General features: G+C 35.3%; 4 protein-coding genes across 11 annotated transcripts; 3 read left to right on the top strand and 1 right to left on the bottom strand.

Moving 5' to 3' along the window:
- The first annotated feature begins 673 nt into the window (after positions 1-673).
- LOC100374229 (kelch repeat and BTB domain-containing protein 8-like) lies at positions 674-2,964 on the top strand. Its single transcript, XM_002735336.3, has one exon. The coding sequence runs from the start codon at positions 889-891 to the stop codon at positions 2,704-2,706; it is 1,818 nt and encodes a 605-aa protein (XP_002735382.1). The 5' UTR covers positions 674-888; the 3' UTR covers positions 2,707-2,964.
- Positions 2,965-7,442: 4,478 nt separating this feature from the next.
- LOC100373024 (spectrin alpha chain, non-erythrocytic 1-like) lies at positions 7,443-52,192 on the bottom strand. 6 transcript variants are annotated; one of them, XM_085492176.1, is made up of 53 exons: positions 52,118-52,192; positions 42,036-42,296; positions 40,426-40,443; positions 39,445-39,570; positions 38,613-38,753; positions 38,262-38,345; positions 37,529-37,633; positions 37,127-37,218; positions 36,809-36,953; positions 36,516-36,626; positions 35,978-36,151; positions 35,651-35,752; positions 35,141-35,278; positions 34,825-34,935; positions 34,332-34,409; positions 33,639-33,794; positions 32,778-32,982; positions 32,144-32,325; positions 31,623-31,739; positions 30,155-30,172; positions 27,235-27,484; positions 26,434-26,501; positions 26,093-26,242; positions 25,568-25,660; positions 24,712-24,846; positions 24,245-24,277; positions 23,107-23,255; positions 22,591-22,894; positions 22,303-22,394; positions 21,972-22,116; positions 21,675-21,791; positions 21,362-21,526; positions 20,955-21,103; positions 20,391-20,439; positions 19,717-19,863; positions 19,079-19,182; positions 18,166-18,413; positions 17,236-17,420; positions 16,937-17,041; positions 16,606-16,814; positions 16,314-16,434; positions 15,632-15,753; positions 14,578-14,809; positions 14,057-14,216; positions 13,740-13,953; positions 12,963-13,152; positions 12,223-12,515; positions 10,702-10,756; positions 10,125-10,219; positions 9,476-9,631; positions 8,683-8,829; positions 7,914-8,061; positions 7,443-7,757 (listed from the first exon to the last, which is right to left on the bottom strand). In XM_085492176.1, the coding sequence occupies exons 2-53, from the start codon at positions 42,270-42,272 to the stop codon at positions 7,632-7,634; spliced, it is 7,296 nt and encodes a 2,431-aa protein (XP_085348302.1). In that variant the 5' UTR covers positions 42,273-42,296; positions 52,118-52,192; the 3' UTR covers positions 7,443-7,631. The 6 variants fall into 6 exon arrangements, with proteins under 6 accessions (XP_085348302.1, XP_077865919.1, XP_085348305.1 ...); XM_078009793.1 differs by lacking the exon at positions 24,245-24,277; XM_085492179.1 differs by lacking the exon at positions 30,155-30,172.
- Positions 52,193-61,753: 9,561 nt separating this feature from the next.
- On the top strand, positions 61,754-91,988 carry LOC100374077 (FK506-binding protein 15-like). 3 transcript variants are annotated; one of them, XM_006817246.2, is made up of 31 exons: positions 61,754-61,903; positions 64,083-64,189; positions 64,947-65,004; positions 65,132-65,201; positions 65,443-65,517; positions 66,913-67,011; positions 67,490-67,642; positions 68,203-68,271; positions 68,874-69,017; positions 69,168-69,271; positions 70,686-70,737; positions 71,328-71,450; positions 72,083-72,254; positions 72,402-72,475; positions 73,248-73,511; positions 75,299-75,498; positions 76,074-76,176; positions 77,634-77,805; positions 77,960-78,096; positions 78,867-78,950; positions 79,641-79,664; positions 82,415-82,486; positions 83,110-83,262; positions 83,850-83,942; positions 85,458-85,616; positions 86,047-86,154; positions 86,429-86,597; positions 86,751-87,107; positions 88,451-88,742; positions 90,700-90,817; positions 91,167-91,988. In XM_006817246.2, the coding sequence occupies exons 1-31, from the start codon at positions 61,755-61,757 to the stop codon at positions 91,242-91,244; spliced, it is 4,032 nt and encodes a 1,343-aa protein (XP_006817309.2). In that variant the 5' UTR covers position 61,754; the 3' UTR covers positions 91,245-91,988. The 3 variants fall into 3 exon arrangements, with proteins under 3 accessions (XP_006817309.2, XP_085347912.1, XP_085347913.1); XM_085491786.1 differs by having other exon boundaries at positions 86,736-87,107; XM_085491787.1 differs by lacking the exon at positions 79,641-79,664 and having other exon boundaries at positions 86,736-87,107.
- A 17,284-nt stretch (positions 91,989-109,272) lies between these two features.
- Positions 109,273-112,220, top strand: LOC144353214 (uncharacterized). Its single transcript, XM_078009807.2, has 4 exons — positions 109,273-109,348; positions 110,747-111,075; positions 111,590-111,676; positions 111,997-112,220. The coding sequence occupies exons 2-4, from the start codon at positions 110,752-110,754 to the stop codon at positions 112,171-112,173; spliced, it is 588 nt and encodes a 195-aa protein (XP_077865933.1). The 5' UTR covers positions 109,273-109,348; positions 110,747-110,751; the 3' UTR covers positions 112,174-112,220.
- The last annotated feature ends 9,676 nt before the right edge of the window (positions 112,221-121,896 follow it).

Raw genomic sequence — 121,896 nt, 5'->3', positions numbered from 1 at the left:
GGGAAGATTATTTATTAGTAATGTTAAATTGAGAAGAACATTATCATGCTTTAGATGTTCCAGTCATGTATTGGCAATAGAGGGCGGCAGGGTCATGGGGCTTGACATTGATTATAGACTTTGTCAAGTCTGTGACATGATGGAAGTAGAGGACGAATATCATTTCATTATGATATGTCCTCTGTACGAGATGCTTAGAAAGCGGCTCATTCCCATTTGGGCTTATACAAATCCATCTGTAAATAAGTTTTATTCTTTAATGTCATGTAATTCATTTGAAATTATTAGTAACTTAGCTGTTTTTATACAAAATGCATTTAAGTTGAGACAAGATGTACTTGACCTTTGACCAAAGATTTGTTGTATCAGTATTGTAATAAGCAAAAGGGGCTAGTGGCCTATAAGAGCAAATTAAATATATATATATTCCATTCAGTGAAAGTCTCTAAATAAACAAAACAAACAAACAAACAAATAAATAAATAAAAATTCAGTAAGTAAAAAATAAATTAATAGCTGGGATTTATTAGCATTACTCTATACCAGACTACGTTAATTTAAATGAAGTAAATTCAATGTGTTAAAAACAGTATTGGTAGTATCAAAGGCTAAAACCAATTGTATCTCCACGGCGATAATTCGATTATTTCGTTTCAAAGTTGGTGGCGCTCTTCAAAATGGCAGCTTCCATGGAAGATGCGGGACGAGGTCGGTAGTGTGGCGTGGAGGTGGTTTACAGAGTCTGTTGGGCCAACATAACTACGGTAATGCAGAACAGATCTGAATCTTGAAGGAAGCCTGAAATCACGACGTTTTACTTCAAACGTCGTTACGGTCGGTTCAAAATCTGTTGCTACGTGGATTGTTGGGACACAGGCGATAATCAAAATGACGGACTCGTCACGGCCAGCACACACCATAGACTGTCAACATTCACAGAAAATTCTCCATGAGTTGAAATCTTTCTACGAGACTGGTATCCTCACCGATGTTACGCTTGTAGCCGGAGAACGTTCCTTTGCGTGTCACCGTAATGTTCTTGCAGCTTGCAGTCCTTACTTCCGTGCCATGTTTACCGGCAGTCTTCGTGAAGCCAACATGGAAAGGATTACAATAAAGGGTGTGGAACCGCAGTCACTGCAGTACGTGTTAAACTATGTGTATTGCTCTGAAGTAACACTAGACGCCGAGACAATACAAGGGTTGGTGCAAGCGGCCCACATGTTTCAGATTGAACCACTTATTAATCACTGTGCCGACTATTTAGAGAGACACATTGACGCACACAATTGTGTCGGTGTGTACAATTTAGCTGTGCTTATCACGCACAAGCAGCTCGAGACTTCGGCGTGGGAGTATTTTAACCTACACTTTGTGAAGGTAGTAGAGGAAGAGGAATTTGCCCAGTCTCCGACCGAGGTCATTGAGAGAGTTGTGAAAAGCAGTACACTGAACGTTAAGAATGAAGAAACTGTGTATGAAGCCTTGTTAAAATGGTACACCTTTGATAAATGTAATAGGAAAGAAGTTCTTTGGAAGTGCTTTCTAGATTTACGTCTGGGGTTCATGAAGCTGACTTATCTTTGCAACAAGATTAAATGTAATCAGACTATTGCCGAATCCACTGAATGTTTGAAGTACATTGAGGAAACCATACATGGCCATTCTGATGAGGCTGGGAGTAGTGAGGATTTTCTTTTTGACGGACCCAGAATTGAGAGACGCTTAGGAATGTTTGCCCGAGACATATTAATTATTACCGACAAAGGCTGGGCAGTGGAAGACAACCGAAAACTAGTTTGTCTTGATCCCAGTTCGGCTGAGCACTGCAGTATACCATATCCAGATGAAATGAATGAGTGTGGTGCAAAATTTGTGGTTACATCCAATAACGATATTTATGCTGCTTCAAGCCAGTATGAAGATAGAAAGTTTTACCAATATAATCATATTAGAAAAGTTTGGATGGAGCGAGAACCTATGTTGTCTGGCCGGGAGAAGTTTGGGTTTGTTTCATGTAATGGATGCGTGTATGCATTAGGAGGAGAAAATGATTGGGAAATATTAACAAGCATTGAAAAGTATGATCCACTGCTCGGCAGATGGGAGTATGTTGCTCCCATGCCACGTGAAGCTATGGATATGTCTGCTGCAAGTGTGGAAAAACACATCTATGTTTTCTCTGGAAGTCGCACAATGAGTTATAACACCGAGACTGACACTTGGAATATTAATCTCCCGCCCATGGTGTACCCGAGATTTTCGAGTGGCATTACTGTACATAATAATGAAATTTGGCTAGTCGGCGGTGAGGATGACGACTCAAAGAAAGTACACGACGTAGAAGTTTATAACCCTGAGATAGGGGAATGGTGGCATGCTCTGGAACTGTTTTCACCAATGAAAGAATATTACCCGGCTAGTTTGAATAACAAACTTTATGTGTGTGTTCTGTCTCCTGGCTTCAATGATGGGTCCTCAGAATCTGTAATAGAAGGGAGGGATGATTTCAGTATTCTTAAACGCTATTATTCCTCTATTGTCTATGTCGGCGATTATGGTTCAGAAGATGATGAAGAAGAAGTTGAATACGAGGCTGTTAAGTGGTTCAGTCGGAATACAGATTGTTTAGCAGCAACGTATGCTTTACGACCAGAAGCCTGCTTCTCTGCTCGTATATTCTTTGAAGCTGAGAAGGATGATTAAACTTGCTTACTATCAGGGATTGCCTTAACTGCTTCCGGGACCACCAATACTAGAAAGGGACCCCCATTTTTGTACAAAAAGGGGTTCCATTTATAATAAACCTTCACAAAATATATATTTTCAATTCCACTTCATTTTCTCATCAGGACTTGCTACATTGAAATATTAATGTAATCCCTGCTTCATATGTGGCCAAATACCATTCTTATTCCAAAGTATTTTTCAGGGCAATTATATTTCGTGAATACCATGACAACATATGCTGACAGTAGTGTATAGAGAGAATCTTAAAGAGTCATGGTCATAGTCATGATCAATTCTACAATGATGTGTGTATTACGAGAATACCTCAAAGTATGCATGAAGACAGTACAGCTGGAGTATCGATTGACGCGCGGCGAACTGTCTAAGTGTGGATACTTTGAGGTATTCTCGTAATAACCTTATTATTATATTATTTTCCTCCCAGGAATGCATCATGGGAATTCTGAAATCCAAAAAGTTTAGAACAGAATCAGCGAACTCCTTTTGAGGAGTCTGGCAAGCCCAGGTGTCAGCCATGTTTGTTTTTATTATAAGAGGTACTTATGCACGTAATCATTCCATATTTGGAATTCGCATTTCCTTATATGGTAGGATGAAAATACCCTGTAAAATACTGCAAAATTACAGCACGCTGTAACTTATGGCGTTACGGTGACAGATTATAATAATACCTGAAAATGTATAATAATGTAATGAATACCCAAATGCTTTGAATTTAAAATTAAATCTTGATCCAGGCATACTATCACTTTTACTTAGACATGACTGTTTTTTATCTAAATTTATAAGACATGCTACTTTCAAATTTGAAAAAAAAAAAGTTTTTATTTAGCTAGCGAAGCCTTTTGGTAATGCCCAATACTCATGGGCATATTATGCAGAAAATATATCAAATTTATTCAAAACAATTCAAATCATTTGCATCTCAGACAAATAATAGTTCTCTGAGTTTGTGTATATATATATATATATATATATATTGTATTGTAAAGTTTGGCACAGAATGTTGAAATTGCAAAAACTATTCATTTTAAGGTAATGGAATCAAAGGTCACCTTTGTGGAATTCTTTATGGATGGTATGCATCCACTAATTGTGATTTCATATAAAAAAAAACATTCATGGCTTGAGGAAATGTAGTGTATAAAAACAATACTGTGAACACTGCTTTAAAGTTTTGTAGTGAAATTAAGTTGAAAGACCTTTTAATACTGAGAACTATTAATATGGCTGAAAAATCGGGAAAGTTTGGGCGTTCGTGAGTTATACTGATCAAAACCTGAATACTGCAAGGTTTATCCACCAAGTTATTGTTTTCTCAATAATTGCTGTCTTGAATTATTCATGTATGCAACCAACCAACGTTTGATGTTCACTCAAACACAGTGGCAGTAAAATTGTTATACTATAAAATCAAAAGGAGTCATAAATGGCTACTACAAGAAACAACTAAAAAAGGCTGTTGTGCAACCGTGACTCATCTTAATGGAAAATGCTTCACATCAAATGATACTGGTCCATTTTCAATCATCAAAGATTCGGTGTCTCGATGATGACATGTTAAGATGCTGTGAACTCAATCACAATTAAGTTACGGTAATGCTCTTCTAAGTTCTGCTATTTGCACACTTTGGTCTGTATTATTATATTATGCTTATAACTTCACATGAAAAAAGATTCAAACACAATTTTGGCGACAAATCAATGAAAATTTAACTGGAATTCTTGTACAGAAAAATTCCATAATAAACCTTTTCTGAATTTACAATCATTTAATAATACTGCTCAATTTTCTAACTGGAATTCTTGTACAGTTTGAGCTTTGTATTAAGAACAATTCTAGAGGAAGCCATTTATGAATTTACAATTATGAAAACAATGAGTAGAAATTTGAAACTACTGTGTGGAAATATTTAATTATTTTCCTTTGTAGTTTTAAGAAATATCTTGTAAAATCAAACTTAAAAATAAAGTTGTCCAATTGTCTACAATGCCATTTGCTGTACTTGCATACTAATCTCGCTTTGTGCTTACTTAAATTGTCATTCAGCCAATGACTGAGAAATCTAGATAGTTTACTTTGATATTGTGATGTATGTAGGGCGGAATTAAAAAAAATCAAAGTAAAATAATATAACAAAAGTAATAACAAATAAAATTAAAATAAATTTATAGCGAAAATAATTAAAGCCTGTACACTACATCAGATTTTAATCAGATTGGATCAATCAGCAAAACCTTAGAAACAACTCCCATGTGCTAACATTATTCAAGGCATGAAGTATAAATAAGGAATACCGTATTTACAATATTAGAAGTACGTCTCCAAATCATTGAAATAATTGTATGTCTTTGACCACAGACTCTTTTCTGTCATTTACGCATATGCACTTTTAATAGAGCAAATGCTGTATTTAACATAACTGGAAGTAGTGATGTGGGTGGTTCTCGGGGGGCTATGATATAAATAAATATATGAATTGGTATTTTGGTAACATTGTTTCATTTTGACAACAGCATCATAGTATTGGTTGCATCCCTATCTCCAACAGTAGTTGCAATACATCAGATGACCATATATGCGAGATTAAATGACCATATATGGTCATCTGATACATTATTCATATTACTTTCCCAATGCTTTCATTATAACACTAGTTGCATGTCCCTATCCTAAACAGTACTTGAGATATAACATTTATGCATAATAATGAGATCACATGACCATATATGGTCATCTGATACATTATTATTAATATTACTTTCCCAATGCTTTCATTATAACACTAGTTGCATGTCCCTATCCTAAACAGTACTTGAGATATAACATTTATGCATAATAATGAGATCACATGAAAATATATATACATGTGATAAATTGGTCATTTTACTTGTCCAATGCCTTCATTACAGCATTTGTTACATATACTTATCAGCAATAATTCTCTAAATATTAAAATAATGCTTATTAATTACATCACATGACCAAATATAGTCAAATAATACATCAGCCACATCTCTCATCCAATGCCTTCAAAGCTGCACTGGTATTAGTTATGCATATTCATGAGGTCATGTGAAGACCATATTGGTTCTGTGATAAGTTGAGATATAACAGTAAGGCTTATAAATGCGATAACATGACCATATATGGTCATCTGATACATTAATCATATTGCTCTTCCAATGCCTTCATTATAACACTGGTTGCATGTCTTTAGCATACCGAAAGCTTGAGATATTAGTTACGCACATTAATGAGGTCACATGACCCAATTTATGCATAAGTATGAAATTTAATACAAATAGATTTCAACCTAAAGTAATCAAGAATGTGGATTACCCAAGAACATCCATGTCCCAAGTTTCATTGATATCTGATGTTTGAGACATCAGCAGGAAAGGCTGAAAAATTGCTATTATGCAAATTAGCATATACAGATTTGAAACCCAAAATAAACGGGTCTGGAAATTGTCCAAGAGCATCTATCCACTAAGTTTCATTGACAATTAGAAAATTATTATGCTCAGATTTCAACCCAAACTTTAACAGATCTGTACATAATCCAAGGGCATTTATGTAAATATTAGTTTCCTTGAATTCTGTTGATTGGTTCTTGAAATATTCATAATTATGGGTATGCATAAGCAAAAATTTCAACCAAAAACTAATCAGGTCTATGTTTTGTCCCAGGACATACACTTACCAAGTTTCATAGAAATCTGACAGTTCTTGAGGCAATGGTGGAGCAACATACACACATACTCTCATTGCAAAGACTATTTGTTCTATCTACTTGGATTTGGTTTTTGACTTGTCATTTGTAAACTTCTGTTTTTTTGGTGCAAGGTTTTCTATAATTTACTGTAAAATACTTTGCTGAAGGAATGATTCAGTGAAAATGAAATCCAGCAAATATACCTTTTTTCCTATATTTTACATTCAACTTGACAGAAATCAGTGAAAATAAATCCCATACAAAACACCTAAAAGTATTTTCAGTGAAAATTAATTCACGCTTAAAAAAAGTATTTTACAGTAATTACTGGTATGTTTTCTACTATAGTTTTGTCTTTCAGTCAGTGCTCAATTTGAAATGCAGATTGACAACAATAATATAGAACATCTAGATAACTTTATTTCACTATACCAACCACATGCATGTGACAGTTGAAAAAGAAGTAAAACACATTTAGGAAAATAGGGATAAATCCTAAAGTTTCCATTCTTGAAGTAAAAGTGCTTAGGTGAATATAGTGAACTACCGGTACTGTCAGAAGCAAACGCGATACATTGCTTTGATATTCAGCAAAATCTTACATAAAACATACTCAATAAATCTTGCAGCAACTGTTAATTGTCCATGAATTACGGCTACAATAATTGTACAATGATAATAAACGTACAACTACAGAAGTTTAAAGCATGTATGACAACCAAATTAACAGCTTAGCACACCTTGAATACATCTCTCTGTCTATACCAGGTAACTTACACAATATCAGGTGAAAGGTTGAGGAAATATCCAGACCACTTAAAAATCTCGACTAGTGTATTTACTCTATTAGTATGGCGTGCACTTACGTAAATGACAGAGGTCTGTCTATGTCCATAATAATGCAGATTTTAATCCAGTTTGTTTCCCTCAGAGTGTGCTTATAACAGAGCACACACAGTAATTATAATAATCTTCTTTACACATTTCTCATTTATTTAAAACTACAAGATAAATCTTACGGAGACAAATTTAAAAAGAAATAGTAAGACGAATGCATTTGTCGCTAGATCACTTGTTACATGCAGTGGCAAGCCGTTTTAAAACTATGACTAAAAAACTACAATATTAAGAACTGATATTATTGCGACTGGAACAGATCGTTTAGTTCTGGAATAAAGAGCGAGTAAAATCAACAAAGTCCAGCGCTCCAGGGACAGTTCTTCCTTTGCTGTCTGTGTACGGCTTCATATGTAGAATACACCATTCTGCTTGGTCTTTTGGTAGGTTCTAAAAAAAAATATGAAAAGTAGAAAATTATAAGTAATGGTACAAGGAAGATAATAATCTACACATTTTCTGCACTTCTTGATTGTAATACTTGACTGTCACAAATAGTGAATAATTTTTTTACCGTAAAATTGCTGAAAGTACTAAAGCACTTACCGAATATAGTTCTTGCTTGGTGACAAAAGATTTTCCTTCTGAGCTGAGTGCACGGAAAGCATTTTCAATTTCTTCGCTGGATTGGACATTTTCAGTTTCACGGCTAATCATGAATGCCATGTATTCTTGTAAAGAAACAAAACCATCCCTGGAAATATAATTAAATAAAGTTATAAAAGTGTTTCTGATTGGCTCACACGCATTGATTCCAGCATGGAAGGTGTTCTATATCTTACTCAAGAATATAGCTGATGACAATCAACTACTGAAAAACATTTTTGGTGCATTGTATGGAATTTATTTTCACTGATTTTTGACAAGTTGAATGTAAAATATAGGAATAAAGGTATATTCGCTGGATTTTATTTTCACTGAATCATTCCTTCAGCAAAACTTAATTCCAAGCGAAAATAAAGTATTCTACAGTATTATATGCAAATAACTAGTAATTTGCATAACTATTATGCCATACTGTAATTTGCATAAAGCTCACTTTATAGAATTTATTGTTTCTGTCACAAACCTAACGAATCTTCACATCATCAAATCCGCTAAAATTGAACAGTGAATTTTTCTTCTATGCGAAATGGTAAATAAGTATTACTATTATATAATAGTACTGGGCATATTTCCATACATGGAGTTGACAAGTAACAATGCCATATATGGTAGTAATGCAGATAGTAAAAGAAAAGAAGACCATATATGGCTATATTGTCAGCAGTGATACATTTCCAGATATGGAAGTATTAAAGACACTTAGACCTACCTATTGGGATCAACCATATCCAGGATAGCCTGGAATTCCGGATCTTCTTGACCCTCTTCAACCACTGGAAGATCGTAACCCAGAGATCTGAGACAAGACTTGAATTCCTGGTGATCCAGTTTTCCAGACTTATCCTTGTCAAAGTACCTGGAATGAAAAGAAATATAAAATTTCAAGTGCAGTAAGTAACCTGATAGAATTCATCTCTTTGCTTGTACAGTGGGGTCCATTTTATACCTTTTTTTTTTAAATCATGGTCTGACGCGAAATTCCCACGACTGGTCGATTCTGCAGCATACCCATTGCGATATAGTTGCGTAGAACTGATCGGACCAAAAGCTGAATTCTTATTGGTTGGCAGCTTATAATTCATTAGCATATTTATCAGCACAAAATTGTGGTGACAACTATAGAGGGCGTGGCAGAATAGACCAGAGTCGTGGTAATTCAATGTGGAAGATTCGACAAACTAGTTCTAAAGAAATTATGATATAAAACAATAACATTTCCACGACTGGGCCAGTTTACTTCACCCGAACCCAGCAATTTATCTACATAATCAAATAAGCAGCACCCTGTTGTAACATGTTAGTTGGTCGGTTGGATGTCAGCAGTTTAATACACTGACATGTGAGAATAAGGCAGAACCAGTCAGGTTATTAAACACATACAGCAAGAAAGAGTTGAGCATCTTTATATACGATTCGTTAACTTGTACATGCTGACCAGCACATATTGTCAGACTAGCGAATAAACTGTATAATTCAAAATTTTAAAAATACTTCGCACTTACTTGAACATCATACTGAATTCCTTAAGTGCCTCTTCGCTGACACCGGTTGTATTACGAGCCTGGATTTGCTGTTCCAGATTGTGCTGCATACGCATGCCTAATTGGTCGAGCTGATCCCACTGCTGGGCAAGTCCAACTGTACTGTGCTCGGAGTATCTGAAAAATACAGAAACAAAGCGATGAAAACGAGCAACATACAGGTTCCAACTATACAGTCAATAAACAGGCGAGAGAATTGTTATTTCTTGAACATCAGACTTTACCATGGACGTTCATGAGAAGGTTATTACGTCTTCCAGCTGTCTGCCAATAAGTCTGCTTATCAAAACGTAATGATAAGCAATTTATTCACTGTCACTCTTGTAAAACAATGACTGACAAACGTTTATTTAAATGTGACCTTTACCGTCAAATTTTGACGAAGTTTCAAGGAAAGTAATTATTATAAATTTGACATCTAATGCACAACTGCAAATTGCTAAAAAACAGGCAGTGTTTTCAATCTTATGACAAATGCCGCTCTTTTAGATCTCTTGTCAGACGTTTTGACAGAGCATTGACAGAATAGTGTTATATTGAACATTTATAATTGATAGTCAGGATAAAGGTTTATTGGAGTTTTTTTTTTTTTTCAAATGAAATAATTTACCTATTATCCAGAATTAGATGTTCTTCCATGGCAGCACCAAGGTCTTCTATCTTCTTCAACTCTGTTCGGTGAGCACGAATTTCAACCGACTTGCGCTGTTAACAAAAAAAACAACAAATATGACTTATTTTGTACAACACTTATCAGATTTTATCAGATCAATCTGTGCAAATAGATTCTATTTAAGTTTAGCTATTTCAAGCTTTAAAAATGTTCAAAATCTTTTCTCCAAGGAGTTGGTTTTTAACAAATTTAACTTTTTCATTTTTGTGAGCCAGATTCTTGTACACTACAACCTCAAATAAACTAATCCATTCGGATATTTTATCATAAAATACTGTAAAATGACTCATTTTAAATTTCGCTGATTTACCATTTCAGGCTTTAAATTCAGGGTTTTATCATTTATATAATGTGTTCTATGCTGGGTTTTAATTTAGCACATTTTCCAGTCCGTGAAATAAGCAAAATTAAAACCCAGTGAATATTTAATCGTTTTACAGTACATCCATATGCACAACACATAAGATATTCCTCCGTGGCAGGTTCAATTACACAGAGCTATTCAATGTCATACCTTCATGGCTTCTAACTGGCCCTCCAAAGTGCCGGACTCCTCCACCATTTGAGCTCTGCAAAAAATAACAAATAAATAAATATCACAATGTTACCTCAATAATTGCACCAATCACTATTGGAACAATACTTAATTTGTAAGATGCATTGGTTTTCATTTGCCATAGCATGAATGAATGAATGAGATGGGATAACATGCACAAAATCATTTTCCCCTCACTAGCGGCCCTTCCTACCCTTTTCCAAAATGGTATAACTGCATCACATTAACCAATCAGGTTGTACCATCAGCAGAAAAGGGAATGAAGGGTTCAGGTAGGAACAACTTGGGACATTCTTTCCTTGCATAATCATTTTTATCAAAATAATCCCGAGACAAATGTACAAAATTTGAAACTCAACAGAACCGAGATATAGGCAGTCATAGTGGAGGGGTGTCCCTCAACATAATATCACGCCTGACTGTGGAAAAGATCTGTCAATTGTAAAAAGTGTAATTCAATTTATGCATATCAATGAGCGAATTTGCATATTGCATATAAATTTGCATAGTCAATTAGGTATAGCCTTATTTGGATTCTTACCACCAAAGCAATGGAAGAGTGCACTTCTCTGAGAGACGAAACAAAACCTCATTTTAACTTTAAAAGGATACATACATACATGCAAGTGAAGTGAGAAACAGCTCAGATAGATGAATGAAGCATGCAAAGATGATAAAAAAAAGCAAAACAGGCAGGCAGGCAGGCAGGAGGTGCTTTGGCAGGGCAAGGAAGGTGAATGTACTTGAGGACCTGTCAGGTAAACGTCACCTAACGGTCTCTTTGGTGAAATTAAATATTGGACTTTTTTTTTTATAAAGAAACACAACAATCAGGTTAGAGATTAGTTTTCTGTTGGTTTTTGAAAAAAAATAAAATAAAATAATAACCCTTCGCCCATGACAACGTGTTCCCTTCAGAATGAGAAGAAATGTTGCGTTTTTGAGGAAGCAAGGTGGACATACAGCCGCAGTGATAACCAGCACCGACACAGCAGACAAAAAGACAAGAAAGACAGGAAATAAAAGAAATAAATTAAAATACATAATACTGTAAATTAAATTACGCAAGAGACAAAGTCAGTGAAAATCGAAAATTTTGTAGTAGTGACTGCAGTCATAAGAGTGACATCTTTTGAGAAATGTTATTGACACAAACATTGTTAAATCATCAAATCCTGAAAATTAAACAGTTTACACAGTAACTAATTCAATTTTGTAAACTACCTAAATTTTGTGAAATGACAAAAAATATAACATTTGGCTGGGGCCCTTACAGTAGCCACAAATGTAAACTGGTAAGGAAAACCACTATCTTCTCATCAATTTCCCTTGCAACATCATTATATTCCTAGGAACAAATGCCAATGTTGTTTGTAACGACTTTGCCTTCAACTGTTGAAAATTAACAGCACATTTGCATATTTGAAGTTTGTGTGACCCTGTGGATCGTGGTTTTACTGTGCTCAACTGTTAACGTACCTTGTCTCTTGTAACCAGGCATGGAAAGCATTGGCGTGTTGAGCAAATTCTTTACGTAGTTTATCATTCTCTTCCTGTCTGCGCATTTCTTTATTCAGTTCACTTTCTCGTTCTTTAATAATCTTCTGAAGATTACGCCAGGTATCCTCAAGTGCTTCCATTGTAAACCAGGTGTAGGGGTTAGAGGTCACATTGTAACTCTTAATCTGTTTATCAAGAGCAGCTAACTGCTTGAGATCGGCTTGGGCACTACTCAGAGACGCGGTGAAGGCGTTGTGGGCTTCACGTAATGCCTGCAAGATAAAACAGCATCAGAAAATGACCGAAAATGTTTAAATACATCATTTACGGCTGCCATCAAAAGCATAATTAAACATTTCTGTTACAAAATAGTGTTTTAAAACTAGAAACTTGGCAAGTCACATAAAGCCAAATAACAATACAAGCATAAAGTATATAATTACAAATTTATTTTCCTGCCGGAATTTTGGCAAAACATTTTTCAAAATTGTACAATATTTTTTTTTTAGACTAAATGGACAAAATTTGGCATTGCCTACAAAAATTTATCAACAATTATTGAAATATGGAAAACAAGAATGTGTGCTTATTTGTTGAAGGGAGATAAATTTAGCTTTCAAATGTAATATTTGTATCATATTACACAAGATGAGAGAACTTTCTATAGACGGCTCACCACAATCAATGAGAACTGCAAATTTAGCTTGAATGTATTATACCTTGATCTCTTCCACCGAGTTACAGCGCACAGGATCAGTTAAGTCTTCTTCTGCATTTTCAAACCAGCTGTTGAATGCAGAGGCCTTCTTGGCAAAGGTCAAGAAGAGATCTTCAACTTGGCGATATTGATCCTGGGCACGCAACAGACGCTGTTTGCGATTGTTGGAGTCACTCAGCAGTTTTTCCCATCTACAACAAAAATAACAGAAAAATTTTATGATTAATATCCTTGAACTATTCTCATGACGTGACTAAATCTTGTGCAGATCTTATGACCCTATACTGGACATTATTGCTGTCATAGACAATTTTAGCGTTAAAAATATTTATGAAAATACGATTTCACATTCGCTGTACACTGTCTTAAGAAAATTTGTGGACCTAACAATTACAATACAATTTAAAAATAGCTATCGGGAGAATTTTGGAGCATTTACAAATGATGCAACTATTTAGTATGAAACAAGAAAGCCATTATTTTGAATAGTGTACCAGCTGCTGCAATTGGACATAGTTGACAGTGCAATTGGGGAGAAGGTAAAGTTAGGTAATGTGAGCCAATCCGTATGCAAATTATCAGAACCATCACACACACACAAGTTCAATGATGATGAATGTTGAATTTTTTTAGTTATAACAGATATACAATGGTAATTACTTTATCCCCTGCCAGCACTACAAGCAAGGGGGTGTAGCAACGTGAATCAAAACTCTACACGTCTTTTTGAAACAAATGGCAAGTTGCTTGATGAAAATATTGACATGTTCTGACCTACCTGTTAATGAGAGAAGTATGACGCTGTTGAATGGCTGGTGTCTGGGCATGATTGGCTGCCACTAACTGGTCTTTCAATGATGTAATCTGTTGAATGCCCTCTTTTTCAAAGGCGTATAAACCTGCATCAAAGGTTTCTTGTTTCGTCAGCAATGTCTGCACAGACGATAGATCTCTGCCATAGTCATCCGATCGCGCCATTCCTTCCTTGTCGGCTGTGGTGATACACAAAGCAATAAAAAGATTAACGTTATAAAAATACTCGTGAATACTTTGATGAGAAAAATGAGGAAGATAGAGAGATGAGACGAAGCTTACCAATCCAAGATTCAACCACATCAGCTTTCCAGATGAACTGTAGGAATGCTGAGTTCTCTTCCAGTTTTCCTTTACGATAACCTGCGGCATCCTGCAAAGTCTGGGCTTTCTGTTGCAATGTCTGCAAACGCTGAGCGATGGCATCTTTTTGGTGGTTACCCTAGGTAATATTATAACATAGATTCAGTAATGATTGATATCAAACACTTTGAAGTACTGCACGTCTTTTAATACACAAGACATCAATGGAGGCCAGTACTCAAAAAATTATCCTGTGCAACCAGGAAAATTATTCAAAATCACACATTATCCATCACAAAATATTCAAATGAGATGCAAATAAAATGCATAATTATGCAAATATATTACTTAAATATGCAAATAATATTCAACATCTGCTTGTTCTTATGAATAATGCTGATCAAAATTTATCAGCAATCATATTCCGTTTGGTTTAAAATTTAGAGAAAATTACAAAAAAATATTTGCAATGATATTTTTGATATTGATGGAATACTGACCTCTTCCATCAATTTCTGACCAGCTTTCTGGATATCAGCAATACGCTCTTTGTGAACACTGAAGTCTGTTTCAAATGCTTTGTGTTTCTTGAGCAGACCCTGAACAGCAGCCAACGTGTCACCGTAGTCCTCACTGGACATCAAGTTTTGCTTCTCATTCAACCAGGATTCTTCCTCATCCACGTTCGCACTGAATTGCTGGAATGCCAAGGACTCGTTCAATTTCTTACTCCTGAGAGAATAAGATGACAGCAATACATAAACTGAATGCCCACTCTGTTTAACTATTTACTGAATACAAGGTGATCAACGATTCTAACGTTGAAAAAAAAACAAACAATTGGTACACATACACAATTATATCAAATGTTTTTTTAAGTTTTTATCATGCGTTTATGATTTCATGCAAATTCAACTGATGGTTTCAAAAAAATGTTTTTGAAGAATGTTTTTATTTTAATGCAGCTTGATTCATCCGTTTTCTTTCATGCTAGGCATTAAATGGAGCAGCCCGAGAAGTTTGAATGGTCTGTTGCCTTTTGCTGCTCGGCAGTAAATGTTTTGTTTTTGTTTGTTTTTTAAATAGCACTGTTTGTTACGAGTCGATACATCCATCAATAGGTGATTTTCTGTACAATTGCGAGATCTCGCGAGATGCATGAAAGACGCGCGTCGAACGTCTGCCGCAAAAATCGAACGATTTGATTTTGAACTAGAATTTCTTTATTTTGTAGCTTACATTGACCGGCCGATCTTCGACAGAGGAATATTGCTTCCGAATACCCTTACTTAATCGAAATTGCCTATCATCAAATGTGGACAGCACATTATTGAGCATGGAAATGTCCCCGAAATACTTTCGTGTTTGTCGAATCCCACGTGATGTTTGACGCGACTACGACGCTATGACCTTTGTTTGTCCTGTTTTTACGTTCGATTTCACGCATAACGCATGATTCTCGCAGTGAACGGAAAATGGTCTATTTATTCGTCCATTATGTCATTACCGGTGATAAAAACATGGCTGATATCGAAACCTATCACTGTGGTTTACCTGATGTGTGCAAGTTCTTGCAATTGTAGCCAGCTCCTGTTGAGTTGATCCAGTCTTTCCTGGATTTCTTCACTTCCGAGGGTAGAATCTGCCATCAGTTTAGCTCCTGCATCCTGTACGGCCTAGATACAGAGAAATAATACACACTTTAAACTGGTATCCTGGTAAAATACTACATGTATAAGTTGAACTGACTGTGAGATGAAATATACTTTTGGTGGGACTGAATATAAAGTTAAAGCGGCATTGTCACTTTGTAACATATGCAGAACACCTCAAACTAATTATCGATCACTATGAAAAATCAGTTGGTATAAGCAATAAATCCTAAAATATTGGAATACTGAAGGTAAATCAACCTTGTAATCACTCAAGGTGAGTTTATTTTATTTTTGCAGATTTCACAGATTTATTTTTTATTTTAGGATTCTGTTGAATAAACTTTTTCATGAACTGTACAAAATCCAAAGCTTGCAGGACGTTCATGGGGTTAGTGAGAAGTTTTCTATACCAAAGTGGGAACGCAGCTTTGATCTTCAAGTTACAGCTACCACTATAAAGAAATCGATGCTCTATAATGTTTCTGATGTACATGGTCAGCGAAACAAAAGTACACTGGGAAGGTGTACAGCACAGCTGCATTCAGTCAATATTACATAAAACAAACTTCTTGTAAACGTACTTGAATTGCTGGTTCATGGCTGTTTATCTCGGCTTCCAGACGCTTATGTTTCTTTCTCAGATTCTGCACACCAGTTAGTTCTCTACCGTAGTCGTCAGAGCTAGTCAGTAATTTCTTTTCTCTGTAAAATAAACGCACACAAAATTATAATGACTAATTCACAATAATTGGTGCTCAACTCTCGCACTGACATCTTTTACGAGTTAGGAAATTTGACTACAAAGGTAAAATAAATATCTTCAGTAGGGATCAACTTTGTTTTAAACTTAAAAATTACTTAAAACCGACTTACTTGATCCATGATTCTTCATCATCAATGTCGCGGAGGAATTGATGTAGAGTATTAGATTCATTCAGTTTGTGGGTTCGTGTAGTTGTCAAGATGACTACTTTCTCATAACGTTCGTTGGTAATCTTCTGTTTTTCCGTTATGGCTTCTGCATCAAAATGACCAATTTCTACAAAGCTTTCAGCCTGGGAATTTAGGTCTTTCATACGATCCTGGTGTAAAAGTAAGTTTAACAATGAATGATGTGCCATGTTGGACATGTATGTGGGAATATATTCTTTTATTTAGAAGGATAGAATTTTCTGAGGAGTTGAAATGATATGTGGATACTAACCTCATGGGCAGCAACATCAGCTTCCAAGAGCTGATGTTTCTTGATAAGATTCTGTACTGACGTCAAGTCACGGCCGTAGTCTTCAGACGCTAAAGCTGCTTCAACCTGAACAAACATTTTTCATGTATTATAATTGAGAGTAAATACTTCAAAGTGAACGGCAAAATTCGATTTACGAAAGATGAGTAGCTTTAACACGAGTTTCACAAGCCATGCGGCTAATTCAAAATAATGTACAGTTAGTTCAAAAATAATTGATGACATTTTGCAAGAAAATTTATGGCATAAAAGGTTCCTACCTCTCCGAGCCAGAAATCCATGTCCTTCATACTGATGTTAAAGACTTGCTGTCTGTTAGCTTCTCTCAGCTGGACTGCCTTTTCAGTTGACTTCTGTACCAAGTACTCCCATTGGTCAGTCAGAGTAACCAATCGTGCCTGTACAGCCTCCTCACTGCCAGCACATTGTTTATCATCGATTAAACCTGCATAGTAAAAAAAATAAGTATTTGTTCTATTAAGAAATTATTTCCAATAGATGTACAAGATCTTAAAATTAATTAAGGACGGGGAATTGTGCTAACTACAAAATCATTTTTGTATTAAAATGGTTCTTCATTTTACGGAACGTGTGTAAAATAAATAGATCAACAAATGTGACATGTGAACAAGCAGCCTGTCGATTGAGATAGCTCCGCTGTTAGCAATGCACATTTCAATCAAAGAACTGAAGATATCATTAGAAAATAAACAAATCTGAAAGAGGTCTACCTGAGGTACCTATATGTATAATATCAACTTCATATCAAGTTTTTACCAAGAAGTCAAAAATATCACTTTTTACCAAAAATGACAAAATATCACTCAAAATTAGAGAATTGAAGATATAACAAAATGAACAAATCTGAGAGAGGTATGCCAAAGGTACATATACACCAAGTATCAAAGCATTCAGGCTTGTATTTTTTGAAGAAGAAGTCGAAAATGTAAAACATTGACACGAACAACAGACGTTGACGTTCAATCACTCATATAAAAAGTTGGCACTGACGACGACGGACAATCACTCATATGATGTGCTTTGTCGAGCGGAGCTTATCATAAAATTGTTTTTTTTTTAACAGACAGAAACAGTATGATTTGTAACAAAACTCCATGTTCATAACAACAAAATATTGTGTTCATGGATAGGCATTCGAAAAATAAAACAAAAGCACATTATCAACTTACGTTGACCAGCAGAAACGACTAATTTAACTCGTTCAGAGTTGGCATCGACTTCAGCTTCGAAAGCTTGGTGTTTCTGGAATTTACTTTGAATGTTACTAGGATCCTTATAAGACTCGTCTGTTGCCATCTGTACTTTCTCCGCAATCCATGCCTCGACTTCATCAGCGTCTCGACTGAACTGCTGCAGCGTTTGAGATTCACCAAGTTTGGAACGCTTCTCTATCAACGCTTCTTTCAAACCAGACCATCTATAGGAAACCATTTTATTAAAACATAAATTTTAGAATTACCCGTAAAATCTGTATTAGAAGCTGCATCCCTAATAGAAGTCACACCCATTCTTTTTGAATAATTGAGAACCCCAAATCATCATTTCTCATATGTGTAGGTGCTCTAATAGAAGCCGCATCCCCTCTGTTGCACTGTACCATTTTAATAGAAGCCGTGGTTTCTAATACAGTTTTTACAGTACACTGAAGATTCCCATTTTTATCATAGAATAACAATTTTAGAGCATTATAATTGCATGAATGCTAAATGTAAATTACCACTTTTAAAATAACAGTTTTATATTTTGTTCATGGACTCAGACCTTATCCACTTTATAATAGATTTGCATTTTAGGCAAAAGATGCAAATCTGCTGCATAAATTCAATGATTTGATTTTAAATCTGAATTTCTGTGTTTTATATCGAAATGCTGAAGGAATATGGCGTTAAGACACACTTACTTCATCAAAATTGATGCTCATTAGATATGTACGGCATAATGTTTTGATGCCACTCTGATGTTATAACCTTTGTTTTTCCGGTTTTCCAATTTTATTTAACATGTAAACACAGGATCTCGCAGTGAAAACAAAATTGTCTATTCCATCATCTGTTTAAAAATTGTTACTACCCTAGCACTGACCTGTCTAAAACTTGATCTCTTCTGTCGTGAATAGCAGGTCCATCGTAATGATCAGCTGCGACCAATTGATCAGCAAAAGACTGCAGAGCTTTAATTTTCTCTTCCTATCAGAAAACAACAAAATAAATTCAGTTTAAAAACCACATTTTACAACAATTTTCTTTTTTTAGGGTTTTTTTATTTTTCAGAAATGAATGAACGTCATAGACGTTGTGATGTGATGACTGAGTTTGATGGTAATACTATGGGGTTATTGCAAAGATACTGCAAAGTATGCACAAAGACAGTGCAGTGGTAACGACCACCCATAGCGATGCGCAGTCTCTCCTGCGTACTGTCCATACATCTTGTTATAACCTTAAAATAATATTATACATGTTCCTGATCAAACCAATTTGTGTAGAATACCATGAACTGAGTAAAATTATGAAAATTAGTATAATTTTTTTTCAAAAAAACTTCCGCTATCTCGGGAATTACTCCATACATAAAATTTGCATTTCCTAATATGGTGGAAAGCTGATAATAAATTTCAACATTATGACATGTTGGAACTTAGGGTGACAGATGTATGATAATAATTACTATTATACTTTCAGCACTGTAAAGAATTGTTTGATATGGTGGTAACTACACACCTGTGCACTGATGGCTTTGTCAAAGTCTTCGTGTTTCTTAATGAGTGATTCTACACCATCCAGTGAGTCGCTGGGACCTTCAGATGATAAGAAAGCTTCACGGGATGCCATCCAGGCTTCGGCTTGTTCACAGTCACGATAAAACAACTACAGAAAAAAATAAGTTCAATACTGATGAAAAAAAAGAACTGCAAAGAAACCAAGATGTTCAATCACAGTGGAATTGTGGTTGGCGATGGCAAGGACAATCATTTTTGATGGTTTAAATGTTAAGGTTCCATGCTATGTTGTTGGCTCTTTACTCCATCTTTGCTCATCTTCACTCATGAGTAAATAGGTACTTGATTGTGTAGTGTTGTGATAGCTATGTGTGATATGCTATGAGTTTACGATTTGATTTATCAGTCCAGCGACCAGGGATAACAATCTATAAAGCATATATGAACAGTTCACTGGAGATACATTATATAAATGGCTATGCATTATAATATTAATTAGCTTGAGTACTGTATGATTTCTATTCATTTGTAACCTACTAATCACACTGAACAGACCTCTGATTAGGTAAGTATGAAGGTACACAAACAGACTGAAAACAAAATTGTTTAAACAATAGCAAGAAAAACAACTGGTGCTGAAACGAATTGAAATAATACTTTTCAAGATTAAATTACCTGTAATTCCAAGCACTGGTCAAGCTTGATACGACGAGCATTCCAAGCCCTGGAAAACAATTCAATATAATATTACAACTACCGACACAGAACAAGAAGTATTACACCCTACAAAGAATGCCACCTCTTTTCTGTAAATCACTGTGAGGTCTTGTGTAATTAACAAATTTCACTTCTGCATAGATTGCCAAACTTTGCATGAACCACGTGTATATATATATTTATTGCACAAGTAATCATCAAGAGATATGTATCAATCTTTTACAAAAATCTCCATAATACAATTCATATAATTCTGGCTTTCCATTCAGAAAATAGGCCACACTTATTTTGCTCAACTATTTTGAATATTTTTTTAAAGTAATAATATCAACAAGGTATTTCCTCTGTGCAAGAATTCTGTACTTTAAAGACAATCATCAGTTATTTTGAGTAACAAGGAGACAGGCTTTTATTTTGTCTCTGTGGATGAGAATGTATGTCCCAGCTGAGTTGAGATAAGAACTTCAGGATTCAGAACTCACTCTGATTATGATGATACTATTTAAACATAAAAATACTCACATGTCTAATTGCTCTCGTTCATTATTCAACTGGTTCAGCTTATCCTGTATCTCTGGACTGGCATAGTGATCGTTGCGAATCAGTTGTTGGCCAAATGTCTCAAATGCCTGGAAGTTTCCAGCACGGGCCTCAATTTCTGATCGCAGCTCCTGCAACGACATATTATAAATTCAATGATATTATCACATGTATACTCTTACCTTAACTTATGTCTTCACATTAAATTTATGGATTGGATGATAAAGACTCCAATCAAATTTTTATTGTTACAAAATTTAATGTTTTCTTCTTTCATGCAATTATTCATCACAATACGACACAACACGTCTATGTCTCTCATGCAATCGACAAGTTGACATTACATCTTTGTACGCTGTTGGATACTGAATGAGATTATTTTAGTTCACCTGGTGTCTTTCAAGCAAAGCTTCAGCGCCAGTGACATCTTTTGCTAGTTCATCAGAATTGACTAAAACCATGATACTGTTAATCCAGGTCATCAAGTCACGATAGTCACTCAAATATCTCTGCAGATCATACGAGTCATCCAACTTAGCTTTACGTGCAGCGGCCTAACCAATTAAAACAAAGCAGAATATATTAAACACAACAAGAAACAATATACATATATATTACCTGTATTGTAATTCAGAAAAAATTATCCGTACTATTGATGTTATCAGTTTACTTATTTAATTAAGTAACAAAATGGAATCTCACCCGTTTCTTGAGATTGACAAAGGCGTCATCAATATCTTTTCTCTTCTCAATGACGCTATCTGCCGCCTCTGGATGACTATGAGTTAACCGATCGGCCATCTCATCCAATTGATGTACCTGAGAAACGAGCATATATCAACATTTAGAATTGAATTAATGAAGTTGACCTTAAAAAGTAATCTGTAAAAGTGATTCAGTAAAGTTTATGTAAATATTTCACAAACATTTTATGATTTTTATAAAATTTTGCGAACGAAATTTTGATAAAAATATCATCTTATCACAGATGATACTTACCTTGTCACCAAGGGCTGCAAGATCACGCTCCAATCCTTGATGTTTACGCTGCAATGCTTGTACACTGTGTAGATCATGCCCATAGTTATCAGTATTCAGTGCATTGTCCTTCTCGTTTATCCAGTCTTTAGTTTCATCTGCATCTCTGTAATGAGAAAAAAAATGTACTTGATCCCATTTAAAAGTCTTTTTTTCCCCAAAAAATAAACAGAGAAATAGCTACTATGTTGTTATATGTTACATGCATGGAGTAAGTTTAAATTACAGCAACAAACTAGACACAGTTATTGAAAGCTTTTCTGAATTTCTATCACTTTAAGGAGACATTTACCTGAAAAATCTTTGTACTTCGTGTGCACTGCCGAGACTTGTGGAACGTTCTTCAGTTCGTTGCTCCAACTCGGTCCAACGAGAGTTCAAATCCTGAGAAAAAAAAACACTTATCCTTCAAACACTGATTTCTTTCACAAATCATAGCTATATCATTGGTTCCTGGTCTATTAGAAAACTACATTCTTCTGGTATACAGCGTAGTACAAGGAATTTGACCTTGAATATTTTAATATAACATGTAGCCCTTAAAAAAATTAGTAGGTCTAGATATATAAAAGCCACTTACCCCAATACGAGAAACCACGATCTGTGCTTCTGGACTACCATCCTCCTGAAGGATTCTAGAAATCTCGTTGATCTCGGTTAGCCTGGCCTCGTTAGCTTTCAGATCTTTCTGGAAGTCATTGAACTTCTTCTGCAGAACTTCAACATGTTCTAGATCATCACCGACTTCCTCGGAGGATGCAATGGCTTCCTTGTCATTGATCCATACCATCAACTCGCCTGCCTCACGGATGAGCATATGACGCTTGCAAGATTCCTCCAAGCGTCGCTTTCTCTCACTGGCCACCTCCAAGAGATGAGCATATCTGAATGAAATGAAAGTGAGATTATTTGTCATTTTTATTTCAGAGCCCAATAAACAATTTCAATTTCAAACTTAACCTATGTGACGTCAAAAGGTCATGTATCGATTTTTAATAATTTTGTTACTCTTTTGAGGTAACAACAAAGTGAACGCCATTGCATCAACACTCGTAACAACTGAGACCTGCAAGTCCATTTCACGAAAAAAACTTACTGATCTTCAATCTGTCTCTGTCTGGAGGCGATGCTATTGACCTCGTCGGTCAGATTACCCTGGGACGCTGACTGTACAGAGTCAAGCTTCTTGACGTAAGCGGCAGGTACGAATCCTTGACGATCGTTTACTTCAACCTTCCACCAATCCTAAAATCAAATACCATGCACAATTACCCTACTGAGTGACAGAATGTGGAAATATTTTGCCTCACTTAATAGTCAATCCAATCTACATGACTTGTACACCGGGCCTACACCTATACCATACTGCCCACCCTGCCTGTATGTTAAATTGGGCTATCTCAGTTAAAACTGAACATTTTAGCCTGACATCAACAATAATTTTAACTGATAACAAGCTGAACAAATGTAACCAATATCTTTATTCATAAATGAGTGTAAAATAAATCTCAAAGTTGTTCAGCCCTGGCCATTGTGTTTTGAAAAAAAGGTTTTTATTTCTGTTTCAGCAAGATTTGTAACATTAAGTAAATTTTAACAACCTCAACCCATCCATTTTGAAAAAAAACAGATTTCTGCAACTACTGACTACACATGCTTCTCATGCCAAATTAGTAAATAACTTCATATGCTTTCCATTCAGCTTGGTCAAACACACTGCTTTGCATCTCTGCAGACTGAACAGCCAACCACTTCAATCCAATGAAGAAAATCAACCAATCCAGCAGACTGTTTCATTGACTTTGGCAACTAGTAAACTTCTCAGTGATAGGTTGCTTTCGTCTTTTTTTGCAGCATATAAATTTTTTAGCATTTCGTCCATAGATTTCTTTTTTCAGTTTTTGTCATGAATAACTAAACCAAGACATATAAACAATAATGGAAAATACTGGATAAATATTGACAATTGTGCAAAATTATCAGAAAAGTCTTTCTATCTGAGTTAGCCTTAACAGCTGTGGGTTTTACGGCAAGAAGACCAGGCAATTAATTGTGATTACTGCTACATGTGAATTCAGTGCTTTTGTCAAAACCCCAATCAAAACAAACCAATTTTGTTTATTAGAAATGCAACTGTGTTACTACAAGACACCACCAACCACCTCATTCCAGAGTACACCTAGTTACCCACAATGCACCTCATTCCAGAGAACACCACTTGGTAAAAAACTTACATGAGGGTCGCCAATTTGGCCAGGCTTTACAAACTGGAAAAGCAATCAACAAATCAAGAAAAAAAAACTTAAATGTCTCTGGTCTAAATCGGTAAAATAAATTAAAAAAAACAACATTGCAATTTGTGGCAGAATACTATAAAATCAGACAAAGGTTTAAAGGCATGCAATATAAGACTAATTTAAATCTCCCTTCGAAGGTCATTACCAGTTAGGGTGAGTTATCCAATCAGACGCTTCTTTCAAAGTTCAGCTTCAACATATTTAAAATATCAGTGAAATATTTTTTTTTACATTTTCTAGTTTTCTTGTAAGGACTTGCAAAAACAAAACAAATAGACAAATTTCATTTATCATTTTAACCCCTCCTTATGCAGACATGCTAGTTATACCCAAAGTAAAAATGGAACATTCTATATGAACAATGCCAGGGTTAAACCATTTCATCTGAGGGTGGTCATACATACCTTATTTGCACTGTTCAGAAGGGTGAGAACATCACCTTTCTTCATGGACACTTCACGAGGACTCTTCTCAACGTAATCATACAGAGCTAGTACACACTCCTTGCCATAATCATCCCCAATAGGAGCTTCTTGTTGCTGAAAAATAAAATAATTTGAGTTATCGAGATGCAGGGTTCTTATGAGTATTATTCACTGTGAGGGCATACTTCAGTTATAGAAGCTGCGAGTATAAGGCGGTGTTGATTTGTTTATTGACAATGACCGTGACATCCAAACAGGATTGTTTTGTGGCAAAATAGAAGATAATGAAGAAAGAATGAAATCTTTTTTTAATTATCATTTTGTGAGAGCTGAACTACACTTGTTTTTCCACTGAGAACTTGCATTGCATCATGCATTTTTTGATACAATTCACCCACGCATTAAGTATTGTCATTTATGCAGAATAATAAAATGATTTGAAAACTTGAAATCCACAATATGGTAGAATAACTGGCTCTAGACTAAAATGAATGCCAATGTGGCTGAAAATTATTAAATTGTTTGTACTGGCAAGTAAAAATTAGTTTAGGTTTGTTACACACGAAACATCAAAGAAACCAGAGAGCTTTCAAGTATAACTTCTTGTTTATTCCGCCATTTTCAGTTACACCAACAGCACTATTTTTTACATATCCATACACTCGGGTGATCAGGTGACATATAACACCATTACAAAAGTATGTATTCAGACGCATGCAATAAAGTAGTCCCAAAAACGTCACAGGGCTACTATTTTTTTTTACTTTTTGGTAGCCACTGGCTAGTTGAGAAAAAAATTGTGTGTCAAAGGCTGATAAAATGAAATACAACTCACTCTGCATTCTTGTGCTTGGTGTTGTAGTGCATCAATACTGGTGCTGTAGGCAACCAAATCAGACATCAGGGCTTCATGCTTCTTCAATAGAGACTAAAAATAAAGACATTGCAAATTAATTTAGAATTAATGTCCAGTACGGCATAAATAAGTTGCTGAGCTCAGGTAGAGCACACACTGTCTGTAATTATAGTGACGTTAATTTATAAAATTTATTCACTAAGACATACACAGATTGTTGGTTGACAATGTCCGGAAATGCAGCTATGACTCTATCTTGCAAAAGACGTTTACTACATACAAGTAGCAATGCTTCGTACAATAATCAATACAAGCATCACTCGATCACAAAATACCACAGTTAGTCCTATTCCGAACTGTTTATTGAATTTGCATGGTAACTCTTTCACCCTCATAATATGCAGTAGGGTTTGACCCCCATATTCTATGAATGGTTTGACCCATCGTGATAAAACAAATGGGACTAATCCATAATAAAGCAACATGTAGGTAAAGTTGTCATACCTCTGCAGCATCTTCATCCTTTCCGTAGTCTTCACTTCCGGCTATTGGTTCTTTTTCTTTCATCCAAGACTCGGCTTCATTAGCGTCCGCAAAGTATTGATGAGCTTGTAGAGAGTCATCCAAGTCTTGTTTACGCTGGTATGCTTTGTCCTGCAAATAAATTCACAAGTTAGAATTCCAACATTTTATTTCAAAATTATTTTGTTCAAAGCTGCTGGACAAATAAACAATTCGGGTCAATGAGAACAAATGTTATTTTTTATCATCTTAGCAAACTTTTGACTAATAACCTTATGAAATTATCAGAACCAACAAAGTGATGTTATTAAGGATTGACTTACTTTGAGTTGTTGCCATTTGTCTTGAAGTCCAAGAATCTTTAGCTGTATATCATCTGATGCAAAGTGACCTAAATTGGAAGCCATATATGGATATTACATTACCATAAAAGGACAACACATTGCCATGTAGGGACATTTCAAAACCACATGACATGATGCCATAAAAGGATATATTGTAATGCCAAATAAGGACAACACATTGCCAAATAAGGACAACACATTACCATAAAAGGACAACACATTACCATAAAAGGGACATTTTAAAACCACATGATATTATAATGCCATATAAGGACAACACATTGCCATGTAGAGACATTTCAAAACCACATGACATAATGCCATAAAAGGATATATTGTAGTGCCAAATAAGGACAACACATTACCATAAAAGGACAACACATTACCATAAAAGGACAACACATTACCATAAAAGGACAACACATTACCATAAAAGGACAACACATTACCATAAAAGGTCAACACATTACCATGTAGGGACATTTTAAAACCACATGATATTATAATGCCATATAAGGACAACATATTGCCATGTAGGGACATTTTAAAACCACATTATATTATGCCATATAAGGACAACATATTGCCATGTAGGGACATTTCAAAACCACATGACATTATAATGCCATACAAGGGCATTTCAATGCCATAAACAGATAATACTATATTTAGGCAATTATTACAGTAACCAGGCATAATAAGGGGGCTATGGCATAATTAATTAATGAGACACTGGCACATGCACGTCCAAGTTTATGTCTACCATTTTATAATACCTACCATTGTTCACCATGTCATGACCAGTTTGACAGACTGCTTTGATACGACTATCATGACCGGTCAACTCTGCTTGCAACGCTTGGTGTTTCTTCAGCAGGTTCTGAACACCGATCAAATCACGTCCGCGGTTAGCGGACGAGGCGATTGGCTCTTTCTCTCGGATCCATGCTTCCTCATCCTCAATGTCACGGAAAAGTTGATGCAAGGCGACCGAGTCGTTCAGCTTTTGTTTGCGAGCAGCCAGCGGACCCTACAAATGTGAATGAAATATGTTTTAACTTTGCTGTTATCAGTTTGATGGAGACGAAAAAAAGATTTGAAACATTTAAATAAAATGCAATACGTTTTCAAATATCAACTTAAGTAAAGTGGAGTATTAACACCTGTGATACAATAATTTATATGGTGATAATATTGCCATCTGAATGTTACACAGCAGCAAAATGAAACAGAAAGTTAGTACAGTAATATTTACTCTGGTTTTGTCTAAAGCAGCAATTTCACACTACCTCGAAATATGACGAAACTAGTCCATCGAACGAAAGAAACAAATCTCTTTGTAAATCAAGTTATTAATATTTTTCTAACTGACAGGTGAAAGATACAATTGTATTTATGAAGGTGGGCAACCGTGCTGCATTAGACCATAGATTCAAGATGTGAAATAGAACATGCTTGTATACACGGATAGAGACAAGATGAATTCTTGGTTCACAATGACGATCACTATATGCTGTATAAAAATGGAAACGACTAAGATGAGTTTTAACAGATACAAACACATGGATTGCATTAACCCAAAATTCGGTTTTCCCGAAATCTAAATATTAGAGGGGATCCCGATTTTAGTACTCTTCGTACGCTCACGCAATACACAGTATATGTTGACATTTCCTTTTCATTTTTTTGTCAGAACTTGCTTCATATGCAGGCTAATGCAAGACCCACCAATGGCTTATACATACTGTAAAATACTTTATTTTAGCTTGAATTAATTTTTTGCTGAAAGACTTTTTGTATGTTTTGAATGCAATTTATTTTCAATGATTTCTGACAAGTTGAAAGTAAAATATGGGAAAAAGGTATATTTTTTGGATTTTATTTTCACTGAACGTCCCTTCAGCAAAAACAGGTAAAATAAATTCTGAGTGAAAATAATTTATTTACAATAGTTTATGCGAGTAATGGTATTCAACATAATGGTATTTGGCATCTACTTTGCAACCTTTGAACCAGGAATGTTTCTTACTTAATAATTTACTGAAACTTCATTTACAGCTTGATTCAAAATACTTGCGCAAGTTGCTACATTATTTTTAACATCAATAACTTATTAATGTGTACATTTCTAAACCAAATGAAATTAGTTTTTAACAACTCACAACATATTACGTAGTTTATGAATTAAACTGAGGGCACTTTCTTTAAAGGGGCAGTGGTTAATTAAAACATATGCACAGTAAACTTTTTGTTTAGGGAAGGAGGGGAAAATCCAAAGTGATTTCAATTGCTCAGTTGTTTTTAATGTTCGTTCCATTTTTTCCAAACTGTCACTTAGGGTGTGCATGTGTGAAGGAGAAGGGATCACTGTAAATTGAAGAGATTACTCAGCTTTCATGCCTGCTTTAATTATCAATGGCCCCTGGATTTTTTCTTAATTTGCATATGATTAATGAAAACTAATAAATCATTACGGTGATTAAAAAGAATGTCATTATGCACATAATAATATATAAAGCCATTGATCTAATACATACAATGGGTAAACAAAACATGAAGTCATTACTGAAGATGCATTCCTACTTTGCAAATACAACACAGGACAAGATTAAAACATAAAATGTGTAAACAATTATGTTTTAGCTTAAAAAAAACCATGAAACACTACTTTGAAAACCACCAAGATTGTGTCATTACCAGGAATATGGTACTGGATGAACTGATTACCTACTTTTCTTCAAAATATTGTTGATTATCGACAGACTGTCTACAGTACTGACATATTTACACATAGATATAATGTAAGAACGTCTAAGAATGTAGACAAAAGTTTGCAGGTACTCAATCATTTGAAACAAAGTAAGTAATCTGTTGTTCTGATCTTACAACATCCAGATTGATATCAATAACAAAACCCTGGTAGTTTTCACTGTGGAAGTAAAATATTCCTTCTGTGACCTTTTCACACATTTCATTTTGGAAGTCCTTATCCAACATTACCAACTTACAAACCAGGGTACTTTCAATGTGAAATTGACCTCCAATTTAAACTCAGTGAATGCCATATTGTTTAGGAATGTATCTTAGGAGGCCAATTGAAATTCATATTCTGCACTTAATTTCTCATTCTCAAAGACGGAGCTTTGTCACAATCCCCAAACTTTGCCAGGCTCAATTACAAACAATATCAGACAAAAGTTTTTTTTTTCAGATTAAAACCTCTGTTTTCCCCCATGGCAACAAAAATATTTATTACTCATCTTAACATTTGTTGGTGTACATGTTGGTATATATGGTCAGGGAAAGGTACCTCATAGATTTGCAAAGTGGGAATGCAACTTCAAAAATAAACAAAATATCAAATATTACATCTAGTGAAAAAATGTAAACATGAGTATTTCTAATATAGTATGAGAGATGCGGATCAGTATTAACATTTAAAAGTTGAACAAACTTTCCACAATAATTCATCCTCCATTTGTTTTGTTCTTAAATGGGATCATGAATTGACCCACAATGCAATAGAGTGCAAATTTTAGACGTGCGAAATGAGTGCAGAGAAACATTTCAGAGAACGATAAAGTGTGAATTCTTCGTTTCGACTTTGAGGAAGTAAAATAATAGAAGTTAGTGGAAAGAGAAAAGTATAAAAGTAAATTCCTGACATATTGCATCCTGTGGGGAAGCCGACTTGACTCACCATAACATTACCACATTCCTACAGAGATACAAGGCATACACCATTTTCACTTTCACAAATTAAGCACATTTAAAGCTTTCAACTCAAAAGTTAAACATCTCAATTAATTGAAGATGTTTTGCAAAATAATCTGCATCTCAGCAAAAGATAGCTTCTCAACCCACAGGCAGAAAGAGCAGAATTGCAGCTGTTGACGAGTTGGAGTAAAAGTAACAGAACAGTGAGCAAAAGCAAGCAGGATTTATTTAAGTTATTTTGTCAAAAAAAGATTAGTACTGTAAAATACTTTATTGTAATTGGAATTCATTTTCGCTGAGGTTTTTTTTGGGTGTTTTGTACATTGTATGAAGTTTATTTTCATTTGTTTTGGATGAGTTGAATGTATGTTATAGGAAAAAGGGTATATTGGCTGGAATTTGTTTCTACTGAATCATCGCTTCAGCAAAATAAGCAATAATAAAGTATTTTACAGTAATATACACAACTTTAGCATTTACACAGCCCCTGTAAACCAGACTAGGAAAATAAATTAGTAATTAATTGAGTACAAAGTGAGCAGGATTTTGTATCCTGATCACATTTAATCACTGAAAAACATTCGTCATTTTGTTATTTTTAATAACCATATTATCTCTATTAGTAGCGCGCATATACTCGCATATTAAAATGGTTTGACCATGGTTAGAATTAGTCACATTGTAAAATTCCAGCATAAAATAACAATTTTTTTCGTTTATGTGTACTTCTATTAAAGATGATTTTTTTTATTCATCAAATACGATAAATATTTCAGTTTAATAACCAACATTAGTTTTGCACAATTATAACTAAAGAAAAGAACAAGAGCCGCAAATGAAACAAAATTGGCTCCGTCAACCAATCTGTCAGTTCATACTTTTTTTATATCTGGATTAAATTTTATAAATGTGAGTAAAAGATACAATTTTAGGTTAGTACGAGAGTCATGGAAAAGACTTTCAAATGTACCTCCACCTCTAATTGCAACTCTACCTGACCCTCTTTTCCCCCCCTAAAATTAATTATATATGCCCATCTTGAGAACACCTATATAGTTGATGGGGAGGGGGAGATACATTAAAAAGTCATTCTGTGTCAATTTATTATTAGAATCCATTTAATAATACACAATGTCATTATTGTAAATTCATGGCATTATGAGCCATACATCATTCAAGTTCAAAGTCACACAAGAGTCTTATCTCTTTGAACACTAATGTTAATTTTTGTCATCTGTCACAAAACAAAAGTATTTTTATTTTGTATTTCCCTAAATTTTGAGTTAACACAGCAACAACAAAACCGCCATGGACGGACGGACGGACGAACAGACAGACAGACAGACCGACCGACCGACCGACATGGCTACGTCAGACAATAATGCATTATTCATTATTGCTTGGGCTCAATACATTACATTAATTTCTCAGCAAGTTGCCATGGTACCCACCTGTAAGGTGTCGTAACGTTTGACAAGGGACTCTTCTTTGACTTTGATGGTGTCTTTATCAAAATGACCAGCTTCAGAGAATTGATTAGCCTGCAGCTTTACTCCATCAACACGATCCTATAACAGAAACGAAATTTGTTGCTGACATGAGCTTACAAACCATTTAGATATGGAAAACACATCAGAACATTTTATGATAAATAAGACATGATGAATGATTTACATTCGCCTGAATTGACCTTATGGCCATTAAAATCTAATATCTCTTCGAATAATGTCCCATTTTGTAACATTATCACATTTACTGTGTAAATTATCTACGTAACCATGGTAGTGATGAAGGAAGAGAATGAAAAGCTATTTTGACAGGCCTGGCTAGTTGGATAGATTTAAAACTGCACATTTGATTTAAGCATTGTAATTGTGCACAAATGGTGAATTTTTTTATTGCAGCATTTTTTATTTCACAAATTGCATTAAAAAACTTTGCATAAAACAAAACAAAAACATTATCATCATACCTTGTGAGCGACAACATCCGCTTCCAATAAAGAATGTTTCTTTAACAGATTATTGACACTAGTCAAGTCTTTACCGAAGTCTTCTGATGCCAGATGTCCTTCTAGTTCAGACATCCAGATTTCAATATCTTCAATGTTACGATTGAACTGTTGTTGTTGGGCGGCTTCCTTCAATTTGCATCCTGTCGGGATAAAACGATTTTTTTTCAAATATTGTTACATAATAACTGTGATCTATCAACTGAAATGTCTATCTGCAATTTATCTCAGCGTCTAAATAAGCCCAATTTTAGACCTTAAAAGGAATTCTTGTGTACAAGTAAACATGAAACAAAAATAAACAATTAATTAAATCAAATTAAAGTACAAAGATTACCTATGTACCAAGTATTATGTAAATCTTAAATGGTAATTCAGATATGAGGAAATTATTCAATTTATGCTAATTAGGTAATTAATATGCATTGATTTTCAATGCTCAAGTAATCAACTGTAAATAATCCAAAATAACCTTTGTATAAAGTTTCATTTTAATTTAAGGTAACTAAATCTTGTGATCTTTGTTAACGGCAAGGTAAAAGTAAGCAAAATAAAACTAATTTTTAAAATATTTTCGAAAAAACTACAAGCTCACCTTTGTTTCCAGTGGAATCTAGCAATTGTCGCCATAATTCTTCAATCTCGTCCAATCTCTCTTTAATCTGGTCTCTGGCATAGTGATCGTTTTTAATCAGTTCTTCACCAACGTCTCTGACAGCATCTATACGCAGCTGATTAGCTGCTAATTCGGCCTCAAAAGCCTGGTGTTTCTGACTCTTTCCTTGCAAGTTGGTTGGGTCCTAGTTTAAAACAAAACATATATGATTATGTAGCATTTAGTATGAATAGAAATTAAAATTAATCAAAGATCCTGATTTTATAATTATCATACTATATAAAGCAATACATAGCAACTGGCGAAAAATGGGTATTAGTTCAACTCTTTGAGTGTCAAATTTTTTCCCGCTTAAATTCAGGTAAATTTGTCCACATTTTCTGTAATTTTTACTGAAATCAAACTTAATTTTGGACCAAACAGATAAAATGTGACATTGGTTCTAGTTTTTGATCAGAGAAAAACTAATTTATCCCAACACTAATTCCAGTGAGTTTGCTGTAAAACATGTCTTTTTCACGAGCATGTATTTTTAGCGAATTTAGCGAGAGAACTGATTCGCTAATTCAAGATGTCGCTAATGACTTTATTATAAATTCAAAATGGCCAAGGTTTGGGGATTTGTGTACAGTAATCCGGAACATAAAAATCTGGGGCGCTTCCTAATTACACAGTTTCTTTGTTTTTATGGAGGTGATAACTGCACATTTGTTTTGGCACGCGTCAGACAAGTATTGTGAAAACAGGAAATCAACATGGACAAGAGAGATTCGCTAAATCAACATTTCGCAAAGGGACAATCCAATCCTGTTTATGGTGGAAATTACAAGGTGCACTTACTCTGTAGGACTCATCAGCAGCACTCTTCAGTTTTTCACTAATCCATCCCTTGACGTCATCAGCGTCACGGTCAAACATCTGAAGTTTATACGACTCGTCCAGTTTCGTACGACGAGTATTCGCTCGCAAAATTAATGCAGCACGTCTCTCCAATAACTGAAAAGTAAAACAAAGTTATATGAGCAACCACAATGGCGAACTATTTTTGAAAGCCGGTTAAAAAGCAACTTTTGAATTTGAAATGCAGAGTAAAAACAGAAATTGAAATGAATCCAGATAAAATTATTTAACTGTATTACGTCTTTCACTATTTGAATAATATCTGCAGTTATATACAATAAAAACAAAAATATATTAAAGGCCAGGAATATTCACTATTCAAAATTTTGAGGAATTTAATGATGATCAAAGAAATTTTTGTATTTGAACACCACTGCCGAAATTTAACTTGGTTGCTATGGTGATCACTAATGTGATGACTAAGTCAGTCATTAGTAACATTAGTGTGTCACAGCTAATACTGTACATACCCAGACATGTAACCGGGAAATTGCATATCGTATCAGGATACTGAGCAGCCAGGATACCACAATGTTGGAGTAGTCAGGATAGTGCTACTATGAGTATTCTGACACGTAGCCAGGATATTAAAACTGGGGGATTGTAAAAACTGAATAAATAATGAATACTCACTGCATCACGGCGAGCAGACACATCATCTGCTGCATAGTGCTCACTATCAACCAGTTTAGTAGCAAACTCATCAAGAGCCTGTAAAAAAAATAATCAATGTTAGAGAGACAATAGTGTAGAAAATGTTCACCTCTCAGTACAATTATTTTTGAACAGCTTGACCAAATCTATGTGCATAACCTTGTATTGTCAAATTCTTTATTTGAACTGCAATTCATTTTCGTTGAAAAAACTTTTGGGGTGTTTTTTATTGAGTTATATTTTCACTGTTTTTCGATTAGATGAAAGTAAAACGTTGAAAAAAAATAGTTGTAAGATTTTATTTCCATTGAATCACCCTTTCAGCGAAAAATAGCAAAAATAAAGTATTTAACACTATTGTAAATCTGAGAAAAACAGGAAATACACAGGTATAAAAATAATGTGTAATAAGGAAGTGGACACTAATCACTTGTCATCCTCAGTCTGCTCGTAGTATTAAAAACATGTTTACCCGAATCTTTTCCTCTTGTGCAGCTAATGATTTCTCAAAGTCTTCATGTTTCTTGATTAAAGATTCCACACTGTCCAAGGAGTCACCAAGATCTTCATTGTTCAAGAAAGCCTGTTCAGAAATATGACCAAAAATGTTACGACACATTTATTAAATATTACATACATAATACAAACACATGACTTAATAGGGAAGATATTATTTGTTATTATTTACTCTGGAAGAAGACTAGATTGATTCCCCCCCATTATGGTAATTTAACCGTGGTCTCTTGAATTATTCATGAAAATATATTTGAGTGAAATATAAAACTAACCTCTTGTTTGCTCATCCAGGTATCGGCTTGCTCAGTGTCACGGTAGAATAGTTGCAGATCCATGCACTGCTCGTACTGAATACGACGCTCTTCCCATAGTTCCAGTAAGGAGGTCTTCTCATTGGCCAATGTCACCAGCTTGATAAATAAAAATTATTCATTTGTATGAATAATTGTTGATGAACAATTACAAGACTGAAGGGGGGAGGGGCAGCAAACATTATACAAAAGAAACTTTCCTATCAAGAAAATTTTAAGACCAGCATTTTGTTTTCCTAATCTTTTTTTTCAAATACAATTCAATGCAGGATTTTATATTTTAATGGGAGGGAGAGAGGAATGACAATTCTTTTTGTCGAATACAATTTTTTTTTTTTTGAATTGCTATAACTGTATGTCAGTGAAGATACTGACTGATACTTGTCTGTTATAAGTCTCACAGCTACAGCGCCCTCACACACTCGTATAGTACCACCATGCACAGTCAGAGCACCCTGTAAGACCCATTACCTTTTCTGACACTTCTTCCGAGGCATAGTGATTGCAGTTCAATAATTCCTGACCGGCTGCAGCAGTTGCTTTGAAACTGTCTTCACGAGCGTCAATCTCTCCCTGTTTGAAATAAGATATTCTACGTTCATTACATGCACAACACAAACCTAATTCTGAATTATAAAAAAGTTCGTAAATAATCGAATGATCATAGCGGCCACAAGAAGCCAATTATCGGATATTGCACCTCCAACACTTTACCATCTTCATTCAGCAATGCAGGAATGGTTAAAAATACTACTCAAATATAAAGATACAAAACCAAGTCAACAAATTGGTGTTTACCTTGTGTTCTTGATGTCTCTCCAACAAAGCTTCTGCCCCGGCAACATCTTTAGCCAGTTCATCAGCAGTGATCAAAGCTTTCATGTCATGGATCCACGATAACAGATCACGGAAGTCGGCCAAGAAATGATGCAGTTTGTACGAGTCTTCCAGTCGTTCTTTACGTTCATGGGCCTGTGTGAAAAGTGAACACAGTCGGTGTAATTAACATTGCAGTTGCCCAGTTATATTTATAAGTTACTTAATTTTGCACAATTCTGTTCTACATTGTATAATATTATTCTTTTGAATATGTTTCAAGAGTTATAAAAGTATTTGTTTGTTTAGAATCACTTGTGCAAATCACAGAAATGAACCATATGTCAAATACGACACATTGCAATGATCCAGTATACGAGCGCAATAAATGCAATTTTTGTTGTTTTTTTTTTTTTTTTTTTTTTTGGAAATGCACTTCCAAGGAAGCAAATAGAGGTAAATCATAGACTCAAGTCTGTTCATGTGATCGATTTGTATTTTTCAAATATTTTAAACTCACCTTAGTGGTCAGCAGACCCCAGTTTGTCAGTATTTCATCCTTCTTAGTCTGGATCTCAGGAGCATCATGGATTTGTTGCAGTCTATCGGCTTCAGTACTCAATGTAGATACCTATATTCGGTACGTTCAAAAAAACAATAAGATTACACAATACACATTTATAATAATTAAATTATGTCTTATTTTCCAATAAACTTGTTATGATTTGTTAACAACAACAAATTTGTTGTATGTGGAATAAAAATAAACAAAAATTCAATGAAAGAGCTTACAAAATTACAAAATATTCTTACCTTATCTTCCAATGCTGCTAAGTCGCGTTCTAAACCTTCGTGCTTACGCTGCAGAGTTTGTACACTCGCCAAATCACGACCATAATCATCTGATGACATCACAGAGTCTTTCTCGTTAATCCAACTGATGGTCTCGTCAGCATCCCTGGATGACGCAAAGATTTAATAAACGGTGAAATAAGCGCAATGATGGTATGTGTGGTGGCTAAAACTTCTCAGAGAAAAACTACTTGGAGACATAAATATTATTATGAATGTTCTTGTTAGAAATTATCCATGACATTTAAATCATACGCTTGCACCAACACTTATACAAACCTGTTGAATTTCTGGATTTCCATTGCACCAAACAATTTCTCCTGACGAGCCAAAGCAGCAGCTTTCAGTCTCTCCCAAGCTTCATTCAATTCCTAGTTGGTGAAACAATAGACAATTCAGATCCAGTTTTTAAAAGAGTCATTGGGTTAAAATTAATGCACAATAAATCAGCTACCAATCACCAACAAGCTTTTATCAAGTATTTATTTCACTCGTAATAAATCTTAGTTGAAAAATCACTGCAGATATGAAACAGAAATAAACTACTTGTCAACCCACAGCTTTTTGTGGGAAGTTAACCCCTCACTTTTACGGCAGTAATACCCATAAACAAAATGGGGTATAACCTTAAATTGTTTGGTCAATGTGTCAGTAGTTAATAACCAATCAGCAGCAACCTACCCTTTGTCTAGTAGTGATGGTTTCAGACTCAGGATGTTCTTCTTCAATCAACTTGTCAGCTTCAGCATTGACATCAACCACTCTATCCTCATGGGCTTGCAAGTCCTGTTCATTGATAAAAGTACAAAATTAATCCACATAGGGAGTGACATGCCAATCTGCATTTTAAATACAAAGGGTAATCAACCTTTCATAAAATTATACCAGCAACAGCTAACCAACCACTGAAAACTTGTACCAACCAATCAGGTAATCATTGACAACTCATACCAACTGTTGACTAATGACTGCTACAGCTAGCTGACCATTGATAACTCATACTAACTAAAGCTAACTAACATCTGAAAACTAACACTAATAAATCACTGATAACACATGCTAGCTGGTATTATCTAACTAAACATAGCTGTAACTATCACCCACTAATAACTTATACCAAGGTCACTAATAACTGGCACCATAAAATCTGTATTAAAAGTTGCATTTTTAATAGAAGTCGTACCCATTCTTTTTGAATAATTGAGAACCAAAAATTCACAATTTCTCATATGTGTAGATGCTTTAATAAAAGCCGCATCCCTTCCGTTTCATCGTATCATTTTAATAGAGGCCACAGCTTCTAATACAGATTTTACAGTACTAGACAATGACTTGTACTTGTTATTACCGATATTTACCAATTAGCACTCATACCAAAACCATCGTGTAATGAGTACCAAATAAGCTCACTCACCTTCTGAAACTCGTCAAACTTCTTCTGCAAGACTTCCACATGTTCCAAATCTACACCAGTCTCCACAGAGGAAGTGAATGCTTCCTGAGTGATAAGAAGTATAGGAGTTGTTAGTAAACAATACAACATGATACCATGATAATTTATATCAAATATACATATATTAATTTGAATTTTAACATTATTTGGAGTAAAAATGATCCAGATGATATTGACACGCACGGATTATTGATGAGGTGCTTTTGAGCAATTTCAATGAAAAATACAAAATAATATTTTATGTACATTCTTGATGGATGTTAAATTAATAGAATTTTTTTGAGAGAAAGAAAACCTTGGTGGACAACTAACCTTATCTTTAATCCAGTACATGACTTCATCACACTCGCGTAAAAAGTGTACCAATTTCTGGGCTTGCAATAGCTTAATACCCTTCTCACGCAGTTTTGACAACAGTAACTCCCATAAACGATGCAGCTCTTCCAAGCGGGTCTGAAAACAATGAAAAAACAAGTCAACCTTCTGGGAAAATATACATACAGACGATGGGAAGTAAAAATTGGCAGACAAACAAATTTGAATCATCACTAAATAAAATAATGTATAAAATCACAAACGAGAGTAAAATTTACTCTCATTCTAATCTCGACTTGTAGACTATATCACAAGCAAAATCATAATTCAGCATTTATCAATGACTAACCTGTAGACCACTTTCATGATCCCTAAAAAGTCGCACATCTTGGCACATTCGTTGGTATGATAGCATCAAAAAACATGGACAATTTTAATATATCGCTTTGTTTTTAAACAGAATCATTGTACTGTAAAATACTTTATTTTAGCTGGAATTAATTTTCGCTGAAAAGACTTTTTGGTTGTATTTGCTGAAATTCATTTTCACTAATTTTTGATGAGTTGAATGTAAAATATAGGAAAAAACGTATATTCACTGGATTTTTTTTCACTGAATCGTTACTCCAGCAGCAAAAATAGTGAAAATTAATTCTAAGCAAAAATTTTACAGTACTCAAATTGCCAAAATAATAAAATCAAGTAATTTTTTTTATACCAATGAAAGTGCCATGAAGATTAAAAGGTCATGAAAGGGACCTATTACAACATTACTTGTCTAAAACTTGAAAACAGTAAGTAAGAAACACAAAATGAATAAATGACTGACCTCAATAGTCTCCGAGGCAAAGTGACCTCCATTGATCATCTCCATGCCGCTCTGGTCCAACTGTTCAATGGCGTTGCTATGGGCCGCAACCTCAGCTTCAAATGCCTGATGTTTCTGCAACTTACCCTAAGGATAAAATAAATATAAATAAAATCAGTGAATATTCTGAGAGATACCTACTTCTTGGTAAATACACAAGCTTTCGGCGAATACATTGTATTGCGAGTTATTTTTTAAACCTAATGTATTTTAACGATTGTGGGCATATGCGAACATTTCACAAAGTTAGCGATGGCAATTGATCAAATGTTTGGCGTACGATGTCACCCATGGTTACCCGTATATGGTAACAAATACTCTAATTTTTGGCACTACGTCTATCATTAATACATCGCTTGCTGAAAGCCGCCACGGATAAGCAAAACGAAACGAATGCGAATAATCGACACCATCAAACGATGTGTTGAGAAATGATCAAAATAAATTAATAACTTAATTAATCAATGTTTTGATACATTACAAAAATTGCATACATTGAACACAATATGAAAGCAAACTGTACTACATTTTTTTCACAAAGACAGCTGACTGTTGTAGCTTTCATGCGAGATATGGTTATGGGAACAGCGAATAAATGTCAAGGTCTGTTGAGAAAATATCAACTCCTTTCTTCCATGTCAATTTCAGTGACTGTATAAGTTGTACATAGCCAGTAAGCAATACTACACAAGCAACACTGCAGCTAAAAAAATATCTACCATCTTCCATTCAATATTGACATTCCTTGTTGAAATGAAACAGCATTGCGAAACATTTTATTTTGCCATACGTATGCGTGGGTTGCATGCTTACATGTGGTCCCTATGATTTCAGACGAAAGAAGGTAGAGGTGGGATAGGACAAAAAGCAATATTTAAGCACACAAAACAGTTTTCAGCGCGAACACAGAAACATATATTCAATTCGTGTTGTTAATCGTACCTTTAAGTTTTTGATATCCTATATGAGAGGGGTGGAGGAAAAATACGGAGTGTGGCTGTTAGGTGATGAACTGACAAATTAACTGTTGGTTCAACGTTGTCAGTACTGTAGAAATGTACATGGCTGACTTAACAATACTTACCGATACCAATCAAGAATCAGAACAAGAATAGGATAAGAAACTGGCAGAAAACGTTTGTGATTAGAACAGCCGAGAATCAGTAGCACACAATAAAGAGGCAATAGCCAGCTCAAAATTGTTTTCTTACAGAGCTTTTCATCACAAAATGTTACCTCAGAACAGAGGAATAGTGAAGCCATAGCCATGTAGGTCGTTGACTTAATTTGACAGTGGCCAGAAACAATAGCAGGCATTGACTAAATTCACAGCAGTGGTCGAAACTCACAGGGGCTGTGTATGTAGGCACTAGCTAAATTCACCTAATTAGTTAGCTATTCAAACCTTTTTAGAAGTCATCGCATAGAAATTAAATGTCATCTAAATACCAAAGTTCATGTTCAGCTGATGTAGTTAGAAAAAAGGTTATAATTCAAGTATAATGTGCACACACTTAAGAAAATGGCTATGTTTGACATTAGTGAAGCTTGAAAAGAACGTGGTACTGCGAGTTCCTGTCTCCAGTGGATTGCATTTCTCTGGATTCTTTTCTCGCCTTGTAAAACTAACAGTAAATCTAAATCCCTTCCAGATTAAGATGCTCCCATATTTACTTACAGTCATCGGTTATGTTTTTTGCTAAAAAGAAATTGTTTCTATAAAAGAATGTTTCTAGACAAAAACTAGACAAAATGAAAAATAGCTAGTGAAACTTTTTGGCAGGATTGATATTAATCTCAAAAAGCAGATATGCTATGATAACTTAACTAGCCATGCTTTGAATAGATAAAGAAATCTAGAAATTCAGACATTTTAGAAAATATAGCCAAACCTTATCATCCCTATTGTGTTTGGTTTTTTAAAAATGGTACAATCGGATGTTAAATCAGCATATAGTCAAAATGAATCAATCAACTATGGAATAGGGGTGATAAGACTGTGCTAATAAAGGAGTAAACAACAAAATTCCTCGTATAAAGGTTTAACTGTACATATTTTGTTAACAAGTCGATTAAAAAAATTACCTTGATTGTAATTAATCTCTGCCAAAAAGCAAGAATTTGAAAAGAGAGACGACACAAGAAGACATTACACAGACAAAACTTTTCAAGATTTGGACAAACGAAAAAAATTAGGAACATTGTAACCATGCAACAGTATACCAAGTAGAAATAAAAAGTTTATGTTAAATCATTTTTTGATAAAAATTAATCTTGCTAGTGAATTTTTAAATACGGGGAAAAAAATACCTACATTATATAGAGATAAATGTTTTTAGAATCTTATGAACAATTAACAGCGCCCTCTATAACGTGTGTAGACGTCTAGTGATGTGCAACATAAAATAAGGGAACAGTATTTAAAGGGTATGACAGTTTTGTATTCAAACAATGTCACCTGATACATTAAAATGATCGTTGAGTTGTGTATTCCAACATAATTACCAGTAAGCTAGGTGGTATGTAAAAATAAAAGAAATGTGCATCCTTACCTGCAGGTTAGTTGGATCTTTGTAGCTCTCGTCGGAAGCAGTCTGCAACTTCTCCAAGATCCAAGTTTCCAATTCATCAGCATCACGTTTGAAGAACTGGAAGCGTCTCGCATCTTCCAGCTTCGCACGGCGCTCATGTGCTAGCTTCTTAAACTCAGCATAACGAGAAAGGACTTGATTTCGACGAATCTGGATGTCATCAGCCGTCTCAAGTACTTTTATCTCGCGGTCCGTCATTTTCTTTGCTCTCCCCTAATTGGTCTGCAAAATAAGACAATTCATATGGATAGAAGTCAGCTAATGTACACAACATGATGGTAAACAACAACGATCTATCATTTACCGGTACTGTATTTTTCACAGAGGCAAGATGAGCTAAATGTCCAAACCTAACTAATTAGCATAATTAATACTGTGAAATACTTTATTTTAGCTGGAATTAATTTTCGCTGAATAGACTTTTTGGGTGTTTTGTATGGAATTTATTTTAAACCATTATTTCAGCGAAAATAGCAAAAACTAATTCCAAGCGAAAATAAAGTATTTCACAGTAAGTAGTGTATGCTTTTACAACAAGCAGCCTATCGGCTGAGATAGCTCTGCTGTTAGCAATGCACATTTCAATTAAAGAACTGAAGACATCATTAGAAAATGAACAATATGTATAGTATCAAAGCAATCGGACTTACAGTTTTTAACAGAAAGTCAAAAATATCACTTTCTACCAAAAATGACAAAAATATTCACCAAAATTAGAGAATTGAAGATATCATCATGGAATGAACAAATCTGAGAAAGGTCTACATGTAGTATCTATATATGTAATATCAAAGCAATTGAACTTTTGGTTTTTAACAAGAAGTCGTGATATAAAGTAAAACATTGACACAGACGACGACTGACAATCACTCATATGATAAGCTCCGCTTGACAAAGTCGACAGCGGAGCTAATAAAAGAAGTGTACTACATGTACCAGGGGTATTGTTGAAATCAGTTGTATTTATCCAGCTGACATTAAATGTAATTTTTAGTTTATGTCATCATATTCTAGTAAGTAACCTCTCAAGAGTGCAACCAAGCATTGTAAAATTACCAGGTTTAAAACATCTGGGGAGAACACGTTTCAGATATAAAATAGAAAGAAATGGGCTTCATACACATTAAAGGAAGTTTGTATAAAAAATATGGACAGTTACATGTAGCACATACATGTACCCAGTGAGTTTAATGATCTATAACGCAATACTGTAAAATGCTTTATTTTAGCTGGAATTAACTTTCACTGAATAGACTTTTTGGGTGTTTTGTATAGAATTTATTTTCACTGATTTTTAATGAGTTGAATGTAAAAGATAAGAAAAAAGGTATATTCGCTGGATTTTATTTTCGATAAATCGTTCTTTCAGTGAAAATAGCGAAAAGTAATTCCAAGTGAAAATAAAGTATTTTACAATAGTTCTAAAATATAAATATTCAGTCTGATTGAGCCAATTATCAAAGGAAATAGGACATGTTGTAATATTTTGTACGAGCACATCACTGTTAACATACACGTGAAGTAATTACTAATGTGTTCGATCAAGTGCAACACCGGACCCAGTCAGATTGCATAATGAGAGACTCAGTAGCCATGCACGGAAAAACTGCTGTGCTGAAAGGACCTAGTAGAACCTTGTACTTTAAGCGATAAAGCATGATAAAACTGCTGTGTTTAATTAAAGGGCTTGGCTGGGGAACACTATTTCACTGGCAAGGCATGGTAAAACCGCTGTGCTTGAACGGCTTGGGTAGAACACTGTTTCTGTGCCTAGAGGTACGCAATCACCCAGTGACGTGACACGACTTTGAACACAATATTTAACCTTGTAATAATATTTACTTTAAGTCTGAAGTCAATTTGGTTCGATTTTAGTTAAATATACAGTTATATTAGTGCAGTTAATGCATTGCAAATATCATTTACGTAACTAAGCAGACACTAAATATGCACATATACGTCATACATTCATAAATGTCAAGAGGGACAATAGTGACTTCAAAATAGTATGACGATGTTACCAAGAAATTCAAATATGTCTATAAAAAAATCAATATAATGATGAAAACCTAGAAAACACGATAGTGAATGCATATCATAGAACGGTATAAATCATAAATTACACTATCAAGTATCGAAATTACGTAAATATTAATAAATTAAATGGAAGACCGACGGCGATTCAGACATTCGATGTGGATTTTCATTTATTTATTGGTAACACAAGTACATACATTGCATGTACATGTAGATATCATCACTGTATGAAACCTCATTCAACATGCTGAAATGACAGCATACTTAAAGACTTTTCCAAGATAGAAAATTCTATGAGTGTTATTACAAGAAGTGACTGTATTTTTTTAAATTATTACACTGATCATCCAGAAAATTCTGGAAAAAAACAAACATGACACGATGACACAAATATAAGCAACTCTGAAAAACCATTACGGTTGTTAGCTGATAATGTAATGCAATACTGTGTAACTACGGTAACCTGTGTATAAATCATGATCTTCGTCTGGTACATTTTTTACATAAATTTACATCCCACATTTTCAATGAGTTGAATGTAAAACATAGAAAGACTAGCATTTTAACTGAATTCAGATTAGTACATCTAAAAGATAGGGTTGAAAACTTGTTACAATGGGGGAGGGGGTTGAAAACTTGTTACAATGGGGGAGGGGGTTGTTCACTTCAGCAAACAACTATAGGGAAATCCACTGTGGTTATCACTATTATGACATTAAACTCGAGACGACACAGTTCACTTCACCCAAACAGTATGTTTCCATTAGCCCCGTCAACTTCTTGAAAATAACGTACTTACAACTACTTGGGAACACACAAAGACCCAGCCTCGAGGAGACAACGTATAATCAGTTTATTCTTCTCAAAATGAGGTTAGTATTTAGTATGGGGATGTCACTACCGTGCATATTAATGTTGACCTCCCGTAACCTAGCGTATTGCGCGTGATTTTTATATCTCTTGACACACAACATGGTACAAGTCACAAACAATCTAAATTTCATTCCTGTTTTGTTTTTATCGCTGTAACTTGCTCAGTAATCATTCAATGTCTCAAGGGAAAAATCCAGACAACACAGTCACATAGTGAATGTCCTTATTACCCGAGTATAATGGAATTAACGGTACGAGTATAGGGCTTACTCAAAGACGAAACACTCAAAATTCTGCTGTGATAATTGCGCATTTGGACAGGTACTTGACACCATCGGAAGAATATGAAATTAACTTGCTATTATAGCGTTTAAGAAACATTTCATTCAGTCTTTTGGGTAAGTGATGAACTTATCTCACCATACATTCATCTGTATGTAACAGCGAAAGGTGGAACATGAAGTCAATACTTGTTTTACAGCAGGCAAATTCCTCAACAATTTATAATGCTATATTAACAGGGGTGCTGTCAAATTTACATAATTAACTAATGACAGGTAATACCAAAGTATTATATTATACATAGGAAGGCCCAATAACTAATAAGAAGCATGTCTAAAGAGGCAAATTTTCTCTGAATGGTTGACCCAGCAGATACGAGTGATCATGGCAACAGTTTTGTATCAATAAGCCCCAGACGGGGATGAACACATCGCTGCTGACGCCAGTTTTTCTGCATTCATTTTGACTATTATGGAGGTTTTCACCGGCAGGCGATATGTAAATGCCACTCTGGTAATAACCATGAGTGTCTGCTTACGTCAATTCAAAACAAAATACCCTAGGATTATACTTTTATGACACTCATAATTTCCATAATCCGAAAAAATGAAACAAAGTGTTAAAAGAGAAACTATTGCTGAAAATCACACAATTTTGTATCAGTGAAAATTTCAGCAACTTTCACATTTTTTTTTTCATGAATGCCATAAAATCTTCAAATCTACAAATATTTCATTGCACATGTAATTGTATGCTAATTCTTTTGACGCCATAAAATTCCATATCACTCAAAGCCTTCTGTATACTTTCTGCTTACTCATGACATTTGCTCCAATTTGCTGGTTTTATTTAATTTCCAGGCACTGAATACTAATTTTGAAAATACACACATGAGCAAATTGTCCACTTAAAAAACGTGATGCACACCATGTGATGTGCATTTTTGATCTGTTCTGTATTACGCCACATTGTGGAAATACTCTGCAATGTACAAGTAGTTATGTAAGTAATAATATGGAAAATTACAACACATTAAAACATGTGTAAAAAAAAGGACTGAAAAAAATCCAATGTTCGAGTCAGACCCTTCAAGTAAGTAGAATTAAACCAAGCTAGAAACATGCTTTCAAAAAAAGTGTTGATAGACATATGCAAATTAGATTATTATTATTATTATTATGCAAATTAACCACCATGGTTTGACATTTAACCAGGAAGTGAGATAATTGTAGATTAAACGATAACTTACATTACAGTTTCTATCAAAGTGAAATGCGTCGAAATCATGAACTATCATGATATAGTTCACTCATTGAGGCAAATTAAATTCAGTATGTACACAGGGGACGTATCCCTGAATTCCTCCTTCGCGAGAACACTCGTGTCACAGAAATATGTTTGAACAAATAACTATCATCTACAGAGAAATAATAGCAATGTAACGTCACAAAGGCCAAGAATGAAGAATAGACTGCTTTGCTCTGGCTTTCTCACAACAATTTTCGCTCTATAACCTTTTGAATGCCGCCATTGTTTCCAAGAACATTTTTTAATTGTGGAAGAAATGGACATAATTTTCCATTACTAACAATAAATTTACTTTAGTTTAATTTGAACGTAAACAATGAATGAATTAGTTAATAAACACTCAAGATCATCATAAAAAATACTAAAAATTCCATATTGCAAAAAATAATTTCTAGACAGGCTTGACAGCAATGTATCTATCAAACAAACACGCATATGTACACGTATATTCAAAATCATGCATACAATATATTATCAGTTATTATATTCCAAGTATTTGCACAAAACCTAAAAATAAATCCCCTTGAGTACTTCGTTAATAGAAGATCTCGACACCGTACATTAATAAAAAAAATAGATTCATAATTACTGCAATGTGCATGAAATACACTAAAACCAGCAGAAAAAAAAAATCTGAATTTTATTGACTTATCTATAATCGATGCGATAATGAACTCTGGTACAATTATGTTGAAAAAAATGAGATGGTAGTCGGCTGTTCAACTGTGATAAGTATCTACTTTTAACAATTTACTGAATTTTACCAATGATATGGGTAGGCTATAGTTTCGACAATCAATGAAGTCTACGGTAGTCTGCCAATGATTCAAATATGAAACCATTTTAATTTCTCCTCATTAGGCTTTCATCATAAAAAAAAAAGATATAATAAAAAAAAAATGACAAAATATGCAAAATTATGCATTCTGCAAATTCATACAGACAAGGTGATCTTTTTTATCTGATCAATCTGAAATTTCCACGAACTTCTCAAATTCAATAAACTTATCTGGTTTAGCAAAGTCATATTTTATACATTGTAGAACGATACATTTGAAACGATTGACGTCAGAGCATATCAATTATTAACACAGAAACAATTAATACAAGAATTACACTGGAACTGCGATATTGAGAGACCAACGCAGTTAGATAGATAAATATTCTGATCTTTCCTCAACATTTGTATAATTATTTTTAAAACTCTGACAAAAACTGGAAGACAATTTATCTTATTTATCAATTGTACTATGGATTTTAAAAACCAAAGTTTTATCTTAAGATGCATGTCTAAAGAGACTGCAAACTCAATTTTGAGGTCTGTGATAAATAATATGGCAGCTAACGCATCTTTTGAGAACATAACTAAACGCAGAACACAACTGAGATAAAAATACAATGTACCCATAAAAAAAGATCAAGATCAGAGTTGTCACAGAAATTGAGTTTTACAAAAAATTACGAACTCAATTGAGAAGAAGAAAAAAACTAATACTATGAATCTGGTTTCTTCATTAACTTGCACTCAACCCATTAAAAAAGGAAATACACTTCAGCTAATGCTAACGATATGTAGTAATGAGACTGCTCGTTACTTAGGCAACCAATTTGAATACTGAAATTGGAACCTCAAGGTTAAAATTTTGGGACAGAGGTATGACAACTAAAAATAATAGTTTTGGACTGACCTGTTTGCACTTGATGGGCATGAATTAGTAGACAGCTTAGTCCATAGAAAAGGATGTAAATGACGAGGAGGAGAAGAAGGAGAATGAGGAAAAGATCGGGATGAGCTTCAAGAAAAGGACAGATGTTAGCCTTTGGCATGACATACAGGTGGGAAACATGACACAAAACGTGCTGCAACAGCGTCTGTAATCAATCCATGCGGACGAGGTGATAGGGTGTCTTCTTCCAGCCAGAAAGATGACAAATAGTCGATGCGAAAAGAAAACGGTAGACTCAAAGGCAGATGTTGAAACACAGTGCAGGACTGGCAATCAACAACGATGTTCTGCACTGCTGTTATTATCAAGCAGCGTTTACGTCACAACGTGATTATGCTGGCTTCAATGCCAATACACGGAAAGACAGACACTCAAGCGTTGTCAAAAACCCAGCCCATACTGACGACAGCACTATAATCCTCGCAGCCATAATCAGGAGAGCAGGAATATTCTATTAGTCATACTCAATGGGGCACTTTAGGTAGTTCAAGGAAAAACTACGCCTTGTATATATGTTACAATGAAAAAAAAGAGGCCCCCATAGGACAACTGACTGCCACCAGAGGGCCTCAGTTAAAAATAACTTATTGAACACAAGCAGAATATTAAACAGTGAATAGAAATCATTACCGTTTGAATTCATTAACCCATCGAAATTTGCGAAAAAACAACTCATTTATTGGATTTTAGCATGATCTGATGCACTGAAAATAAATTTAATATTTTATTTTGCGAAAAAAAAAAACGTATCTCGGAACATGTATAGGGAATATTTTTTTTCAGGATACACTTTTAGAATGGGAAACACTGACATGAAAACAAGCATTAATTAAGGAGTAGTGTATGTCATAATAATGACTATTTCCTTTCCCCGCACCTGCTCCACACTGGACTTCAAAACAATGCTACGCACAAATACTGTTTTATATTCAATGTGAAATGAACACATTATGCACCAAAGCTAAATGGCAAATTTGTTTATTTGAATAACCTATCAAGGCTACGAAATAAAAACTGGAACGTCAAAGTGAATTTGGCGAGCTGATTTAGGTATTTTTTGTTGTTGTAATTTTTATAATTTCAACATACGAGTATGCGTGACTCTTCTTGATTGTTTTATTATATGATAAAATATATATTCTTTTGTATTAATATTTTTTATAAAAATCAACAAATTTTGTATTCCTATTACAAATGACATTATAAAGCTGCTAGTCATATTATTATTATTCCTAGACAAATTTCTGTGAACTTTGCAATATAGCGAGAGGCATCCTTAATTGCGCTATCAAATTATCTCACGTTTAGAAAACGAAGTTCTACATTTAGTGACTACCGGTATCTCATTTCCCCCCGGTGCAACTTTTGCACTAAGCAATTTCTGTCTAGGCAACATACTGAGGCAAAGTTTAAGGAAAAATCTAGTTTATGCTGCTGTAAATGCGCACTTTTAATTCTAACCAGAACAAGAAGTAGGGTTGGCATGTTGAATCTATGCAAAGTCAGGCACAGTGTGTCGTATTTTTTATTCAGCCTAATGGAATATGAAAGTTCAGGATTCACAGGCAATTCAGAAATGTATCATGAAAGTTATCACAATTTAATGATAAATAATGTATATTGCAATCACACACTGTTGGTTAAAATGATATTTACAGCATATCAATTAAGACATTTATGTCACGTTTTGTTTGAGGCAATGAAGAAACTACAAGTGACACAGGAATGTAACGACAGTAATGTGACCAGATTATTTCGCTGATTATCAATTTGAATAATATAGAAAGCAGTGCTATGTGGTACACTGGAAGAACCGAGTCTGGAAAGAGACAACAGGCATTTTATAGTGATCTGTGTCTACTTTGTTCAGGTGACTAACAAAATAGAGAAAATGGTTCATTTTGTGGGTTATTGAAGATGGCACGTGGTATGGGTACTATCAATATACGGATTATAAAATCATTCAATGAATCTCTGGATTCAGCAATTGAAGACGACTATTTCATCTACACACCCATCTTTTTTATCGAAAACAATCCAGTAGATCATGACCATTTTTGGATTCTCTACTAAAAACAATCCAGTAGATCAGGTTACTATTTTAATCTCTCAGCAGGGAAGAAAACTCATATGATCTTGAATGTAATTTAGTCTCAGACACTCAATATTGCAATGTACAGAATTTAAACAAATAAGATCAAAACTTAGTTCCTATAAAGTACATCTGCTAAATTATTTTTTTTTAAATTGGATAATAATTTTTGAATTGAATTAATGCTCATTTACAGGTTCTGAATTAGAATAAGTAGATTGTGTTGGAATCTGCTACTCATTGCTACAAGAAACTTGTTATATGCACTGGGGAGTGGGAACAGCACATGGGACCACTAGTTTTTAGTTTCTTCTGACTCAGACTAGATCCCAAAATTCTAACCCTGAATCCTGTAAGCCTAGCTAGTAAAGAAAGTCTGTACCTTTTTTTCACTGCTGATTGTGTTGATGACCACGTCAGTCAAACCAACAATCTTGTGGACATGCAAATCATTGTGCTACAATAGTACATTGAATATAGACGAACGATAACACCTATGACAAATGCACCAAATAATTATAGTGCAAATACAGTAAATCAGTACAGCTAGGAGACTTACTAAACAGTGCTGAGTAGTCACACATGACAACAATATTTTAAAATGTATTCTTTTATTCAAGCGAGTAATTTGATAAAAAAAAATGTACTTGAATTACCCTATTAATTTAAAACATTCAACGATTGTATATGCAAAGCACACAACCTTCTTGTACATTATGCAGTACTAGTAATTATTATACAATATTCAGGATGCCAGTCACAACAACAAAACAACTAAATTTAAAATGGTGAGACATTGAGATTACAGAGTTTCACTCACTGGTATCACATTGTGGACATTTGCTGACACACTTTGCAATGAAACGTTAACGGGCAACTTGCATAGAAGCATTTTAATTAAGCATAATATCACAAATGAATTGAGAGACAAAATAATAATGGAAACGATGATGGTGACAGTACAGTCCCAGGGATTGACAGATACCCCATTCAACAGTAAATGATTGCACTAGTCTGATAGCCACAAGGACTTCCGCAAATTAGACCGAATACATATATACAAGTTTACCAATTAGTTACAGTATACAACACTGATAATAATCGGGTAAAATTATTAAAAATTTTAATTGTATCATCATGTTCAAATAGAAATAGGGAGTGTCTCTAGTTGAGAATGTCACTGGAATATTTGTTTTCAAATCAATTTTCTCAGACGACAGAGATATTTACTACTGTACACGATTTTATCAAGAAATGCATATATGAGCATTATTTTAACTCAACGGACTCCCGGGCGGACATCGTGTACGTGGGGCGTGGTACATACAAAATATTCAATACACGTAGTGTCCGATTTCATTTAGCCGCCATTGCATCCAGTCTGTTGTCTGAACACTATTTTTTACATAATTCACGTCGACATCAGGGGTTGTTTCAAATCCCTCAAACTCTCTGTCGAAAGATGCGTGTATAAAACAGTAAATCGCGGGGGTACGGGAATTTTGCATCTGATATGGTGGAACAAATGTACCAGCAGGCCTCCACATTACAGAGGCCAAGCCCACATCACAATGTCCCGTGTAATTTGCACCCGTGTCGAGGTAAAGAAATCGTTGTTTGTACCAGAATCGGACTCAAGAATGCGGTCGATTTGATAAACTTGGACGCAGTACCTCATACTAAACATGTCTGTGGAATATGAAGTACAAATATGAGTTACCTACCGAATTAGAGTAAAAATTGATACGATGCAACTCAGCTCTGAAAGAGGCCTACCAAATAAAGATGGCGGATAATGCTAAAAAGCTGTGGCTGTTCTGTTTACTGTTGCCTTTAAGTTCAGCTGAACTTGTATGACTTCAAAAAAAATATGAAAAACCAAAGTTCGCTCCTCAATTTAAAGAAAATATTTTGATAACTTCTATATAATTTCGTAAGTTAACTGAAATAACATGCACAAATCTTTCACAATGTGTTATTTAACGATGAATTTCCAAGCTCTGGGGAGTAACTCCGTAACTTTCAACTGCGCAGTGTCACGTGATTACTTTTATTTGGTGTGTCATCGGCCGTCGAGGTATGCGTCTTCTGAACAATGATGTCATCGTCACCTCGAGGTCATTACACAAATAAGATCAGGTCAAACGCCCATATTTGGCACAGCGTACGCGGCAGGGACACAACAACAACAATGGCCACAGTTTATAAAAGAATACTGTACTTTTCATGCGCCTTTATTTATGATGCGAAAACCAAAAGATTCTTTTTTCACAGAAAATAAGTTTGATTCTACATCCGCGCCTTGTAGTCGGATTTATTCCAGACATCTGTACCACGAGTTCAATTTAAATCTGATTTTCTGAGACATCAGAAATTGACTAATAAAAATTAGGTAAACTGAAATGTGATGATTATGCATGTTATGCAAATTAGGTAATTTCAGCCCAAAACTAAGCACGTCTTTAGTATTGTCTCCGGACACGTATTCCAACTTTTATTGTAATGCAGTCATTTTTTTTATACATATCACTTGAAAATTGGTTCATTATTATTTAAATTAGGTAATTAGTATGCTAGAATTTCATTATAAAACTAAATGGTCTTTAGCATTGTTCCCAGGCACCTATATATCAAGTCCCATTAAAATGCGATAATTAGTTTATGATAAGTTAGACTGTTGACGTGTTAAAAAAAAAAATTATTCACACTACAAATACAATAAATCAAAATAAAAAGTCAAGATTTCGTGCCAAATATTTTGCACTTATTAAAATGTAATAATTAAAAAATACGTACGACGATGTGAACCAAATACTTTTCGAACAAAGAAAGGTCAATCATCGATACTAGAAATGGGAATTTCACAAGGTAAAAAGGTCTCATCATATCTCAAAATGAATTGCGTTCATACCGTACATATGGCGCAGCATACCATACTTCATAGAATAATAGGCATTTCCTATTTGTATTATAGGCATGAGATATCACATGAATACAGACAATGGCCACAATATCGTATGAGTATGAGATATTGGGTTGTGGAACTACAATCGTTTATACAAGATGGCCGCCAGTCAGCCATTTTTCATTTCACCATGACAAAAATGAACACGCGGCTGTACGATATGTCTGAAGTATGTATGAAATTTGAACTTGACCGGTCAAGGCGGTCAAGATAGAAGCCTCATGAATGAAAATTCCCAAAATGTATTCATCTTGCATTAAATTCTACTCAATGGCAATATAAGGATATTGACTTTAAAAAGAGTTAAGGTCACCAGCCTAATTTACGAAAAACTAATGGTTGTATTTCAGTTAATAGTAGCCATTTTGGAGGTATTATAACACTAGTATGTAAAATTGCGGGCTGGTGACATAAGCTGAAAAATTAGTTTTTTTTTAATAATGGGGTACATTTTGTTGTCCTGAATTATTTAAACAGTCTGGGACAAATAAAAAGTGTCAAAATGGGAATTTTTTCTTTTCTAAAAATAACAATTTAAAAACATATATATTAGGACATGTTTCTGAGAAAATAACACACAAAATAATGCTATTTTATTGTACCATGGGAAAATAGCTCCATGACTGTACATAATAAACAAATGAACATTGTCATGCGATTTATGACCAACTTTCTCAATAATTATGATAAGACGTCTACCTTAATTTGAGAAATAGTCTATTATGCCAAACATTGTCAAAAGCCTTTCTAAGGTCAATAAAACAGGCATGCAGTTTGTCTTTTTACTTGTAACTAGTTTTCCCATCATTGGTTTCGGCGTTTCTGTTTTGTTTTTTGTTTTTGTCTATTTTCAAACCGAAATTATCCTTGCACAGGTTTTTATATATATTTTTTTTTTGAGTTTTGGCTTTGAGGTTGGCTGGCAGACCCCGGGTCCCTCAATTGTTGTTGTACCTCCACTATTTTCGGATATTTACATTTACAGAACTTAAGCTAATTTAGAGAGTTTAAAATTTGAAAATAGGAGAAAGCTGTGAAAGCTGTGATAAATATAAGATATAGAAAATGATAGTAATCTTGTTGAAATTATATTTACACTTAGCGTAAACACAATACACCAGAGTTCTTTTTGCACATTTATAGAAGTAGATAGTACGGGAAAAAACCGAACGTGACATAATAAGAAGTCGTTGTGTCGTCACAAAAAGCGCTATCACAGCACAACGGTGGAGAGACTTCGACTCGCGGCAACAATTATTATGACGTAATATGAAAATATTCTTATCGCGCACATGCGCATATCAAGGCAGCCGTTCCATTCTAAGTTCGAACCATAGCGCCCAATCATAATCGTTTTCTGTGGTTCCATTGTATCCGTGAAGCTTTGTTTTGCGTTGATTCGAAATTAAAAACAGTTCGAGTTTGAGAAACGCCACGGAAAACATCGATACATTGCGGTTTTTCTGTCTGAAATGAACACGGTAAGTACTAAGCGCAGACAGATGGTCGGTCCTCGGACGCTTTAAGTGTTGGACGCATCAAATACAATACGTGTTGCAAAATAAACGATAACGATAACAGTATACACCACATACATAAACAGCTAATTTAGGATTTACTAGTAGATCGGAAAGCTAAAAAAAACACAGAATGTTCACAAGACTAAATTTCTGTCGCCAATGACACACTACAATGCACTTCCCCAAGAATTATTTAATTCTGTAATATTATTCCGTATTCCGTTTTTATTCCATTCCACTGCGTTTGTAATTTGTTTTTCTTGTTCTATATACTAGTAGTTGTATTTGTTCTCTATATCCCCGTGATTGCGCCGTGGGATTAGACTGGCCCGGCAGTGGAAATGTTATAATTTTCTTTCTTAAATCGTGGTCAACGCGGAAGATTCTACGAACACGTTCTAAAGGATTTAGCATATAAAACAATAAAATTGCCATGACTGGGCCAGTCTATCGTGGATTATAAAATATTTCGTCTAAAGAAAAACACGAATACAGCGATGTACTTGTCACTGCATGTATAAGCGACGAGTGGCACATGGAGCCTAGTCTAATTTCACCATATATCGCAAAACACGTTTCTTGCAATTAAGGGAGCTTTACAGGGAAACAAATAATTAAAATCATGTATATCTTATTCTGTCCCAACACGTAAATACCAGGTGGCCAGTGGGACTTATACATTGTTGCATCATGGTCCAGTATGGGTGAAGATTAGAACGATATGGTCGCTGCGATTGGTATATTGTGCCCATCCGAATACATTACTGATAGTCAGGGTAGGTCACGTTGTGAACCAATGATCACGCGATATCTAAACTTGTGACTATGCGACGTCCAAATCGTTCACTGAGATCTGTAAAACATGGTTTTATAACAGCAATTTTTGTACAACCTAATATTGGTTTCTCATCCGCTACGCAGATTCATCGATCGCGAATTTAATTTTTTTTTGCCCTTTTCATCACGCTCGTGTCGCATAATTAAATTTCATTCTGACTAATATCTTCCAGTTCGTGTTGGATTTTTTGAGTGATTTATGTGAAGAAATATCCCATAAAATATAGAATTACCATCACGATGATTGGCTTTCGAGGTTCGTCTAGTATTAGATCTACAGTCTTGGACGCTAAAATGCGTGGCGGAAATACACAATGCAAATAAAAATTTGGAAGCGATAAATAAGTACCCACGCAAATACAACAAATTCGTGAATCTCAGTGTCCGATTAAACGTCAAAATAATAACAAATAATCTGACAGGGCTCTTTTTTCATAGGTCGCCGACGAGGGCACTTTTAAGGTGACGCAGCCCGTTGTTGATGTTTGAGGGGATGCCCATTATGAGCACAGGAAGATTTACCAGAACAGTATATATATATATGTACATATTGTTTCTGGTTACCCCACACGTCTGCGTCAACTCGTTTGATATATGCATTGAGTGTTGTTTCCACCTTTATTAATGTATGCATATTTTTTTATCAGGGTAATTCAAAAAAACCAAAACCATTTGCATCAATTATTGGAAATATTAGTGATAAATATGTTAAAATATACGATTTGGGAGAATATGAAGTGGATATGTGCCCAGAACTACTTAAAACATCCAGCCGGCTGACGATACGGCCAAACAACAGGTGGGTGCTAGTTAGTATTTCTAGAGGGCGCTGTTGTTTCCTTTCCACTCGGATTATTATAACTGAACTATTTCATTTTTTCGCAATTGTGAATAGCGTCGTTTGATTTTCATTCCAAGGACAAGAAAGAGTTGGTCTTGAAATTCAAGTGTAATTGTGACATGCAAGGTTGGATCTGTGCCATTTCTCTGAGTACTGGCAGCCACATACCAAACTACGATTTTGTGGCAGAATGGTATAAGCTAACATCTTTTGAACGTGAACAAGGTAAGATGAATGATTCTGATCTTAACTACTAATTGTATTAACTACTTGTTTTATTTAACAACGTTCTACTTGTAATTATTATTTACCAAAATCTTTTTACAGTAGGTGAAGGCGAAGACGGTTATTATTCTCCTGTTGCCATGGATAACGGATTACATTGCTCGTCTCACGTATCGCTTGAACCCAACAGGAAAGAGAGAAGAAAGCATCCGAAACACGGATGGTGGGTTGCATTGTTTGGAAAACGCACCAAAAACAGTGAAGGTCGGTCACTTACATGAAATAATATATATTTTGTAAAACAAAGTAAAAGCCATGGGTTGCCAACTGAAGTCAACATCGTCTACGCACACTCTAGCTTTGATCGGCATAATATGGCCACTCAGAAAATTTTCACTGGAAGGTTTATTGATATTTATTTTATTCTATCCGCTATTATAGTTACAGCGTTATTTATCATGTTCAAAATTTTTCAAGTAGTTTTGTACCGTTTTTGTTTTGTGTTTAAACTTTATATCTACATCGCCTTGTGAACTATGTGCACTTTGGTGTACCATTCAATCTGATTAAAATAAGATCCTACTTTGGGCTTTTTTAAATTTGTGTTTAATAGTTATTTTTATTATACACTTTTTTTACTTTGTTTTATTTTAATTTATTTTTTATTTGCTGGCATTTTTTAAAGAGTTTTAAATGTTAAACAATGTTAAACAAATACCGACTCACAAATACATAACAGAAAACATAAAAAAAAAAAAAAAAATAGTAAAAGTAAAATAAATATATGAAATAAAATAAAATCCACGCCGCACAATACACCAGAATTTAATTAGATTGGGATACCATTCCGACTTCGCCAAAGGATGGAAACCTCCAGTACTCTCAAAATTAAAATGTGCCAAAAAAACCAGGGTATTTACTTTCAATACCAGTATTTTATAACAAAAACAACATGATTTTTTTATGCATTTTATGATTTTGGCTTTTTCTTTTAAAGTAAAAACCTCATAATTTCTTGAAAACATTTGTCAAACTAACATCATAATATTTATTATCTAAGTTAGCATATGCTATAAGCATACTTACACTTTTTTACGTGATACAAGATATTCCCGCAGAGGGGTGGGGTGGGGGTCACCGACAAGATCCAAGTCACGCTACCACTAACACAATAAAACACACAATTACAAAGTTAACCGTTTTTAAATTCTGAAACAGTGTAACTAAGTCACGATATATAATGTGTAACTTATGACAATATGTATAATACTTTAGCCCTAACAATTACTTCGATTTTTAATAAGTGACTTACATTTACGACTCTTTCCGAACATAAATTACAGTGACTGACTTTCACCCTTCCAAGCAGAATTTATAACCAAAGAACACTTGTTCTACTTCCTATTAACTCAGAATAAGAGAAATACCAAGGAAAATGACAAGTGGTGAATGATATACCGCGACGTGCCACTCTTGAAATAAATAAACGGTGAATTTTATTTTCAAATAAGTTCCGAGAAAAGTATCCCAACTGATTAATCATTGGTTCATGCAAAACAATTGTTTTCGTACCAGCAATTGAATGTTTTCAAGAAAATGACCCGCTGATATGACGTCAGCAAGCTGTCGATCTGCTCTGACATCATTCCCCTTCCCAGAGTTCCATGCGGTTAGATAACCGGAAGTATATATATTCGTGGAATAGAACTCTGCCTGGGAGTTTGCCCTGACATATGAAAAAATGTATTATTAACAATATTAAACACATTATAAAATTGACGTAATTGCCGCTGTTACTGTTTGTATTATGCTACTAACATTATTTCAATTTCTTTTGTAGACCATAAATCATACATCGACAGGAGCATTTCTGAAAGAGTGCGGTCACTATTCCATCGTCAGACTGATTCCACCACAGACGACGAAGACGAACACAATCGGCACGCTAGTCACCCGCTTCTCGATGACTACGTAGAACATGCAGGGATGAACATGCAGGGATGCACAAAGAAGCAACGAATGAAGTTTTCAAATTAAAGAGGCAAATCGATAACCTGTAGAAGCATTATGCACACTGATTGCTCTGTCAAATCTATGTATTATAAACTTTATATTTATGTATTTTCAGAATCACGAGTCATTCCTTTTTTTTAAAAATAATCCCAAACTAATTACAATTGTATCTATTTCATATCCGTGATTTCATTGGCCGACGTCATTCATGCTAAAGATAAAAAAAATAAAATTTTGATATATTCAGTTGGTGCAGTAGCATCCTGGATTTGAACAACGTCTTTTTTTCTTCAGAAAGACAAACAGTATAATGGCGTTATGGTCAATCTACGTATTATGAACTAAGCCGGAGTGCAGTGAACGAATGTAACATGTGGGTTACTATGACCATGGAGCAAGAAAGGGAGCACTCTTGCTCCACACTATGATGCACACATTCTGTATATTCAATAGAAATTGTCTTTCAATTTGGTATATGTGTATCGGATTGTACGAAAGTAAATGACCACCAAACGTGTATACATATGTGCTACCGCACATATTCATGAATTAACTATGATGGTAGCTATGCCAATTGATATTGAAACTATTCTTTAAAAATTACTCACCCATGTATTAACCGAGTCCCCTGCCAAATCTAATATCCTGTTACTTTCACTTAGTTATTTACTTATACTGACGGCTGTACTGATTCAATGGAATACATGGATGCGTTCTATTCATCCGAGTACGTGTAAGCCATTCCAAAATTTGGAAGTGAATGCGGGTCAGTTTTGGTATGTTGTGTCATACCCTAGAACTTACGTTACGTGTTAATCGCCTTGTCGTATGCAACAACTTTACGTAAGTTAGGGGTACCTTTTGTATGATGTATTTTATTTGTACACGTTTGTATAAATATGAATACGCGACAAATTAGCCATTCTGAATGTGAGTTTTGTTTAAATGTTTCCAATATTATTTTAATTACGATTATAAACTTGACGTTCTCTGTGAGTTGAATATGGGCAGTGGGTGTAATACTATTTTACACACAATGACTGGCAATGAAAATGATATCATATTATCTATTTCCCACAATGCATTTGAATCGTTCAACAAATCAGTATAATTTCAGAGCTCGAGATAATGTGTTTGCAGTGGGGAAGAATATTTGAAAAATAGTTGTAGAGAGGACTTTTTCAAGTTGGTCCGCTATTGTGTCTCATAAAAGCGACTGTGTATTTTGAACAATTATTAGTTCGTTTTGTATTGACCTGAGACTTGGGCTCTGTGACGACGCCAATAACGTGTCTTTCAAGTTGTCACTGTTTGATGTAAATATTTTTTGCCAAATCAAAAAAAAAAAATATCATACGCGTATCATGGTAATAATCAGAGTAGCTATCACCCATGGAAGACGACTTGTCCGAAAACTGTCAATGGGATACCGTAAATGCTGTTTGTTTGCCAACCGAAAGCATTCAACTTGAACACTACTTATCGTTTGTAGTTTATGAACGAAACATTTTTTTTTCAGTATTGTTGTATGATACTACACGAGGATTTATCATAAACTAAAGAAGATGTTGATTTTGTAGGATTCTATAGAACATTCGTTCTAGGAAAGCTAATACGCATGCGTGGTAATATTATCGGTATGTACCATAAATGAATCTGCGCATAGTATTAAAGTATATCGTTGCTTTATCATTTGTGTACTACAAAAAAAAAACGTGTTTAGTTTATGGTAAATCTTAATCAGAAAATCACAATCAATTGTATCAACATACAGAATCAAACAACTTACCATTAAAAATGAAACACCCCGGGGTTTTTCAAGTTTTCAAGTTTTGTTTTCAACAAACATTACCGAGAAGGCTTTAAATTATACCACTAAGAGCGTTTATTGATTGCAAATTGCTAACATATCCAATCAAATCTAACCAAAAAAAGGTTATTGGGCGGCAGTCGTCGTGCCACGTCCTGTTCGATATGGGACTCATAGCAACGTATACAACGCGTGTAAAATACATTGTTTATTAACATGAAATTCGAACACGTGCTGCGCGACGACCGCCGCGCTTTAATCTCGCTGTTTCAGACACTGGTCAGACTAGTATGTACTTATTTACGGCAACGAGTTGTGGGTACATGTAAGCGCGTACACATCTGAGGTATTTATATACGGACAGTTAGGGGAACATTCACGTTTTCATACGAACACAGCTCATCCATTTAATTAGCAGCTCTACATAATAGAGAAATACGTAGTAAATGTTACAAAGGCAGAATTAGACCACGTTAATGAAATGAAGATAAATTGTGCAAAATGATACATCTGCTGAGGCAAAGAAAATTACATATCAAATTAAGTTTAAATGACCAATAGAATTGTAAACATTACCTCTATTTCAAAAAATCAATATAACATGTCTTTTTAGCTAGCATGTTATTTTAGCTAATTTAGCTAATCTGTAATTTTGTTTATTCATTCATGCATAGTGTCAAATTTGCTAAAATTGCATGTAGCTATTTAAATATGTTTTACAGTACTTTATTCTAATTAGCGACATCTTGAATTAGCGAAATTACAGATTAGCTAAATTAGCTAAAATAACATGCTAGCTAAAAAAACATGTTTTAAAGTAGGTTATTAGGTGGCCGTGAATTGCCAAGCATTATGCGAAACCCCAGTTTGTAGATATATTTGTTTTGTTGTTGTTATGTAATCATTTTAATGCCAATTACATAGTGTATTAAAGTAAACTGTCGTGCCTACCCAGATTATATGTTCCTATTACGAGTTTCGTTGATACGTTGCGTATCCGACGTTTTGCCGAGCGCCCCCAGTAATAAAACCCGTGCATAATTATTTCTGAATGGCAACATACTTTGCGAATGCCAAGTTACCAGTAAGTGACATTGCAACTTTATAATTACCAAGTTAAAGGGCTTTAGGGGGTATCCCTATCCGTTGCATGATGGGACTTAAACGCCATCTTGATTGTCAGGGGTCACATGAGGGGAGGTGTCACTGTTTCATTTTGTTTTGTGCTACTCTTAAATTTGTAACGATGTTTGGCGGTGATGACGACGATGATGGCGACTTTCTGATGCCTGGAGGGAGGTAAGTTAATTCTAATTTCATTTTGGCTGCAGTCAGCAGCGATGTAACATCCCCACCACATCATCGCCCTGGCGGTGTCATGATCATGATCATGCACTGGCCGCCGTTCTTCAAGTCTGCGTTCAAACCAGTACCCCATTTATTGGGGGACGGGGAACGATTTCTGCTATTCCATTTTTCATTAACCGCTAGATCTATCCAGATTATTTTCTAAAACAACTTGAAAGTATGCTAATTATAGTAGTTCGTACATCCACAATCAAACAGACTGACGCCTGTGTAAACGGAAATAAATATGACGTGTAGTATCAGAAACAAATAATATAATAATACTAATACTCTAATAATAAAATCTTCATTGCATTCTTAGAAATACATTTTTTTATCGGTAAATGTAAATACAAATGTATGACTTCCGTGTTAACAGAAATAAATTTGACCTAGTGTTAACAAATTAATATGATTACTTGTTAACGTAAATAAATGAGAAATAAGGATGTCCTTATTGTCTGAACAGTCATTTTATTGCCCCATAATGGATGAAAGCACACTTGTGCAACAAATATGAAGTGTGCTTGAGTTTATTAGTGTTACTATATTGTAACACTATCAATACACGTGAATTTGCCATCCTTTCAAAAAACAAGAAATTTAAAATTTTCGTTTATTCCGCCATCACATCACCACTATTCCTTGGAAGATTCTTTTCAGCCAACGTGTATTTTCAGTGCACCCTCATCGGCAATACTAGAGATATTTCCTTCTGTCCAATCAAATCGCTTGTTACAACTTTATCATGGACAAAATAGGTACGATTACAGTGGAATATTTTCTTTCAAGCCAGAGATTTAGCAGACATTTTATAATTAGTTATGTACGGGCTAAAATCTAAATAATTAGATCAATTCTATCTATTTATTTGTTCCCCTATTTTCACTATACTACACTAAAGAAACACAGCTGTGAAACATGGCCACCGTTTTTGTGTGCATGATGCAAGATGTTATACTCGCAATAATACAAACATAGATTTCAGCCGTCACAAGTCTGTAAGCATAACAACTGTATTCATGTAAGGCCCTGGGGTAAGAACTGTGAACTGATAAGATACGAGTCAAAATAATGATTTCAATATTTTGCATAGATACATGAACTCAAGAGTACAGTGCCTGCATTGAAAACACACTGTTATAGAATCTGATAAAAATTCACAATCAGCAGCACAATGCTACATTTTGTTTAATACTTTTGTCACATGCTACAACAACTCTGATTGGGCGCAGACTTAAAAGATCCCTTCAATCAAATCTATGCATTTTACAGAAGTCAAACCTCTTGGTAGAATTGTGCACAGATTTGTGGGTGGGGGTGGGGTGGGGAAGTAGGTTTACATCAAGCTTGGGAAACCGATTCAGTAGACAAACAACTTTAATGCAATGTCTGGTGTGAAATACAAGGCGAATGTTGTACTTTGAATGTACTCTGACAGTTTCACAATCGCTCTATTGATTATCTGTTTTGGCATAGTACTGTAGAATACTTTATTTTCGCTTGGAATTTATTTTCGCTATTATCGCTGAAGGGATGATTCCACGAAAATAAAATCCAGCGAATATACTTTTTTTCCTATATTTCACATTCAACTCATCAAAAATCAGTGAAAATAAATTCCATAAAGAACTCCCAAACAGCCTTAATTCCAGCGAAAATAAAGTATTCCACAGTATAATGCAATAGCATGGATGTCTGTGATTTTGTTCATGTGAACGTTTGATTCACATCCACGGTGTTTGTTCTGCCCTTTTCACCCAAAAAATTAAATATTTGTCTATGTTTTATTGGTCTCCATATACATCTTGATAAAATGAGCCACTAGTTTGCTGCAGTCATGTTATTATATGCTGGAAAGCTTACAAGAGAACTGATCACAATGCCTACAACAGCAATGTCACAAATTGTCCTATTTCAATATTGAAAGTGAAACTGATAATGAGTCACTGTGATATTATTCTCACCAATGCTGTTATCATATCACAAATTTCAATAGCAGTGAAAATGAAATGTTTACATGTCCCCGATACATAGATACATAAATACATGTATGATTTTAATAGAAACCATAGACGATGAGACTACTTAGGTTATTCTTAATAATATGACTCTTGTTGTTTTATTGTAGCTCAAAGCTGAGTTCTCTGTTTGGTATGGATCGTGCAAGTAACACTGGTGGCAATGCATCGCTGACTTACACAGCACCAAAGCAGCCAAAGAAACAAAAAGAAACTGGTGAGCACACGATTCACAACGATTTAGTTACCATGTTATCTTAAAGACAGAAATCAAGGGGTAGAAATGGCAAACAAACTTGTGTTGTTGAAATTTGATGATTGCGATCATAATTAATATATATTATTAAATCAGTGTCTACTTACTTTGAATAAGGCGCTCTATTTGATTATTTGCCTCATTTCAGGAATTTATAAATTCAAAATCCACGTATTTGGAACAGGGCCCTTTATGCTTGTAATTATTTGTCTCATTTCAGGAATTTATAAATTCCGAATCCATGTATTTGGAATAGGGCCCTCTATGCTTGTGATTATTTGCCTCTTATCAGGAATTTATAAATTCAGAATCCACGTATTTGGAATAGGGCCCTTTATGCTTGTAATTATTTGCCTTATTTCAGGAATTTATGAACTTAGAATCCAGTTACTTGGAATAGTCTGTGATTATTTGGGGAAATGAGGATTTCAGAAATTTGTAAGAAGTTTGTAAGGTGCATTGTGGTATACTGTATTTTGCTGTATTAATACTAAGATCTGACCATGGTCAAAATAAAATCCAATGTACAGTAATTTTTGTTTTATGTGCACTTAAACTTGTGCTTTTAATTGAGCAAATATAGTACTTGTTTCTCTATTGGAGATATATTTCTAATAGAACAAATACGGTAGGTCAGTTTTACTCTTCCATTGAATTTTGTTATTTTACAATACCATTTATAAAAATTAAATCATCGTGTATCTACTTTTTGTTTTAGCTTCTGATCCGGCAGCACCTAAAGTCCTACATGCGATAGCAGTTCAAGCCTTCAAATAGTGAGTACCGGGTATATGGAATACGCCAGAGACTTTGCTGGCTGGGGTATTTGGGGGATCTTGGTGCTATGTGCTTGGCCATAAAGTACCCACCTTATTACCAACCTTCTTTCTTTCTGTTCAACAGTATTAATGGGCAATACAATAAACAAGGAAAACTAGGAGCTGCTGTGCTTGGTAACCATGCCAACAATGAGGTAAAATGCTACTCATTTATTCACTTTTAATAGTCCCAGACAATTCTGGTACATTTTTTGATTACAGTTACTGTATTTGCCATAGAGGGCGTACTATATTTTGTAGTTAAAATGGCGGTTGATAAGATTGATGCAGTGTGATTGTTATCAAGTGTGCAAACTATTGTTTTTCAAGTTGAGTAGGACGAGAAAAAATATTGTTTTCAGTGATAGTTGATTTTTGTTGATGTTTCAATTTCAGTATCAAATTCTCTTGTATTTAAGTAAAAAACAGCAAGTTTCATCGACTAGAATCACTGCCAGTTTCAGTTTTGTGGTGAGTATTTTTGTGATCTTTCATTTAAAGTTGTTTTACTATAAAATACTATATTGGAATTAATTTTCACTGAAGGAATGATGCAGTGAAAATAAAATCCAGCAAATATACCTGTTTTCCTATATTTTACATTCAACTTCCATACAAAACACCAAGAAAGTCTTTATTCCAGCTAAAATAAAGTATTTTATACTATCTCACTATTACAGCATTTGCGAGTTACGCATTTTGAAAACTGAATGCTTTATTTTAAAGTCCCAGCATGCAACACTAATTAGCATCCTGCTTTGACACACAATCACCGAGCCTGTGAAGTATGAAACGTTCCATGTTTGAAGTTCGCTTGGACACAGACACAGTAGCAATGAATGTTGGGAGTTCTTATATAACACGTATAAGATTGGAAGGAACAGTACAGAAAAACATAAGTGGCTGAAATCGTCAAACAAATCCTGCGCTGTTAAGGTTCTCTTGACTGAAATGTTTTCTATATGAAAGAAGTTTGCAATTTGGATAAGCCTCTAAGATGACGACTGTAGTAATTCAACTCATATGAATATGAAATTGACGTCATATTGTGAAACTAATTGAAAGAAGCTATGTAAAGGAAAAACAATATTATTATGAGAATACTGCAAAGTATGCACAATGGCAGTACAGTGATCTTATTTATGTGATTCCTTGCTGCCTGAGTGCATACTTTGAAGTATTATTATGTAATTTTTATTATTATACATCTTTTCCTATATGTAGTTATAATTTAATGCTCTAAAATGCCAGCAAAAAATTTTTTTTATTTATTTATGTTTTTTTTTTTCTGTCACACTCTAAATTGATGCTAAAGTGTTTGAATATGACATAAATATGACGCACATTTTCCAATTTGGAAATACGACCATGACACATTCAAACATGTTTGCACAGGGTTTTATGGGAAAACTTTATTATTTTCACTTTCAATTGTATAATAATACGAGGTTATTACAAGAATACCTCAAAGTATGCACGAAGACAGTACAGCGAGAGTATCGACTGACGCGCAACGGTCAATGTGACAGCGTACTGTCTGAGTGCATACTTTGAGGTATTCTCCTAATAACCTTATTATTATACATCTTTTCCTTCCAAGGATTCATCATGGGAATGCCGAAATTCAAAAAAAGAACAGAAATCAGCGAACTTCTTTGTATGGTGTCTGATCAAACCCTGGTGGCAGCCATGCTTGTTTTTATTATTAGAATACACTTACGCATGTAATCATTCCATATTTGGAATTTGCATTTCCTAATATGATAGGATGAAAATACACCACAAAATTATGGTACGCTGTAACTTATAGCGTTACTGTAACAGATGTATAATAATAATAATTACTGCTACATGGTTTCAATTTAGGTGCAGGCAAACAATTATGGTACATTTTATGACGATACAAGACAAAACTGGTCTATTATGTTTGAATCTGAACAGAATGCCTTAGACTTCACTAAGCAGGTATGTGAGATATTACTGGATTCTTCTGTAAATTTGCCTTGGATGTTAAACGGCGGTTTGGGGTTTAAATAAAATATAATAGGACCAAACAAATTTTTTTCGACAGTTTTTTAATGTGTTTTTTTTAAAAATATTTTGGCGTCATTTTTCGAACATTTTAATCAATTTTTTGGATGGGTGAATTTATGGCAGAATCCGGTAATGGTGACTATCAGATTTTCTTGGTTCTGATCATTTCTCCTGACATGTTGAAATCATTATAAAGATGCTTATTCATATATCATGTTCACATCTGTCTCTGTGTTTTTTTTATACTTTTTAGTAAACTATAAATTATCTTGACATGAAGGGGGCCTAATATACAGAATTTCAGAAAAAAAATAAAAATATTTGTTGAATGAAATAGCATCATTATGCAAAATAAGATACTGACCTATGCTATTATTCTGTGTATAATATCATTTGTTTTAATTTACAGATAGCTCTGTCTAAAGTGAACAGTGCTGGAGGAAATACAGATGGCGTCATTACACAAGATATGATACTAGGAGATGGATTGGCTTTGGATAATGGAGATTCAGTGGAAGTTAAATACACAGGATGGATTTATAGTAATCATGGATTAGGAAAGGTAATCTATAGTACTATCTATATTTAAATACTGTAGAATACTTTATTTTCACTTGGAATTAATTTTCTCTGAAGGAATAATTCAGTGAAAATAAAATCCAGCGAATATATATTTTTTCTTATATTTTAAATTCAACTCATCAAAAATCAGGGAAAATTAATTCCATACAAAACTCCCCAAAAGTCTATTCATCGATAATTAATTCCAGCTAAAATAAAGTATTTTACAGTAATCCTTTCATCACCAATACCAGCTTTTGTAAATTAATTCATAATCAAAATTTGTTTTGCTAAAAGTTGTTAATTTAAATTTGTTTTTAAAATCGTTAAATAACATCATATTCTGTCTCAAATGTTAGGGAAATTGTCAAAATTTGTTAATATTTTACTTATTATTAATATTCTGTTAAATTTGCAATCGATAAATGCTGATCGTGTTCCTTTTTGAAAGTAAAATCCAAGAAGTTACGCTGGGTAATATTCCGGGGTTAATATGTCTTGTTTTTCAATGAATAACGAGGTTGAAATATTTATTAATTTCTCTTGTGTGTTTCTCGATAGGTTTTTGATAGCAATGCGAATTCTGATAAATCATTTAGATTTAAAATAGGCAAAGGCAAAGTGATCAAGGTAAAATATTATCTTCTACAGCCTTATATACCCATGTTAACCCTCACCACCATCTTAATACAGATACCACTACAACCATTACCTATAATTGTTACATATGTACTGCAGTTTATTTTGATTCGTCTCTGAAATCAAAATTGATATTTCCACACCCCATATGCAAATGAGGTCTGAAAGCAAACAAAGTAGTCCCTTTAGGAGTACCGTTTTTCGAAACATATCAGAAATAAAAAATATTTAGAAGTACAATATTTTTCCCTTGGGGTACATGAATATACTTGCCGAGTGAAATGAAATTTGAACAACAGTAATGGTACTCGAGACGCGGTGTATTCTGCTGTACTTTCACAAGCGAAGTGAAGCTTATGGAAGTATGGCTGCAGGATACACCACATCACTCATAAAAATAACTTCCATTCGCATCGAAAACCACGGGAAGGGTGTGGTGTTCTGTCATAGTAATCATCACCGCACAATACTATTACCTGGATACCACCACCACTACAAACTGGGTTTTACAACCACCGCAAACATTTGGTTAGCAGTACCAACAAAACATGAGTGATCAATTCATATTAATATAATGTATTCATCTTTAACAGGGATGGGATGAAGGTGTACTTGGTATGAAGAAAGGTGGTAAAAGACTCTTAATAATACCTCCATTTCTGGCTTATGGAAGTACAGGAATGGGGAACAGAGTTCCTCCAAATTCTACGCTTATATTTGAAGTGGAAATAAAGAAAGTGAGTACACTGTCTGGAAAACATTGAAATGAAATGTATCACGGAAAAGGTGCACAATAGGCCTTATGCATGACTCACATCCTGGTACTTTCACTGTACTTGAGAAGGGATTGTCTTTTTTTGATTGGTGTTAACTTGTTTCACTCTAAGGTTAAATTTTCAAAAGACAGAGAAGATCACAGTTCATCTTCTTCATCACCGGTTGTCATGGCAACACAAGATGCCACTGAATCAACTGCTACAGACTCTGCCAGGTAATGTTTTTAGCAGGGTAAACCACGCTTTCATGTTTACTTCTACACGGTCCATTGAATATATGCATTTATTCAACACGTTCATAGTTTATGAAACATGGCATTATACACCTCGCATTAAAAACATATCAGCAATCATTCAAACATTTGAATTTGCTCATATACTGTAAAATTCTTTATTTTAACTGGAATTAATTTTCGCTGAAAAGACATTTTTGGTGTTTTGTATGGAATTTATTTTCACTGATTTTTGGCGAGTTGAATGTGAAATATAGGAAAAAAAGTATATTCGCTGGATTTTATTTTCACTGAATCATTCCTTAAGTGAAAATTAATTCCAAGCGAAAATAAAGTATTTTTGATTATTGGGGTAAACACCACCATCAGATTATTGACGTCTCATTGGAATTTGTTTTCTGGTTTACATCATACAAAGAAGTATTTTATCGTTATGAAATAGAATCACCGTCACTGAAGGCAAACATTCGTTCAGCACAAAAGGTTTTTGTTGTAATTTTTGGTATATTTTTTCATTAAATTATCCCTACATGCAGGAAAAAGATGTATAATGAGGTTATCACAAAAGTATGCCACCAAACAGTACGGGTTCCATCATTCTCCACTGAGTATCATTCTATACGACCACTGTACTGCCTTCATGCGTACTTCGCAGTAACCTTTTATATCATATTTACCATTTATACTGCCATAAAATAAAAATAAAAATAAAATAAAATGACTCACACATCAGTCGTATCCCTCATGGTCACAGTAACCAAACTGTTTGTCTCCAATTTTGCAAGTGTGTTCAGTAACATGCTGCCCTGACACATCTTGTATGTTATTGCTATATACCATCCTGATTTTTGTGGATGATGCCAGATTCATTTGTCCTCAACTGTGTAGCTATGATGCAAGTAATGTGGGTCACTGTAGTTGTGTATCTATGGTTACAAGATGATGATTATTTCTTCTCAGTTTAACTGTGTTTGACTGTGATGGTTGATCTTTGATAGATTAAAAGAAGTTTTTCTGGAGCCATATCTTTAACATGCATATACTAATTCATTTCACACACATATATATTCATGTTGTACTTGCATATACACACTGTATTCCCATTTATTTGTTGCACAATTAAACATGGCTGAATGTAGCAATTAATTGTTAGACTTAAATTTAAATTTAAAAAAAATAACCAATCATTTTTCGCCATTCTAGAACCAGTTCTCAGGTGTTCATGAACTTGATTCCCACCACACCTTTGTCCATACATGTAGCTATGAAGATTTGCCATATCTGCTATATGTCTTGATTGTATTCGTCTTATGTGAATACCTATCATTGGAAATGTATGTACTCCGGTAGAATCTTACAGTGAAATATATAACATAAACTGTGCTTTCATTTTTAGTGAGGAATCTGTGAGAGCCAGAACTGCTTCAATAAATGAACAGCTAGCAGCGGTAAGCATTGTCATTACCAGGGGTTTTTCTAGAAAAAAACTGCAAGAGGGAGCACTGCAATTCAGTGGCGCAAGCAAGTTGGGGAGATAGGCTTCTCCCTACCAGGGTGTGGAGTTTTTGATAATTCTAATTGAAAATGGAGCATTCTATGGCTTCCTTGGGGCCATACATACTTTAAATACTCTACTGTAAAAGGATTAATTATTCACTGGGTTTTAATTTTGCTTATTTTGCCGACTGAATAATGCACTAAATTAAAACCCAGTGAATATGTAAAATTTAGCATAGAACACATTATCTAAATGATAAAACTGTGAATTTAAAACCCACTGAATATGCCTGAAATGGTAAATCAGCGATGATTTAAACCCAGTGAAAATTAGTCATTTTACAGTTTTGCTGAAAAGACTTTTTAGCTGTTTTGTATGAATTTTATTTTCACTGATTTTTGAAGAGTTGAATTTTTGCTGGATTTCATTGTCGCTGTTTAATTTTTTCAGCAAAAAAAATTCATCTGAAAATAAATAAATTTTCGGTACAGTGTTTACAATGTATTTTGTATTAATATAACTTGTTATTTCTTTTCAAAGACGCAACCACAAACTCAGAGTAAAGCCAAACTGATTTCCCGCATGGCTAAGATGGGTCAGCCAATGTTGCCAAGGATGGGGTCCAGTGCGACACAGGCAGATAGTGTAGACTCTGAAGTAGAGGTTAGTGTTGTAACTACGATGTGTGATCAGAGATACATATTGCAAGGCAATTCACAATGTTACTAAGATTTTTTTAATTCATTCTACTTTGCAAATTTTGAAACCATAGAGGAGGTATCACTTAGTCGAAACAATGAAAATTTTAATTTTCAATGTTTTAATAAGAAATGGGGTAACCAGTCAGTCTTGTGTCGTACAACTTTTATATTTGTTGGCGACTGTAGCTATTAGAGAATAGGGAGAAAACTAATTCGTATTTACCAGCCGAAAACTGCTGGTAGAAAGTTAGTAAAATGTTACAAATGTGTCGCTAAAACTGTAAATATATTTATTTTCCTTCCAAACAGTGGCTATAAATTGTCGGTAAACTTTTATCTAATATGCAAATGATTACTGAACATGTTAAGAATCGCTCACAGAATTCTACGATTCTATGATGATAAAAAGCTGTGAAATGGATACATGGGGTTGAATAGGACCTTCAATTCGTGATCGGAACATGTAAAAAATTCCTACACTTGTTTAATAAATCAGATATCACACTGTCACTCGTTGGATATCCTCTGTATATCGACAGTCCAATTACTTGTAAAGTATGTCCAGTGGTTTCAGTTTGTTTATTTGTATCACAGGATCACACCACACATCAAGCACCCGCTCATCCTTCCATACCAGCGAAGCCTGACAATCTACAAACCGTGCCACAACAACCACTATTACAGCAGACTGAGCCAGTACAGCAGTTACCCCCGCAGACTGTGCCATCACAACCTTTGACCCAACCTTTGACCCAACCGATGCAAGGTAAATTTAGTTTTTCCAGGTCTCTGTTTTACTGAATGTTACAAGACTGGACAATAAGAACTCTATGCTTTACCAAGTATAAAAAAGCAGGCCAAATTAAAGAGGTGTATGTTTATTATTTACAAGCAGAGGATATTTTCTTTGCAGCTGCCCAACCTTTTCCACCACAACAACTAGCACTTTACCAATCTCAGCCTCAGATGCCTGCACAACCTTTCCCGGTAAGTACAACTCAAAATAGATTTAAAAAAGTGAGTTTTGCTTTACTTTGTGCAAGGCAGTACAATGAATGTGATATAAATTTTGTAAATGGAAAATGCTTTACTCATTGCTCAGTGGTAGTAGAGTTCTATTGAGATGTATTCATTATATATGGTTGTCTAATTTCCATAGCTGAAGAGACATACATAGGAGAAGAAAGTGGGAGAAGCGTACCGTAAAATCTGTATTAGAAGCCGCATCCCTAATAGAAGTCGCATCCATTCTATTTGAATAATTGAGAACCAAAAATTCATCATTTCTCATATGTGTAGATGCTCCAATAGAAGCCGCATCCACTCTGTTGCATTGTACCATTTTAATAGAAGCCGCGGCTTCTAATACAGATTTTACAGTAGTTGTTCTGTCCCCTTTTTAGCTCCGTTGTGGACTTTGTCAAGAGGAGCTTATCATATGAGTGATTGTCCGTCGGTGCTGGTTGTCACCTGTCACTCTCTCAGATTTGTTCATTTTGTTATGATATCTTCAATTCTCTAATTTTGATGAATATCTTTGTCATTTTTGTAAAATAGGATATTTTTGAATTCTTTTTGAAAAACGATTGCTTTGATACTATACATATTGTTCATTTTCTAATGATATCTTCAGTTCGTTAATTGAAATGTGCATTGCTAACAGCGGAGCTATCTCAGCAGAGAGGCTGCTTGTTATAATGAGTGACTCTGAAAGTTAAATAGATAAGCTGTGATGAACTCATTATAACATTTCTTTCAGCAATATGCAGGTGCAACGCCTTTAACGTTCCAGCCACCCCAACCGATGGCTCAAGTTTCACAGTATGGGATGGCTCCTACACAGCAAATGCCGCAAGTTCCCCAGTATAGTGCCATGTACCCACAGTCACAACCTCCACAGCAGCAACCAGTCGGCAGCGACATGACCACTCCTATGCTTCTGTCAGAAACCCGGCAACAACAGACTGAAATACGGCTTGCTATCGGCAAACTGCAAGATAAAATTGAGACAGTCTCGTCCAAGGTAATGTTCATTTGAACGGCTGCAGTATTTGCTTCTACTCACTGTTTATTTCATATTTTTATCACAGGTAGTGTCCCCACTCTATATGATACTGCACTCTTGTTCGTTAGGTCTCTAAATCCATCTGTACTTCTGGGGAATGGTGCCACTGAATAAATGAAAATGTCCAAAACACAGGTAGATTTTGGTGAAATCACAGGTATACAGGTACCCTTGGGGAATGGTGCCACTGAATAAATGAAAATGTCCAAAACACAGGTAGATTTTGGTGATATCACAGGTATACAGGTACCCTTGGGGAATGGTGCCACTGATTAAATAAAAATATCCAAATTACAGAAATTTAGAAATTAAATAAAGAACATATTTGTTAGGCCTGGCCTTCACATAAATGAATAAATCTACATATTTTTTGGCGGGAAAATTGTTCTTTGCGTTTGTAGCTGCATTTGTAGGTATTTTAACCCTAACCAAATGTAAAAAAAAATGTTGTCAGGAACGTCTTTGATTTATTGAGACAAAAAGAAAACCAACAAAAGTTGGATTAACCCTAACCCTAACCAAATGTAAAAAAAAATGTTGTCAGGAACGTCTTTGATTTATTGAGACAAAAAGAAAACCAACAAAAGTTGGATTAACCCTAACCCTAACCAAATGTAAAAAAAAATGTTGTCAGGAACGTCTTTGATTTATTGAGACAAAAAGAAAACCAACAAAAGTTGGATTAACCCTAACCAAATGTAAAATAAAATGTTGTCAGGAACGTCTTTGATTTATTGAGACAAAAAGAAAACCAACAAAAAATGGATTAATCCTAACCCTAACCAAATGTAAAAAAAAATGTTGTCAGGAACGTCTTTGATTTATTGAGACAAAAAGAAAACCAACAAAAGTTGGATTAACCCTAACCAAATGTAAAATAAAATGTTGTCAGGAACGTCTTTGATTTATTGAGACAAAAAGAAAACCAACAAAAAATGGATTAACCCTAACCCTAACCCTAACCAAATGTAAAAAAAAATGTTGTCAGGAACGTCTTTGATTTATTGAGACAAAAAGAAAACCAACAAAAAATAGATTAACCCTAACCCTGGCAGTGGCAATGAAATATAACATAATAATATTCAGTTTTTGTTGTTATATAGTGCCTTTATGAAAACTACACTAAAATAATATAGCTGATATTCTCGGCATTTCACACACTGTATTAAAAAGATGTTACTGTATTTGTTGTAGTAGAAGCACATCTCTAATAGAAGTGGATGTAAACCATAAATTTTATTAAATATAGGAATTATTTTGACCATATAACTCTCATTCATGTATAAATAATTTTTAGACATCTGACACTAAAAACAATAGAATTTGAAAGTGTTACAAACACATTTGAATTTCTTCTTTTTTCGGAATTTGTGTTTCATGGTCAATTCAAAAATTTCCTCTGTTTTTGTCAAATACAGAACCATTATCAGAGTGTTATGGAAATAGAATTCTGTAACGCTAATATTCGCACAGCGCAAAACATTCTTTGTTGCAACTTTCGGGCTGTTATCTCTCTTGTTAAAGTATTACTTCAATCAGAGCAAAGATGTATAATACAATGAGGTGATCACAAGACTACCACAAATCATGCATGAAGGTAGTACAATGATCATATCAACTGATGGAGATTGATGCATTCCTGTACTGCCTGAGTGCATACTTTGCGGTATTCTCGTGGTAACCTCATGACACATAATTGTTGTCAGTGAATCGATGTAATCTGAACTGACTGTTGACTTTTTTAGATCGACCACATGCATGTACAAGGAAGCCAGAGTGTTGCCGTGTCTGGTCAGCAAGGCAATATGGAGTCTGGCATACTTATGCAGAATATACAGAGGATAGTACAAGAAAATGAACGACTGAAACGGGAAATGTTTGAAAAGAGTTCAAGGATTGAAGTCCAGAATGAAAAGATTTCAGAATTGCTGCAAAGAAATCAACAGTGAGTTCAAATATGAATAAATTATGCAGATTAGGAAATGGTTGAAATATGAATAAATTATGCAGATTAGGAAATGGTTGAAGTATGAATAAATTATGCAGATGAGGAAGGAAAATAAAAGTCAGCCGACTGAAATGCCTGTTGATTATGCGGTTTTTAGAAAACCATGTATTCAGTCATTTGTTGGTCGACCATATGGTCATTTAATAAATGTATGAATGTATACTTGAAATTTGATATTCTGGAGAGGGTAACAATATGTATAAAATTGCCTAGAACTATTAAAATTATTTGAGAAATAACTGATTCACTTGAATGGGAACAAGAGAATGGATTTCATGGTCAAGCTTTCAGGATGCACATGGGTTATATATATATATATATCGTATATTTACCAACATTTCTAAGACTTCCCCATTCATCCTGGGTAGTGAGAAGCAGTAGGAGTAAAGTACCTTGCCCGAGGATACAACATCATGGCAAACTCAAACTCACAACCCTGTGATTGCCAGTTCAGTGTGATTACCTCCTGATTGCATAAAATGTTTTCTTAAAAACTTTTAATTATTTACTAGGTTTGTAGAGCAAAGTAACGTGATGATAGAGCAACGAAATGATTCGTTTAAGAACACAACGGCGCAATCACAGGCACGAGTGTTGGAACTAGAGCAGGAAAAGGTAAATAGATGAACTAGGAATGCAGTATGCGATTACATGCATTTTTTCAATTAGAAGCCATCTCCAATAGAGATCAAGTAGCATATTTACCGTACTCGACCGCGTTAGCGCCCATGCCTGGGCAAGCGCCCACCCCCCACTTTTGCGCAATTTTTATATTTGGGGTCACATTCGGCAAAGCGCCCACCCCTTCAAAATGCAACTAATTTAAAACTTGGTATTGCGTAACGAATCTTGGTAATCGTTTTTATATGATACAGCGTGGATATACCCCGCTGTGAACATGTTGTGAATGCGTAGAACGCGGTAACCGTGCGTAAACTAGGCTTTGACAATGACCTGTTAATACAAGTAAAATGCGGTAAATATTTCATGCCATATTCAGTTTACCTCTCAAAAATGGCTAGTTACTAGTTTTTTGGAAAAACCAGGTCGTTTATTCGCTGAAATAAATTCCAACAGATCGTACTTCGACATCGATAATTCACTTCCGCATTGCGTTACCGGAAAGTCTTCGGGAATTTCCGAAGAATTGCGTCAGTACAACACAGCATTGTGATTGGTTAATAACCAACTTGACCCATTAGGTCAAAGGACGCCGCTGCAGGTGAAATCTGCAAATGCATCATGGTGGAAAGTGATTTTGTTCGAGAGTTTGCGTACGATCCAACACCTTCGTCAGTGGAGATGATATGACAATTTTGACTTCGACTGTGTTCCAACAGACTCAAATGTTTTTAATTTCGTAAATTCTGGTGGTACGTAATTAATATTGTAATAAAATGTGCATATTTTTTGTGATCATTTCTGTTTCTTCGTTGTGAAAATCAATGACGACTCAACTAATTTCGTAATTTGATTTCCCTCAAAGACGTAATCTGTCACTTGATGAATCAAATTTTTCATTTGCACTCTTTTTCGAGGGGGGTGCTCGGGTAAGCGCCCACCCCTAAAAAATCATGATTTTCTGAGTTGAGGCCCCTGGGTGCTAACGCGGTCGAGTACGGTATTCAAATTGTGTATCAAATCACACAAAAGAAGAAGAGGGTAGCTTGATTGAATATGGTCTTCAATCTTTTCACTACCAGATTTCTTGCCCAAATTTTTCTGCACTTTTTTCTCATATTTCAATATTTCTGGAAATTAACCCTAATTTTAGAGCCAACAGATAAAATCTGAGTTAATTTTCAGTTTTTACTCAACAAATTTGGCTATTTTTGTCTTAATCTTCTGAAGGAATGTGCAGACTATAAACAGAACTATTTTGTGAATTTGGCAACTGGTGGTGAAAAGGTTAAATTAGTCAAATACTTGTACATGTTAGTTTACTTGGCGTAAACATTACCACATTGTCTTTGATTTAAGAAACATGTATGACATGCAACAAAATGCGTGCCATGACAAAATGTGTTGCTTTTCTGCGACCAAATTTATGTTTTGATTTTCTCTCCATGTAGGTCAATCTTACCACAGAGCTGAGTGCTGCCACCTCTAGAATCAGTACTATGCAACTAGAAATAGCCAATCAGAGACAAGCAGAAAGTGATCTGAAATTACAGCTTCAAAACACCATGGCAACCTCTCACCAAACGAGTGATGAGTTACACATGTTAAAAACAGCTAAGTTTGGTAGGAAATCTTCTTTATATAAACTATTTTCTCATGAATCCCACACACAATGCATTGTGGGTATTCCCATAAGTGTAAAACTCATTCTATAATGATGGTTCTATCTTTATATCTCTGTATGTCTTTCTAATCTGTCTTTGGTGTGCTATTGCAGAATGTGAAAGCAAGATAGAAAAACTAAGTCAGTCACTGAAAGAAGAAAAACTTGATGTCAAGAAATACAGAAGTAGACTTGAAAACTTAGAAGAAGAATTGTCAGATTTGAGATCTGAGAAAGAAATCCTGGAAAAGGTAAGACAAAAAATACTATGGGTCAAGTTTCAAAAAATATAAATGCTTTTCATTCCTGTGTGCAAAACATGTAAAGGGAGTTTGTGCAGTTACCCTGCCTGTTTGTATGTATGGATGGATCGATGTATGTCTGTTCTACAGATATCTCAATAGTTTTCAATGATACTTTGTACATTAGCTTGAAGGGCTAATTTAAAATTTTGAATTATTTTAAATATGTCCCAATACTCTCATTTGCATTATTGGTTTCACAACACTGTGATATAATTGTGATATGCAGGTCATGTGATATAATTGTGACATGCAGGTCATGTGATATAATTGTAATATGCAGGTCATGTGATATAATGCAGGTCATGTGATATAATTGTAATATGCAGGTCATGTGATATAATGCAGGCCATGTGATATAATTGTAATATGCAGGTCATGTGATATAATGCAGGTCATGTGATATAATTGTAATATGCAGGTCATGTGATATAATTGTGATATGCAGGTCATGTGATATAATTGTATTTTGCAGGTCATGTGATATAATTGTGATATGCAGGTCATGTGATATAATTGTAATATGCAGGTCATGTGATATAATTGTGATATGCAGGTCATGTGATATAATTGTGATATGCAGGTCATGTGATATAATTGTAATATGCAGGTCATGTGATATAATTGTGATATGCAGGTCGTGTGATATAATTGTGATATGCAGTTCATATCACTGTGATATTTCATGAGGCTGATGGTAGAGTCATTTATGTCTTCAGAATTTATCAGACCGGAAGCAGAAAGCAGCAGCTGAGAAAAGGAAATCTGAAGAAGAAATCGAGGAACTGAAGAGAATTCACGAGGTTTGTTCAAATGCAGCTATTTATATTCCGATATTGACCACACTTTGGCCTGTGTCACTCTGAGACACATTTGCCAAATGTTGTGCTTTCTGTGGTTTGTTGTGGCACATGTACCATAAATGTATACTTTGGAGTGGGTCACCTTTTATATACGAAACTGAATGATTATCGTATTTGCTGATATTACTGATGAACAACACGTAACGTTAAAAGATGAATTCTAGACAAGATGTTACAAATGATCCTGTATGTTTGGGGAAACTCAAATATTATATTTAAACCTGTATGCAAATAGATTTTTCTTCACCGTACTCATATCTTGCTGTTGAAATCTATATCAGGCTCACTGTGACCTAGGCATACATCAGCCAATCGAAATACACCTTACAAAATACCCAGTAGGATAGCCAATCAAAATTGTCGTATATGAGACTAACCAGGCTAAAAGATTCATATAGTCAGTGACTGATACTTGTATAGTTTTAGCACATTATTGCATTGGGTTGTAAAAATATAAATTGGACCAAATTCATATTTCTTGATTACTTTCCGCCTGCAGTATTTTTATATTTTTTCAAAATGTTATTGTTTTGCTGTGAATCATGCAGAATGTAAGAATATTTTGAACACGCTTCTGAAGCATTGTGCTAATTGTTTGCTGTTTTTTCTTTTTATTGTGCGCCGCTATAGCCTGCCAATGACACTGGCACTCAGGTACTTCATTGTTTCCTTCCTCATTACCATTCCGCATGACTGTATTCCCTGCACAAAGGCGGATGAGCAAGAGCAGACATCTGCAAAATTGATGCACATACATGTACTTGACAAATCTCATTTCATGACATTGCCTAGAGAAGCATGTATACATCATTGAGTAAAAACTTTGAATATCCAAAACCATGTACCATGAACCTCTTCAAATTTCAATATTATTGAAATGTGCGCCACATTGCTACCTACTCTTAACTTTTCTGTTCACTACAAGATCTCGCGAAATGCGTGAAGAATGCAGATTGAATGCCAGTTGCAGCAAAAATCAAATTATTAAATTTTTAGCTTGAATTTCTCTTTTTCATACCTCAATATCAAATTGCTATTTTTCAGAGAGGAATATGGTTTTGGGATATCCTTGCTTCAGTTGCAGCAAAAATCAAATTATTAAATTTTTAGCTTGAATTTCTCTTTTTCATACCTCAATATCAAATTGCTATTTTTCAGAGAGGAATATGGTTTTGGGATATCCTTCTTCATCAAAATTTCCCATCATGTGTATAGCACATCATGAAAATACGGCTTTGCGTTTGTCAAACCCCAAAGGAATGTTTTGACGCCACTGCAACCTTTGTTTGTCTTGTTTTTTTTGTTTGATTTCACACGTAACGCAGGATCTCACAGTGAACAGGAAATGGTCTGTACATCATGCACAGTAGATGGTTGATCTCATCAATGTGATTACTGTTTGATATTGACTGCCTGTCCGTTCTCATCAGCCCTTGATATATGTACATGCATGTATACTAATATCTATTCACTATAATGCATTCTCTTAGCACTCTCGTTCTTTTCCTTTGATATTAATGTGATACAGACCTTTTTGTAGTTTTGGATTTCCCTGAGTCAAATTTATATCATAATTTGTTTGCACAATAACTGAAGACTCATAATATAAGTGTAGTTATATATTTTATGGCATATCATCTCTGATTGAATTGGACACTTCATATCTAATTTTTTTTCCATTTTTCTCAACTTTTACATTTCCCAAACTAAAGCAAGGTTTTTTTTCTGCATTGCCTGCTGATGGCATTTCCCAATTCAATTTGGTGATTGCCGGAGGCTTTCAGTAACATTAATAACCATATTCATGGGGCTTCTAAAATGTTCTTATTATTTTAAAAGTTGAGATGCCTTGTAATTTCTTAGTTCAAAAGATATTATTTATGTGTTGATCAAGCAATAACTAATGTACATTTCCTTCGTGCAAATAGACAGACAAAAAATGTAGTAGCTTTTAAATAAAAATAACATCTATTTCATAAAAATTAGATACAACAAAAATGTTAACAGGCTTAATAATTAATATGTAAATGAAGTGAACAGCTGATTGTTTTTTGTATCTTTATGATATTAAAGTGTTATATTTCATCGGCTATAATTATAACTTAGTTCATTTTCGTAAACAGAATACAAAATGTTCATTTTCATAAATGGAATATAAAATGTTCATGTTCCAAATAGAATAAAAATGTTCTTTTTTTGTAAACAGAATACAAAATGTTCATTTTCATAAACAGAATACAAAATGTTCATTTTCATAAACGGAATACAAAATGTTCATTTTTGTAAACGGAATACAAAATTGTCATTTTTGTAAACAGAATACAAAATTGTCATTTTCGTAAACGGAATACAAATTGTCATTTTCGTAAACAAAATACAAAATATTCATTTTCATAAACGGAATACAAAATATACAATGTTAATTTTCATAAACGGAATACAAAATGTTCAATTTTGTAAACAGTATACTAAATTGTCATTTGCGTAAACAGAATACAAAATGTTCATTTTCGTAAACAGAATAGAAAATTGTAATTTTTGTAAACAGAATACAACATGTTTTGACTCTGTGAATGTGCCACTAGAATATTATTTCTTGAGAAAAAAGAAGGCGAGTCATGCAGGTTTAGAAGAAATCAGATTTTAATTTGTTTTTAAACTGTTGACATTTGAAAATTACAAATTTGCATATCAGAATATTGATACATCATCTTTTAGTATTCACTTCATTTCTGTCATAATCCATATTGAGTTGATTGCAGTCTTTGCATGATGTACTATGTGCCAGTGTCATCATTAAATCTTTGAACGCTAAAGTCAACTTTTGCAAAATACATCTGCATAATTTTTTCAAAAATTTTGAAATATTTGATTTGGACCATACCAGGGTGTCCCCTATTGGAAATTATGTTAGTTTGGTCTGAAATTGAGAAAACAATTATTGATAATAATTTTTTGGAAATTCTGAGGATTAATTTTTTTAGAAATATGTACTTACAAGTAATGTGGTTAGATCATACCCAAGCCTGCACCTATACAAGACAGAATGTCTGATTGGCTTAAAAAAGAAGATAAATCTGATTGGCTGATCAAATAAAGTGAATTTGACTGGCTTAGAAAAGGAGAGGAATCTGATTGGCTGATGAAATAAAATGAATCTGATTGGCTTAGAAAAGGAGAGGAATCTGATCACCTTAATAAATTGAAATGAATGTGATTAACCTCTGATAACTGATTCCTAAATGCATAGTGTTTGTTTTCAAGGCATGACAGTATCACTTACATGGCAGTCAACAGATTGGCAGAGTCTGTTTTAATGCTGATGGCGTGTTTTTGTTTTCTAACAATGAAATTAAATCTTTACTCCAAACGAAAAATGTTTGAACTTCATGCTATATTAACAGGAAGAAGTTGAGTCCTTGAGGTCAAAGTTGAGAAAACAGAAGACGTCAACAGATGCTGCAGCTGCAGAACAGGTAAAAAAAAACATAAGGAGTACGGCTGCAAAATCTAAGCAACAGCAATATGGCTATGTCACCGTATGCTGTGACAACCATGCATTTTATTGTGTCAGATTCACCTCATCTCTATACTGGTACTATAAAATTTAATTGTAGTCATACGATTGATTCATTGATTTAATCTTTCTACCATTGTCCTCTTCAAAATCATTTTTTTTATCATTTCAAATTGTTTTGAATTGAGTATTTTAATCGAGATTGGAACATCTAGTATATTGAATAATGAGGAACCACATTTTCTTATAAACCTGCATTTTGTAATAATACATATATAGCGATGATGTATTTTTATTTGAAATCGTAATTCCCCTGCCATGTATTGGGTCTTATTCATGTGTTTACTAAATCTGTCAGCAGCTACTCCCGGTACATGTATGAGTTTGCAATTATTTCTCAGTACTTTTTTTTTGTGCTAGAATGAACTGCGTGCAGCATGTATGTAAACACAAAAAATAGAATTGTACTAAAAATATATTTCATATATTGTATTTGACTCCCCCTTTATGTACAGTGATACAATTTGCATCTTATTACTGCAAGGGCAAATATAATAACATCTGTACATATTGCCACTACAGGTATCACAGGTTGAGAAGGAGTTGGAATCACAGTACGCTGAGAAGTGTCAGCGACTGGTGGCACAGAATACTGATAAGCATACAAGACTCTATGATGAACTCAAGGAGGAGAAAGAAGAAGTGGTTAAAAAACTGCAAATACTTGAACAAAAGGTAAAACCTGTTCAGAAACAGCTGAAATTGGCGATTTTGCGTTCACTGACAGATCTTGTGTAATGCGTGAGAGATGAAACACACAGGTATATGGTGTTGAGATTTTCTTTACTTCATGAAAATTGACCAATATCCAATCTATATAGCACATTATTAAGCATGGAATTACCCACTGCGACGCTAAGACATTTCTTTGTTCTGTTATGTTTGATTTCATTCATAACACAGGATCTTGCATAAATAGAAAAAAAGTATATTGGAAGAGATCTAAAGCCACAATAAAATGATTTGTCTCTATGTAACATATATTTGTGCATTTCAATGCTCCACAGTCGTAATGTAGTTTATGCGTAACATGGGTCCCATATCAAACACAGCATGTTGCAACGTCTGTGATACTTTATTATTACTGCCGGTCATTCAGTATCATCCATATCATTAGCAACTGGAGCTTTCAAGAAGAATGTTTTCTCATCTTGCTAGCTCAATTTATGTTGACACCTACAGATTACAATGTATCTCGTGGAGAAAAAAAGTGTTCTGTCTTAATAAGCATTGTTGATAATAATAATAATGCCTTGTTCTAGTTTTCAACACTGAAATCATCTCATGGGGAAGGCGACAGGAAGCTTGATGAGCTGCAGCAACAGGTTGATGTCATGGCAGAATGGAAGGATAAGGTATGTAAAAATGAAGCCAGGTTTTGACACCCCCCCTTCCCTTCATGGGCACTGTTTGTGCTTGCACTTTTATTTCTCAGCAACATACAGGAAGATTTTTGCCAACTTCGGTATGAACCTCAGACAGGTTACTGTGGATAAATTTGTTTGTGATTTAATTTCTTATTTTTTGTGATTTTGCAATGCATCATGGGAAATGACCATGTTGTCCATAGCAACTATGCATTGCCCATAGCAATCGTCACACAACCATAGCAACCAGTTTAAAGCACATTTCCTTAAAATCTTTTTACATTTTTAGCTAGTATTTGGTTTGGTGGAAATAGATTTGTTGTTGTTGACAATGCCCATAGCAATAGAACCAAAACTTAATATTTGCTCAACAATTTAATCACCATTGCTAGACCAGACATTTATTTCCATGAAATGTGACCATGAAGTGTTCTCCCTAGAAAATCGGAATAGAATAATTTACATAATAATAATAATTTATTCATATACATGTATATGATAAATAACAAAACAAAATGAAGAATAAATAAGCAAAGAAGACTGAAAAATAGTTGTTAGACAACTAATCTAGCTTAGTCTCAAAAACTACAATAAACAAAAACAATTTATGACTATCAAGAGACTGTGAAATATTAAGTGTATAGAAACAATGTATTCAAATACAAGAGCTAATATAAACTTAGAAGATATAACTATATGTTAATTACCTCCATTGTATTCATTATCATGCTAAATTGCCTCTATTGTTTATCCAACCCCTTCTGTATAAAACCCTGAGGGAGAACCCTGTCTCTTATATATAACACTTCTGGTAGACAAGAAAAATGCTGTTCAATGCAGTCCACACTGTATATTGCAAAAGCCTATCAGATTTCAATATATTAGTCTCTCCATGGAGACGGAAATCCAGGTCATTCTAAATACCCGGTAACCCTTGGTCATTCCACTATATGCATAATAAACAAAATTGTCTGAAATCGTTTAATAAATCAGAAGTTCAGCAATAAATTCACATATGTAACAGATCTTATCGAAATATCTGAAATACTAGTCTTGTGCACACATCATATCAGTCTTCAAAACCACATAGTGGCTGTCCTATCAAAAATATCAAAGTGTGAGCCCTATAGTTATTGCCTTGTAAAATCAAGTCATAGGATTATTGTGATGCTGCATAATACATCAGACAGCTGTCAATGGACTTCATTTGAATACATCAAACTGAACAGGCAAATCAATGACAATAATTATTGTAATAGTGTATCAAAAACAAAACAGAAGTAAAGAAACTGATCTCAGCCATAGAGGGCTTAGACCCATTTTTGCAAGGAATATAATTAATTTATGAATTGGTTAATCATCACACATGTCTGTAATTATAACTCAATTTGTGAAAAACTTGAAATGACATATATTGGAGAGAGTGTGTAATTTTTTTAAATGTGTTACCATGTTTCAATTAAATATTTTGGTGAAAAAATAATGACAAGAATTCTATTACAGTATGAGTTTCTACAAAGAAATAACAATGCCATGAAGGAGAGATACGAGAGTAGAATTCAGGAGTTATCAGCCAGCTTATCAGCGGCCAGTGTTTCCATGGCAACCTCTCCAACTAGTCCAATAAGTGGTGGGTTTACAAGAGATGAAATGGTGGAGGAGGTAAGATCGACTGTAAGCTGTTCATTTTTCAGAACCCGTAAGGTCATTGTAGTTACAGATTCCTTAAAAATTCCAGTGTCAATTTCAATGCTGAAAATCTTTATAAATTTGTGTACATGATTGCATGAAGCCTTTACCAGGTTTGACCAGGATTTTGCTGATAAAAAATCAGTATTGTGAATTATTTTCAACTTTCAAAAAAACATATGTATATTGAATCTGATACTGGATGACTCACTGGTTAGGTACTAGGGTTGGGTCCATGCAAGTTACAAAGTGTGTTTATTCTAGTGATCACTCGCTGGTTAGGTACTAGGGTGGGGTCTATGCAAGTTACAAAATGTGTTTATTCTGGTGATATCACTCACTGGTTAGGTACCAGGGTCTATGCAAGTTACAAATTGTGATGCTTCATACTTCTGGTTCACAGGTCAAAAAGATTATGAACAATGTATATTATACACTCAGGAAAGAGTTTGAGGTTAACCAGAGTTATACCGGTTCTGAGATCCTGGCGACAATGCTGAACACTATCAAGGTGGGATATTCTTTATCTACAGTCTCCACCATCTTAACCTTTCCCCAATTTTTACCAACCACGTGCTATCTGCTATCTTAATTTTTTTCCAAATCTCTAGAACCACTGACACTATTTTCCACTTTTCCACTTTTTTTAAACTTCAGACTCTCAAATATTTTTACCTTTTCTCAATTGCTGATAACCACAGACTTTCTTCGCCATCCTAAAGGTTTCCCTAATTCTGCCATTTTGTTGGGTAAAATTTCTGATTTGTCATATTTTTTTAATGTAGACTGTCACCATGCAACTAGTAGGTCAACAGGAAAGCAAAGAAACTGATGAAGAGAGTGAGAGCGAGGAGGAGACAGAGGAAGAAACTGATGGCGGGGATGACAATGATGAAGATGATGATAATGATGATGATGATGATGATGAGGCAACAGAAGATGATAAAGTTAAAGGTAAATAATGAAACATCTAGCCACTGCAAATTAGGTTGCTGATGTGTTCTCAGTACTTCTGTAATGTTTGTCTGTTCATATACTGTCAATGCAATTAGAAAATGGGAAGGATTAGAAGTTAAGATTGTTTATTTGTAGAATCTGCTTTTTCAGTCAGTCAAAATCCTCAAGAACCAGGACATCAAGGTCCCCCTACCCCACCTCTACCTGAAGACCTTGGACCTCCGGCCTCTCCTCCTCCACCACCTCCACTAGAGGAAGAAGAATCCAAACCAGAATCAGAATCTGTTGTTACTGACATGTACAAGACAAATCAAGCAGATGAGCCAGAGGCCGCTGAGTCTGATAGACAAGATGAAGAGGATGGTGATGGTGATGGAGGAGCTGTCACAGAAACAAAGGATGATGATGATGAAGAACAGAAATCCGAGGAAGCTGCATCAGCTGCAACAGAAGATTCCCAGCAACCACAAGAAGAGAAAGCAGAAAAAAGTTTACCTTCTCAACAAGGTATGTGTGGCTAGAGAAACACAGAAAGTTTTTTTTAGACAGACATAGTTTGTATAATTGTTATTATATCAATCATTGATTTCGGAGGTGTGCTCTAGTCAGGATTTTCTGGAATATATTACCATGGGTCATATCACCTTTTTTGAACTTTGGGGCTCATTGTTTGAGAGTTTTCTTCCCCCTCTACTGGTAAATACAGAGATAGATTTAAGACTTACGTGGGAAAGGAAAGAGTCGATGTTATCATATACCTTGAATCACCCTGCCCTGCAATAATTTATCACACTCAGGCATGTTTGACCATATTAAGACATACACATGTATACATTTCCTTTATAGATTTGTCACACTCTGTACCGGGTTCAGCTAGTTACAGAGTAGCTGAAATCTGTAGTCATTTCACATTATAATAATAATAATAATAATATTTATTTACCCACAGCACAGAATGTAGCCATTATGTTCTGGGGCTCTCCTTTATAAACCATTGATTACATTAGGTACAAATACTTGTATCTGTCGGATACAGAAAGATATTTAGGGTTACAATCTAATGTCATTCAAGGGATTACATGTTCTACCGTAGTCTAGGTTCTGGTTCAACAAATTTTGCTGTAGTAGTGACCGAATGCTGCTCATCTTGTTGATGTTGTAGTGTCAAATATCAATCTACACTTTGAATAAATGACAGAAATAAAGATTATGAGCAAAATAAACGAAGCACCAGTAGCTTGAAATAATTGCATTCATTGTTCTTTGTGCGTCTGTGCGTTTTCACCTGTATTTCAGACATGCCTGGGCTGATTACATTCAAACTTCAATTATACATCATGCGTCTTGGACTATATATGCACCTTCATTGGTTGTGCGATTTGATTGAAGATGGCCGAAAGGCAGCCATTTTTGTGCTAAAAATTCATTTCAATATCGTGCATTTCTGTTATGCTGGAACTGTATCTTTGTTTAGTGTCAACAGAATCATAATTGGTGCATACTTGTGACATGATTAAAAATGGCCGACTGGCAGCCATTTTTATTTAAAAAAAACACATGAATGAACATTTTAGAATATCCTCAGTAGTTTCATTGTCACCTGAACCAATGTCAATTCAACTTGGCATTGACATCACTCATGGTGGGTTACAGATGTATGTCAGTTTGTTTGAGGATTTGATTCAAAATGGCTGACTGGCAGTCATGTTTGGTGTTATTTTTTTGTGTTCTTAACTAAAATCTACATTTGATTTGTTTTCGGTGTAAACATCACACATGATAAGTTACTTTTTAGCTCCGCTGTTTAGGTTTTTCTGTTGCATTATTTAAAGTATGTTTACTTGTTTTAGATGACCCCACAGACCAAGCAGAAGGACTGGTTTTAAAAACAACAGGTAGCCTTGAAGTTGACCAGCCATCGGAAGAAGAGAACAATGCGCAGTTACCAGAATCAGAACAAATTGCTGCTGATTTACCATCAGTTGCAAGTGAGGAAACTGCAGCAGAACCTGAATCCTCTGGACAAATTGATGTTGATTTGCCCTCAGTGGGGAGTAGTGACAAGATGGAAGAGCCGCAAGCAGAGGAGGCTGTTCAAGAAAATGCAGAATCCCCAGCTCCTGAAGATGAAAAAGAAGACATGTGAGTCTATCTTACATACACTGATAAATTTTTAGTATAAAAAATTAAAATTCAAAATCACCTACTCATGAAATTAGGGTTGGATGTGCTTTGTGGATCAAGGATTAAGATTGCCATCTTCTTTCGAAGAATGCCTGGATCAACCAGGTTCAAACTTCAAACACGCATTAATTATCAAATTGAACAAACGCACATGCATTTTTGTCACTATCAAATATGAAATAGCTGTTTGCGGTCATCTTGTTTAAATGAATGCAGTTTCATAGAGCTTACATACTTGGAACAATCAAGTTTAAAGTTCACACATCAGCTGAATTGTATATCTTGTTTCTAAAATACAAACAGGGACTATGACATTGCAATTTATTGACTCCCGTGTGCGAAGCACAAAAGGGAGTCTTTGCAGTTACCCTGTCTGTATGTCTGTATGTATGTATGTATGTATGTATGTATGTCACTTTTTTTGTTCCACCGTTATCTCAAGAACTACTAATCAAATTTTGGTGAAACTTGGTACATAGATGCTCTGGGATAATGCGCAGAGTTGATTAGGTTTTGGTAAAAATCTATGAATATTAATTACCTAATTTGCATGATAATTAGCTGATTTTTAGCTGTTCCAAGACTGTTCCACTGATATCTGAAGAACCACTCATTGGATTTTGATGAAACTTGGCACATGGATGCTCTGAACTAGTGCGCAGATTTGATTAGTTTTGGGTAAAAATCAATGAATATTAATTATCTAATTTGAATGATAATTAACTGATTTCAAGCTGTTCCATGACTGTTCCACTGATATTTGAAGAACCACTCATTGGATTTCAATGAAACTTGGCACATGGATGCTCTGAACTAATGCGCAGATTTGATTAGTTTTGGGTAAAAATCTGTTAATATTATTAATTACCTAATTTACATAATGATTAATCAATTTTCGGCTTTTCCACTGATATCTCAAGTACTAATCATAACATTTCAATAAAACTTGGTACATAGATGTCATATGACACTGCACAGACCTGGTAGTGTTTAGGGTAATATCAGTACATATTAATTACCCAATTTGCATAATTAATTAATTTTCAGCTTTTGATATTTTGAGTAGTAATGATCACATTTCAATGAAACTTGGTACATAGTTACTTGAGGACTGTGCAGAGACCTAATTAGTTTTTGGGTAAATATTTGTGCATATTAATCACCTTATTAGCATAATTAGTTAATTTTCAGCTTTTCACCTGATATCACAAGTACTAATCATCACATTTTAATGAGACTTGCAACATTTTCTAGGAATATGCAGAGACCTGATTAATTTTGGGATAAATAATTGTGCCTATTAATTACCTAATTTGCATAATTAGTTAATTTTTTGCTGTTCTATGGCTGTTGCACTGATGTCTACAAACCAGTCATTGGATTTAAATGAAACTTTTAAAGAGTACTCATCACATTTCAATGAACCTAGGACTATACACCATATCAGTTTTTGGTAAATATGTATGCTTCTTAATCACTTAATTAACATAATTAATTAATACTGATATCTCAGTTTGAATAAAACTTGGTACATAAATGCTCTAGGACAATAGACAGCCTGATTAATTTTGGGTTAAAATATGTTCATATTAACTCTCTAATTAGCATAATAATTAATATTTTTTGGGTTCTAATCACATTTCAATGAAACTTGGTACATTGTGCAGACCTTATTAGTTTTACACTTAAATCTGTTCATATCAGTTACCTGATTTACATAATTAGTTTTCAGCTATTCTATCAATATCTCAAGTACAAGTAATTTTTAATTAATTTTTAATGTGTCTTCAATACTCTCAGCACACGGGAGTTCTTTCTAAGCTTTCTTTGATTTTAATCTATGTAGTCAAGTAATTGTCAATCAACACCACAGAGCTTAAAAATCTAAAAGTATATCACATCCATTGTATTTTAGTGATAATATATTTGGTGCTGATGGCGCTGATGCTGTAGAGGACACATTTGGACCTGAATTCACAAAGGAGGAGGAGAAGGAAGAGGAAAAAAAAGAAGATGAGTCTAGTGATGAAGATGTAAGTATTGTGGCAGTATGTGTGGAGCTAATCTGCCATTTCTGTTTCTACAATTAAAATGTTTCTCTTGTAGTTGTTTAAATACGTTTGTATTTACATTTGTAATCCTTTGAATACTAAAATCAACTTTTGCCAACATTCATTCATAAAACTTTCATGATTTAAATACATATAAAATCAGGCAAAAAGTTTCACCAAAATTTTGATCGGTAAATTATTGGATCGAAAGGGTTAAAAATGATTTACACAAGCCATATTGTCACCAATATTATTGCTTTAAATGCAACTATATCCTTTTGGTTTAAGCTGAATTTTGAATTTAAAATATGTTTCACTGTTTAATTTTCAGGTCACCAAACCAAAGCCACCTCCTCCCTTATTTCCAGATGACGACGATGATGATGATGACTTGGATTGGCTAAACTAAATTGATCAAAGGTCGCCATAGTGATTAGCGCATATGATCAACGTACATTGACTGTATTTTTGATTTAATTCAAATCAAAAAAAAAAAATGTAATGTGAATTACTGATTCACTGTCATGGTTACTATTTTGTATGGTGCACTGAAAGAATTTCGAGATGAACAGACTTTTCTATTTCATATGTAAAAAATATTTACATACAATATCACTCAAATTATACTAATTTTATAAAAAAGTGCACTCAATCGTGTATTGGAGTACTCAAGCAATTATACACAGTGCACTGCAGGTAACTTCCAAGATGGCCGCCATAGTGGTGGTAGTCATGACGATAAAATATTATGTTGCCTGGAAAACTCTTGAAGATCACCGTCTTTGAGCAATCCAAATGAACATTTTCTTTGCATGTGCGTCAAAAATAATACTTATATATAGTAACATGAACGTGTAATAGATATGAATATATTCTTGAGAATGTGGTGATTGAAATTATTAATTATTTTGGTCTGCAATGACCCCCACCCTTCCTTGTTTGGCTGAATTATGTGATGTTCTGAGGGGATTTTTTATGTGGCATAATGTACCTAACTGTCAGTCTATTGCTTTTCATGTAGTAAAATAATGAATACCTGAGTTGGTGACTTTACACCTCAAAGCTAGTGCAATGTATCTTTTATGGTGGTATATATACTGTTTATAATCGCGAAAGCCTACATTAAAGATTGGAATGTGTGGATGTAATGAAACGTGTTAAAACATTTATTTTATCATGCACACTTTCAATTCCAGAATGCAAGTCACTACGTTCAATTACCCACCCTAGACTCCGGTCAGTCAAAATGACTATTTTGAACTGTAGGCATTAATTCAGCCAATGATGGAGAGATAGAATCTAGGTCAGGGGGAGCCCCATGACCTCAAGATTTTCTCTCACGTCACAGACCACGTGATCGAGGCCATGAGGCATAGCCATATTGGCCTACTCGTCACTGTGTTTCTTTCTCCGCACTGAGCGGGATGAAACATTGCGGTCCAACAATTTTTACAACAATCCAAATTTGACCACTTTGTTCGTTTTCTTTGTGTCAGCTTTCAACTGTAATTCGTCTCCCTCATGCATGTCTTGTTCATTTTTACTAATGTGTTTTTTGAAATGGATAGAAGCTAGGACAGGCACGCCAGAGCCTCATCGCTGCTGGTTTTGTCCCCTCAATTCACGAGGAGACTGTGTAGCGGTTGTGATCAGAATTTGCCATCGTGGAACCCGTATTAAAAATGCTATGTGTGCTTAGACTGTGTGCGGAGTTTGGGGTTTTGCCGACAAGGCGTTTGTAATAACTGGGGTTCTGAGGCCAGGGATATTTTCCAGAGCCAAGTTGAAATTGCTGAGACTGGCCGCATCGCTTGTCATCACAGCAAAGGTCGTGCGTCCAGTAAAATCGGTGTAAGTGAGTGGTGTGTTGGCATGAGCGGAAAAGTCCTCCCACTCGTCTTCCGGAGCCTCGTGTACCGAGATGTCGAGTGAGAGCCTGACAGTGGAGGTCCCAGGATTTCTCGCCCCCTGCTGATCAGAGGGCACCTTCACAGTCTGTTGTTTCAGACGGTGGTTTGCCCAAGCATGCCGACAATGGCGAGGCTGTGCCCCTGGAGGTGTTTACTCCTATGGGGCTCGTTTCAGGTCCCTCTGTGGACTAGTCCTCGCATGGCGCCAGGGCTTGCCTACGAGACTTGGGCTTTGGTTGTGGACCTGCCGGGACAAATTGCATCCCTTGCAGGAAGAAGCACACCAGCAGGCTATATTTGCATGCATGATGCTTCCTTCTGGGATCCCCCCGATAACAGCCCGTCCTTCCCATTTACTTCTGGGAGGCAGGAGGGGCACAGGCTGGTGGTACCGGGTCTCCATCGAGACCTAGTCCACAGATACCAACAGAGGGGCTGACGGTCAGGCCTCCGAGTTCGGAAGGGACCAAGCAAGGTAGGGATTGTACATTGTCATTTACCCCCCCCCCCCCCGCATTCTGCCAGCCAGGGATCGTCTGTTGGACCCAGAGACAAGGCATTCATTTTTTCCTGAGTCTTTTCTCCACTACGGAGGTGACCTGCTCGGCCATACAAAAATATAAAAAACAACAACACTGCGGGTGCAACCTTAGAATCTGTTCTTCATAATGACTCTGAGCCATGCCGGGGAGGGGTGGTGTGGGGGATGGGGGTGGCAGGTGGCGAGGAAGGAACATTGTTCCTTGTGACCCGATGTTCAACCCCCCTCGATCCTGCAACAGTCACTCTCGGTAGGATTGTCTCTTCCGGGATCCAAAGCAATACCAACTGCAGAACTCTCCTGGTCTATCGACTTCTACAGGCCTCACGGGTTCTCACCTCGATGGAGGAGAGATCACCCAGATGTGGAACTGTCGAATCCACACATCCGTCTCATTGATTGGGCTAGTGTATACCGGTTCAGCGTGTGACCAATCCCTGGACTGTCCAGATGGTGATACATGGTTATAAGATCCTGCTGCAATCTCCACCTCCCTGGCACCAGCCCCCGCTCGGGGCACTACCAGGGGACCACCGCAAGGCGGGAGCAATCCGACAGGAGGTAGATACTTTGCTTACAAAGGGTGCTATACAGAGGATAGGGGACCCGGCATTAAGTCCGGGCTCCTACTCGCAAGTATTGGTGGTTCCAAAGACTACAGGTGGCTGCACCCTGTTCTGGACTTAAGCAGACTAAATCAGTACGAGTTTCCTGGAAACGCCGAGCACCATATTATTCTCCGTGCTCTGTTTCTAATGGTTAGCCTTGCTAGATTTGAGCGATACTCACCCGCACATACCAATACACCCAGTCAGTCAGCGACTCCCTTGATTCGCCCGGTTGAGCCAAGTAGTCGAGTGTATGTTCACCAGAGTGTGGAAACAGGTGGTGCTGCTGCTGTGCTGGTACACATCACATCAACGTGCACCTAAATGGCTGGTTGCTACACAACCCAACAATGGGTGGTTAGTCAAACAGTAAAGCTGACACCAGATTTTCTAGACCAGTTGTGTTTCCTAGTAAATCGAGCAAGTCCCACCCTCAATCAACACAGTTCGACCTAGCCGAACGCCTAGTCAGCGTTCCCGGTTCGCAGGGAAGTTCCCCCCAGGCCGCGTTACGCAGCCGCCCATTACAGTGCACGTTTGTTGCAACACCAGGCTCTCTTACGGGAACTGGAGAGGCACTTGCAGATGCCTCCCTCACATGTTGGGGAGCGCACCTTTAGGATGAACAAGCCCAATGGAAAATATGGCCCCTGCGTTCGATTCAGAGCTGCCATATCAACTGGCTCGAACTGAAAGAAGTGTGCTTGGCAGGGATTCACGTTTCTACCCATCGTTTGAGACCACAAAGTCTTGCTTCGCACGGACAACACAGTGGTGGTCTCCTATAGCGACAAGAAGGGGGAGGATCAGATCCCCATCGTTGTCAGTCCCAGGGGAGCAAATTCTCCTTTGGTACCAGGAATAAATGTGGAGCTATCCCTACACCCCATTCCAGGGGCGAGAAACAGTCAAGCGGACACCCTACCGTGACGGCTCCGTCTCAAGAATACGGAGTGGCGGATACCGCAATGGGTAGCCTCCAGACTGTTTCGGCAGTGAGGCGGTCCAAGGTTAGACCTATTCACCACACCCCGGAACGCCAAGCTCCTGACGTACACAATACTCCTGCCAACTCCAGGAGCCTGGGCCAGGGACACTTTGTCGACTCCCTGGAGCCACATGGACATGTATGCCTTTCCTCCCTTCCCGCTATTCACCGGGTACTAGAGAAACTTCGACAGGAGCGCATCTGCACTTTGATGCGGGTGGCGCCCAATAAACCAAGCAAGATCTGGTTTCAACAACTGTTGGAAATGTTAGTCGAAAAACCAGGGGTGCTTCCGGATCTGCTGTTCTAACCTGACAGTGCATTGCCTTTGAGCCCAGCTGTGTACCACTTACACGCATCAAGGCTCAGTTGACTCACTGAGATTTTTCTGAGTGGGCTTCCAACGTCCTGGCCAGAGCGAACAGGGATCCCACCAACACAGCCTATGCCTTGAAATGACTTGCGTACACTGATTGGTGTAGTGGAAGGGAGATCCATGCCATCCCTCTGTTTGGACGAAATGGACTTGTCCTTTTGGCGATTGTTGGCTTTCTCACCCACCATTGTGGGGATGAGGCTAGCTGGTTGTCCTACGATTAAGGGACTGTTTACTGTTGAATCACCACTCAATCCTTTGACGTGGAAAACAGTCTTCCTACTCACCCTCGCCTCAGGTAGGCATCGGGCTGAACTAGGGTCCCTGTCCTTCTCGGACGGGTGTGTTGCCTTTGTGAACAATCAAGTTGTGATAAAGACACAAATTGGGGCTCTCGCCAGGAAGTAATCCCCAGGACGCAGTCCATAACTGATCGTCACCCCCTCAACTGACAACATTCACAACCCGGAGGATCAGGAGTTGCTTCTGTGCCCGGTTCGAGCGCAGAGTTGCTACGAAAGCCATACTAAGGAGTTGAGGCATGGCAAGCACAGGTTTATGTGTTATAGCCAGGGTAAGCAGAACAGACCAACCTCCCCGACTTCCATGGCCAGGTGGATCACTGCGACCAGGCTCGAGGTTTTAATACAGGGTTTAAAGCGACACCAAGTACGGGCGCATGAGGTACGTGCGATTGGTAACTCACTAGTGGTGTCAGGTGCCCCCTTAGAGCACATACTGAAGGAAGGCTTTTGGAGAACGCAGAACATCTTTATCAACTACTACCTAAGAGATACTCAATCCATTGAGGAGGGTCCTTTAGGATGGGTCCCGTCATAGCGGGTCAGACTTTGGTTGCTGACCCAGCCGGAATGACCACAGGGATCCCTGCACATATGCGATAAGTCAGTCTCAGCTATTTCTACCATCAGCACTCCCTGGAACTTCCAGGTCTCGCTTTCGGCCTATGCCCTCATGCAAACTGTTTCGGTTTTTATTTCAAGCTAGTTACCCAAGAATTTTGGTTTGGGGTCTAGCATTCCCGGGCACACCAAACCCCATCACCGTGGCATCATTTTGGATTTTGCTTCGGCAAGGTAAGACACTATTTCCTGTATTGGTCCTAACTCGGTGGTAGTCTATTACTGGAGAGCATTATCCCGGACTGGGACACCCTTTTCATCACTTTCTGTTTACTCGGAAACCCACCACATATCGGCGTCTGACTCTGCCTACAGTTCAAAATAGTCATTTTGACTGACCGGAGTCTATGGTGGGTAATTGAACGTAGTGAATTTAGACAGAGGGTTTCCCGAACCCGCCTATTCACATAGACTCCAGGTCCCCTCCCAACCACCCCACTTTTTCCATAGCGTTGGCTTAGTCCGTGGTGCAAGGAACGAAGGAAGCAGAGTGACAAGTAGGCCAATATGGCTGTGCCTCATGGCCCAGGCCACATGACGGAAAATCTTGAGGTCATGGGGCTTTCCCTGACCTAGATTTATTTCTCTGTCATTGGCTGAATCGCAGATTAATGCCTACAGTTCAAAATAGTTATTTTGACTGACCGGAGTCTATGGTGGGTATGAACGATGTGAATTAGGCAGAGGGTCCTCGGAACCAGCCTAATATCTAAACATGAAGTGTGTGTGTGTGTGTGCATGCATTAAATATTATCCCAGCTTCCTCAATATGTGGAACTGATCACATGGTGGCACTTGTTTTTTTTAGGTTTTGTCCAAAAACTTATGGATTGACCTCTGTGCGCATGTCCATGTGTCCAAGCATCCGGACCTATATCTTAGAAATTCCTGTACTGACTTCACTCATACATGTGCACATCAATTTGTTTTGTGATCTGATTCAAGATGGCTGAATGGAGGCAATTTTTGTGCTGAAAATCATCAAAATCAAGCATTTCTGGCATTCTGGAACCGGATCTCAACTGTTTACAGATCGATTACAAAATTAGTACACACATTATAGGACCTTGATACACGTCATTTTGTTTTTCAGATTGTTTTAAAATGGCCTACTAGTGGCTATTTTGTTTTAATGAATGTGGTTCTAGTGCAATCTCTGACATGCTTTGAGTGATTATGTTCAAATTTTGTATATTTATTTTGTAGATATACATGTATATTGGTTATGATTTGAATCAAAATGGCTGAATGGTGGCCATTTTTGTGCTGAAAAATCATCAAAATCAAGCCTTTTTGGCCTTTCGGAACCGAATCTTTGATTGTTACATATGGATTTCGTTGAAACCACGTTGGACATTGTGGGACCTTGATGTACGTCATTTTGTTTTTCAAATGGGTTTCAAAATGGACAACAGGCTGGCATTTTGTTTTAATGAATGTGGTTCTTACATGCTTTGATTATGTTCAAATTTTATTCATCATATCATTGATATAAAAAGATGTATCGGTTTGACTATCCGACCGATTGTTATTTTGTTTTAATTAATGCTGTTCTAGATCAGATACAAGATGACTGAATGTCAATCATTGTAATGTTAAGTAAACATAATCAAGCGTCAGCTTTTGGATCCATACTTCTGACATCTTTATGTTCCAACTATTTTAATATAAACAAAACTATATATCTTTGAATTTGATAACTGAAGGGGAATGTGCCATGCATGGTTTGTTAACTTTTCAAATAATACAGTAGTCACACAATCAATATGATAAGACGGTTTTTGCCCAAGTATTTTGTAAAGGTAAGATTTTCTGTTATCTTTCACGTTTTACAATTCCATTCATGTCTAAATGAGATGAGGCATTTGTTTTTTATACTAAAATAATTACACAAATTAGGCACTTATTTTCTTGTGAAACCAATCAAGAACATTGTGTAGATTTCTTTCCCACTGCTGTTTGTATTCAATGCATATTCATATTGAAACAAACTAAGATAAAGGAAATAATATTATATAACCACGGCCAAGATCACCTTCAACTGTGTTTTAATAAATGCAGTTCTAGGGCTTTATCTCTGACTGATTATGTTCACATTTTATATATTCATTATACATCATGTCACAGACGTATTTAAAATGGCCGACTGGTGGCCATTTTGTTTTAATTAATTCTGTTTCAGAGCAATATTTCTCACTATGGACAAGTACTCGTTTGACATTCAGTCTTCTTGTACCTAATAATCAAACATTTTTATGTTAACAAATTTAAATGTGAAATCAAGCATCAGCTTCAGGACCCATATATCTGATATGTTTATGTTCCAAATTTTACTTCAAACTATATATCTTAAATTTGATAATTAACAGTGATTGTGCCATGCATTGTATGTTCAAGAGCAAAAATCCGTGTATGGGTTGTCCAAATTGACGATTTCCTGAGTTTTTTTGTAAAGAAGGAAGTTACGAGTGAACACCATAGGGTTTTCATGACAGGATGTGTTCATAACCAAATACTTATAGTAATAATTACAATAAATTACATTTTCATTTTCTAATTTATTATTTTTGTATTATTATCATCTTGAGACGTTCTGTTTTTAAAGTGAGAAATAATCTCATCAACCCATTCTGGTACCACAGCCTTTGTAGATCCTTCATTTTTCTCTCAAAATTATCTTTTTTATAGCGACACAATTGTTTACTAATCTTTACATGTTCTTGTACATAGCCAGAGAACAATAAACATTAGGTATCAGTTTTTCTTTATTTATTACACTACTCAAAACATGGTGATTCATTTCCACAAAACTTGAAATGTCAACGCCTGTTTCTATAGATGGGAAAACATGGCAAGTAATTTCATATTTTGTGATTTGTTACTTATTTTTTTAACGAAATGCGATAGTTTGTCCTGGCAACGTACACATTTATTTTAAATAGTTGCAATTCCCATACATCAGTGTTGCCATATTGATTTTTGGCCCAGCTGTATACAAATATTGACTGGTTTGAATTGCACAAATGACATTTCCTCAAATAGAAATAAACTGTTTGAGGGAACTGGTTATGCAATGGTTAATTGGAATCCTCTTCCAGCAGCGCCGTTGTCTCTAATAATCCTTCTGAAAAGCACAACTCTCGTTTTCAAGGCGACAAAAAAAAAATTCTTGCACTTATTGACACTGAGAGTCGAGAGGGTCCTCAAACCAACGTTTGTAAATCTCTGAGTTCATCTTAGACTTTCACAAACACCATTTCCAGCCATTACCAAGAGTGAATCGGGAGTGCCCACTTTTATTAATATATATCAATATATAAATTATGCAAATAGTGAGGGTCGTCACAATGTACGTCCTGTCGTCACAAGTCGATGTAAAGATAAATTAGGCCACTTTTAATTTTCATATCGTCAAATATTAATGTGACATTCTTTTTGAAATCTAGCAGGGATTCAAACTTCATCCGCTGTATAATATCTATATTACACTCATCAGTTGCTGAAGTAAATTCTGTGTAATCGTGTAAGGTGTTCTCATGAGGTAGAAGATATTTTGACCCGCTTATACAAGCTGAATGTAGCGCAAATCAGCATTTGATCATGAAGGGATGGCACTCCTTTGTCTAAACTTGGTTCTTTGTTGCTCCTAGCCCTTTTGGATAAAATAAACAGTGTGGAGCGGTACTGGCTACATACAAAACAGCAATCTGATTCAGACAAAAAATGACATTTAACGTGTTTGATTCTCTGGATTTGGTATTCACCCCTTCATAAGAGATAAAATCTCTTTTAGCATCATTGAAAATGGCAGGCTGAAGACTCTGAGATGACCTTTTACAGTTCGGCCAACTACTTCGGCCTAGGGGTGTCGGTGGATCAGTCACCATGTTTTTCCAGAATTTTAAAAAAATTAAAAAAAAGATAAAAAACTTAATCATACTAATGTGTTCTCAATAATAACTATTACCTTTATTGTCTATAAATTTCTTGATAAAAAACTTAATCATACAAATGTGTTCTCAATAATAACTATTACCTTTATTGTCTATAAATTTCTTGATGAAAAAATAGGGTAAATATTTTGGGGTTGAAGTTACCAAATAACTAACAGATTATGCAATGCGACTTGAACCCCAATTATACTGTTAATTATACTTATCCCAAGTCCATGTGCTGCTGATATCAGATCATTTTATTTAAAGTCTGAAGTCATCATTGTATAAGATATTTACTGGATTTATCCAATTATAACAGGAGATGTTAAGACAACACAGCAATTAGTACAAAGAGCTGTGACAGTTTTTGTTCAGCAAATAAAAAAGTTAAATTTTTGAAAATGCTGATATATAAATTAAAACAAATGATGAAAAAATAAATGAATAGTTTTTTTCTTTTTAACTTTTAAATATGCACATTTTGCTCTGTAAAATACCAAAATCCAACACAAATTTAAGCAAAAATCAAAGTTTTCTTTGTTTTGAAATGTACAGACTATGCTTTGGGTGTAAAGCATTCTGGTCTATGGGATATGAAAGATACTTTAAATCCAAAATAGTTTTCAAAGAGTTCAAACCGCCTAGATTCAAATCTTCTTTTTCTATCTTATAAGAACATTTATCAAGTGAGTACTTTACAGCTTTGCTTTTATTTACTATCTTTAGCAACACAGATTTCCTTCTCTTCTGCAGCATTTTCTGGCTTAATGCTTCCCCCTTCTTTCGTCTGCATGCATTATCGGACTCCTGGTATCAGTTAACCAACAAGTAAGGATTTCACGCGTGTCAATGTTGATCCCAGCTTTGTTAATGAAGACTGTATCTTCTCGGACTTTCTCTGTAGTGACAAGCATATCAACAGTGTATTGGTTCTATTCCGTTGCTCATACCTTCAGATTTTTGCCACTGGTGTCGTAAATATTTTGGTAGATCTTTTTCAGTGCATCACGCTCATCATCGAATTCCGTCGTCATTGACTTCAAGATGCTGATCCTTTTTTTCGCATTGGGGAATGTGCTCTGGTTTGGAGGATACTGATAAGGTTAGAAACTTTCCATATGCTGCTTCATTATCAGACATATTAAAGGTGAAGCTTTTCTCCCAACATTCCATTTTTTGCTTACGTTGGTAGCAATCAGCTCTCTCTTTATTAAATAATCATGAAAATTATTTAGCAGAAATGGATGTGCTGCTGAAAACATATTTGGCAGTATAGAGTTATAATACTTTGTTCTGTCCTGTTTTTGCGATGAATACCACCAATTGGTTTGTTTCCATAACTCATCTGGTACTGGTTTTGGTGTACATCCCCAAGGCAACACTGTAGCCACAGTATAAAAACAAGACGACAATTAGTTTATCATTAAAATAATTGATTTTACATAAGAAGATAACTACCCAATTTATTGTTTCTTCTGGATCAATCATTACATGACTGGATATTAATAAACATAACAGAATATCTCGTATTTTATTTCAAATACAATTAAAATTTACAAAATCAATTTTACCAAACAAGCAATTTTATAAATGTACACATTTGAAATTTATCAAAAATAAATATGATATGTGAATTGTCCTGGTTCGCAAATAAAACATTCCTTGAAATGTATCCCAAACGGGCTCTTTTCATTGGCCTTCATTCACTTAATTGGTTGAGGGTCGACAACATATTTTCAACATTTTTATTTTTCACCTCTAATGCAATATCTTATTATACCCAATATAATAAAGGGTCTTGTGCCCATTAGCCAAGTTATGATTAATTACACTGTTTTACGAACATAGTTGGATTTTATTGGTGATGGGGTATGAACATACAGTACACACAAAACTGGGGAAATGTGCAAACTTACTCACCAGTTTGTCTAAATTTCTTTTGAGCTAGCATAATTTTTTTGCTTCTGAAGACATTCTTTTAATTCTCAGTGAATACACTAAATGTAGTAGTGCAGCAGCTAAGCAGTCTGTTCCTGGGTCAACCTACATTGAAAAGATTTTTAATTTTATAGAAAGCCATTTTGAAGTCGATGAACTGTATATTGAATACTTGAAAATTGGATGTTTAGAACATGGCAACTTATGTGAATATTGTAAAACACATCCTTTCACTGGACCTATAAAGAAAAGAATACCACAGCCAATTCCTGACCATCTCATTATATGGATGTATTCCAGACACCAAATTGTTATGCTACTGGGAACCCACGCCAACTTGATGACTGGCAACCAAGAGTCAATAACACTAGGCGATTTCAAAATAGTGAGCTCACAGTGGATGACACTGATGTGATTACATCATTTGTGGAAGACATCCATGTAGTTAATTATTTAAAGCACCTGGATAATTTAAAGAAATTGAAGCAGATTAGAAACAATGATCGACAAGAACAAAAACAGAAGAAACAGGAGAGATTATAAGGATTAAAACTGGTTAGATATAATCATGAAAGGAAGGTTGAAAACACTGACCATCTTTGAATCCAATAAGTATTTGGATCACAATAAATTGACAAAGCAGGGGAAAAAAGAACATATGATGTTCTACGGAAAGCAGAAAAGGATGATAGGAAGAAAAAACAAATGAGTGAACATCTTGAAAGTTTTTCTGAAAGTGAGGAACTTAACTCTGAAGAGGACATTGTTGTCAATGAGATAGGAAATACTGATTCTGAGAATGAAAATATTGAAATAGCAGTAATATATGTATTACTCGATCACAAAGGAAGTCAGGTACGTGGAGACAGGCTATGCACCGTGCAAGCAGGTATGAGGAGAGTGACAGTGAGAGTAATAGTGGTTCAGAGGCTGATTCAAGCAACCAAGGAGACAGCAGTAGTGAAAATAGCAATAGTGATGATTCAGAAGCTAAAAGCGATGAAGAGAGTCATAGGAGTACTTATCACATAACTAGGTCTGGGAGAAGGGCAGAACATGGAAAATTATTTTCAGATTATCTTGCAAAATATCGTTAGATCTATTAAATGCAAACACTAAAAATAATGTCAAAATTGTGGCAAACTATGATATGTTCACTGCACACATAATACATTTTGTAATCATGTCAGAGCATGAACTGTCATGTTTCTTTGTTTTTTTAGGGGGGCAGCATTTTTAATGATGGGATGGGTCACGACTTTTGTTTTATTTGATAGGTGGGTCATCTGAGATAGCACCCAAAATGCTCGGAATTGAAACCAGAAGAGGACACTCTGCTGCAGTAAGTCCATGCACCTCTACTGACCAAGTTCCATTACAATTAATTTCTACCTGCTGCTGGGTAAATCTGTAATTTTATCCATGTCAAATGCAGCACACTGAATCTTATTCCCATAATCCTACCAATACTTGCAGCTGATGTGAGGAAACAAACTGACAGTGGTGCCCAATGGAATATTACAGGAACAAATGTTTCTCAAATGTACATCAATATTCACAGGTAGCTTTGTTGTTTTTAATCTTCGAGTCATTGATTTCCATCAAACTAGTTTTTTGCTACAGTGCATGCAGATGAATATAGGGTGGATCATCTACTAGTAATTTTAGAACAATGTTTAATGATCTTGAAAAAGTAATTACATTGTGCACATTGCTTTATGTGATTTTTAATATGAACACATTAGATCTAGCTATAGTCTACCATTAGAAATTTGGCTCAACCCTTTCATTGCCACCATTTTCCTACCAAAATTTGTTTTCAAAAATTCTATTTTTTTGTTCATTTTAGATTATAGGTCTTAATCAGAACACATATGTATTTTGAGAAACAATTACAAAAGTTGACAATGGCGTAATTATTGGTCGAGTACATTGATGGTCGGCCCTAAGCTGCAAAAACTATAAGCAAAACAAACGCAGATGATGCTCCTGACATTTGAGTAATTAACCGTAATAAATACTAATGTTTATATTTCTTGGCAACTATTTGAAATCTTGAAGTAAGTGACATTCTACAATGGAATCACCAGACTTCACAAATCGTTCATTAATTTACTAGTGCAGTGAGGTCAGTAGAACTTTGATCAAAGCAAAATTTAACATCTAATACCAGTATGGGTTTGGACTTGCTCTGTAAGTCGTTTCACACTGTCAAACTGTCAGGGGACACAGTACAAACTATTGACTTGTTCATCACTGAGTTTTAGAAGAATTGATCAGGTGTTTGTTACAAACCAAATCCAATGGAATACATTGTTCTACAAGCAATGATGATAACACCACAACATTTTCGAAAGACGGTATTGTCGTATCTGGTTGGATATATCCTGACTAAATTGATACGGTTATATGCCATGTACCCAAAGAACAGATTCAGCCATGGATACAAATGGACAAAATAATCAGCCATCATCATTTCTAGACTTCACGAAAATCTGGGTAAAAAAAATAAAGTGGGTTTTTTGAAGTCAATGAAGATGTGTTTCTGTTTTTTTTCTCGAAGGGTTGAGCAATTGGCTAAGCACTACATGCATACTCGGGGTGCAAGCATCAGTGAATATAATTGTTTCAACACCTGATGTATCATCTTCTCTCATTTAAAGGGTTTTAGAGAGGTATGTTGATATGTTAACCATAGCAATTTCTTATGAAAGAAACGTGATAAAGCGTCACATAAAGGGGGAAAAACCTGAAAAGCATATTTCTCAGTAATAGATTTAACGTAAAAAGTGTGGTATTTTTTATATTTACTGTTCTGTGGCTATTCACATACTTTTATTTGTAACTGAGATATTTTTTGTTATCACAACTGATAAAATCTTGAAACTTCTAAGGATGCAATAACAAAAATATTATTATTACTGCTACAGCATATTGTGTGTTAATTGAGAGTAAAGATAACTTTTTCTTCAATTCCCCCTTTCTTTATTTACGGAGGTACATGTGTACAATCACTAAGGGGATACTAATGTGTAGTACTATTCACAAAAAAATTACAACTTTAGCCACCCCCCCCCCACCCCCCCACGCACACACAGAAAACCAGTTTGGCTGCCACACCAAACTACGCAGATAAAAAAAAAAAACTTCATGACTAACCCAACAATCAATTCTGAAATTATTGGTGTGATCATTTTACTTTCTGGAGTGGTACAATAAGATTTGTTGAACTAAAAAAATATCAAGGTTTTTTCAAGCATTCAACAGAGGAAATTATAAAAAAATTGACACAAACTAAGCTTCTCTAATTAATATAAACAGAGCACAGACAACTTCAGACATGCAGAGAAGGCCAACTACAAACGGACAACTTCATTTCCATCCCCCTAAGACGTCGTTAGCAACTTCCCTCGTGTTTGAAAAATTGCCGCGTTCCACTATTGATGGTTCGGGCAAAAAACAAACAAATACAATTTGAAATATTAATGGGGAAGTTATCCTCATAGTCACGCCCCTGTCGCACGTTGCCAATACAAATGTGGAATTAAAATATACAACATGACAAGAATAACATATGGCAATTTAGAGCATGAAAATACATGAGCAGTCTAGAGCAGGGATGAACTTGCAGCTTGTAGTGCCGTTGAACATTCGTGCATGCCAAGACATCCACTCTGCTTGCCGAAATACTCTTCCAATGGGTCTTGTGTAAATCGTTCACTCACAAGATACTGCACAACATCAATTGCCAGTAATTCTTTACTCAAGTCAACAAAGGATTTAACTCCAGAAAAAATACTAAGTTGTTATTTCATCACACACTGTAATACATCACACTAAAATCTAACAGGGGTGCCTTGAATATGCACGTTCAAATTTTATGTATAAAGCTGCCTATGTATAAGCCTCGTCTCTGGATTGCTGAAGAGGTTATTTATACAAGCTAGAACACACGGTATAGACATATGGATGGCAGTGTAGCTCTTAACCATTTGCATAATTCCGGAAAATGGGCAATCGTGGTGATCAATGGATATGACCTGTAATTCTGAATCATTCAAGGGTTTTGCTTTTCGTTCATAGATAAATTAGGTGTATTCAAACACTAAGTCGCCCACTCTGCCAGAAAACCAGGGAACTATGTATTTAGCCACTGAAAAAAAACAACATGGTATGTTATAATTATATCATCCCTTTGGTAATCTGAACCCAGCAATAATTTTATCATGTTGGTACATTAGCGTTTGTACGTTTATAATTATTTCTTATTTCTGAATGAGATTGTATATTAATAAACATTTATCAAGGAGCAAAACTAATAATACTTTTTGAGAGTAATGATATCACAGAGCTTTCTTGTGAGAATGGAAGAAACAACTTACTGTGAACACTTTTTCTACAAATTATAATTTTACCTGAAAACGCCAGTCATCCCGACGTTCATAGGGTGCCAGAGCATCTTTCCTTGACCCCAGATGTTGACTGCGTCTAGAGACATTCATACAGTCGAAGAAATTATCTATCATGGATACACATTTCTCGGTTAACTTTGTGTCATTTCGTCCTTTAGCTGGGAATGCCTTTGCCACATTGCTGCTCAAAACCTGTAGTTAAAATAACTACGTGACATTTTAAAACAGGTATATTGTTATGTAAATTTATTACAATGATGCATTTTCCTAGTAACTTGAAACTATGCAGTGAAAGAGAACATTTCTGTTAAGCAAAATGTGTGATACAACAAAACTGTATTTGTTCACTCTGCAAAGAAGAATACTTCATGACAATTTATTACTAATTACTGTACCTGTGCATCAAGCTTTGCTCGCATTCTTAGGGATGGCTTTAGGTGTATATGTTCATATGTGATCTTTGGAAGACGACGAATTACCTGCAATTCCAATGTCTTCTTCCACCAAGTCAAGCAAATACTTCAATTTCATGTCTCTTTGTTGGTACTGTCAGGTAAAATTATCAAATGAACAGTAACATAGATGTTTTCCAGTAGAAAACAAAATAAACAATATAGATGCCACATGAATACAAATCACATTTGACTTTCCTCCATTATGTTTAAGAAGTTAGAATAAGAGAACTTATGACTGTTCAATGCATGACTAATAATGCACTGTAACCAACATAGAATATACTTTCCTACATTAGAGGAAGCACCATAGTGACACTGAAACTTAGTGTTTTTTTTCATGTATTGTTTTTCATAAAACAAAAATACATTGACACTTACATGGAGATTTCTTATGATGTTTATAAGATGCGGTACATCACATATAAAATAGATCTTTCCGTCTGGACTGTATAAATATGTCTGGTCCTATCAAGCTGGAAACACCTTTCCATAGGCTTCAATATAATTGGTACAACTCTAATTTGCGTGAAATACAATGCTCTCCTCAGCTTCAGGTCGCCATTCACACAGCTCGAGCTCTATATGTCAAATACATGCAATTGCACACATTTTAGAAGATTATCAAGAAAAATGTATATCAAGAACTTTAGCAATGATATCCGAAGGGGATGTAACATTTAATATAAAGTAGAAGTACAATTCAGAAATGTCATAAACGATATGCATACAGTTCAACACAAAATATAAAAATTTCGAAAATATTTTAAATAACAACTTCAGTAACCTCAATTACAGAGATTAAACTTACCAAAAAAAAAACATCAAATGGTTTTCAAACTTCTAGAGACTGATAAAGGTTACAAACTGGATGAAATTGCAGACAGCAAAAGAAAAGTGTTTGTAAACAGAAGTTTACAAGATGGAGTCTGTCATGTCACATGATCTCAGCAAAAGAAGAGTTTTCTCAAAATTACAAAATACATTGAAATAATACATTACATATCCTATACAGAAATTAATAATAAAAATAAAGAATTTACAATGCATCTCAAAGGTAGAAATATGAATATTTAAAGAAAATATAAATAAGACTCAAGGGTGAACAGCGCCCTCGCATACTCAAGAAGGGTGAACAGCGCCCCCATACACTTAAGAAGGGTAAAAAGCACTCTCACATAAACTTTGTACGACAACTCGTCCGTGGGATGCAACACTCTGAACTCAGTTCTTTCCTAGCTTTTCGATGAAGTATCAAAGTTACACATACAGCAAGCACAACGATCAAATCAACTCTCACTCCCGGACATTTCTGTCCGCTGTCTCGTTTTCGGGAAAACTGGTATCCAACTACATATGAAATCTAATCAATATGGTCTTTTGAGCTCAAGTAAATGAGAAACTTATACATATGACTAGAATTATTCCGGGGGGGGGGGCTCGTCACCTGCGCACGCGCGGGAATTGAGTCCCAAGCGACGATAACTACACACGCTAAAACGCAACGGCTCATGGGCTGACGCTTGTTTGTAATCAATGACACGCTATGACCATCTGACGCATGCGCAGGTGACAACTCCCCGCTTTAATATTATGTAATAAAACAGTTTGCAATTGAATGCTAAAATTGAATGCTAGAATTATTCCGGGAGGAGCGTCACCTGCGCACGCGCGGGAATTGAGTTGAATTCGGGGGCTACTTGCATTGAAGTGCAATACGTGTGTCATTTCACGTTATTTTGCTTAGAAGTGAGTGGTCATTTATCAATGGTTTAGTTTAGAAGAAGTGAGTATGGTTTACGAGAGGTGGGCTTCACACCCTTAACTACTTAATGTGTAAGTAGCCCCAGGCAGTGACATCATGAGCTTTGAGATATAACACCTACTCTTCTAACCACGCTCGACGGTCGCAAGGCCGGTAAAGCATGATAAGATAAGGATTTACTATTTCCAGTGCGACTAAAAACGAACACACCAGACTCGGAACTAAGTATAGTTTGAGTAGCTTGGTCTGAATATCAGTGAGTTGCATGATATATGGATATCGTCGCTGTAATGGCCCATCGTGATTGACCTGACATCCAAGCCAGCTACATTTCAAAATAAAAAAAACACATTTATGCTGGTAAGTGATAGAGCCAATATAACGTCATCAAAATATCATCCAATGTATTTTCCTGCAATTTAATAAAAGTGTCACTATATATTTGAAATATTTGATGTTAATAAATAAGAAGAAATGCTAGTTTTACTCAACATGTTTTTGTAACACTGGCAATAAAGTGCACAAACCGTTTTAGACAGCGGAAGATGCAGAGCTTAAAAGATTAAAGACAAAAAAATATATAAATATATCTGTGTGGATCGTAGTTGTATTCGGAGACATACGCAACACTGGGCGTTTTGAAAGTCTCTACAACAACGCTACAGGTTTGGCCTCTTATGTTATATGAAGCGTCTTATGTGTGTATGTATGCGTTTTGGTATTTATTTTGTAGGGACTCGAAATGCTGGAAAATGAGTCAATGACATCAACAACTGTCAGTTTTCCGCACAAAAACATCCTGGAATAATCTCTAGGATTTTTCGACCCAGTATTTTAAGTACTGTCAAATATTGAATAATCTATGTACAATATTAAATTAGCATGGTAATTTTCAACTCAATTTAATTTGTAGCCTAGTTTTCTAGATCTCATGTTTTTATGCTTATTTGCTATACGCGGGGTTGGACGAGAAAAAATAGGTTAGCTATCTACCAAATGATGACGTATCATGCGTGCGTAAACGACCTTATTCAGAAACATGTGAAGCGTTTTCAAAATATGTAATTTTGTTCAAGCAGAAATTGGTAAAAACTGTTCGAAAGCAATGATTCATAAACTTACCAAGAAGTGTTCGCTTATACTAATTTCAAGAAATATTGATAAATATGATGTTTTCTGATTGAGTTATGTTTCTATGTTTGGGACAAACCGATAGCCAGCTTAAATGTTAGCTGTACACACGAGAATTTTTTCTTAAATGTACACAAATATCGAAATTGTGTGTATCTTTGTATTAGTTTTAAATATCATTTTACTTGGAATACGCAATAATTTGTCTAACAGGCGCTTATCAGTGTTTGTGCTCTTGCAAATATGATTACGTTGTGTTATCGTGGAGTATATAGTTTAAGTATATTTTTCTCTATAAAAGTCACCGAAACAAAAAACAGTACGTGTATTACTGATGTATTTCGAGTCACATATGTGATCGCTATTTAACGACGTATCTGTTTGACCAAACCACCAGCTACTGATTCATTGAAATAAATTATGTAAAATGAAATAATTACATAATTTATGTTAGGCGTTGTATTGCTCCATGAACGGGTTTACTCTTCTGATACTAAATGTGGGACTGCAAACATTTGAATTGAAATTTTAAAACATGCTATTTATTGAAATCTTAGATCGGTTAGTAACATATTTAATAATTTTAGTAATGTCGCAAAATGATTGATTGACAATCGCCAACAACGATAAATGTATATCACAATATCGTACAGGGAAACATTTACAGGGTTTGAAAACATGATGTTGAACATGGTTTGTCTTTGACGTTTAGGTTACACGAAGTTATGTATTTTAGTGGCATGCTTTATCGAAATCCCCCGTATTACCTACTCAAAATGATTTGGAGACTGTGGTTAAGACCATTTATACGTTTTATGTGAAGTATGTTAATATTTAATCTTATGTTATGATTATAATTGGTGGAATAGTTATTACAAATCCCGTTTCTTTTCATCTGTATACATCAATATTTCGTTTCTATTTATCGACAGATACTATGTTTCCAACACTCTTATTTTTGGGTCTGATCATGTTGGTGGTTACATCAAAAGGTCACCAGCATCCTGGGCACCCTGCTGATGGCACATGCATGGATTGTTCCGATACCATGCTAGACAATGGAGTCTGGGATTCTGTATGCACCGAGAACGTCGCATGTCCAGATGACATTGTAGATATTGAGAATGCCATAAAGGGGAAAACAGCCTTGCTCAACGTAACGTATTACCTAGGGAATGCAGCATTCGTCCCCGGGACACAACATTACGAGTTTATTTCTATACTGGAGACTCAAATTGATTCCTATGACGAAAGCGACATAGTATGATATATTTATTCGTTATTCTGAATTTAGAAGTGGGTCGTTAAAGCAGGGGAGTTGTCACCTGTGCATGCGTCAGATGGCCATAGCGTATCATTGTTTACAAACAAGCGTCTACCCATTAGCCTTTGCGTTTGTAGCGTGTGTTGTTATCGTCGCTTGGGACTCAATTCCCGCGCGTGCGCAGGGGACAACCCAGCTTTCATGATGTATTACTTACATGAGTTCGATATTGATGATTGACAACATAATATACAGTGATGTCGATATTGTAAAAAAAAACTCGTTTAAGTTTTGTATGACATAGAACACACTTTCTTTTCTCACATACCTATTAAATATACGTTGCAAAAAATGTCTGTACTGCGAATCCTTTGGGGTATCATACTAGGCATAAATTACTGATAGCGAGAAAACTTACATGCGGAACACTATGGAAACAAATACAACGTTATTGTATTATATTTTCTGTTCTACATTTGTATGTAAGATAAACCATTGCATTGTTTTCCAGGAAACTGTGAAGGTACCAACTGACACTTGTGACCGATGTGAGGGCTTTGTTGGAGATGTATGGAGTCAAGTTGTTTGTAAGATAGTGGTGAGTATTTGTTGATTACAGTTGTGATAAATGTCGGCACATAAACACTCATTCACCAATCTCCGGGAACATCCATGTTTTTTGTTTCATAACGCGATTTTAGAAGTCATAAATAGCTTTCAGAAATCTGTAGAGACACGTGTTATAACAAATAATTAGTTCAGACCAAACAATATTCAACATTTTGTGAAATACCAGGGCATGATTTACTGTAAGATCTAAGGGGCCACCCGTTCCATGTATGATACCTATATGATTGCAATAGTGCTTGAACATTTTCCTGTCTAATATTGTAAATAAATGTTTTTGTTTACATATAGGAATGTCCCCCACCCATCGCCGAATACATTGAGTTTAAATCGACAGACCCCGGAAAGGTCACTATTAAAGATAGACAGTGTTTAATCAGCAGCACAGATGAGTATTATATGGAAACGTGCGGCTGGCACTCTGACGATCCTGATTTTGTCAATGATGTCATTGAAGCAAGTCCATAGGAAAATAAAAAAGTAGTATTGTTTTCATTAAAAATTATAAACTGTAATTATAGGCTGAGTTATTATTCATCCTCACTTGAAATGCATGCACATGCAAAAAGTTATGATCGTGGTATCTCTATTAGCATGGGCAAAAGTGCTATTGTCAACGAAAATACTTGGCTAGTGTTATGCTGAAAGCAGTAAAAAAACACATTATGGCATTATACTTTGGCTATATTGTTTGTTACGTCTGAATACCATTGCATTGATGTAAAATACTCATGTGAATACAATTGCAGTGGTATGGAGAGACGTGCAAGTCTCAACATGTTTTCAAGTTAGGTAGCACAATCACTATGAATCTTCATATGAACACAGACACAGTGAAATGAATTACCAATGTTAAAACAATTATAGTGGTATTCACTATCTATGTGATTAGTGACACTGGATCGGTGAGCAACCAGTTTATGAATATACATATAGTAGCAATCCCATAACATACAGGCATAGTTGTGTTGTGTTTATCTCCTAATGTTTATAAGTATCCAATAATATACAAGTATGTAAGTGTGCTTTAATTACAAATACAGAGATGAGCAATTTCCATATAAATATTTTTTTTATTCATATACTATTTATTGCTTTTATACGAAATACAACTAACAAAACAACGCCAATAGACATTACAACTAAGCCAAAATTACATAAAAGAACAACTAAAAGTATTTTGTTAGGTGCTATGAAAAGATACATAATTACAATCTCACGATCGTGGAACTTTTTAAAGAATAAAGATGCATACATTTTTCATTACAGTAAATACGATGTTGATAAAATTGTAGCAGTTGTCATTATTTTGGACTTTGACGTACAGAATGCAGAATGATGACGTGGTGTATTTGTATAATGTCAGCACTGGTTTTCTTGTTACGTTCAAGGTGCGAGAAAATGTTGTTACCGTACCAGGCGATTCTCCACGTGTGCTCGTCAGATTGTTTTTGGTTCTGAGAAAAGATTTCGTAACGTTTCAAAGAGTCTGTTCACCACGGATATTGAAGGTTATAACGGTGAAAGATGACTTAATAAGCATAGATAATAATGTCGTGTACTCCATTATCACGGGTCGTATGCGGAAACGTGCAGATGGGCAGTGTTCATTTACTTAGTTTTGTGATACGTATTTTCTTAAACGGGTTAAGGATTTGACGATTACTTTTAAGTCCGGGCAGAACTCTGTGCACTTTTCAATCTGTTCCTTGGTGTGTTTTATATCTGTGATGGTTTGCATAGGGACATTATCATATCGATATCATTACATTATTATATCATCATCATTATACAGACACTATTCCCGTAACCTATCACAGCGCCCCCTCAAGTTTTAATTATCGTATGTAGTTTATATTGTTTAGTTAGTCCGCCATGTCAGGCGAATAAAGTTCTTTCTGTTAAAGTGTTACCCTACCCATCACAATATCTTCGAGAAAGTCGATTAAGTCATCATTCGATGGGCCTTGTTGGTCTTGTGTTGTGGCTGAGATGTATTGGAAGTGGTTAAACACATTGACAGTGCATCATCGTCATCTTCATTGTCTGATGCCTCATCGAGTAGTGTTGAAAATCTGTTGCTAGTAAGTATGTCAACAGGTTGCATAGCAACGTGCCTGCTTGCACTGTGTGTATTTGGTGCGTCTGTTGGCTGTCTTCGCTCTGGTTGCTCCGTTGTTTGTTGCGTGGTTTCTGACGAAGAAGGGGACCGTACCCTGTCCTTGACCATTGGTGTTTGACGTCCTGAGTTTCAATCTTGTTTAGAAGAGACGGTAAGTAGGCCTCGTATGTCATTGGCATCGTTATTTGCGTTGATTATTCCATCTGGGTTAGCATTCGTGTTTTGAATAGCTGCATTAGATTTATTTGTGTCAGTCTTCATTATTGTCAGTAGTTTCATTGATTGTGTCATTTGTCAAGGTGGTGTTGGAGGCCGTCGTTTCCATGGAAGCCATTGTTTCATTAATTTAGCGATGATTTCAGGAGTTACATCATCAGTATTTTCAATTGTTGATTGCCTACAGCATTGGTTTCCATGACAGTCGGTGTTTTATCTGTGTTGTCGTTAATTTATTGTTGTTTGTGATTGCGTTGTGCATTTTGAAGTGAGCAGTTTTGTGACAATTAAAACATTGTATTTCATTGTATCACGCAATTAATGATCTACTGTGGTAAAACCCATAAATACTTGCCGTCGGATGAATTTCACATGCTTTAAGTTCTCTTTTTCGCTGCCAAAAGGGACAAAAAGGAATATGGATTCCAATACTTTCCATACTCAGATAGGTGTTGTTTTATTGTAATGCCGTGGTCAATGAAAGGTGGTACGTTGGACAATACAATCCAAGGTAAGATAATCTCCGCCCTATGCTATTCCAATTTCACCAATATTTTGTCTTTTGTCTCGATTTGTTTTTGTCCTCGCAAAAACATTTGAACACAATATAGTTTCAAGGAGAACTCCGGGAAAATTATTTAGTGCAGTCAATGTCATTTTCACTGTTTTATCCTAATGTTATTGTGTGTCGACGATGGACACTTCCACATTTAGAGCATTACACAGGAATTGCATTTACCAGAACTACTGGGTTGGTATAAATAACTTAGTATTTTCCTGATGCAACATATTCTAAGGTAACCAATGTTGATTTCTCTTGTACATGTATCACTAATTTCGTCATCGTCCATATTACCCTCATCAATGTCATCCACTCGAAATATTTCTGCGTGGGTACATTGATTATCTAAAGCACAAGCTTTAATCCCCCGGACGTACACCGATCTACCATTATACTGTTAAGTGAGGTGATCACTATTTCACACGATTTGATATCAGCAAATGGGATACCCCTCTTTAAACTAGTGACAAAATGAGTTGGTAAATGAAGCTTTTACCAAAACCTGCTGGAAGGATGGCCATTACATCACTTTTTTCAAGCAAAGCTACTAAGCAGTCGATTTGTTGTTGCTTGAGGCCCTTCTTAAAACACAAGGTTCTTGATTCCTCAATTACTGTTTATCTTCCACGACTAATTAACCCCAATATTCATTGACACGCTGATCGCCGCAAACCAACCACAGTCTGTGCTGAATAGCGCCACCTGTGTTGACACAATGTCCCAATATTAAAAAAAATAGACCTTTGACCTCCCAATTTACATGCATTGTATTGTTAATAAAATAAGACATTCTAATGAGTGTTGTGCGTTATTTAAATTTATCGATTCATTAAAGAAAAAATCTTGCTAAAAATCGGGAAAGATTGTATTCAAAAAAATAAAAATACTTGTACATGTATATAGTTCCGCAGAAGAAACGCTGAGTGAAATGATGGCGGATGGATATTTAGCCTTCAGAGACTAGTTATGCATCATAGGACACAGGTCTGTGCTGAATAGCGCCACCTGTGTTGACACAATGCTTTGGTGGCTGGTTTTATCATTGGTTCAGGCTGAATTAGCATACCACCCACAGTGACGCTTCCAGATAAACAAACTTCATTTACAATATGTCAGTTGTGTTTCTGAACCATCTTTGCAATGCTTTCTACATAATCATTCACTGTGATTCCATCACTGTTTTCAAGGCGTATTGCATTCTTCATTGTCATGTTGAAGGTATTTTTGTCTGCCAAGGCGGCCATATTGGTTCGTTGGAGTGTCCGCGGAAATCAGGCCAATCCCTGCAGTTCATTTGCTATAGTTCAATGAAAAATATTCTAAAAATATTGCACAGCAATATGTCCGTGACGTGTCCAGTAAAACAAAGTAACAGGAGCAATGTTCACGAGTTTGTGGGAGCTACTGATAAGTAAGTCCTCTCCTCTAGAAAGAAGATTTTTGATTTTTTAACAAACCTTTATTTACTCAAATTACATTCTATATGCACGATTGTTAAAAATTTTACAATTAAATCCATAACATCATTTATTTGGCATATGCTGAAAAATGTTCACACTAATACACAATTGTCTAAATGATGATTGGAGCTGCAAAAATCAAATGTAATGCAATTAAACATTTATTTGTAGATCATCACACAAACATTCACATAAAACGTTGTTGAGTGACCATATGGCAGTGAATTCTTTAATGTTGCATCTTGCTTAAAGTAGTCAAATTCCATCCATAATATTGTTGATAAGCATTGTCTGAAGATCATCAGTGGATGTTGAAGTGAATCGTGTTCATCACATAATGGACATGAGCGGTTGTCACTGTAGTTAGCATTGAATAAATAGTTGCCAGTTGTATAAGCCCCATACTTTATTCTCCACTGTAGGTCTCCTTCCCTTTAATAGACGGCACAGCATAGCAAGCTTTGAAATTAGGCTTTATATCACCATCGAGGCCCATTATATCCCGCAAAACTGTATTAAGTCGATCTGGAAATTGCATAATGTATTGTAGTTAAACTATGTACTTATAGAGGGCGCCCTTATCAAATTTATAAAGCGGCTGGTTCAGGGTTTCAGACTCGTGCAGCTCAAAGCTATACCTGAGGAGACATGGGAAGTCTTTTTTTTTTATTTGTTAGGTAAGTATTTATAACTTGTTTCCACTTGTTAGGTATGACATCAAGCAGTGCTTTTAGAGAGAAAAAGTGAGCCTCTGCAACAGATTATTAAGAATCACATGTAGCTGGTTACTAGTATACCAAGTCTTGTTTGTGTGGTCGATAAGATCACCTATTGTGGTGATGCCTGATTTTACATAATCTTCAAATAAAAACGGTTTATATTTGTTTGATTGTAAAAACACAGGATTATTAAAAAGTGGTTTAATAAAAATAAGTTGTGGATTATAAAAACCATCTTTCCTAATTTTTAAGATTCCAGTATAAAATGAAGGAATGCATAAAGACGTACAGTCAATATTGGTAGGAGTTGTTTATCGTAAGACAGACAACTTTTTTGAAGAAATAATCAATAAAAGAGAATGATAGATGGTCATAGTATGCATACAAGTAGCGTTGGATTAACTGCAATATCATGTCCTTGATCCTAGATGTTAGATGAATCAGATTTTTACCTCTTTTCTTCAGATTGAATTGTGTGGCAGCCTTGCCGAAAGAAGTCAAGAAACAGTTTTATCCAAGTCTCTAATAACAGTAGATGGTAGGGTTTAGTCGCTACAAGCTGATTTATAATCAGAACACGTCCTTGGTATAAGATAGCCTGAACCATGCATGAAGTAGGCATTAGAAACCATGGAAATGATAGTTTGTAAAATATGGAGGGGATGACGAAATGTCCATCAATGCTCAGAGAAGCAGAGATGTATTTCTGCAGTTTAAACATTTAGTAAATGTAGACAGAGATTTGAGTTAACCATACTTCTGTTTACTGATTGTAAATGTATACGATAATTTTTCAAATCCCTTCCAGTATCCTTGTTACTTGTCCTCTCACATCTGTTCCCTGTGAGCGTGGTTTTTGTTACAGAATATGCATCATAATGCTGCCACGAGTAGAAGAACTACTGACATTGTTGAACATAGAATGATAATTGAGTATGCATCCAAGCAAACAGGATACAATCAGGATAAGATTGTCAGATTAGCAGCTATATAATTTCATGAAGACCGTGTGTAAACTTGTCTAAAAATGAGAATTGCAAAATAAATTCTGTGAAATATTGTGTATAATCTTTGTTTCGTGCTACAACAACCACTCCTCCCAGTGCAGATGAATAATACAGGCCCCCTAGAAATACTTCCAATTTTTTATGTAGAGGGTGTAGCCCCAAAGTGTGTGCTTTACCTTCTGTATAGAGGGTACATATACCCTCAGTTAAAAAATGCAGTGGGAATGCTGTATACATTAAACTGCAAGCCAATGTATGAAATAAAGTGGATTGCGGTGCCATAATATTATGCTAAATTCTGGGCCACCAATACAATAGAGAGGATTTATGAAGTAATTAACATAGAACAACAGTTAAATTGACAGATGGTGATCAAGTAATATTTGTAGGTAGTATTTTGAATCATAAGTATCAGAGCCAATTTATTATATGCAAAGTTACCAGTTGTTTGTGATTTTAATTGTATACCATTTTGGCTCATGTATAACTATTATATTTACTATTGGCTGAATTTTCAAAACAATATTATGTGTTATTTTCAACTTTAATCACAATTTCGAGAAAATTCTGTTCAGCTTGTTTCCTGAAGTTTATATCAAACCATAAAGTGGGAAATCGTCACCTGCGCATGCGTCAGATGGCCATAGCGTGTCAGTGTTTACAAACAAGCGTCTACCCATGAACCTTTGCTTTTTAGCGTGAAGTGTTATCGTCGCTTTGAACTCAATTCCCGCGCGTGCGCATGTGACGATCCTCCCGCTATAATCTTTTAATGAATATAGTAAATAAGAAAAAACTCAAATTAACAGTTCATTTCTTTTTATTTAATATGAAAGCACATTAACGAGATATTAGATACATATACTACAAAGAACGTGGCTAAATAGCTGCTAAACACAGCCAAATGTACCTAGCCAAATACTACACCCATCAGCAGTTCTACAATGCAGCATTTTAAACCTGACAGTACCTAGCTGAACACATAAGTAATTAAACAGTGCAGTTTTATGTTTGCCTCACAATCAGATGCTACTCTCCTGGTTTTCACGTGCCACTTTCTTCCAATCCCTTCCTTCACAATTCGAAGCTTCTGCTTTTTTTTATAGCCTTCTTCCGCTTGATATGGCCAGGGATTGACGATCAATAGCATTTTTTCCAGCCTTTGACTATGCCAATCTTTCTAGTATTTTCGTATGACAATATGAAATTGTGATTGCTTCTTGTAAATTTGTGACCATGCATAAAATTCGTAGGAATGTGTTGAAAATGCATAAATTGCAGATTCTGTTCATATGGTAAAAATAGATGGTTTGCTGAGTTATTTCATTTGAGTCACAAAATATATTGTTTTCAGAGTATTTCGCATCTGGGTGAAACAAACAAACCTTCAGTTGAGCACTTTTTCGTTTTTCTGGCTTCACCACTTTTTTTTCTCTTACCACAACCAGCCTCTGAAATATAAATAGCATTACAATGGTAAATTGGTTAACAAATATAAAACATCACTGCAAGCAGCATCAACGTGTTTTGAAGGTTAATTATGGTCGGAGAAATGGCGAAATAGAAACAATAAAATAACAGAACTATGTACACTGGGATCTCAAATAAACAATCTTCAGCACACATTACCGGTAAAGATCATTGGTCGATCAAGTATTGACCAGACAAGCACAGACTGCCTGCCTGTCTTAATATCATGTAGTATATTATGTGGACCGCTTAATTTATCATATACTGTACATACATCTATATACGATGTGCATATAATATTATATTAAGTGCTTTTACCTTTATACGATGTGATCATAGCTTTATAAGTTGTGGACATGGCTTTATACGATGGGAATATACCTTTATACGATGCGAATATACCTTTATACGATGTGAATATACCTTTATATGATGTGAATACGCCACTATACAATGTGAACATAGCTTTATACGATGAATACATATCTTTGAATGATGTGAATATACTACCTTTATACGATATGAGTACGTCATTATAAGATGTGATGGTACAAGTATACGATGTCAATTCGCCTTTACGTTGTTGTCTAACCGCTGATTCACCGCAAGAGGGCATACTTTCCCGAACTTTTCCCAAACTGCTTATCGTATGTTTGACCAGTACTTCCATTTTACGATTTCTAAAAATCAGCAAACTGTCAAAACTTAATTATGAATGTGACTTATGACATGCATGAATCTTCAGATATCAAATCTGACCTAAACATATCACTACCGGTTTATTAATTTAGATATCACGTATTGAAGTGACTTACATTTACAGTTATCACTACTGACCTAGATATAACGAGCCACTACAGATTTCATGACTAATTTAGATATCAACTAATCAAGATATCACAAGTGGATTACATTTTTAGTTTATGAATGTAATCAATGGGTGGTAAACTCTAAGAGCAATACTCAAGCAATTTACATAATACCAAAAAACTAGTTTGCAAATGCTAAGTCATATAAGTTGTGCATTTGTTTGATTGTTAACATTTCAGTTTCAATAGTTGGCCTTGGCAACATCAATCTTTTGATACACGTATTAGCTGTGGATAGGAACGATGTCCTGTCCGTCCCAGTGACAAACTTCAATATATCACCAAGACTAATTTTGCCTCTGTTGTTACCTGAAAATTTGAATTGTAGAATAATGAAAACAAACATACAACATATTTGTAAATGTAGTACTTAAGAACAAGTTAAAAATATATTGTATTTGATATTTTAGTATATACTAAATTTCTGGGAGGAGGGATTTTGGAGTGTCGGTTATCATTTATAGGCATTTATAAACGTTTCATTATTACAACTCAGAACTCACCTGATACCACCCGGAGATATTTCATAAATACTGACATCTGACTCAAATCTTTTACTATCAGACGCAAGGTCACTGAACATTGGTTCTAATAGGTGCTTTAAACTTCTAATAGTCAAACGACTTGATGATAGTCGAAATAAGTATAACAACAGAGGTAGGTCTTTACAGTTCTAAAACACAATGAAATTATTAAAGAATCATGCATTATACTTTTTTTAATATGCATTATATAGTGCAACACATTATTCAAGATGCATTTGACAAATTCTATTGATCGCTAAAATGAATGAATTATTTGGCAATATGCCATCAAATTACAATTGTTACAGATAACTGAACTGGACTATATCTTACAGAGGAAATAACATGAAGGGAAAACGCAGCCAGTCGGGTATTGTTGTTCAAGTATCTCCAAAAGAAATATGGCTTGCACCATAATCTAATCTGCATGATCTCCATAGAAAGTTTGATTGATATCGCCCTGTTCATCTCCATGAAACAGTTCCTGACATGTTACAGAATGAACGTTTTTTTGACAAAATGACCACCATTTTGACAAATTTAATCAAATCTCAAAACAAAATATGGTGTCCTGTTATCTTGAAGTATAGTACCTATGTATAAACTTTGAACTGAATCAGGCCATATCTTATAGAGGAATCAGTACAAAAACGGAAAAAAACTAAATGGTCGTCAGTCAGCCATCTTGGGCCGAATCTCGAAAAAAAATGACACGCACCTATAACCCAATATGCATGATCACCATACAAAGTTTGATGGAAATCACCTTGTTCAGCTCCGTGAAACAATTCCGGACACGTTTGAATATCAGAATTTAGCAATCATAATGAAAATAGGCGTGCATAAGTAGGTCATCATACATTTTCTGTATGCCAAGTTTGAATGATATTGGTCAAAGCATAGACCCTCAACAAAGGGATAGGAAACAACACGAGACAACAAAGGATGTTTATTAATCAAGTGTGCGCTGTTGTTTTGCATACTAATTATCTTGTGTGCTCGACATCCGGATGACGTCATCAGCTGCGTGTACGTCGTGTCTCCTTATCAGTCTAGTCTCAGCACTACATCCTGTCGAACGCATTTTCGCAAGCTCCGAAGTTTTTGTCAATAACGCATTTTTCCTTTGGGTATTTATTCATATAAGATACGTATTTGGTAGTGTTTGTACATCTAGTTACGCCTTGGAATCAATATTTTGTGACGATGACATAATCAATGTTATGTCACCCCAGGCATGTT

Source organism: Saccoglossus kowalevskii, chromosome 17 (genome assembly GCF_978046115.1).
Source record: "Saccoglossus kowalevskii chromosome 17, keSacKowa6.1, whole genome shotgun sequence".
Classification (NCBI taxonomy): domain Eukaryota; kingdom Metazoa; phylum Hemichordata; class Enteropneusta; family Harrimaniidae; genus Saccoglossus; species Saccoglossus kowalevskii.
This window is presented reverse-complemented; position numbering and strand designations above follow the sequence as displayed.

What these genes read in the sequence shown, in the direction of transcription:
- LOC100374229 (XM_002735336.3), top strand. Translation starts at nt 889, where the DNA reads ATGACGGACTCGTCACGGCCAGCACACACCATAGACTGTCAACATTCA.
- LOC100373024 (XM_085492176.1), bottom strand. Translation starts at nt 42,272, where the DNA reads ATGACGGACCGCGAGATAAAAGTACTTGAGACGGCTGATGACATCCAG. An exon ending in CTGCTGATGAGTCCTACAGA is followed by an intron (nt 32,983 to 33,638) that starts GTAAGTGCACCT and finishes GTTTTAAACTAG; the next exon opens with GACCCAACCAACTTGCAAGG. An exon ending in AGTCGTTTCTGCTGGTCAAC is followed by an intron (nt 17,421 to 18,165) that starts GTAAGTTGATAA and finishes TTTACTATGCAG; the next exon opens with GTTTAATCGATGATAAACAA.
- LOC100374077 (XM_085491786.1), top strand. Translation starts at nt 61,755, where the DNA reads ATGATGGGACTTAAACGCCATCTTGATTGTCAGGGGTCACATGAGGGG. An exon ending in GCAGTTCAAGCCTTCAAATA is followed by an intron (nt 65,005 to 65,131) that starts GTGAGTACCGGG and finishes TCTGTTCAACAG; the next exon opens with TATTAATGGGCAATACAATA. An exon ending in TTTGACCCAACCGATGCAAG is followed by an intron (nt 72,255 to 72,401) that starts GTAAATTTAGTT and finishes TTTTCTTTGCAG; the next exon opens with CTGCCCAACCTTTTCCACCA.
- LOC144353214 (XM_078009807.2), top strand. Translation starts at nt 110,752, where the DNA reads ATGTTTCCAACACTCTTATTTTTGGGTCTGATCATGTTGGTGGTTACA. An exon ending in CCTATGACGAAAGCGACATA is followed by an intron (nt 111,076 to 111,589) that starts GTATGATATATT and finishes ATTGTTTTCCAG; the next exon opens with GAAACTGTGAAGGTACCAAC. An exon ending in AAGTTGTTTGTAAGATAGTG is followed by an intron (nt 111,677 to 111,996) that starts GTGAGTATTTGT and finishes GTTTACATATAG; the next exon opens with GAATGTCCCCCACCCATCGC.